Here is a 117848-nt window from a genome sequence, read left to right as displayed (position 1 = left end):
GGGACGGGGTGAGGGTGCCCCAGAAGGGCACTGCGCAGGCGCAATAAGAGGGGCTGCGCGGACACCCCCCTGAACTTCGGAGTTGCTGGGACTCCCTCGGTCTCTACTTTCCGCCAAGCTCTTCTCGGCCGCTCCTGTCACCCAACTCCTCCCCCACCCCCACCCCCCAGCTTTCCCATCTCCGTCCCGCTCCCTCGCAGGCCCGTTTTCCTCCAGCTTCCCGGGAAGTTGCGCGTTGGTTCTCTCTTTCCAGGAGTGGGGAGTGAAACCCCCACGCCTACCTCCGGGGTGGGTGTGTTTTAAAGTTGGGGGGGGGGGGGGAAATGTATGGTTTCCGAGCCGAGGGAGGCTTCCTGATTGCCCGGGCAAATTGGCTGCAGGTCGTTGGGGAAAGAGGCCGCGCCGTTGGGTAACCACCTGCGCGCAGTCGGTGGGGCTGCGGGCCTCGCTCGAGGAATCCCTCGCCCAGCCGGGCCCGCGCCCCAGCCCCAGCCCCAGCCCTGCGCCGAGTGTCTCCGTGCCCCGCGCGTGTTATATAACACGCGGGCGGGACTTGGACGCCTCCCCTCCCTCCGGAGCGAGTGGTTTGGAGTCCAGGTTCTACATTCAGAGAACCTGGGCTGGGATTTCCATGCACCACCTGACTCTCCGCAAGGCCTGGAGCCACTAACTTCACCAGCTGCGCCCTAAGGCTCCATGGCCTCACCTGGACGGTGGGACTGACCGGGGAACGGCGCGGTAGGGTTACATAAGTCTTCAATAAGAAAAGGGGAAGCTCTTCGCGCATGCCCAATATAAGGTGTGTGGTCAGTGTTGTGGATAGGACATAGTAACTGTTGTATGATCAATAAACATTGATGGAGCTTGTACTGATGCTCTACTGGGTGGTGGGAGGAAAGATGGCTTCTCAGATGCGGTGTTTCCGTACGCGCCCCTTGCACTGCCGCCTGAAAGGAATATGCTCTCGGTGTCTGCAGGATAAAGAGAGTTCTCACATATTCGCCTTCCCTGCGGAGGGGCGGTTCCTGGTCAAGGAGATAGGCCAGTATGAGTGCTCGTAGGAAAGCCACAGTGACTATTGTAGGACATGTACGCAGGTTATATGGTCTGTGCGTTTTTTTACTTTCAGTTTTTGAGGTATAAGTTCAGTCAAGTGCACAAAGCTTATGTGTACAGAATGATGAATTTCTACATGTGTGTGCACCCGTGTAAGTGCCACCCAGATCAGGACATTGGCACTCTCCGGCTTCCTCATGCCCCTTTACATCCAATGTCCCACAAGGGTAACCACTGTTCTGACCTCTCTCGCCATATATTAGTTTTACCAATATTTGAACGTGATATGGGTGAATTACATAGTGTGTGTACTTTTAGGTCTGGCTTCTTACACTCAATAGTGTGCCTGTGAAATGCATCCATGTTGTTGCATGGAGCAGTGGCTCATTCTTTTCCAGTGCAGTGTCTTATTCCAGTACATAAATATTCAATAACTCATGTACTCATTCTGCTGGTGGATGTTTGGCTTGCATCAAGGTTTTGCCTATCACGAATGAAGCTGCTTACAAATAATCTTTTTTCCAGTCTGAGGTATACTTGACAGATAAAAACTGTATATATTTAAAGTGCACTACATGATGTTTTGATATACAGTGTGAATTGATCACCACAACCAAGCTATTAACATATCCATCACCTCACATAGTTACCGTGTGTGTGTGTGTGTGTGTGTGTGTGTGTGTGTGTGGTGAGAATGCTTAAGACCAACTCTCTTAGCAAATTTCAAGTAGATAATACAATGTTATTAGCTATGATCGCTCTGCTGTATATTAGATCCCTACTATTCATCCTACGTTTATACCCAGGATTGAATTGTAGAATTATAGAGCATACACGTATTAAGCTTTAAATAGACTGCCAAACAGTTTCCCAAAGTGGTATAACAATTTATATTCCAGCCAGTGACATGAGATTTCCGGTTGCTCCACAACTTTGCCTGGTATGGTCAGTTTGTTTACTTTAAAAAAGTGGGTGTGGATTTCATTGGGATTTAAATTTCTGTAATAATAATATTGAGGCAATTATTAATAATATTCAGATGCTTGTTGGCCATTTCGATATCCTTTCAGTGAAATGTCTGTTTAGATCTTTTGCCCATTTTCGGGGGGTTGTCTGTCATACGGATCTGTGTGTCCTTTGTCCAACACATGGATTACAGGTATCTCCTCCCAGTCTGTGGCTTCCTTTTAATTCTCTTAATGTTATCTTTTGATGTACAGAATTTCTTAATTTTAAAAAAGTCTAATTAATCTTATTTTTAGGAATAGTACTTTTAATATCCTGTTTAAAAAATCTTTGTCCAGAGGCCATCTACTTAGTTTTTTCTAGGAACTTGATTGTTTTAAACTTCAATCATAGGTCTATGATTCCGCTCAGAGTACTTTTTTTGTGCAGCTTGGGGGTCACAATTTATTTTTCCCACGTGGGTATACAGTTTAGTTCAGCACCATCAACACATCGTTTTGTTAAATGAATGAATGAATGATGAATGAATGAGTGAATTGCTAAAAAATTCAGGAGTGACTGGTTACTTAAAATCCAGATTGCCCATAAAAGTCCAGCATACACAACCACCTTAAAATGAATGCCGGTCATCATATTCCGTTGGCCCTTGGACCTTTCTACTTTTTCAGTGCCTCGTGGATGCCACTAGCACAGGTAGCCTCAGGGTAGAACACAGGTCAGAAATTCTCACCTGGAATTTGATCTAGCGTGGGTTGGTTGGTTCTACCTTTGTTTGGATAAAATTTTGTCCAGCTTCCTGACCATTAGGCAATTTTGTGGTAGGTAAGAGGGGAGAGCCACGAGCCAGAAAAGAAATTCATTCTTCATATGTGTGTGCATACATTTATCTTTGGGCCCCTTTTTGTTTCTGCGGCATGACGACTTTTCTAGAATTTTGTTTCCATTTTTGTGTGTGTGGGTGTGTGTGTTGTTTTTTAAAATACACAGTGTTCTTTCTACCTCATAAAGCTGTGGCACCCTGGCGCGGGGAGTTTCAGGAAGTCGCCAGGTACTGCCCACTGGCCGTGGAACCACGTATGGGAACTGTCCTTCCGAGGTTATCGGAGCCTCCTTCTTGCCCAGTTCTGGCCTCTGCTGGAGCACAGCCAACCAAAATGGTTTCAAGACCTTTGCGTTCTGAGTGCTGCTTTGATCGGCGCCTAGGATTGCTGAGGAAAGAAACGCAAAGGCAGGAAAGTCTCCACAATGCAGGTTGTGCCTCCCGTGTGGCCATGACCCTGAAGAAGTTTTATGTCTCCATAGAACCTTATTTAAATTCATGGGGAAGCAAATAAATAAATGAATACAAGATTCTATTATTAATCCTTTTTGTAAGGCAAGAAAACATTCTTGTTTAGTGCCCAGTGATCCTCATTTACCAAGTTCCTTTAAGTCTGGAGTTTTTGTATGACTTTATCTCTAGGTGGATCACCGTGCTAAGTGTTTATTAAAATGCCCCGTTCCAAATATCTCTTTAAAACTGATTTTAAGCAAAGTTTTTTATTGCTGTACATGGACACATAGAGCATGGCATCCAGATCATAAGAGCACAGCTCAACGAGGTGCACACACTGAACGAACCTGTGTCCCGAGCGCTCGGATGGAGAAACGAAGCAGCAGCACAGCGCGTGCGGGCCTGCCCGGAGCCTCCACGTGGCACATCTCCTCCCAGCCGGGCTCCGCTGGGCCGAGGCAGGGCCTACTTCCCGCTCCGTCTACAACTTCCAGCTGCAAATCCCTGTCTCCTCTTGGGCTTCTTCCAGCCGCTGTTTGTCTTGGGTGGTACGGAAAGAACACTAGTTTTGGAGTGAAAAGGTGTAAGTTGTTTTTTTTTTAATATATATTTTTTATTGATTTCAGAGAGGAAGGGAGAGGAGGAGAGAGAAACATCAATGATAAGATGGTTTGGCTCAGTGGATAGAGCACCCACCTGTGGACTGAAGGGTCCCAGGTTTGATTCCGGTCAAGGGCATGTACCTTGGTTGCAGGCACATCCCCACTGGGGGGTGTGCAGGAGGCAGCTGATCGATGTTTCTCTCTCATCGATGTTTTTAACTATCCCTCTCCCTTCCTCTCTGTAAAAAAAAAATATAATAAAAAAATATTTTAAAAAAAGAATCATTGATCGGCTGCCTCCTGTACGCCCCCTGCTGGGGATTGAGCCTGCAACCCGGGCATGTGCCCGGACCAGGAATTGAACCATGACCTCCTGGTTCATAGGTCGATGCTCAACCACTGAGCCACGCCAGCCAGGCGAAAGGTGTAAGTTTTATTTGGAGCCAAGCACAGAAGGAATGAACCAAGGACTGGTCAGATCTGATGCGCGGGGCGGGGGGGAGGGGGGCGCAGGGAAGTGGGCTCGATCTTTGGGACAGTTCTGACAGCAGAGACACTGGGGCACCAGGGCATCAGGAAGGGAGGAAGATCAGGGCCCAGAAAGGGGGAGAAGACGATGGTGGCACTGCCAGAGGGAAGAGGGCGGACGCTGTGCTGGCTGCACCCCTCTGAGGGATGTCTCTGGACCCCCTTCCTGGCCACCTCCCTGACGGTGCCCCTGCAGGAAGGGGGAGGTTGGGTCAGATGGCTTGTATCCCTGTCACATGGCTTCCCCGATCTGAGTCTCGGCTTCCTCACCCCAAAATGGGAACGGCCATCAGCCTCCCTGCTCCACGGAGGTGTGTGCTGGTCACACGCGGCAGTGAACGCCTGCGCAGGCCCTGGCCCCGTGTGCACCGTCGCTCCCTTTGCCAACCTGGGCCCTTTCTCACGTTACTGTCAAGACAGCTTGGCAAGCAGGTTGGAGGAGAGGTGGTTGGCGGGGGGGGGGGGGGGGGGGGGGGGGCGGGGGTGAATGCCCCACACCTTGCTGTGGCGACCGCCGTCACTTCTGAGGCCCCAGATCTCTTATCTGAGGATTAATGCTTCCAAATCTCCCTTCAGGGAAAAGGGGTTCCGTGGACGTGTAAATTGTGAACGGATCACTTCCTTTCTGTGACCAACCCCTGGGGCCACAGAACCTGCCTTACACTGAGGCCCCGGAAGTCTCTTCCCAGCTGCCAAAATGCCCGAAACTCCCCTCCGACGTCCACGCCTGCTGGGGAAGAGACCTGCTCCCCCCCCCCCCGCCCGCCCCAGCTGGCCAGAGGGCTAGCATGCCCCCCCTGCTAGGAACGGCGCACTCGCCCACCAGGTGCGCTTCTCAGTGCTCAACCTTCACCTTCCAGGCCTCAGCTCAGCCTGGACATTTAGTTGCAATTCATCGAAGACGACTCTGGAAGATTTACACAAAACGGGATTTCTTTAAACGCTACCGGGGAGCCCAGAGAATCCGCAGGGTGGCTGGGGAACAGGGCCGCCACCACCACCACAGCCACCACCTATTGATCATCGAGTCTCTGTGTCCCTGCTTATTCCCATCGCTAACAGAATTCTGACGCAACACCTGGACGGGGACCGTCTCGTCGGCAGAGCCCAGATCGTGCGCCCGAGCCCCGGTCGCAAAGAAGGTTCGGAAACAGGTTCCCGGACGCTTTCCGCTTTAACTCCAGGAAGGCGCTCTAGCCCAACAGCAAAGCAAGCTCCGATGCTGGAGGTCCAGAACACATGCCTCTTCCTTCCGGCCACTGCACCCACCCCGGCGGGCACTGCTTCAGCCCATCAGTATCCTCGATGCAGCTACCTCGGGGTCACAGATGCAGGTATGTGTCCGAGGCCTACCCGTTGGAGGACCAGCAAATGGATTCTTGAGAAGCGCCGAGGACGGAGACCATCCAGCTGGCCCCGCCCGGCCAACACGCCCTGCTCTTGGCCAGGTGACACTTTTCCTCCACCTTTCTTAGAACAGACACCCAGTGGGTGTTTGGTGGGAGAAAGAAAAAGAAAACAAGAAAGAAAGAGGCCTTGGATAACGCCACCACTCCCCCAACCCCAAGTCTCAGGGTTCATTCCAAGCTCTGTGTTATATTAGCCCCTGCTCTGAGCCTCAGTTTCCCATCTTTTTTTTTTTTTTTTTTTAAGGACCTGGCCTGGCTCACCCCCAGCACCTATGGCTCCGGCGGGGACGTGAGTGAAGGAGGTGACGGTGCGTGGCTGTCCTCTCCATGCTTCCTGGGGTTGGCTGCCTGTAACGACAGTGCCCCAGAGCTGAGCTTGTGTAACAGGCGGATATACTGAGTGGGGACGACTGTTTGCTCAGCAGCCGAGAGGTCTATAATTAGCCTGTCACAACCTCAGCAAAAGTACGGGATCAATGTAATCAGAGAAGAAATGGAAAAGAACACGGCATCAGTCAAAGCCTCCAGCGGGTCCCCGTGGTTTCCGGAGCACTAATCGCGCAGGCGGGGTCCGAGTCCCGCTTGTGGGTTTCCTCCTGGTGACGGCCAGCGTGCGGTGGGCCCATCCCGATGCCCCTCTCAGCCACCAGCTCTCCTGGCCTCCCCCTCCTCCCTCCTCCGCTCACTGCGTCTTAGCGATGAGAGCCCAAAGGAGGCGGATGGCACCCACTCGGTGGCGAGGCCCCTCCAGTCCTCACCTGTGCATGTGGGGGTGAAGGCTTCCCTGGGAGTGGCCGGGAACCGAGACCCCAGGGGGGGACCTGAGGGCCATGGTGCTCCAAGGGCTCATTTTTCTCCGTGTCCTCTCTGCACCGTGTTAGTGACTCCTAATCATTCATGAGATTCGGCTACTGTCCCTTCTAGCGTCTCCTCCCACCACGAATGCGCAACTCCTTTGCCATCTAAAATTCAAACTCCCGGAGGGGGGTTGGCGCCAGCGACTCTGGGTGGGCGTGTGCTTGCCCTCGGTGGCTTCTAGGTTGGGACCACGGAGCACAGGTGCTCAAGGGACAGCGGGGGGGGGGGGGGGGGCAAGAGCCTGAGGCCTCCCGGGGCAAGCAGCAGTGCGACCGCCACAGCCGCAGATCCGTCCCACCCGAGGACCCCTTCCCGTCGAGCTGGTGCCCCCCCAAAACAAGAGCGAGGACTGTGCTGTTCGAGAGCCCAGGAGCTGCCACCGCCCCTCCCCCAGGGGCTTGTTTCCTGTGAGAAACCCTAAAACGACCCCAGGCCCGGTGCTTGCAGCCGGGACAGAGGCTCTGTAACCGCGTTGGCCCCATCTGTGCACATTCGCTCAAACAGAGGCTGGGATGCCTGCGTGCCCTCGCCCGGGGGCTACGGGGTTCTCACCGCCCACCGGGGTGAGGTGGCACCTCTCCCCTGCTCTTGCGGGGTGGGGGTGGGGGGGCGCTGGGACCATGGATGACTGACTGCAAGTCCCAGCAGTAAGGGGGTGACCCACGGGAACCGCCTGCCAGCGACGCTCTGATCCTTGTACTGAGCACGCAGGCCCTTCGCTGGGGACAAGGCTGCTCTGTGAGGACGGGAGGGTCCTGTCTGTCCTGGTGTCCGTCACCTGGGGAAGAGGGGTGTTTCTCAGACCGGAACCCGCGGAGCCCCCTGGGAGGAAGCCCTTCCCCGGGGTCTTGACCTGAAGCACCACGAGAGGGCTTCCCTTTGGGGGCAGCGAGTCAGTGCCTTCGTTTAGGATACTGTTCTGCAAACTTGAAGACTGGAACCCCCCGGTACTTGCTGAAAAGGCGCCTTCCCATGCCCCAGCCCAGGCTCCTCTTTACGGCTCGGGAGCCGCACTCCCGGTCCGTCCCACCTGGACGAGCAAGGACCACCACTAAGACACCTGGCCGAAGGGGACGGCTTTGGCGCCGGGTTGGCCGGCATTCGCAGCCTTGAGGCTGTGTGGCCTCGGGCGAGCTCTTGACTCTCTCTGTGCCCCCGTTTCCTCTTCTGAGAAATGGGAACAGTAATATCGGCCCCATCGGGCCACTAGGAAGAGTAAGTGATAGGAGGTGCCACTCTCCGCGCACGGGTGGCAGAGTGTGACTGGCCACCCCTCGCAGACCGGGACCTGTCCAGGGGCCCTGTGTGCAGGAGCAGAACATTAATCCTAGCGTCCCGGAGGAATGCCAGCGAAGGCTGTTCCATTCGGAATCGGCATCGATAAACAGGTCCACCCCAGCACGCCCTGCCCAGCACACACCTCCTCCTTTCTCCGTCGCGTGGGCCAGCCCTCGCCTGGAAGCCCCGATGCCCCACAGGCCTGTCCCCGCACCCCCACCCCCACCTCCACACAGGACACCGGCAGCAGCGACCATGAGCCCCGCACGGACATCACACTGGGCAGAGGCCTCCGGCACCCACTGTGAGCACGCCGGTCTTACCCTTCTGGTTTTTCAAGTAGGATTCCAAGAACGGGTGTCCAGCCACCGGAGAGCTAGAATATTCTGTGCAGTCAGTCACGTGCCCAGGCTCACTGGGAGGTGGCACGGTCGGTGATGGGCTGGTTTCATGCGCACTGATATTGGAGGACGGCTACTTTACGTATTTTTTACTGTCGATCGCATTACAGAGGAGGACGGCTGCTTTAGACAGAGCACCTGTAGCTCCCACACTCCCTTAAACATCAGTTGGTCTTTGAGGATCAGAAAATTACTTTAAAATCTTGTGAAGCTCTGTTGTCCTTCTTAGGAATGATGATTATCATTGTATCTGAGAATCCCCAGACTGGCCTTTCTACTGATTAAATCAGCGTCTACCTCATTAAGCTCCAAGCGCTGGCAAACACCCAAGAATGATGTCCATCCTACACAAACCAGCCCAGGGGCGGAGGCAGTGGGGGGGGGGGGGTGTACCTGGGCGGGGAGGGCTCGGCGCCTGGGTTCCAGGTGTGACTCCCCTGAACTTGCTGTGTGACCTTGGCCTGTGCCCTCCCACCTGGGGTCTGCATGCAGGGGGAGGCCTCATGCTGCCGGAGAAGGACGCTTGGCCTTGGCTCCAGTTTACAGGCCAGAGCCCATCCTTGCTGCCAATGATCCGATACAAAATACATGTCTATTTGTTTTGCTGAACGAATTCCCCAGGGCGGCTGTCCAAGCGGAGCGGAGCTGGTGGTAATGGAGAAAGCCCAAGATGAGGGCATAGTTTCCAGCGCCGAGAACATGAGCCGAGTCTTCCTGACGCCAGGACAGTGAGAGGCAGCGTGGACAGCGCCTCCGGGCACCCACGCGATTGGCCTGACCCGCGCCTTTGTCACCACGCCGACAGGGTCCCCCTTCTCTGGAATTGTGCAAGGGGACGGTCACACTGGTGCGGGGGCAGGCTCTGAGGGGAGGGCAGAGCTTTGGGGCAGAGCTGACCTGACCTGGGTTGGGTTTGTCTCATCTCCCGCCTCGTCCTAGAGCCTGTCTCTCCCCGCTGGGCCTGGCCGGGAGCTGCAGAGACAGAGGCTGGAAATGGGAGCCCTAGTCCCATGAGTTGCTCACAATGATTAAGTGCTCACTGTATACCAAGGGCTGTTTCCTGGAGGGAGGATGGTTTATTTACTGTAGGAAGACTGAGGCAGAGAGACTGAAGGACTCGGCAAAGCCACAGGCCTGGTGAGCCGGAGAGAGAGACTTGAATCGGGCCATCTAGCTCCATCGGCCACTCTTGATGAGCAAAGTCTTTCCGGAATTTTGGAGGGTGGGGCATCCTCCAGACACCCCCTGGGCCGCTCTGAGCACCCTGCCCTTCACCCCGGTCCTTGGAGCCGTGGCCTGGAGAGGAGCCGACTCCTCATGACAAGTTCCCGCTCTTTGCACAGGGCAACCTGATTTCTCTGCAGCCTCTGCCCTCCTGGTCCCAGCCTCCTAAATGCTCCTCCGCCTGCCGTCTGGGGAGACTGTGAAAAGATCACTTCTTGAACCCACCTTCTAAATTAGAATCTTGGGGAACCCCTGGCACAGAGCACCAGCTTTGAGGAGGAAAGACCTGGGCTCAGGGGCCAGGCAGCCACTATAGAACCTCCGCGAACCTCTGTTTCCCCTGTAAAATGTGGGTGACGATACCTGCCTCATCCGTGCCGCAGCTTCATCGCGAGGGTACAAGGCGATCACGTGGTGACAGCTGTCTCAGGAAGTTTAATAACTGTTGCCCTCCCCAGCCTCCACGCTCAGCCCTTGACAAGCAGCTCCGAGGTCCAGCAGGCAGGGGAGGTGCAAAGCAGCTCGGGAGCCCGAGGACCCCTGCCCGGCAGCCGCAGGCCCAGGCCCCGGGCTCCGCTGAGTCAGCGCTGAGGCCCCCGTCCAGGCGCTGGCGTCATGCGGATGCAACTCGGTGCCCAGGCTGGAGAGTTCCAGAAACCAGGGCGGGGCCGAGACGCTCTGCGGAGCGTGAGAGCGGTTCCATGTAGAGGAGAGTCTGAAGAAACGTCTCCGCTGGAAGAAACTGCCACCTCGGTCTCTAGGGGGACGGGGAGCCCCAAGGTCAGTAGAACCTTCAGCCAAGCCTGAGCCCTGCTGTGGGCGTGGCTCCAACTGCTGCCTCATCACGAGTCTTGTCAGAGGGTTAGGAGCCTCGGGGCCCTGCGTGGGACAGGGGCCGGCAGCAGGTCCCTCCCCTGTTACCTCTGTCACCTCTGCCTGGGCTCCTCACCGCTGAGTCAAATTCAGTGCCAGCAGGCTCATCCACGCCAGTCCTTCAGCCAGGCTGGCCTGAGAGCTGCCCCAGCCCCCACCCAGGGCTCGGGACCTTCCTGAGACCCCTGACGCAGGCCAGGGTCCCCAAGGCCTGGCTCCTAGCTCTGGGAACCCCGTTCTCCAGCCGAGCTCTGGTGCCTAAATTGCCAAGCGTGAGTCCCATCCATTCCAGGCTCCTGGTCTGTGTGACTGGCATTATTATTTTTTTAAATATATTTTTATTGATTTCAGAGAAGAAGGGAGAGGAAGAGAGAAATAGAAACATCAACAATGAGAGAGAATCATTGATCGGCTGCCTCCTGCACACCCCCTACTGGGGATCGAGCCTGCAACCCGGGCATGTGCCCTTGACCGGAATCAAAACCGGGACCCTTCAGTCCGCAGGCCGACGCTCTATCCACTGAGCTAACTGGCTAGGGCCGATTGGCATTAATATTACTTTATCTGTAATGTTGGTTACAAAAGAGTCGTCCTATTAGCCCAGGCCTGGCTGCCGCTGGACATAGTGTGGTGCCCCCTGCCTGCATCTCCTTAGGGCGTCACAGTAGGGCCTTGTTATTCCCCTGGGACAGATCAGGAGACTGGGCGCAGAGATTAAGCGATTGGCCAAGGTCAGCGAGCTAGTAGGTGGCAAAGCTGGGAAGTGAAGCTGGGCTGTGGGACTTGAGGCCAAGCCCACGCTGCACGGCCATGGCGCCAGGCTCTCACGACCATCGACCGCCCTGTGCTCTTGGGCTGACCATCTGCCCCCTGCTCCAGGCCCTGCCATTCCTCTGCCCTCCTGAAATCACCCATGGAGAGCCCCCATCTTCCCAGACGCGGTCCTGTCTGCCAGCCCATCCTGCTCCCCCCGCACCCCCACCCTGGGCCTCCCCACCCATCCATTCTCAGGGCCCGCAGCCTCCCCAGCCAGCCCCAGGCTATTTCCAAAAGCTCCCACCCTGTCTCCTGGCCCACAGGTTTCTCATGCTTCAATCTGTCCGCCGGTGGCTGCCATAGGCCTCCTCCTGGATCATGGTCTTTCTAGCAAGACATCCTGCCCCTGGCTGCCGCTTACAGAGCCAGGCCCAGGCTTGGGGCTCACAGTCGGACAGGAGCCCCTCAGCCTGCCTCCCACCTCTGCCCCCGTCCTTCTGCCCCTCCCGCCTCCTGGTTTCTCCCTCCGTTCACATCCACACAGCTTGCTCGCTCATCCACACGCTGAGCATCGTCTCGGGCGCCGTGGGGACCCAAGAGCCCAGGCCCTGCCGAGTGGAGCTGGTGAATGAGCTGGGAAGACCGAGTCCAATGGCCGAGGAACTGAGAAGCCAGGTGGTGCAGGGCGAGCTGGGGAACCGGGCTTGAGAGGAGGTTGAGGAAGTTGGCGGAGCTTCACGTGCCTCGTGGTGCCATCCGATGGCTGGAGTCCACGAGCGCCCCCCACCCCACATTCGGGACGGAGCCACCACAGGCAGTTCCTTAGCTGCTGGTCGCCGTGCTGTGGCTCATGCAGAACCAACTGGTCTGGGGCTCGGCACCCGACTCCAAGAGAACCGGCGATGGGCTGGTCATGGGGACATCGGAGACCTGCCAGGCGGCCTGGCCCAGGCCTCTGTCCAGCCGGACTAGGTGCCAGGAATGCCCCAAGCGTGTCCTCTCAGGGGGTGTCCAGAGCAGCCGCACAGAGACGGCTCCCGTCGGCAGAGGCCACAGAGCACGAGACCCCACGAGCAAGCAGACGAGACCCCACGAGGAAGCACGTGCGATGGAAAAGAGAGGAGAGAGCCCGGGTAGCAGCCACAGGAGCAGCCACAGGAGCAGCGGCTGGGAAAAGGACGAGAAAGGACAATGCAGACACGATGCCGCACCCGCGAAGGGGCCCCGACTGCGGGGCTGAATGGAGGCCCCCGCAGCCCTGCTGGGCCGCCCCAGCCTCCGTCCTGCAGGCAGCGCCTGAGGCCGCTGAGTGCCTGGTCCTTGCACCCAAAGCACCCAACACAAGGACCAAGCTGCCAGGAGCTGGGTGGGGGCTGGGGAGCTGCTGGGCCAAGGACGCGGCTTCTCCAAGGCCTTGGCGATAGTTACCCGGAGTGACCACACCGGACCGAGACTTGCCGGGAGCGTCCTTAGTGCCGGGGAGCCTGCGGCACTGGGTGGTGAGTGACAGGGTGGCGGCCACAGAAAGCCACAGGAAAACTCCCGTCAGGGCCGGGGCAGACACAGGGAGAGGCTGTGAATGGCTCCCCGATGGGGGGGAAGACACAGCGGCCAAGGCTCTGCTAGACGGGGAGGAAAGGAAATGGAGAAATGATGGAATTTGCCTGGAATCCCCGAGTGGGGTGGCTGGCAGGGGCCAAGGGAACTGTGCGGCCAGATGTTTGCTTTGCCTCCTGGGTGGAAAGCACTCCGAATGGAAACCTTTCCCAGGCCAGTGAGGTCAGGCTTCACGCACAGCCCCTCTTCCCAAAAGCAAGATGGCAGAGCCTGTCCGGCCCACGGTGCCCAGTCCGCCCCCCCCCCCCCCCCCCCGGGAAGGCCTGCGGCGGGGGGGGGGCCCGGAGGGCAGGCCACAGAGCAGAGACCGCAGGGCCCGCTCTGCGACAAACCTCCGCAGGGCCGGGGAGCGCGCAGCAGCAAACCGTTTACAGACCTGGCTCTGGAAGGACGGCCCACGGGAGGGGAACCACGTCCCAGCCGAGGCCAGGAAATGTTGCCCTTGGTCTGTGGCAGCGGCTGATGTTGGCTCGCCTCCTTCTTGCCCACAGCAGGATGGCACAAGCGAAGGCAAACAAAACAGAGGCCAATGCAAAGGGCTTGGACTTGCTCAGTGAGAGCGACCCAGGAGCCAGGGCCAGGAGCAAGGGAGGCGCCCGGGCTGGGGGTGGGGTGGTGGTGGTGGTGGTGAGGACAGCCTGCCAGCTCCACACGAGGGGTGGGGGCGCTGAGGGGACCCTGCGGGAAAGGAAGCTCGCTCCAGCGGCCTGCTGCCGTCCATCTGGTGGAAAGGAAGGGCGGATGGTGTGGGGAGTTCCCTTGTGTTTCACGTGTGTGCACATGCGGTCAGCCTGTGTGTGCTGTGTTTTGTCTGCTCCCATCGCTCCCTTCACGTCAGCCTCCAAGCCGTTTCCTCTCCGCTCCAGTAGGCCGTGGGACCCCTCCTCAGAGGCCCTGCCTCTTAATACTGTCGGTATGGGTCCGTCTGGCCGTGGTAATGAGTAGCCCCAACGCTCAGGGGCTCACCACCACCCACCTGGCTTTCTCGCTCACATCCCATGCGGCTGGCGGTCAACTGTGGCCTTGTGGCTCTGCCCTCGACTTCCCATCCCGGGGTCCAGGCTGGAGGAGCGGCCCCTCGGGGGCAACCCCTTCCATGCCAGAGGAAAGAAGCAAGTGCGATGTGGAAACCCTCTCGCTACGTCTGAGCTCTGCTGAGACCTGGAGAACGTCATCGCCTCTTCACAGTCCCTGTCTCACGGTCAAGTCCAAAGTCAATGGGGTGAAACGTGTTATCTCCAAGGGAAGGAGGGAATGAATGAGTGCAAACAATGGTAGACCTGCTCCCTCCCACAGACCTCCCCGCAGCGCAGCACTGCCTGGGTGCGAGCGGGCGAGCTCTCCACACGGAGGGCCTTATGAAACAGCAGCAACTGCAACAGGAACGAGGGTTTACAAGCCAAGTGCTGTGCTCAGTGTGTTACAGGGATGATTTGAGTTAATACAGCAGCCCTTGAGGCAGAGACCGAGGTCATCCCATTTCACTCAGAAGAAGACTGAGGCTGAGAGGCTGTGATGCCCAGAGCTGCTAAGGGTCCAGGCTGCGTGCCCAGGCTGTGCTCTTAGCCCCAAGGCCACATGCTTCCTGCGAGGCCAGGGTTGGGGTCAGGGCCCCACATGGCCCATGTGCAAATGGGGGCTCAGAAAGGGACCTGAGCGGCCCAAAGAGGCACACTGTAAACAGAACTGAAATGTAAATACCCCAGGGGCAGGCAGAGGCCGCTTCCTGCCCACCTCGCTGCCCTGCTGGAGCCTCTGGCTGCCCTGGCTTCGGGGGTCCCAGGCCCTCCTCTCCTCAGCAGAGCCTCCCTCCCCCAGGCCTGGGGCACTGCCATCCAGCACTTGGAGCTGCGACCACTGCCCCCCTGGAGCCGGGTGCCCACCCAACACCGCCCGCTGCCTGGGCGGCGCGCCTCCTGCACCTGAGCCGTGCGGAGTGAGGGCCGGTGGCTGCCTCTCCCGGGCTGTCTGCCTCCCCCCAAGGGCTAGCCTGCAACAGCACCAAAGCCGGGCCTGGGGGTCGGACAGGGGTTCTCGAGTCCAAACGGGACCACTGACGACTTCAGGGCGGCTCCTCTGAGCCTCGCCTGCCTTGCGGCCACATAAAAGCCTCAGAGAGGTTGGGTTAGTGTCCCCCGCTGAGGACCTGGCCCTGCCTCCCCTCTCCAGCTCCTCCTCTAGGGTCTGCCGAACGGACGTCTTCACTTCTGCCTTACCTCTCAGCCCTCCCTGCAGGTTTGGGTTACTCCCCTGCCTGTCAGACAGGCTCCTGCCAAGGTGCGTTCCCATCTGCACTTCCACAAAGAACCGAACGGACACACACACACACACACACACACACACACACACACACACACACTCTCCCTGCACGCACAGCCACTGGAATGAGCTGTGGCTCGGGGAGCATGCCATGCTCTCTGCCCAGTCAGTCTCTCCCCACCTCCCCCGGGAAGGAAGTGCTCTTACTGGGGGCAGGGCCTGGTCCGTGGCTGGAGAACGTCGCCTGGAGAAGGGCCTTGGGGGTCAAGTGCCACCCCAACCTCATCTTGCAAGTGAGGAAACTGAGGCCAGGAGAATGACGTGCTTACATATGCCAGGCACAGCTCCTCACGTGTATTTACTGACTTCATGCTCACAATCACCCAATGAGGGAACTATCATCTCATGTTTCCAAACCAGGAAACTGAGGCCCAGAGGGTCATGGGCTAGTGTTCACACACGGGGGGATGGAGTCAGGGTGGGGCACACTGGCTCCATTGCCCACGTTCCCAGCCACGAAACTGGGCTGCTTCTACGCCACCAACTATCACCGGGGACCCTGGGCAAAGGGGCCTGCGCCAGCAGCAGAGTCCGGTGAGACCCAGAGCTCTGACCCCCGGCTGCCTCCCTGGCTGAGGTGCCTGTTACCTGGCCACCGGGTGGTCTACCAGGGACGCGCCCAGACCGTGGGGCCGAGGATGGGGGTGCCTGGGAGCGCAGGGTTGCACGGCTCTCCCCTCCTGCTTTCCTGCACAGGCCGTGGATGGCCCACATTTCCTGCGGAGTCAGACCAGCCTCTGCGCAGGCCCGGTTTCTTTGGCAAGTTGCTCACATTCTCCTGGCTGTGCTTTTGGGGCCCGATTTAAGTTTAATTCCAGCCGGAATGATTGGAAATACCAAGTATTCCTCTCGGATTAGTGCCTGGCTGCAAGAGCCAGTGCCTCGCCCACAGCCAGGTACCCTGGGCCTCTGAGGGTCCCTGGTCCCAAGGACATGTCCGGGACTCAGCCCCTGGTGGCTTCTCAGCCCAGGAGGGCGGCCCAGGGCAGAGCTGCCCCGCTTCTGCGTAACCGGGCGGGTGGGCCAGGGGAGGGGGCGGAGCAGGATAGCTTAGCTCAGAGGTTCCCTCACCAGGACAGGGACCCAGTGCCCCCCACTCCCCATCAGCGATTGCTGTGGTGAACGTGGGGACCGCAGCCGGGCAGGCAGGCAGTGCGGGCACAGCTCAGGGTTGAGGTGGCACCGTGAGCTGGCCCGGGCACAGCTCCTTGCTGCCGGCCATGGCCTTGGCCATATGTGTAACTGCCCTGTGCGTGGTTTCTCATCTCGAGACGGGAAACCTCCCATGCTCCCATGCAGAGCAGGGTATGAAGATTAAATGAGGCAACGTTTTCAAAACACATCGCACAGTGCCCATCAGAGGGAAAGCCCCAAGTACTGTAAATATTAGCTGTCAATGTGAAGCAGGCCGGCAACACGTGCCAGCCTTTACCCCGTGCGGAGGCAAACAGCCAAAGGGGTGAGCACCCCTCCCCCAGGGGGTGGAGCTGGGTGTCCCTCCCCCGTCCTCCCTGGCAGCCCCAGCTTTCCAAAAGCCTCCGCCAGCTACACCAGAGGGAGATGGTCTAGCCACAGGCTCGGCCCGCCACGCGGCCACAGGCCCCACACTGCTGCCCGGGGCAGGCAGCCCTCACTGGCGCCTTTGCCCCACCCCTGGGTGTGGCTCCATCTCCTCTGCCTGGTTCTGATGCCTGGTTCTGACCAGCCGCCCTGTTGGTACCCAGATACCCTCCGAGGTGGTGCCCACTTGGCGATCAGTGGTCGGGGCGGGGGAGGTTGCCCTTCCTTCTCTATGCCTAGCCTCAGCTCTGGGTCTTGCCACCCACGGACAGCTCTCCACCAGCCCCCCGGGCTGAATCCTCCCGGGGGCCCTGCCCTCCACGCGCCGCTGGAGCAGCTGCAGCCCCTGCAGTGTGGCTGGGAAAGGCGCCCAGTGCCAGACTGTCGTGGAAGGGCCATACTCAGGGGCAGGGGAGGTTGAGGGCAAGACAAGAGGAGGTCCTGGGGAAAAGATGGCATGATGCAGAATGCCAGGACACGCCCATCACACGCAGCTTGAGGCTGCAGGGCACTCAGCGACGAGCTGCCCGCACTGTTCTCCAAGGTGGACGCCTTCTCCCCAGAGTCACTCTCCATCACCCCAGCCACCCAGCGGGGCTTTACTAATAACCATCGTCCTGTACTCATCATGCACATCCAGTCCAGCCAGGCCCCGCAGAAGCGATTCCTTCTGCTGGAATGCCTGCCAACCTTCCCTACTATGGACCAGGAGTGAACTCCTACGCATCCTTCAAAACCCAGCTCAAATGTCGCCTCCCCCAGAAGGCGTTCCCTGAACACTCCTTCCCACTGTCAAGCGCACTCGTGGGTGGCGTCTCAGTGTCCCACAGCGAGCTCTGCATCTATGTATCTCTCAGCGTTGTTTATTGGCTCCTATGTCTTCTTCCCTTGTTCTGCTCGGGGCAGGGCGTATGCCTTATCCATCGCCACGGACCCAGCTCCTGTCACGCGGCGTGGCACTGAGTGAAGGCTCAGCTAAAAGGTGCTGACATGGGGATCAACAGTATATTTTGACTAACCCTTCATGCCTCCCACCCCCCACTCCCCGGCAAAGCAAATCTAAACTCCCAGCCTGAGCCCTCTGTGGACTCAGATAAACATCTAAGGTAAACATCAAGTCAAGGTCCCAAACATCAATCACATCGCTTCAGGAAGGCTGAATCAGAAGGAAACGTCCAGAGAGGCTCAGAAGTCACCCACCGGTTCCTGCGTGAGAAAGACGTCACAGCAGGTGGAGGTCTGGAGCGCCCGCAACATGAAGAATGAGAAAACAGAGTGTGGCCCAGGAGGGGAAACGGAGCCAGGCGTGACCCCTACCCCCCGGGTCTCCAGGCTGAGAACAGCCCAGTAATGTTGCTCTCATCCAGGGCCCCAGCCCCCGGCCTGACTCCATCTGTCCCCTCCTGCCACGAGCAGAGCCAGCAGGTGGGCAATGGCTCCAATCTGCCCGGGCACTGCCTGCCGCCCTGGCCTCCCGGACCCCAGCACAATCGACCACCCACGTGCTCCACCAGCCACATGCTACCCTCACCGAGTCCTCTCTCTTGGACCCACTGCCCCAGGCTCAGTCTCGGCCACCATGGCCTCCAAACGAGTGTCCTCGAGTCCAATCTCTGGGGCGTTGCCCTTCCAGCCTTGTACCAGAGATGCCCCTCCAAACCCTCGCCCACCTGTTTGCCCATCTTCCCACAAGTCTTCCCTGGGCTCATGAGTCTGGGAGGGAGGAGCAGGACTTTGTCTCCAGTGGCCTGGAGCTGCAGGATGTGCCACCCACAGAACCCTAGTGTGTACGTGCGTGTGTGTGTGTGTGTGTGTGTGTGTGTGTGTGTGTGAATCTCTGACCTCAGGTCACTGGGCTGTTTGCGATCCTCAGCAGTTACCCCCTGAGACCCCAGCATCCCTTTGGGAGTCAGGGTGACCTTCTCTGGCATTGCTGGTAGAAGCCTGGGAGAGAGGGAAGCCCTCCCCTCCTGGGCACAAATGCTGGTGCCTCTGGGCTGAGAGAGGCTCTGTGATTGGATAAAAGCTCCTTCCTTCCTGCCCTTCCCCCCCCCCCCCCCCCCACTCCCATGCACCCTCCCAGAGGTTCCCAGGCAGGTATCCAGCAGGCGCGTCCCAGGGCAGTGAGCTTGGGGACATGGTCCTTAAGGCCTGAAGCTCAGGGAAGCCCTGCTCGCACAGGGACATTTGTTCACTCCAGTGCCTCCCAAGTCCCTCCGGGGTACTTAGCACATCAGCTTTGGACACCAGCTGCCACAGACTCACTGGAAGTCACCTCGCCAGAGACACTTCCTCCCCAGGGGCTCCTGTGTCTCACTGTGTGTGGGTCAGGGCTCAGGGCTCCCATGCACACCTGCAGGTCAGGGATCAGGGCTCCCATGCACACCTGCAGGTCAGGGATCAGGGCTCCCATGCACACCTGTGGGTCAGGGCTCAGGGCTCAGGGATCCCATGCACACATGTGGGTCAGGGCTCAGGGCTCCCATGCACACCTGCGGGTCAGGGCTCAGGGCTCCCATGCACACCTGCGGGTCAGGGCTCAGGGCTCCCATGCACACCTGTGGCTCAGGGCTCAGGGCTCCCATGCACACCTGCGGGTCAGGGCTCAGGGCTCCCATGCACACCTGCAGGTCAGGGCTCAGGGCTCCCATGCACACCTGTGGCTCAGGGCTCAGGGCTCCCATGCACACCTGTGGGTGAGGGCTCAGGGCTCCCATGCACACCTGTGGGTCAGGGCTCAGGGCTCCCATGCACACCTGTGGGTGAGGGCTCAGGGCTCCCATGCACACCTGTGGATCAGGGCTCAGGGCTCCCATGCACACCTGTGGATCAGGGCTCAGGGCTCCCATGCACACCTGCGGGTCAGGGCTCAGGGCTCCCATGCACACCTGTGGCTCAGGGCTCAGGGCTCCCATGCACACCTGTGGGTGAGGGCTCAGGGCTCCCATGCACACCTGTGGCTCAGGGCTCAGGGCTCCCATGCACACCTGTGGCTCAGGGCTCAGGGCTCCCATGCACACCTGTGGGTGAGGGCTCAGGGCTCCCATGCACACCTGTGGATCAGGGCTCAGGGCTCCCATGCACACCTGTGGATCAGGGCTCAGGGCTCCCATGCACACCTGCGGGTCAGGGCTCAGGGCTCCCATGCACACCTGTGGCTCAGGGCTCAGGGCTCCCATGCACACCTGTGGGTGAGGGCTCAGGGCTCCCATGCACACCTGTGGCTCAGGGCTCAGGGCTCCCATGCACACCTGCGGGTCAGGGCTCAGGGCTCCCATGCACACCTGTGGGTGAGGGCTCAGGGCTCCCATGCACACCTGTGGCTCAGGGCTCAGGGCTCCCATGCACACCTGCGGGTCAGGGCTCAGGGCTCCCATGCACACCTGTGGGTGAGGGCTCAGGGCTCCCATGCACACCTGTGGGTCAGGGCTCAGGGCTCCCATGCACACCTGTGGCTCAGGGCTCAGGGTTCCCATGCACACCTGTGGGTGAGGGCTCAGGGCTCCCATGCACACCTGTGGGTCAGGGCTCAGGGCTCCCATGCACACCTGTGGCTCAGGGCTCAGGGCTCCCGTGCACACCTGCGGGTCAGGGCTCAGGGCTCCCGTGCACACCTGCGGGTCAGGGCTCAGGGCTCCCATGCACACCTGCGGGTCAGGGCTCAGGGCTCCCATGCACACCTGTGGCTCAGGGCTCAGGGCTCCGGGCTCCCGTGCACACCTGTGAGTCAGGGCTCCCATGCACACCTGTGGGTCAGGGCTCAGGGCTCCCATGCACACCTGTGAGTCAGGGCTCAGGGCTCCCGTGCACATGTGCAGGGCTCCCAGAGTTGAAGTGCTTTCCCAGGAGAGACGCTTCTGAGTGTGCATCACGGAAAGTGGCATCTGTGTTCCCTATTCAGCAAATATTTATTGAGCTCCTTTACCGCCTTTTCCTTTGGTAAATAATTGCTTCATATGTACTTTGCAGCTGGAGCCACAGGAGATATGCATTTCCCACCAGGACCAACACATTCCTGAGCCTCACCCTGCTCTGCTGCCCCCTTTGTGGGCTGGAGGGAAGGTCTGGATGAGGAGCACTGGTCAAGAGTGGAGTAGATGAAGTCACGGGCCACAGAGAGGTCGGGGTGGGGCGGGGGACCCCTACAGAAGAGGGACGTGATCCTGTGCTGCACGTGGAGCTGGGTGTCCCTCAGAGGCCCAAAGGTGACAGAGCTGCGTCCTATGCAAAAGGAAGGCGCCGGGGAAGCTGGGCCCAGGCTTGGGCAGCCCTCCGTGCAGAGAGCTAAGGGAGCAGAGGCGGCTGCGGGAGGAACAGCCGAAGGGGAGGCCCAGGGACAGACCAGGGCAGCAGGCGCCCACCCTGCGCGTTGGAAGCTTGCAGTGTCCTGGTTTTACAGTTTCGTAGTTTCAGGGAGTTCAGGAGCTCCTCAGCTCACTCCTCAGCTGCAGAGGCTGAGCCTGAGCCAGACACAGGCCCACTGCTTCCCCCGGCTCAGCCGCATTCCCTGGGTCCTCACAATTTGGGGGAGGGGGAGGGTGCAGACGGGTGTCTCAGTGGCCCTGGAGGGGGGGGCGGGGTCTTTCAGGGGCCTGGCTTGCCTCGGTTCTCAGAGCATGTGACTAGGTACGTTTGTCCAGCACCTCGTGGGGACTTGCTTGTGGAAGGAATCTCCACTTCTAATGCCTCCCCAACCCAGACCCAGCACAGCAGGCAGACAGGGAGGAAGGCCGTACCAGCAAACAGAGTGAACACGGCCTACACGCTCACAGCCCACCGCACGGCTCGGCCCGTCACACTCCGTACAGCCCTGCGGAGGGGGAGGGAGCCGGGACGGGCGCAGCCGGGCAGGACCCTGGAGGGTTTTGATGGCCACACCGACGCTTACTCCCGGCCACTCTCGGCAGCACGGCGAAGAGGTCCAAGGAAGGGTGCCCTTCGCTGACCACAAAGGGAAGTGAATGAAAACCATTTTACGCCCTGACCCCTCTGATGGACACCGGCACTCACTGGCTGGCCTCAAGTGTGACTGAATCTTCTGTCTAGTGCTGTCCTCACGAGAGTTTTCTAGAAACCAGCCCCAGTGACAGGGTGCCAGGCCTCTGCGCCCTCCTGCCAACGCCAGACGGGCTCAACCTCGAGTACCTGTGGTCCTCCTACGAGACAGACAGCCGTGCAGTGTCCTGGGTGAGGCTGTGGCCCGTGGACTCAGGCTGACTAGCATCAAATCAAACCCCTAACCCGCCACCTACTTACTGTGTGACCTCGGACAAGTTACTCAACCTTTCTGTGCCTTCATTTCCTCATCCCACTGCCACAGTGGGCACAGTGAGAAAGCCTCCCTCGCAGGATTATCGTCAGAATTGGATTAGTTAATCCACACAATGTCCTGAGTAAACACTCAATCCATGTTGGGAATTACATGATTGCCTGGCTCGATGACGACAGACTCCAAGCCCCATAGTTCTCACCAGGACTGGCATTGTCCCAGCAGATGACCCCTGCTGATACGAGGGTGTCCGCAGGACTAGCCACTCCCTCTGGGTTTATTATCTGCGACAATTAGGGCTCCGTGGGAAGGTGCCCGGGGATTTCCACGGGCCTATGGGACTGACTACTTCCAGTTCCTAGATAACCTGTTTTCATGAGTGCGAGGCTGGGTCACGTCCGTTTCAGGGTCGTCCCCATGGATGAGAACAGGACGGAGGCCCTAGCGGGTCACTGTCCACCTCGGCGGGCGCGGCCCACCCTGCTGCGGGGGTGAGGGGTGGGGGCTCGGCCTTTCTTTTCGGGGAAATCCGCTTGACAACACACAGGAAGAACGGGAACGGGTTTACATCCTCTCACCCAGTAACGCCGCTTCCAGAAATCTGCCTCCAGGAAATAAAATATGCAAAAACGGGTAAGCTTGTCCATCATTGCGTTGTTCGTATTTTAAAGTAAAACAGGAACAAATGTCAACTGCTAGGGGCATAGCTAAAGGAGGAGCGTGCCCACGGCAATATTATGGCCGCCGACCATCTCTTCAGAGACCACTGAACAATGGGGTTAAAGTTCAATGGTGGGGGTGGCAGAAATCAGGCCTAAAACAGCTGGCTGGTGCCTCCCTACGCTCCTCTGTGAAAGGGGGTGACCACAGGTAACGAGGCATCCCCTGAGCTGGAAAAGAGGTCGTGCCCCTGACCCAATAGTCAGGCGTCGCATGTTTTAAACATGCTTGCGGCACACCAGTTGAAAATCGCTGTCTTATCGTACGACTTCTCAGAACTTTTGATGTAACGTGCATGTTCCAAACTTCTGTGCCCAGGAAACCCTTTTTCCACGAAGCATGTCGGAAGGCTTTGGGAAGGTCTGATTCCGCCCAACCCCTCGCTTTGGGGAAACAGAGGCCCAGAAGCATTCAGCCACCTGCCAACCCAGGGCAGGCTGGGCCGACACTGAGCGAGAGGTGGAGCTGTCGCGGGAAACCAGAGAAGCACGGGCCGGTTTGAATGGTCAAGAACGTCTTACGCATAAAGGCCACGGAAGAAATCAGACAAAACGGAAGATAAACACGGCTGTTCCCATCAATGTTAACCTTCTGAACCTCATAAAGGCTTATTGAAAGATCAGTAAGAAAAAGTCCCGACTTCCATAGACGAGTGGGCACCCCACGCAGCTCAGGGACAGTGTGCTCACAGCCCCCACCCTGCCGGCCTGAGCCCCAGCAGTGAGCACCTCTCTGGGGTAACCAGGCAGGTGGCAGGTCCCCCGCTCCCCTCCCCCCCATTCGCTATGTCACCAAGGTGATCCTGAGTGTCAGTCTGTTGGAGTAGAAAGCAGGTGCCTGGCTCGCTTGGGAGTTGCCCTGCAGCCTGGAGCCCGAGGTGCAGGCCAACAACCCAGGCCCTGGGGAGGGCAGGCCCCTCAGAGCAATCATGGGGCCACCATGTTCACTGGCCTGGGGCGGTCCCCACCTGCGCTGGCTGTCCCAGATCACTCGGAAGTGTCCAGCTTGCCCTGCGGGGGACATTGGGCTGGAAGACCCGCCCCACAGCTCCTGCGGCAGCTTCCGGAGACAGGGAACATGGCCTTCTGTGAGGTGGTCCCGTAGCCACTGCCCATCCCTAAACATCTCCCCACTTGCCAGCCCCGGGGTGTAGCATTCATTTTTTCAATATATACAAGATTCCAGGCACTGGGCTGGACCTTCGAGAGACCAAAGCAGTCCTCAGTCTAGCTGGGGCGCAGACAGGCAAAAAGGAAATCACGGTAGAGCATATCACAAGCATGACAGGAGTATGTGCAGGGGACGGGAGCATACCTGGGGTTGAAGCGAGGAGGATTCCTGGACGAGGGGGTGCCATCTTGGGTTGAGTGGTGGGGCTGCACTGAGGCCTCTGAGGCTGGCTCACACGGAGAAGGTCTTGATTGATTAGTGATGTCTGTTCCTGTTACAGAGGGAGGGTTAGAACCGGGATTGTGCCAAGTACTTACTGACCCTGTGTGAGGCCTCGGTATGAGCCAGTACATCAGATTCTTTCTAAGGAAATGACAGACGGAACTCAGATTATTTTGATTATAGCAAGCACTGATTGATTATTTCTTATATGTCAGGCATAACCCTGGATGATTTCACAACAGCCCTCTGAGGTAAGAACTATTGTAATCTCTATTTTCTAGATGAGGAAACTGATACCCCAGAGAGGTTGAATAACTCGCCTGTAACCACGGACGTCAAGTGGCAGTGCTGGAAGAAACCTCAGTGATCCGTGGTCTGAAGCTCTTCTTTTACAGACGAGGAAAAGGACGCCCAAGGTCATTCAGAGCTGGATGGTGGCTGGCGATCCAGCTGGCGGGGGGCATGGAGGGCCCGTGAGGACAACTAGGCACTGTTCAGAGTGGGTGGGAGTAAGTCCGAGACCACTAACTGTCCCCAGTATCCATCCTCTCTTTTTCATTTGAATAATAAACCTTGCTGAGTTTAAGCTGGGCGTGTGGCTGCCCCACTAGTAACTACATTTCCCAGAGGCCTTTGTGGTGGGTGTGGCCACATGACAAAGTTTAGGCAGACAGATATGATCAAGAAACAAATGCTCCTGGGTCAGCTTCCTAAAGATCAGCTGCTGGTCTGCATGCCCTTTCTTCCCTGCCCGATGTCTGAGAGTTGGTGACAGAGGGGACGGTCGCCTTGGACACACCCTTATATGGAGGCCTCCTGTGGAGACTAGCGGAGCCCCCTACTACTGACCCCTGGGTGGCCCTATGGCCTTAGGGCACAGAACTGCCTGCTCAGGACAAGAGAGCATCCTGGAGGGTCTCCTGGGGGTGATGAAATCCGCACTTGTGTGCCCAGCTCAGAGGGGTTTGCACCACCTCTGCCCTGAGCTAGCTCCATGCAAACACCCAGCACGGGGCCGGGAATGTGCACCCTCCGGCGCCCGCAAGGTGGAGCGCCTTTGGTGTGCAGCAGTACTGAGCACCACTGTTTGCCCTGCAGTTCCGCTTGGGGCGGGGGGTCCCGAGAGGGGCTGCCCTCCTCTCTAAGAAGTCCCGGAGCCTCAGCCCACAGAGGCCGGTGCAGACCAGTGCCTCTGGGTCCCTGGCCAGGATGCCCGTGTGCGCCAGAAGCTCCACCCAGAATGCAGAGCGCGAGCTCCCCGCCTTCGCCTTCGCAGCACCCAGCCAGGGCCGACCCACCCAGAGGCTCAACCCCTCGTGATGGGTGGATGGAGGAGGACAAGGCTGAGCCTGCGAGAGCCGAGAAGGAACATGCCTCCCTCCCAGGCTCCTCAGCCTCCTCCCTGGTCCACACGCAGCCGCATTTGCCCCTGGGTTTCTGCATCATGTGCCTTGCATTGTTCTAACTCAATTCCACAGACACTGAAGGCCTGCTAAACACCAGGCACTTTTCTAGGCTCTTTGAGGCAACAGGAATGGACCCAGCGCAGCCGCTGCTCTTGCCGGGGCTCTTGGTCTGGAAGGACTGAGAGACAAGGCCAGGAATGATGCACCCCAGGCGCAGCAGCCTAAGAGCCACCAACGGGAACCAGCCTGTGCTTTAGCCAGGGCCGGCCGAGTGGGGAGCAGCATTCCAAGGAGGTTATGGAAGGGAGCGATTCCAGGTAAGGGACCTGCTGGAGCAAAGGATGCAGGCGGGCGCGTCAGTGCAGCTTCGGGTCATGTGGGCAGAGCCGGAGGGCAGGGGCAGCATCTGCCTGCTTACTGCGACTGCCTCGTTTCCCGCTTCGTGGGAGAGGACCCTCCCTCTGCCTGAACAGAAGGTGGGGGCGGGGGGGGGCCGCTGTGCGCCTGCTGTTTACCTTAGAGAGGCCCTGTTCTCTCTGGGCCTCAGGTTCCTCATCCCTGAATGAGGGGCCCCAGGCCGTGCTACACAGCAGAGAGCCACCCCAGGAGGAAGCTGTGTGGGGTGTGTCTGTTGTCCTTGGGGTTCAGCCCAGGTCCTGCTCTGTCCCAGGGGATTCTGACACCTGTCGGGCTGGCTGGCTGGTTCCCCAGGTCCCACCCCTGCAGGGGGGCTCCTCCTCCCCCAGAAAGGCGAAGTGGCCACGCCAGCCAGGCCCTGTGGACCTTTCCCACCCGCTCTTCCTCCTCTTCCCAGGGCGCTGACGGAGCTGGGCCCTGGCAGCCTGGAGAGGAAGGGCCTGTGCCCGGGGCGCCGGGAGGGGCTGGGTTTGATTTGTTGACTATAAAAATGTCAGCTCCTTTGGGCAGCTTCTTGAATCAATATTTGCTGTTCTGCGGCTGAGTTCAAATGCTCGCTGATTCCCGGGGCCGGGCGTCTTCCGCCCTCACCTGGGTGAGGACTCACGTCCGTCCGTCCGTCCTTCCATCTGCAGATACCTGGCCGGGCCCCTCACTGCCCAGGTGGGGAGCCGGCTCCTCCCTCCCGCCTCCCAGAGGGGCTTCCCTGACCGCTCACGGGGAAGGAAGATTCTGGGAGGAAGGACGCTTCTGAGTTTCATTCTGAGAATCGTTGACATCTACCTGGCAGGGTGTCACAGTTCAAATAAAAGGAGGGATGTGCAAGGCTTTCATCGGCTGTGGAGCGTGCAGCCGAACCACAGCGACAGCCGTGACGAGGACAATGATGAAGCCCTTTGCCAGAGCCTCGCAGGTGCTGCTCTTGGCCCGAGCTGACCCCTAGCCCCGGGGGGCAGTGATCTGGGAGCAGACAGATTCTGGGGCCCTTCTCCCTGGGAACCTCTGCACCAACTGCTAGTTCTCAGCATCCAGCACCACCACCTGGCCTGTTCCTGGAAGGGGGCCAGTGGGATGTTAGTGGGAAACACGGGACTCTGGATGGATGGATGGATGGGTGGATGGATGGATCTCTGATCCCCCAGTTAGTGCTCTGTGCCTTTTGGCCAGTTACTTGACCTCTCTGAACGCCAGGTTCTCATCTCCAGGACAGAACAAGGCTTACAAACCTGCAGAGTTGTTGTGGGGTTAGCGACCGTGCTCGTAAAGGACCACGCGGGGCATCTGGTGCTGAGTGGTGCCTCCTTCCGGGCGAACACAACCCCCTCCCTCCCGGTGGGTCTGCGCCCTGGACAGCTCCAGCCACCAGCCCGGACATCACCGCCCTGGGAAACCGCGAGGCTTCTCGGCCGGCACAACAGAAGCTCCCACCGGAGAGAGTGCTTTCAAGCAGCTCCGGCCGCGGCCCTGGCTTCTGATCTGCTGCGGCTGCCAGAGCTGCCAGCAGCTGACTCCCGCCGGGGACAGGGAAGAGTCCACCCCAGGCGGGGGAAGCCCCGTGTCTGATGCTCAGTGGCCTTGGAGTGAGGGGGCAGGCTGGGTCTGACTCACGCAGCGCCAGGCGGGGGCTCCTCGCCATCGCTGCAGGTGACACAGGCCCACTGCCGACTGCAGGAAGTTCTGACGAGACGGCCACTCCTTTGAGGAGCATCACAGGCAAATCTCCTGTGCTGGAGGACATAGAAAAAGGTACAATTACGTCAGAAAACTGGAAGTTTCCTTAGAAGTTAAACATGCATTTACCCTAATTCAATCTTAGAGTGAACAGCAACAAAACCACATTCTTGCCCTTTATCATAACTAGCACCGGAAATGCATTTTTAAATGTATCTTTTGAAGATGGGCAACAATGCAAAGCGGTGTGTCACCACCTTGGTGACACGAGAGCCATGAGGAGCTGTAGCCGGTGGCATGACCAACTCTGCAGGGATGTTCATTTGCACCTGCAAGGTGAAACCACATCTTAGCATCCACCATGGAAGAGAAGAAGGAAAGGGAATTCATCTGTCTGCCTCCTTCCTGTCTCTGGTCTCTCATTTGGTAACGCTCTCTCACTGTGAATGTATTCCCAGGCACGTCCAGATTGTATTATCTGGTCTCTTCTTGGGCTGCCCACGTGAGATACCAGGTCCCACACCCCATGGCAAAGGGTCTCATCCAACACTGGACGTGATGGGAGGACACAAACTCTGGGGACTGCTGGTTGGCCCGCTGTAGCAAAAGCTAGAAGAGGCTCATAGAGTGTGTGTCCGATACAATTTTCCATAGCTGGCACTAACCCTAACCCTAACCCTAACCCTAACCCTAACCCTAACCCTAACCCTAACCTCAGCTCTCACCTATCCACCTAAACCCTTCCCCACTTCCCCTATCCTTCAGACACAGCAGGTATTCTATCAAGTTCAACTTCCTGGAGCTCTATCTCTGGATCCTCTTGACCTGCTGGACTGGTTGCCAGCTACACCTGTTGCACAGCCGTGGACCCAAAGCCTCCTTTCACCATCAATTAGAGATTTGCTTCCTCCCTCCATTAAGTTGGACCTTGTGTTGCCTGAATGTCAAGCTTTCTTCTTTCTTGGTTTACACATTCATTTTGGTAGGAGACCTCCTAAGAAATGGGGCATGGCATGCATGGGCTGGGAACTGGTTTTGGCCTTGGTATTGAGCCTCAGACTTAAGGAGGCCAGAGAGCCACAGGCACACTTCAACGTCACTCCTGGCATCCATGAGTTTGTGACAGCCAACAATTGTGTGACCTTGAGAGTCACTGTCATATCTAATTAGCACAAAAATGTCAGTAATCATTAGAATATTTACCTTCAAGTAAGTCATCATTTTAGATGTATTTTGGAGTATCTCCTTGTGTATAGAATATGTGTTAATTCTATAAATAAGTTGAATATAAACATATGTCTAATTCTTCAGCATTGAAATGCTGCCATAATTCATGAGTTATTTTATTTAAAAACTATTATAAAAAACATTTGAATAGTTGAATATATATAGGAAACAGATTATCAGTTGATATGAAGGGTAAGATAGGGTGGTTAGTCAGATAACTATTTGAAGAAATTTTTGAACTAAAAATATTCATCTAAAGCTAAGCTCCATAAAAAGGACAATAGAGGTTAAGTTACAACATAATTAGAATCATAGAACGGTTTGATGTACCAGCATTCACAACACTAACAAAATAAACTTGAAGAACTGTGTTTCGCTTTTTGTTATTTAATTCTATTTAGGCCACGGCTATTTCAAGACATTTTGCCATGACCTGTGAGGAGGTACTTCGTCCCTTCAACATTTCATAAGGAGGAAAAAGCTTCAAACATCACCCATGATGAGTCACCTCCAATCCAGACATAATAATAAATATATAAATAATGCATAAAAAAGGAAGTTTTTAGGACAAAATGAGGCGAAGGAAACATTTTCTTCTCCCTTGGCTAGCGGTTCTTAAAGTGCTCTCTGTCCCTTCCTCTCTCCCCTCTCCTTCTGAGACACTAATAACATTCGTACGAGGCCCCTTCTGTTTCACGTGCGTCTCCCACTCTTTTTCTGTTTTCCATCTTCTCTCTCTCGCTCTCTCCTCACTTCAGTATTTTCTATTAACCTGTCTTCCTCGTCATGAATTCTCTCTTCTGCTGTATAAGATGTGCAGCCCACGATGGGATGCTTAATTTCGGTTATTTTTTCAGTCCTGTAATTTCCATGTGACTCTTTTTATAGGTTTCAATTCTCTGGTGAAATTTCTGTCTTGTCCTCTGTTCCTAAAAATACCAATCAATTATTTTTTTAGAATCATGTCTGGTAACTTCAAAACCAGGATTATCCGTGAGGCTGATGATGCTGTACGTTTTCTCTCTTGGTGTTTAGTTGTGGTGCTCTAGCTGGGGAAGTCTCAGCAAGAGAACGATGAAACTGGTAGAAAACATATTCAGAGGACAGGAAACCAATCTTTAGGCTGCCAATAGAAAAATCATCGTGAAGAAAGTAAGTGATTTAGGAATCACACACACAAAAAATTCGTATACATCCTTAAGCTGTATGTTAAGAATGACATTATAACAGCATATTTGAACAGAATTACAGGCCGAAACAAAATAGTGGGCCATTTTCATCATTCTTCTTCTTTAGCCAAAGAGAAAGTACGTGACTCTGGAATTGTTTTGTCATTTATTTATGTGAGATAGTCAAACAAGATGAAAAAGCAGACTTGATTATTTTAAAAAATGACTTACTGTGTAGTAATACCAGCTGAGTGGGATTTGCTAACACCCACAAGCTGATGTGCAAAGAAACTAATTCATTTGCTAGAATCTGCTTAGAAGTAACCGGAACAATGAACCTTGACCGTGCCCCTTTTTCTTAAGTTATGCCTGTTAAAAAAAGACACTCCCCCCCCCTTTCTTTCTACTCTAGGGAAAATGCTGAATTTGGCGTGCGTGCAATAAAATCTTCGATGCAGATGGAAATTTATAGATTCTGTTATTCTGAAAGCTAGTTTTGTTATTTTATTTCCATACCTGTTTATCCAAGGTTTCATAAAGTACAAATTTGTGTCAGAACAAAAATCTGAAGTTTCGTTATGAAGATATTCCAACAGTACAGAACTTCAGTTAAGTAGCATCTTCATCAGCAACCAAATCTCTTAAGTAGGAGTTGAAAATGAAATAAACATTACCTTAGTTATGTGGAGAAAAGAAAAGAATAATTACTTGGGAGTACCCCTGGGGTCCCCAGTACTGGCAAGGAGACACTAAAAATACCTTTCTCTCCCCCCGCCCCCGCCAACCCTGCCCCCAGACCTCAGCGGGAAGTGGGCATCTGTGTGTGACCAACACAATGACCACAGGTGCCATCGAGCAGCCTCCAGTGCTGACAAATGATGGCTGCTGGTTCTAACTCCAAACTTCAAAAACCAACCTCTGAAACTGGGAATACTCAAAACATATTAAGTAGTCTTCTTTAAAAATAAAATTTCTGATGTAGTCACGTGTCTCAGGAGTTCATTGGATGATGGCGGCTTTGGGCTTCAGCCAAATATGGAGGCTAGCTGGCCATTCTCAGCATCTCTCATTAAGTGGCAAATACACTGAGTAGCCAGATTATTATGATCTCTGAACGCATAATAATCTGGCCACTCAGGTAGATCCTATATAATAAAAGGCTAACTGCAAATTGTCCCCTCGACCAGGAGTTCGACCCACAGGCTGGCCAACCGCCCATGTCCCCTCCCCTTGGCCAGGCTGGCCGGACCCCACCCACGCACGAATTCATGCACTGGGCCTCTAATATATAGTATATAGTGTGTGTGTGTGTGTGTGTGTGTGTGTGTGTACATATACATATATATACTGAGTGGCCAGATTATTATACGTTCAGAGATCATAACAATCTGGCCACTCAGTGTATTTAAGACCTGGCTTGTCGGAAAATGTCCTTGCTTGAGAGTTGGACCAAATGTAAAATTCTAGGTTGAAAATGCTTTTTGCACAGAATATTGAAAGCAAAGGTCCATATGTTCTAGCTTCCAGGATTACTATTGAGAAACCCAGGTCCTCCTGATTCCTGCTCCTTTTTATAGGACCTTGAGCACCCTGCCCGTCTCTCTTTAGAAGCTTTTCAGACTGTTTTCTTTATCCACAGTGTTTAGAAACATCACCGTTCCAGATATGTAGCCTGTCACTTCTATCATGAGCACTCAGATAGTCCTTCCAACATGTAAACTGGTGTTTATTAGTTGAGGGAAATTCTCTTAAATAAGAAATACTGTGATGCTTTCCTCTTCTACTTTCTCTTTCACTAACTACTGTTGTGAGGATGTTGGTCTTTTTCTCAAGAACTGCCTTGTGACACTTGAGGTTGAGAAATCTGTAAAAATTGAGATGCAAGGTTCTATAGTCATCTCAGAATCTTCCTTATTTGTTGGAACAAAACCAAACCTCTTTACAGGGTGGGGGTGGATGGAAATACAGGCTTGAGTCGGCTGGTTTCTCTTCCGCTGCCTGCCTCTTAAAACCAAAACAGATTCACACCTGACAGCAGAGAGAGAAACTGGCCCCACCCCAGACAACTGGTTTCCATTCTCAGCGTGGCCGGCCGCTGACTGCTGCGGGACCGTGGGCAGGCCACATCCCCAACTGGGCCGCTGCCCCTCATCTGTAAATGGAAATGTGAAAAGTACTGCGTGCCTGACCTAACCCAACAATAGGATCTCCTCCCTCCTGCCGAGAGGTGTGAAGAACGAAGAGCAGGAGGTGGAGTCAGCCACGCTTCCTTCAAGTGGAAGGAATTTTTGTGGCAGTGACACCAGACTTGGTAGTTTTAAGGTAGTGCATGTGTTTCTCTCTCCTCCACCCAGTGTTTGTCCAGCTGCGAGGAAGGAGAGCTTCAAATGACAATTGCAGAGACAGGTTTTCAAGGCGACCATGGGACAGGCACCTCCCACAAGGGCAGGTTGCCGAGAGCATGGATGATGTCACCTGTGAGGGAAGACGGTCCGCCTCTCCCAGTTCCCGATGCCTTGATGTGGAGCCCAGAATCCAGACCTGGCTATGGGACGAGTGTTCTGTCTCCTAATGTGAGATCAGAGGCCTATGGCTGTCGTGTTTTTTGTGTGTTTTTTTTTAATTTTTTTAAATTGATTTCAGAGAGGAAGGGAGAGGGAGAGAGAGAGATAGAAACATCAATGATGAGAGTGAATCATTGATGGGCTGCCTCCTGCATGGCCCACACTGGGGATCAAACCTGCAACTCGGGCACATGCCCTGACCAGGAATCGAACCGTGACCTCCTGATTCATAGGTCAACGCTCAACCACTGAGCCACACCCCCGGCTGGGTGGTGGCTGTCATTTTGACTTGAAGAGCTTACCCATTGGGGGCTTTATCTCAGGATAACCAAGATGTCTTCCTCACCTCCCAGGCCTCTCTGCCTGCCCCCGCTGTCACTGACACTGCCTGGCCTAGACTGTGGTGAAGCGTCCTAACTCTCACTCAGCCTCCCGTCTGGCCCCTCTTGCACAGGTCTGACCAGTCACTCTCGTGTTAAACTCCTGGTGGGGCAGGAGGCTTTTCCGTGTCCTTGTAATTCAGTCTTGCCTTGCATAAAGAGCAAAGCAGTTTTATTTTCACCTGGCGATTTCTGTCATCCCTCATCCTTGCCTGTTAAAACAATTGATCAAATACTTTCCTGTACTTCATTTTTCCCCTCTCTTCACAGTTGAAATGCTTGCAAGCTATTTTTATTCTTTTAGTGGTTGCCTTCGAAGTTTGTCACACATATTTAACCTAAAATCTTTTCTTTCTTTCCTTATTGATTAAGGTATTACATATGTGTCCTTATTTCCCCCATTTCCTCCTCTCCCCCACCCCCTCCCCCGCTCATGCCCTCACTTCCCTGGTATCTGTGTCCATTGTTTTGTTTTGTTTTTAATTTATTTTATTGATTTTTTTTTTTTACAGAGAGGAAGGGAGAGGGTGTTAGAATCATCAATGAGAGAGAAACATCCATCAGCTGCCTCCTGCACGCCCCCTACTGGGGATGTGCCCTTGACTGGAATTGAACCTGGGACCTATCAGTCTGCAGGCCCATGCTCTATCCACTGAGTCAAACCGGTTAGGGCAGTGGTTGGCAAACTCATTAGTCAACAGAGCGGCTAACCGCGGCTCTCGAGCCGCATGTGGCTCGCGAGCCACGGTTTGCCGGCCACTGGGTTAGGGCATCTGTGTCCATTGTTAACCTAAAATCTTAAAGTTGAACTATATTTTTCCTCCTCTCCTAGAATTTAGCTCAATTTCTCTCCCTCTGAACTCAGAGTGCTGTTTAGGATTTTTTTTTTTAACTCAGCAAAAGATATTTTGAATTTTCTGCTATAGTTACCATTTATTTGCTTACCATCATTTCTTGCAAATGACACCATGCTGTTGGCATCATTTTCTTCCTTGAAGTTTATTTTTTTTATCCTCACCTGAGAACTGTGCCACGCTCAGCACGGCCAGGGGTGAACCTGAGGAGGGGCGGTGAAGGATTAAAGAAGACAGACAAGAGAATAAAGCTGGGGCTAGGTGGGACGCTGCTCTCAGATGGAGAGACAGTGCCACAGCCTACAAGCCGAGTCTTTATTTTATAGCCAGATTCCACAAGGTAAAGTAAGGGCGTGGTCAAGATGTTTACAATGTTCTCTCGGGTTTCGAATCTACTCAATTGCATGCACCTGAACTCTACCAAGCTTTGTTTTGGCAGCACTTGCTGCACCTCCTGCAGCCTATATCACTTAGCCACCTAGGACCACAGGTTCGGACCATAAGGTCAAGCTTACAACTATAGCCTTTGGCTATAATTGTGATGGGAGGGCTTTGCCCTCCAAGCTGGGACTTGCATGTGGCTTTGCCATGAGAGGACCACGCCATCTCATTAGTGCAAGGCTTGAACCTGTCCAAATGCTATAGCTGCTCTCTACAGAGAACACATTCATTGGTTTTTGAGAGAGAGAGAGAGAGAGATGTGAGAGAGAAACATCTATTGGCTGCGCCTCCTACATGCACCCTAACCAAGGCTGGGGATCAAACCTGCAACCTAGGTATGTGCCCTCACTGGGAATTGAACCTCCCACCTCTTGGTGCACGGGACAATGCCCCAACCTCCTGAGCCTCCCAGTCAGGGCCCTTGAAGTTTACTCTTTAGAATAGTTCTCTGGGTGGTAGATGCTCTCTGTTTCACTTCCAGTCAGTTTGTTGTTCTTATTCATGAATGATACTTCTGCTGAGTACACAAGTCCAGGTTGACAGCTATTTCCACTCAGTACTTCAGGGCTTGTCTTCTGGTTTCCATTGTTCTGTGGAGAAGTCAACTGTCATTCTAACTGTCCTTTTTAAGTCATCTGTCTTTTCTTTCTGGCTGCTTTCAAGGTCTTCTGTCTTTGACGTTTTGCCATTTTACTACAATGTGTCTAGGCATGGATTTGTTTTTAATTTATCCTCCTCAGGATAGTTTATACTTCCTGGATCTGGGTTCATCTGCGTTTTTCATCATTTCTAGAATATCCTTATGCCTTGCCTCCATTCTCTCTATATTCTCTTTTTCAGAACTCCAATCAGATATATGAGGCCTTCTTAGTCTTTCTTTGATGTAGAACTCTTTCATTTTGTACATGTTTTTATATTTCTTTGCTGCATTCTAAATAAATTCTCTTTTGGTGTGTCTAATCTTCTGTTTTATCCATCAAATGTGATTTTCATTTCAGTGCTTCCATTTTTCATTGCCAGAATGTCCATTTGTTTGTTATTCAAATCTGTCAGTCATTTCTGTTGGTGTTCTGCAGTAAACTTATCTCTGTAATGGCATCCTTGTTGGAATGAGACAGAAGGCAGGTCAAAGAACAATTCAGGATGAAAATGTTAAATACTCAGAACTAAATGAGGGTGAAATCACCACATATCAAAGCCTGTGGAATGCAGCATATGCGATGTTTGGAGACTTTTATATCCTGAAACACTTTCATCAGAAGAGAAGAAACGCTGAAAATTAATTAGGTAAGACTCTACCCTATGAGTTTAGAAAAAGAACAGAAAACCCAAAGATAGTAGAAAGAAGGAGATAATAAAGATAAGAGTGGAAATTAATGAAATAGAAAACAAAGAAATAGAGAGTAAACAAAACCAAAATTGTTGGCTCTTTTGAAAGAATAATCTCTACTCATTGTCTTCACACCCACAATTTGGCTTTTACCCTCATCATTCTATGGAGGTTTCTCTGAGAAAAGAAGTCGTAAAAATGTCCTGCATGCCAAATCTTAACGCCCTCTGTCAGGAGTCCCACCTCCCTTGCCTTCTGGGTGGCCGTGGGTATTTTTGACGCCTCCCTGAAGTTCAGACTCAACTATCCCGGCTGCCTGCTCAGTGTCTCCACTCAAACATCTAATGAGCATGTTAAACCGAGGTCCAAACTTGAGCCCTGAAGTCCCCCACCCCCAGCCTGACTCCTCTTGTTATTTCCCATCATCAGAAAGGTCAACTCTATTTATTTTTTCTCAAATTGAAAATATTTTACAAGGTGTCCTTGCTTCCTGTCTTGACCTTTTCATGCTTTTTCTCAACCCCACAGCCACAATCATCTATTAAAAACACATATCAGATCATTAAGCCCTCCAGGGCTTCCATCACCCCTCGATACAATCCAGACTCCTCACCTGGCCCCTCCAGTCAGGCCCGCCTGCCTCTCCATCCACGGTCTCTCACTATTCTTCGGCTCATCACGGTGCTCCTGCCATCGGCCATCAAACGTGTTTCTGCCTCAGGGCCTTCATACTAGCCGTCCCCTCTATCCTCTTCCCCCCGGGGGCGCAGGCTCACTCTGCCTCTTCACTCAGATGTCTCCACCTCGGAGAAGGCTTCTCGAACACCGCGTGTGGAATGCATCACACGTGGCCTTCCCCATCCACACGCACTAGTTGTCTCCTTCGCCCTGTTCTGTTTGTATTTGCAACATCCCTGAGCTCTTATTTATTTCATTCGTTTGTTGGTCTCTGTCATCCATCCCCACCCGACTGGAAGGGATGCAGATTGTTGGGACTTTATCTGTGTTACTCATCCTGTATCCCCATATTGCGAACAGCGCTGAGGACACCTTGGAGCTTAATCAATATTTAGTGAATGTCTGAATGAATGACTAAATGCATGAATAAACTGACTTGGCTGGGAAGAGCAAAGAGGCACAGGACAGACGGAGGCTGGGGAGGGTTGTTTTAACTCTTCATTGCCACCTTCTTCAGAAAGCATCTGGATTCCCAGCCACGTGGCCCTTCTCTCTCTGCCCACAGCAGGTCCTGCCTCTTCATGGCGCTTATTCCACTTGTATTCCGGATACAGTTAGACTGTGAACTTGAGGACAGGGACTATATTTCATTCACCTCTGCATCCCTGATGCCGGGCCCAGTACCTATCACACAGCAGATGCCCACTCAGCGCTGTTGAGGTGAGCTGAACTCATACCGGCTACACTAACTCTAACTTCAAATGCCTTCAGCCTAGTCGGCGTTGGTGGTATAGTGGTGAGCATAGCTGCCTTCCAAATGCCTTCAGCCTAATTGTTAGCTGAGTCACTTCTGCCAGAGCACACCAGATCTAAGAATTATGGACAAAAACACCAGATCTAAGAATTATGGACAAAAACACTAGATGGGATGAGGCTCTTTTGGGGGTCATTTTCCTGATAGGCCCCTGAGGGTAGGAACTAAATATAACTAATCTTTGTAAGCCTTCCAGTGACCCAGCACTAATGATTATAGAATGTACTTTGTAAATAAACACATGTTGCTTGAATACATTTTTTTTAAAAAAACCTCTTCCCTCTCTCCATTTTTTTTTTCTTCTTTTGGGTTTCCTAATTTGCAAATTGTCTCTGAGGACAGTCTCTAGGACCCCTCCAAACTACATTTGTTTAAAAATTCTAGCTTCTTTTAGGAGGATGCTGGTGGCTGTTCGGCCCCAGCTGGTGAGAGCCACAGACACTTCATTCTGTGGCTAGGGTGGCGGGTGGCTTTGCCCTGCGCATCCCCTACTCTGGGGACACGCTGCGAAACCAGGAGCCATGCCCACCGAGGTCTCTCTGACACCTACCGGCTCCGGAGAAGCCAAGGTGGACTTTTGCTTTTCGAGAAACTTTGCTGGCCCTTGAGGATGAGCTGCAGGCTCTGGTGGCAGCTGGGCGGCCCCTCTCCTTGGCGGTCTCCCTGGTCCTCCCACCAAGAGACACAGGCCCGGAGCTGAGTGTACAGCTGACCTGGGCCCTCGGCCTGAGCCAGGCGGCCAGGATCGTGGGTGGAGGAAGAAGGAAAGGACCGGAGTCGGGAAAGAGTACCGTGTGTCCTATAAATCACAGGCGTTTGCCAAGTGGAAAAATACCCAGTCCTCAGAACGTTTCTTCTTGTGTTTCTTGGAAGCAGTTCCTCCAAGGGGTAAGATGAACCGAGCCATTCCTGCCCAAGCAGGTGCGAGCTGCTTCCCTCTGCCCTCCACGCACAAGGCTGCCACTTCAGGATCTGGTCTGAGGGGTGCTGGGTCCTGAGCGCCCAGAGGGAACTGCCCACCATCGTGTCACACTGGTGCCCCTTCAAGAGGATGTCCTCGCCCGGCCTGGAGGCTTCCAGGGGTCTAGCCTTCTCATTCTTGCGTGCTTCGGGGTCCCCCATGGACAGCACAGCTCCTGTAAGCGGTAGCCCCAGCACAGAGGATCCTCAGGCCCATGTGGGCCTCTCCCTGGGGCTGCTTCCTCTGAGAACCCCAGGGAGGGCTGGGGTTCTCCTGAGATCTCGTTAGGGGCAGAACCATGGGGGCCGCCCAGAGCTCCAGCCCTGGCACACGCTTGGACCCGGATGTGGAAGAACAGCCCCCCAACTGCAGGAAACGCAGGATCCCCGTAACTTCTCAGGGAAGGCTGGCTTCCTGCTGTGAGCTGCATGGCCGGGCCGGCTTGTGGGCGGGCTCAGTCAGCCGCTGTCACAGGTGGTGTGTCCCAGGGGTCAGGGGTGCGCTCATTTCACAGGACCGCGGGGAAGCAGCTTAGCCTCTCAGAGGCTGTCTGCTCAGCTGAAAACGGGAGAGATCACAGTACCTGCCTCCCGCTGTCCCGAGGATGGCACGAGGCCGCTTGTGATGGGATGAGCCCGGTGCCTGGCATTTGAGAAGGGCTTGGAGTACAGGTGATTGTCGTTAAGGTGAAAGACAGGAACCTGAGTTGCCGAGGATTTATAGTCTCCGCACGATGTTCAGCAGCACCTTCCACGCGCAGGAGCCACAGTGGCCAGGGGGTTGAGCAAGGCTGCGGTTGAATGGCCGGTCTGTGAGCGAAGCCTGACCCTCATCCGGGCTCCAGTCCACAGGATGGGGAAGGGAGCGAGGACGTCTGAGCCTCAGCTGGCCTGCCCTCGGGATGCGTGTGGGGACACCTGTTAGAGGTGCGCTATCACCCCAGTTTCCGGTGAGAAAATTGAGGCTCAGACATGTTAGACTCGTGGCTCACGCTCACACGGCGAATGCGCACCAGGCCTGGGACTTGCACGGAGTGTTGGACTTCACGGGATTCCTGCCTCCTGGTGCTGCTGCTGCCAGCCCTACACTGACTTCTGAGTGTGAGAGCCCACCCCGACCGGAGTCTCAGTGAGCGGAAAGCGCCCTCACCCTGCTAGCCAGAGTGAGCAATCGAACCCCTCCTCCCTGTTCACCCCAAAACCCAAACTTCACACCCGCCACGCCAGGCCCCCTAAGAACAGGTCTGCGATGGTCCCAGGGTGAGGCTGTGCCTGGCAGCGGCCTCCTGCCTGGGGCTTTCTGGGGCCTGGTGTCCTGAACCCCTAGTTCCTGCCCCTTCCACAAGCCTGTGCCTCCAGCTCTCTGCAGGGGCTGAGCCCCTGTGTCCTTCTCATGAGTCCCCTTTGCTTAAGTCCCTGCTCCCTGCCTGGAGGAGCCTGGTCCAAAGCCACGTGGGCCGCTCCTGCGTGCTGTGCTGGAGGCCCGGCTGGCCCGTGAGGACAGAGCCTCCGAGGTGCCCTGTGGCATACCAGACCCCGACGCGCTCCATCGGTGCCCCCGCCCCCCGGGCCCTCCCGGTGCCCCACGCTGCTGTGGGCTCCTGAGGCCGATGAGAGGAAGGAGGGACCCACCTCCAGGTCACCTGTGCATTTACTCCTGGGCCTGAGCTGTCCCGAGCCCCCGGATTGTGGGACAGAGGTCCTGCCCTGGTCCTTTCTGGCGGTGCCTCACAGGGTGCCACACAGGGTGCCATTAGTGCCTGGACACGGCCAGGGAATCCGGGTGGGGACGGGCCCAATGCTCCCCTGGGCACAGCCGCGGAGCTCGCTGTCCCTCCCGGTCAGGCTTCCTGGTCACCATGTCCTTGGGTCAAAGGCAGCTGGGTCACTTCTTCCCTTGGGGCCACTCCTCAAATTTGGTCTGACCAACCCCTCAATAGCCTGCAGCTCTTAAATGCCTTAAAAATTTTTTTTCTTTTGTTTTTAAAATCTCATTTGGCTTTTTAAACTGTCCTCCACGAGAGGGTGCAGGTAACTTCAGTCCCAGGATAGTCCCCCCCTCCCCCTCCCCCGCCTCTCCAGCTTCTCATCGCACAGACCTGTAGACGCTGGGATGGGTTCTCTCCCCTCTCTCCCCTTAGTGACCCAAGTCTCTAGGACCTCAGTGATGGCGAACCTATGACACGCGTGTCAGCACTGACACGCGTAGCCATTTCTGATGACACGCGGCCGCTGAGGCGGCCGCATGCCGAGGATGAAACATTTGCTGATCCTGAGGATGAAACACATTTGCGAAATAATGTTTTTTCCTCAAAGTGACACACTACCCGAGTTATGCTCAGTTTTTTGGCGAAGTTTGACACACCAAGCTCAAAAGGTTGCCCATCACTGCTCTAGGTGATCTCAACAAGTCCCAACTGCTACCTGCTGATCAACCAGATTCCTATCTGCAGCCCAGACTCCTGAACTCCAGGTTCATGCGACCAACAGTTTATGCTCCACACCCGCTCAGATGTCTGGTAGGAATTGCAAAATGAATATGCTGAAGGACAAATTCCCAATTGCGCCCCTCCTAAGTCTTAAACGGGATGTTTCCTTTTCCTAGAATGTCTTTGCCTTGTTTGTTACAGCCAATTCCGATCACAGCCGACAACCTTGTCATTCCTTGCATTTCAGTCAAGTTGCTTCTTCTCCAAACACGGGAATCAGGATGGTTGGGATTCTCCTGCTCTCTCTCGGCCACACCCTCCTGCCCCACCCTCAGCAGGTTCTTCTCCGAGTTCCAGTAGCTCTGGGAACATACCTTGACTAGGAAACATTTCTGGCTCACCTGCTGACCCTGGTCTAGCCCAGAGGACACTCAAGTATCATAGTTGGCTCTGTATCTCCCGTCTCCCATCACCGGCGTCTTGCCACATACATGTTCAATGAATGTTTCAAGGAAAAAAAAAATGTCCAAAAGGACTCGAGCAGCGTTGTATAAACAAGAATAGCTGTGAGTGGTGCTGGAAGGAGACTTGACTTGGGGAGGTGACGCACAACACAATATACAGATGATAGGTTATAGCATTGTATACCTGAAACCTATAAAATCTTATTAACCAAAGTCACCCCAATAAACTCCATAAAAATAAAAATGTACTGTAATTACAATTTGATTTTTAAATTCCACTAAGTATACTATTCCATAGCCTATCAGCTAAAATTATTTGTAGGGTTCAAATCAGACTTTTTCTAGGTCTGGCTTCCGATATATTTTTCATCCTCTAATAACTTTTACCTATTAGTTCAAAGTCCTTTCTAAGGGGAGGTCATATTTGGAAAGAAATGGAAGTCTTTTTAAGGCAATATTTGTCTTCTGTCTGGCAAACATTTCATCACTGACTTGGTTTCAATGGGGCATGAGCCCGGGATGGCGGAATCCTGTGCTGAGGTTACTGTAGGTCCCAGCAGGTCCTTAGTCACAGGCTTACCTGGCAGCCGAGCTGTGGCGTCCCTCTGTTAATGTCAGGGTGCAGCAAAATGTACGTCAGAGATTTCACTGCATCTCTAAAATAAAGGAGGGGGGAGGGAGGGAAGGGAGGGAAGGCTGAAGAGGGAAGAGGGAGGGAGGGCTGGAGAGGGAGTGGGAGAGGGAAAGGGAGGGAGAACAAGATTGATTGATTAGCGCCCTCTGGTGGCACACATTTCTTACTGCTGAACTGTTTCAAAATACTACCCATGCTAACTATTTCAGGGAGTCATCTAAAGTTTTGATAAGTATTTTCAGGGAAGTCCCGTAACCTCTTCCAAAATGACACCCCACCACCCCTTTTTTTCTTGTAACTTATGGGCTATTTGGTAGATGTGGAACCCAGACTTTCCGAAGGGAGAGCCACTGCGGGGATCTGGGCGGGTGCGCCTGGGCCACGGACACCGGGGTCTCAGGGCCTGAGGAGGACTGTGTGAGACTGTGTTTGTTGCAGGTCTCCGTGAAGTGGGTGTCCCTTCTCGGGCTCAAGGCTAGTCTTCCCACCTTGCTTGGGACCTCATTCCCACTGCTTCTTCAGGTATCTGTGCCTTGTCAAATAGCTCCTTTCTCCCTTATCTTCAAACTCTCCCTCCTCTTAAAATTCAGGTCACACATCAGTTACTTGAAGAATCTACTCTCAGTGAGGAACCCATACTCTTAATATGAATGCTATTTGCATGTTGTTGACCGTCTTTTGTAACTCAGTGAAATAATAAAAATTTCAGCTACTGGCAGAGAGAGAGAGGCCCAGATTTTATCAAATTACAGTCACTCAGGGATCCTTGTTCTTTTATCTGGTCCTGCTTTAATTGCTTCTGAAAAGGCAAGTCCACAATTAATTACAGTCACAATGTCAAGTTCCTATTTAAAATTTTGATTAAGTTGAAATCCATTGTGCCAGGAAGAATTAGACCTGGAGGATATAAACTGGCTGGTATTTCAGGTTTTACCACTACTTTACTTGATGCTCCCCGAGTACAGGGTTTTAAATATCTGCATTTAGAGTATCTATAGATTATAAACCACTATCTACAGTCTAGCTGTTTCTATTCATTAAGCACAGTCAGGTCAGATTTTAATGTGATTGAGATCCAGTGATTTGGGTATTGTTAAGTTTGATGATCTCAGAGGTTGGACTAGACTAGGTCTGAGGAGATAACAGGCACAGTAATACTGGTTTTCTTTGAGTAAGATGAAATAAAAATTACCTTTAAGCCCGGTCTTCACCTTTCTATAACATCAAGGAACGTGACACGATCAGCCGAACCAGAGGATATATTCTCTGAATGTGGGAGACGGAAGACTGTCAGTTATTGTAAGAGGCAAATGTGTTCTGTAACAGGAAGAAGATTGAACTGTGTTGTCATCACTGGGTACAAATGAAGGATAAACAAAGACTTTTCACTTAAAGAACATCTTTATTTGATCTTTAATATACAATATTACCTTTAATTTATAAAAATCACATACAGAGGACATGACTGGAAATCAGTTCAGGAGCGGTCAGTGGGTACTGATTCAAGAGATTACACTTACCCCACTTAAATAGTTTAAGGAAAATTCTATCAAGTGAATCTGAGACCAGTGGGATTGAGCCATGGCATTTCAACTTCCCAATCCAGTAATTAAAATGGGGGGGGGGGGTACTTTATTTAATTAATCCCACAAAAGCTAACTTCCAAATTTCCTAAAAAGTAACTTTCCCCGAAAGCTGAGCTTGTCTCCATGGAAGTTTCTGGTATGCAATCTGCAGTACAATTCTGTAGTACTCCAATAGCTTCAAGACCTTTGCCGTTGTTTAAAATCCTGTGTGTGGGTTTATGTGTTTGTCACCTCACTCACTTTCACACTGAGCTGCGGTGGCCTGCAGTGTGTTGGACCTAGAGAGGCAGCTCATTTACAATGTGTGCTCCCTGTCCCTCTGACTACAGGCTTCTCCTCCTCTAGAATTTCCAAAAATTGTGAAATATTCGATAAACTTCTGAGAAATCTATTAGCTCAGGATGATCGGTGCATTGCAATGTGCCTACTGGGAATAGGGTACTGTCATTTCATGAGTTCTGCTGGGCTCAAGCAAAGTTTAAAATGGATGGCTTGTTCAACATCAAGTGTAAGGTTGAGATTGAGAGGTACCTGAATTTAAGTCTGATGCCTACTGGCACTGTGAAATAATGCTATTGACTAGTGAAGGGCTTCAGGAGAGTGATGCAGAGGAGGAGGAAGGGGGCTACCTTTGGCTACCACTTCTCAGATGTGGGCAGGTCTGGAGGGCGCAGGGGCAGGACCCTCCTGCAGTCTAAAAGGGCAACAGTGGCTGCCAAATGGCACATAACCCGTTTTCTGCTGCTGAAAATTTTTCGAGACTGGATTCTGCGGCACAAAGGTCAGCAGTCCAATCGTACAGTTGGAGGGCTAGAAGCACTCAGGCGGAGGGGTTTCTGCAGCCCCAGCAATCCGGAGTCTTGGGCCAAAGGTCAATGAGCAGGTAGAACTTAGTGAGGATGACTATTTCGACACCACAGAAACACTTCACTTTACCTGGGGACTCCAGAAGTGTGGCATTAAATGACAAGGCAAGGCCAGTGTCGTGGCTGACAGCACACCCCAGGAACAAAAAATGTGCCTCCCTCATGAGAGCTGCATCATGAAACCTGAACAGACCCCAGAAGAGCATATCTATCTTCAAGACAATAAAATATATAGCCTTAGGTTACACAAATACATACAATCTTACACATACACATCTTTTCGCTTTAAAAATGAATTACAGAACTCAAATGCAAAGGAAAGATGCAATCAAATATTACAGGGTTTTACACAAATTAAACTTTGGGATCAACATTAACAACTGTGACCCGTGCGTAAAATCCAGCCCTCCACGTTTCTGTAAATAAAGTTTTATTGGAACACTGCTATGCCCCTTCATTTACATACTGCCTATATCTGCTTTCCTGTTTCAGCTGCAGAATTGAGTAGCAGAGACAGAGAGTGGATGGCTCATGCATAAATATTTGTCTAGACCTTTACAGAAAAGCTTGCTGAGCCATAAGCCAAAAGGAACATCCCCATCATGACCTAAATGAGCCAAAGTAACAGGAAATCACCACCACCAATGTTCTTGAACCAGAATAAGTGCATTAAAATACCTCCAGAACATATTGGGTTATTCCAATATTTTGCTTAGAAGTTGTGCAGCCAAACCCAGTTAACAATTGTGTTTATTAGTTATCAAATACACAGTATTAAAAATCTCTCTGTGTATACTTGTATTTGTGTATAAATCTATGTAAAGAGCAGATAAGATATGAGTTGGCCAATTTGAGGGGAAAGAAACCTAAGGAAAAATAAGATCCCAAAATACCATTACTGGGAACTATTATTTGAAACTTAAAAATAGGTTAGTATATTTTTCTTTATATTTAACAGCATGGAACCACTAGTAGGACACACAACAGAGCAAAAACAATACACAACCGCAAGTTTTACCCATGAATTATGTGCCAACATTTTTGAATAGAAAATAAGCAGCATTTCTAGAAAACATTAATTTTTAATTACCTAATTAAAGTGATTTAGCAAAATAAGAATGTTTGTATTCCCAAATATTTTAGTCAAAGTTGCATCAGAAATCAAATATTTCTTTGACATTTTCCAAGAGATGTTAGTTATTAACTACAATTATAGCTATTTGGATTATATAGTAACGCATTGTTTAAAATATAAACAACTTCTATTACTCTCAATTTCAATGAGATATAAAATGCAGCATTTTGCAACGTGATTCATACTGGGAAACATTTGAAATGGTATGAACTCCTCATACAGAGAATAATGCCACTGGAACCACAAAGTGTTCTAATGCTGGAAATTGCCTAGCATGCTGCTGGCACGCAGTGGGCACTGCATGTTTGTTCATCATTCTCTCACTCACCCATGCATTCACTCAGAGAAACCCAGGCTTAAGGAGACACTGCCTAATGAGAACGGCAAGCACAATCTTTTACCGGCATACTTGTAGTTTTGACAAAGACTTTGGCAACGGAGAGTAACGAAAGATGATCAAAATTTCAAACTGCTAGGTTAAAATCTACCAAACGAAGGCCTGGGTCGCCCTAGCTGACACCACAGAAAATCAGGGTCAACCTTCCACAAAAGGAATACATTCCCTCAATACCCAGTTACATATCCACATCTGCTCAGAAACAGGAATGAGCTGGTGTCGAGAGAGACACCAAACAACACATGCCCACCGGGAAGGAAGAACCCTCTGCCTCGGGACTTACTGTTCTGCACTGAGTCTTCTTTTTGGTCAGGTCCACATTCTCTTGGCCTTAACAACTTTACCCTGGTTTGAACAAAAGGTGTGATTCTAAAACTGTAAAAGAAATAAATGTAGACGGTAGAGGGGTGTTCCAACATGTTGTTGTTGTTTTTTCTTGGTGCCTACTCTTTGAGGAGACACCTGGAAAAGAGCATTTCTAGGTTCTTTGCAGAAGGTTCTATACATGTAATGAGTTATTTAACCTCAGAAATAGGCCTGCAAAATGCAAAGGACTATCAAGGACAGAAGGAAGTAAAGAATACTCTTGGAAATTAAGCAGAATATGGCATAAGGACTGATCTCGGAGGAAATGATTTTAAAAATCCATAACAAAAATCAAACATGACACTGGCAAGTCATTTGCAGCTGACTTTAATCGCCTTTGGTATCCAGAAGGAAAAACTGGACGCATTACTATAAGCTCACAAGGAGGGCAGGGGCGTGGTGAAGACCCTCCCACTGTCCCTCTCAGACTATTTGCTTGTACACTTCTTTGCCTTCCTTTACGCTCAGTCGTTTGAGAAATACGACAGAGCACTTCAGGAGTGAGCATTGTGTCTGATTCCTTGAGAGCTTCCTCGGGAACCCAGAAGGGCCCCTAACTCTGAATTCTTCTGAACTAAGCAAGGAAGGGTTCTTGCCATCTACACAGCCATTCGGGGTCGTTGTCAACTCAAGTTTTTAATTTTTTAGAACCAAATACTTTTTTTCCTTTTCTCTTCTGAAGTAACAGTCATCTACCCTTCTCATTTAAAATCTTAATTTTCAAGTAGTAAAAGATATTACAATTTCAAAATATGAGCTAAAACCAAACTCTCTTAAAGACTTAAATAATATATCTGGCTCCACATCCTTATTTTCTATGTATACTGAAAAACTTGGGAGTGGTTATCATTATTGATCATTTGCTGAAATGTGAAGACTGACTATTTGTGGGATAAGATGATCACCCTTAGAAAATATTTATATGAATTTGTAAATTTTTTCCCAATTTAAATCTACATGCCCATGAAAGGTTAAAAAGAAGTATCAAAATAAGGGAATAGGCCTTCAGAATTCCAAGGTGGGCTTCTTACACATTATCTCATGAAATCTGCAAATTCAGACTAGATATTAGACTAATTATACTACTCCCAACTTTTATTATCAATGGGAGCTGTTTGTATTAAATATAAAGAAGAAAAAGTGTCCTGCACTATGACATAAATTCAAGGGACAGAAAATGTATAAGCATTAGACATTTATCTTAAATATAGCTTTTGATAAAATTTAAGTTCTTCCCCCAAATATAAAGAAATAATTAATTTATTTAAAAAGAATTATCTTTGCAAAATCTATTGATGGCATGAGAAAATCCTTTAGCTCTATCCCAAATTCAGTGTAATATGATTAATTACATCTTACTTTTATTACTAAAAATTATTTTGCAGCTATTTTGGTTAACTCTTTGGGTTCCTTTAAATATCCTTGGAGAAAATAAAAGTTAAGTTTATTTTTACATAAGAATATTTTTGAAAAGCTTAGTCATCTGATGAGATAATAAAGGATCCCGTGTCCCCATTTCAGATAGACTACTTAAGGACATTTTACTGTATGTATTTTGTTCTTGATTTAATAAGCTGTGAAAGTAATTTAGCTCACCAAGGAAATTCAGAGCTGCATAACAGTATAATGAATTTTGCCCAGCCACATAAATATAGTTGTAAGTTGAGGGATTCTACTAAGTTTATAATGAGGTTAAAATGTACTTGGTAGATTTGCTGGTTTAGAAAAATAGCCTCCTACCAAAAAAACCAACGCTTTCTCTTAGAACAGGTTTCAAGGCAACAAACTGGCATTTCCTCCACTTTTTGTCATGCTACCAACACTAGACTGAACGACATGCACCAAATCCCCAACCCAGGCTCATAAGTAGTGGTCATGACAAACAGCTTCAATGATTCCATATGGAGACAAAGACTTGAGGAATAATTCTTTGTAAGATCACACCCCAGAGAAAATTAAATTTAACCAAGAAATTTCAATGGAATGGATTGGGACTTGAAATGGTTGCCAGTCTGGTCATCCAACGGGGAACTTGAAAATTCAGACAGGGGTATTTCTGTTTCTTTTCCGAGTCTTCTTGCTGCTGATCCAGGTACACTGTTTTTTGGTTCTTGTTTATTTTAGTTCATTCCATTATTAAAAATGGAGAAAAGGGGGCTAAACAATGCGTAAATATTTGATTTGAAAGCTGCTCCACTTCGGGAGGAGACAAATGAAACTGGTGCCAAGGCCATCTCGGACTCCTGAAGACGCTCCACGCTCTGGCTTATTCTTAGAAGTCAAGCCTCCAGGTTCCTGGACTCGAAAAACAGTATCGGAGAGTAACTGGCCTAATTGCTCATGTGACCGTCTCGTTAAGAATCAAAGTATACCAGGTCTCCATCCTACACACACCGGAGTACGTTTTGGTCAGGTATAAAACGGAATTATTTCAAAGTTGAGATATCTACAAGTTGAAAGTCTGTGGGGAGCGAGTCATGTTTCACCCTGCCATGTTGATGTAGAGGTTCGGGTTTTCAGAAGCCCCTCTCCAGACTCCTCTGTAGGGTCCATGTAAACAAAACACAGGTGAGAATGGTCTTTCTGGAGCTGCTTTCATCGAACAGCAGGATTTCCTGAAAGTGTGGTGTTGGCTAAATGCAACACGGGCAGAGGGTGAGCCTCTGTATTGAACACCCAGTGGTCTAAAGGTAAAAGGTCATCACCGGAGAACAGCAAATACAAATACCTGCAAATAAAAGGAGCTCCAATTAGAATTCAACAAGAAGATCCCATGGTCCAATTAGAATGGCAGAGGACACCAGTAACTACTTTGAGCAGCTTTAATGAAAAGCACATCAGAGGACAAACCCCAGCCACTCAAATGATCTAAAACAAAAACACTGTGTTCCAGAATAGCACATAAGAAAACTCGTGAGCTACACAACCAGAGCTCTGAAATGAGAGGGTTAAGGAACAAGTTCACGTACCTGTTTGAAGCACATAAAACAATGCTGTAAAATGGCGTAAACAAACCACTTCATAATTTTCAGACATTCTTTTAAACATAACGTACATCAGTCATATGTTTTGGCAGCTTACATAGCATAACTAGAAGTCCATTAACTGACATTGGTAAATAAATACTGAAGTAAATAAGTACACTATTAGGACATAGCAAGAACTTTCATACACTAATATATTAATAGTTTTTGCAGGTGCTGCCAACTATTTAATAGAGGTTTCAGAAAGATGGATGTTTAGGAGGCTTAACAATTATTAATCTCTTTTCATGGGTAACAGAATTATTTATAGGAAGGCAAGGATTCCTGACCTCTCCATGAGAAGTGCAAGCCACAGTGGTCACTTAGAAATAAAAAATGATAGATCTGACACGCACAATGATTCTTACCTATTATGCTGGGCAAATTCCAATCTGAATTCTACTAGGGGGTCATGAAAGTGAGCATAAAAAACTAGTTATAGCCGAAACCGGTTTGGCTCAGTGGATAGAGCGTCGGTCTGCGGACTGGAAGGTCCCAGGTTCGATTCCGGTCAAGGGCATGTACATTGGTTGCGGGCACATCCCCAGTAGGGGGCGTGCAGGAGGTAGCTGGTCGATGTTTCTCTCTCATCGATGTTTCTAGCTCTCTATCCCTCTCCCTTCCTCTCTGTGAAAAACCAATAAAATATATTTTAAAAAAACAAAAAACTAGTTATATAGAGTCAGGAAATCTGGGTTCTAACTCCTGACCTTAGTAGCAATTAGCTGGCCTTACAAGGCTTCAGTAAAGAATTCCTTTACAGTATTTTAGCTAAAATTTATTTTAAAAATCGGGACTTTAATATTTTTTCTGCTTACTGTTACAGTTCAGGATGACAGAGTAAAACACATAGCTGAGGTAAGTAGAGACTGCGTATCGACTTATAACTGGTAAAGCTGGAACGGGGAGTCACAGGCTTCAATCCCACTCCGTGACCCGAGCCCCGAGCCCCGAGCCCTGCTTGACTGATTTGTTCCCTGGCTGCAGGCAGAGACATTAGAGCTGGAAAGGCAGCCCCAGAAGAGCCTCTGCTGGGTCTGCTCGCTGTGTGAGAACAGAAGCACGCTCTTGGGGTTCGTGTGGACGTACTTCAGGTAAACATAAATGTTATAAAAATCAATAAAATAACAAATGTGAAAGTTTTAGATAATAAAATATGCCATTGCTTTAAAATATATTTTTTGATTTTTTTTTTTTTTTTTTGCGAGAGAGGAAGGGAGAGAGAGAAACATCTATGTGAAAGTGAAACTTCCATGGGCTGCCTCCTGCACGCTCCCTGCCAGGTGCCCTGACCCAGAATTAAACTCGAAATCGTTCGGTGTATGGGACGATGATCAACCACCTGAACCACACCGGCCAGGGCAAGATGCTATTATTTTTTAAAAAAGACCTTCATATTACCATAATGGGTTGAATAGTGCACCCCCCCCCCCCCCCATTTATTTCCACCTAGAGCTCAAAAATGTGATCTTATTTGGAAATAGGGCCTCAAGGATCTGGAAATGAAATCCTTCTGGACTTAGTTGGGCCCTAATTCCAAGGACTTACACCTTTACAAGAGAGAGGAGGGCGAGATTTGGAGCCAGAGACGCACAGGGAAGAGGTCATTTGAAGACAAAGATTGCAGCACTGCTGCCTGGTCCCAGGGTTGGGAGCAAGACTGACCCCTTCAGGCAGAGTCAAACAATGCATGGAGAGCTGGGGCTGACACAAGACTTAAATAACATACAGTGTATACTTAAAAATTTATACCAAAGTCAATGTTTAAAATTAAAGTAATACAGCTAAACAACTCTTTTTAACTTCGGATTATAAATTCAGAAGAGGATGTCAAGGACGTGGTATACTATTACTGATTTAAATTTAAGATTTTTAACCCAGAGTTTAAAAATAGAACAATTGGAGAAGCATGATCTTTGCTGTGAAAATTGAGAAAAGTCTACAATCTAATTCAGCTACTAGACTACTAGATACTCTTTTCTTCTAATAAAGATTTTTTTGAAACTGTACTTCAAGGTTAGAGATGACACATTACGAATGACACTAACTGGAGCCTGTAGGTATATACAAAGGTGCTATTAAGTACTTCAGTTTCACTGGGTGTCTTGGTTACATTCAGAGCTATTTTTAAATGCTGTTCACTTACATCTCTTTTAGTTTTCTCTTATGTAAAGATGAGACATGCGCCCTAGCTGGTTTGGCTCAGGGATAGAGCATTGGCCTGCGGACCAAGGGGTCCCAGGTTCGATTCCAGTCAGGGCACATGCCCGGGTTGTGGGCTCAATCCCCAGTAGGGGGAGTGCAGGAGGCAGCCGATCAATGATTCTCTCATCATCATTGATGTTTCAGTCTCTCCCTTCCTCTCCCTTCCTCTCTGAAATCAATAAAAATATATATATTTTTTAAATGAGACACTCAAGGGAGGTGAAAAGTCATCAACACAGTGTTAACTGAACAGCAAACGTTTTCAGAAAGAAGTCAACCAAGTCCGAGGAGAAACATTTAAGTGTCTCTAGAGAAAAGGTAAGGCTGAAAGAACCCACCACCAGTTAATGTACTCTTACTTAGTCCTCTGTTTATTTATCAAACAAGCCTTGATGACTCGTTTATTCTTTTTCACAACTACCAATGGCAATGTCTGGCATATTATGGATAGATGTTACAACTCTAAAAAGGCTTGCATTAAGGACTACAAAGAACTCATAAGAAAAAGAGTTTGAAAAATAACTTACTTCAAACTTCATTTATACTTCTACTATTTAAATAATGTCTTTGGAATTGACTGGCTAGGAATCAAATTAAATTGAAGATAATCAGTGGAAATTATATTCTAAAAGATGATGCATTAAAACATAATTATTAATCTCTCCAAAAGATCAGCCCCTCTCCACCTTTCCCCACATCTTAAAGTTGTTTTCTGGGGGGAAGGGGTGAGGAAGAAAAAAGATGGGGAAAAACATGGGCATATTATGGATTCAAATGCAAAATACGCATGCAGTTTTTAAAGATTAACTGAAGAAGGCAGACATTTCTGGTATGCTGGGATGGATTAGGCTTGTCCTAAGATATCAGGGAGCTAAGGGGAATTCATGCCCCTCGGCTTTTAGGGGTCAAATAAGTTAGGATGATTTTGGCTATAAAAGACAGGATCTAAACCACACAAACAATTGGGGTTATCTGGCAAACAGCCCAGAGGCAGGTGGTAACAAAGGTTGGTTAAGTCAGCAGTAGAACATTATCAGAGCTCCCGGGGTGTTTTTTTTTTTTTTTTTTTTGTAAGGGTTAATGACAATACATGAAACGCTTCCTGGTACCAAAAGACCTTATCTCTCTCAGTTTTGTTGTGTTTTGTGTTTGTTTTTTTCTGAGATCACAGCCTTGAGAAAAATTGTAATTATCCCTTTGATATGTATGTAAATCTTTTTACAAGCAAAATGAACCTCTTACCAGTTTTACAATCCAGAAAGGCCAGGGTGCTATGTCTTTGAAATGTAAACATTTAGGAAGATAGCACCCCAATCACTTCGTCACTATGGGAGGATAGTTTAGATGTCTTTCTCAAAGCTGTAATTAAGATGGATTATTTTTCCTTTGGATAAAGGTAATTAACTAACACGGATGACCACCCCAGTTACCACGTGAATTTAGAATAAGCTGTGTACAGCAAATGGTGCTGTGGAGAGTATTCTTATCACCTGCCTTCAGCACAGGACCTAATGGATTGTACCTAACCTGGCTGTGTGGAAAGGCCAGATTTCTTTCGGTCTTTGCAATGGGCCAGTGACGCAAATGGCAGTCTGGCTTAATGCTTATTCAACAGTAAAAATGTTTTCTTTCTCTGCTACATTTGTGGAAAGGGTTTTCTGAGTTGGCAGATTATGTTCTTTAATTTCACCCCCCTCTCCCCCAGTAATGAGGATCTTAGAAATATTCTTGACTTTTTCCTTAGAATTGTAAAATGCTCCATGCCTTACATCTCCACACAAAAAGGCCACAGTCAGAAAGTAAAGGCAGACATCACTTCAGGTGTGGGTCTACTTTGACATCCTAATGGGAGTGTAGTGGCATCTCCTTGTAGTGCTAATTACACTAATGACATTGAGCACTTCTTTTTTATGAGCTCATTTGTCATCTTTATAATCTTCTTTAGTGAAGTAGACACTTCAACTCTTTTTCCCCATTTTAAATTGGATTTCATGTTACCTTATTATTGACATATAGTCTAGACACTTTTCATTGTTTCATTTAATTTTCTTTCATTCTTTTTCAAACATTTCTCAAAGAGATATTTTTAATTTTTAGACCAATTGATCAATTCCTTTTTTTATGGTTTATGCTTTTGATGCAATATCTTAAAAAAAACTTTTGCCCACCATAAGGTCACAAAAATTTTCTCCTATGTTTTCTACTAAAAGTTGTTTTTTTTTAGGTTTTCAATTTTGATCTATGATCCATTTTGAGCTGATTTTTGTATATATATATAGAGAGAAATGAAATTACTTCAGCACCTTTTCTTGAAAAGCCTATCTTTTCTCACTTCATTGTCTTTGTACCTTTGTCAAAAATCAGTTGTCCATAAATGTATTGAGTTCTTCCCACCCAGGATTCTCTATTCTGTTCCATATATATATATATATATATATATATATATATATATATATATATACACACACACACACACACACACACACACACACACACATACACACACTCTGATATTTGTATAATGATACCTGTATCTATATCAGAATTCTTCAATCACTATAGCTTTATAGTAAGTCTTAAAATCAGGTAGTGTTAGGTTTTCAACTCGTTCTTTTTAAACTTGTTTTTGGTAATTCCAGGTTCTTTGCATTTCCATATGAAATTTAGAAACAGTTTATCAATTTTTACAAAAAGTCTCCCATGAATCTTTTGAGAACTGAAATACATAGATTTAATACTTGTGTCAAAAATCTTTAAACTAAACCCGATCATAAGGAGACACGGATATATATCTGAGGGACATTCTTCAACGCCACTAGTCTAAACACTTTCGTCAATGTCACAAACGATGAAAAGCAAGGAAACTTGTTCAAGGTTAAAGAAGACTAAGGAGACATGGCAACAAATGATCCTCTGGGGGTTAAAAAAATTAGTTTTAAAGTACATTATTAGAACAATTGAGAAATTTGAAAATGGAGTACATATTAAACAACAGTATTATATGAATGTTAAATTTTCCCAAGTGTGATAACTGTACTGTGATTACACAGGATTATGCCCTTTCCTTGAAATACTTGTGTAAGTATCAGAAATCTGGTAACTCTCAAACATTTTTAAAAAAATAAATAGTAAAACTGTGTGTGTGTGTGTGTGTGTGTATGTACATACATATATACAGAAGTGAGGAAATGTTAACAATAGTTAAATCTAGGTGATACATGAATACTCATTGTATTTTATTCTTACAATTTTTCTGGTCTTAAGAAAATAAAAGAAGAGCTCTTAAATAATTTGGGTCAAATTCCACAGTTTACAGATGCGATAACTGAAAGCAAAGAAATTTTATTTTGACATGTTCATTCAGCAAGATTGTATATAACTAAAGCTCCTGTGGTTTTATCTGCCAGTCCAGAGTTCTATCAACTACCTCAGAGTCTCAGGCCAATCACACAGGATAAATCAAAACAGAAATGACTGTTAGAAGTAGAGAACTGACTACCAAGCAGATGTTCTAAACCATCACAGCAGTAATAAGGGTGTGGCTTAGCATCAACTGCAGATATGGAAAGGAGAGGCAATATAACAGGAATTATAAATACTTAGTGATATATTAGAAGGAAAAAGGAAGTAACTCTATAATGCACAAACTGAAAAGATGGGAAAATTAGAGCAGTAGGAATAATAAAAATAATTGAAATAAGATGGCTATTAGGATGACACTTTGTTTGACACATATAAATTTTAATAATATACCAAAATGTAAGCTAGAAGTATACTAGCATGTAAACTTCAGGAGGGTAGGAATTTTTGTCCTTTTTGTCTACTGATTTATCCTCAAGTAACCTGAACAATATCTGAAAAATAAACATTTTTTTAACAAAGTGACACTTTATGGGGCATTCAGGTACAGAAAGACAGGAAATAGAAACATGAAGCAAAGAGAAAGTATCAAGAGCTATTTATTTTGTAGTGGACATATTTAAGGTCTCCACCTTCTTCCTGCCTGAGGTTTAGCGTATAAGCCCAAATAATAAAGTTGTCTTTCTTGCCTTTTCATCGTCTCTTTATGTGTATGTTTACGGGACTCTCCAATGAAAGGATGGGTGACTATGGTCATGTACTCTCTAGTACTATCAAAGCACCATGATCACTCCTAACAGATTTTACCAGCTAGAGCAGGGAGTTCAGGTGTGGTTTCCAGACCAGCGTCATCCACATCGCCTAGGAGCTTGTCAGAAATGCAAATTCTTAGGTTCTACCCTAGGCCTACTGAATCAGAAACGGCGAGGATGACCCAGTTATCTGTGTTTTAAGAAGTCTTCCAGGTGATTCTAATGCACACTAAAGAACTAGGAGGAAATAAAGGTACTAAACTCTTAGTTGACTAAATATCTACCTCATAGCCTGCCATTCTTCTAGAGATGCAGCTAAATACTAAAGATGTAACATTTTTAAAAGGCCTCCACTTACTTTAATGTTTCGGCGAGAAAGAAGCTCTGCTGCACATCGTCATGGGCAGGAGTCGAGGAATAAACATCCTTCACCCCAGAGAACCCCCCGCTGACTCGGCAATACTTCTCAATAGCCTGTGAAAGAGATCAGACAAAAGAATCAAGGACACACATTTTACGTTTGGAAGGTCAAGTTAAGGGACCCCGTCAAAAGTTCACAGAGCTCTATATGAGAATTTGACAGTTTAAGAATACAATGTATTATCAAATGAAAATAGTTCCTTCTGGAAAAACTGACTGAGGTATCCTGTTTCCTGTGGAATTTCTCCCTATTCAAAACTCTTTCATCTTTTTTAAGATATCTTGTACATTCCTTACTTAGGAGTCAAATTGAAGTCATTCACACTGGATTCGAGACCTGTATGACAAAACAAAGTCTCACTAATTCTGACAAATCAAGAGGGAGGCCAATTTGAATTAAACTTTTTAAATGCAATTTTATACCTTCCAAGGATAAACAATAATCCAAACATGCTTTAAAAAGAAGCATTACTTAGAAGCTCTCCATAATAATAGCAATGAGATAATATTTACTGTTTGTGTGTCTGTCTATATAGGCTACAAAAGCAACATTCTAACTCCTATTCACTCAAATTTGGACAGATATGGGTTCAAGTTTGAGTTTGTCAAACCTCTTTCTAATGGATCAGAGTAGGGCCATATGCTAAGAAGCTGTGTAGGGAAAAAGGACCTTAGAAACAGGACAAATTATCCTAGTGTTTCTCAATGAGAGGATACTTCTACCCAAACCCTTCACCCCTAATTCAGATCTATCTTCCTTATTCCTCTAAATAAGAACCCTTAAATATTAGGGGACATTCAAGTCAGATACACTGCAGGATTACTTTACCTGTCTGTTGCCCCTATGGAAAATACTGTTTGATTTACAAAAGCTTTAGTAAGCCACTGCTACCAACACAAGTGTGAGTCCCGTTCCTGAGCCACTGTGGCAACAGTCTGGCTATCTTCTCAACTGCAGCAATTTCACTAGCAGCTACGTTCCCAACTCTGGACCCAGGTGGAAAGACAGCACCAACAAATGCCGCCTCTGCTCCTGTTCTATATACCCACCTTCCATTACTATTCTCTGTTAAACTTCGTAAGGACTATCCAGGTCTGGATGACCAATGACATGTGAGTGTCCTCACCTTAGTTCAAGTCTTTATCACATTATTCCCAGACTACAGCAGTGGCCTCCCAACCCCACCAATCTGCAGGCTACAATCAGATCCTTGTGTTTTGTTACTTCCAACTAAATGGCCTTCAATAGTTCCTCCCCCTTTGAAAAATCTTTAGTAGTCCTATAATAGATTCTTAAAGTTAGGGAATTTTGGTGGATAGGAGATGGTAAAGAAAAAGAAGATATGATCGTTTTTTAGATAGGCAAAGGTCTTTCCATCCCCATATGAGAAACACCTACGTCATAACTGAGAGGTGTGTGTGTGTGTGTGTGTGTGTGTGTGTGCGCGCGCGCGTTTTCTTCCGGAGTCACTGAGTAAAGTACATACTCCTTCACTGGCACATAAGGCCATCCACGCGATGGCTTCAAACTCCTCTCTCTCTTTGCCACTGTGAAACCTCTTTATATAAATTGGTCTCTGTTCTGCCCTAGAATATATCTTGCATATTCTTGTCTGAGCAATTTACTGACATTACTTATCTCCCTAGAATTCTCTCATTCTATCTGCACTACAGATTTAAGTCAAACAATTTAAATATGAATATTTATCATAGATAGTACTATTTATCATAATTAGTATATCTTAGAGAATAAAACACCCCCTCATTCCCAGGAATAGGCAATACTTCCACAAAAAGACTAGTGATTTTCTTCCTCCCTCGGTACTGAGAGCCATGAGGTTCTCTCAAAGGCAAGTACTGTAAGAGTAAACCACTTGCTTTCTTTACTGACTAACCATTAAAAATTCCCCATTTCCAAGTTATGTATTCGTCCATCAATCTGAAAAATTTGTAACAATTTATTGCTCTTTCTTATGGTGATCCACTAAGGAATTACTAAGAATACAAGCTAAAATGAAGAGGGGGTAATCCACCCAGGCTGTGAATCTGGGCAGTTTTACAATATTTTCCCTTTTTTTGGAGTTTGACCATTAATAAGGAAGTATAGAAATTTTATAATCATAGTGAAAAATTGCCTTATAAATGACTCTGTAGTTACTCAATAAGAATAATGAATAAACACTAATAGGAAAATACCTCTAATAGAAAACTAAACTGGATTCTAAGATTTACTTCTGCTGCTTAAGAAACGTAAATTGACTAATAGAGTTTTCCATCAGATAAACAGAGATAGTCCCAGTTACTGAACATGAGGTAACAAGGAGGAGGATCCCAACACTAGAGAAGGACTTGAGGTAACACTCTTGCACATGAAATGAAAACTTAGTTTACCCACCAGAGCTGCTTCCCAGCCCCACTGCCTGTATCTTGGATCGTGAGTGAATCGCCACAGGTACCAGTAGGTTTCGATGACTTCTGGGCGGAGGATGTAATATTTCTCCGCCTGCCGGACGGCCACCGCCTCTACTGCACCATCAAACTTGAAGGACTCGGGACCTAGCTTTAATGCTGTAACACGACCAAAGAAATAAATGAGCACAGTAAGCCATATGCGTTTGCATGCCAGAGCGTTTTCTCCCCTGAAGGAATGGGGGGTGAAGTAAAGTTGTTTCTTGTTATTTGTTGTATTTTTACTGTTGCTGTTTTGCAAAATCAAGGACTTTAAAAGATCCACACTTGGCTTTCTTATAATAGACTTATAAATATTCCTATTATTCTGACATGAAGTCTCTCTCATAAATAATGTACACCAACATACTGCTAAATCTATTTATATCAGTAAGAGTCCAGTCATCCTTTGGAAACAAATGCAAAGGTAGGCAGAAGCACATTACATATTCTGCTTTGGCCCAAAATAAAATGAGACAGAAAACTGTACTGCACAGAATTATTTTTTAAATAGTCAAGACAATTTTAAAGCCCTTTTAATGTAACACACAAGTAAGAAAACATGTTAGGTCTTCTATTTTTCAGTGACATTTTAAAGCTCAGACCTTGAATTAGATTTAGTTGTAGATACATAATTTTTAAAGCATATTAGAAAACTAAAACTTATAAAATACAGTATATGAAAGTAATATATTTTAAAACTTAAATCAGTTTTTAAAATAAACTTTCTTCTCCTATAGCATCAAAACATGCAGCAAGGAAGAGGTTGAAATTGCCAATCATCAAGAATTTCCCTAGTAATTTGCCCATTTAGTCCTAAAGTGAGGAATAACCAACAAATTAACAATTATTCTGTAAGAAAACTTCTATCCAGTTTGAATAAAACATGTCCATTTACACATATATTTCAGCATTACATACTATTCCTTGGATGATATGATTTCCATTCAGGCTGGAATATAGCACTACTTGAAAAGCTTTTTAAAACTTCTTTCTAATAACACTAGCACCCTAAACCTGCGCAATATAAAGTCTTATTTCACTGGGATGTGGAAGTCGCACACATTACCACTCTTAGCGGCCATCTTTCTTTTCACAAGGCTACACTGGTGGCAAATAGTTCCAAGGTTTCTCACCTCTTTCATGATAATACTGCACATTTTTATTTTTCCTTAGAAAAGGCAGCACAAAACTATAATGCTGGTGGACCATAAACAAAACCATGGCATCAATGTTGGCATGACGTGTTGCTGTGGCCCAATTTCAGGATTACAAAGGTGACACCATAAGCTCCAAATAATTACAATTCAAAGGAGGTGAAAATAAAGCCTTTCTTACTATGCCCATCCCCCTAAAAAATACAAAACTAAAAATACTGTTGTGATGGTGGATAGTTCTATTAAAAGCAAAACATGTAATCCAGAAGAGTTAACAGTTTGTATACGGCTAAGTCTTGGAGAGCTGATGCAGAACTCAAGCAGGGGTTTTTAACCTGAAGTTCACAAACTCTACGGGAGACTTTGGAAGAGGGAGACAGATTTGTGTCCAAAAGCCTCTGAAATTGTCAGCAAAACTTTATGGGGGTACAAAAAGCACTGACCAGAGATCCTCAATGGGATCTGAAGTTAGGAATAACCAACAAATTATCAATATTTTGTAAGAAAACAAATATCTAGCTATTGAAAGGTCTGACATACAATCAACTCTTATTTGGCATTTAATAAATGCTTTTCAAATGATAAAAGTCAAGCATCCTAAGTACTGATATGATGGTAAATCCAATAAAAAAGTAAGGTAAGTTATTTTGTCTGGATTTCTTATGTTTTTCCTTTCTTAAAGACTATGATGCTAAGAAGTAATCAACTGGAGTTTTCAAATGTTAATCTTAAGGCTAACCTTAAATAACTTCTTAATTACAATGATAATATTGTCTGAATTGAAGGAGAAATTGGCTGCATGGAACTAATATTTTAAACTCACTAAAAATTGTATTTCATTTACTGGTCATTCATAATTTCACACATAAAACATACCAGAAAGATAACATAATTGTCCTGTGAGGAGTTGGTGAGTGTAAAGTGTATGAGCTATCACATCTTTTGGCCAAATCATCAGTTTCATGTTTCTGAAGGCACTATTTCATAGGTGTTCTTTATTTAAGAAACTAGAGGCCCAGTGCACAAGATTCATGCACTGGGGGGGAGGGGAGGGGAGAGAGGAGGGAAGGGCGTCCCTCAGCCCGGTGTGCACCCTCTCGCAGTCCAGGACCCCTCAGGGGATGTCCGCCTACCTGCTTAGGCCCAATCCCAGGGCTCTAACAGTCCAGGACCCCTCGCTCCTTACTGCCCGTCTGCAGCGGAGGCCAGAGAGGCTCCCGCTGCGCTCACCAGCCATGAGCCCAGCTTCTGGCTCCCCGGGTGGGAGTGCACTGACCACCAGGGGGCAGCTCCTGTGTTGAGCATCTGCCCCCTTGGTGGTCAGTGTGCATCATAGAGACCAGTTGTTCCTCCATTCAGTCGATTTGCCTATTACACTTTTATTACATAGGATGTTGTAAAAAACAATTTCATTTACTTTCTATTCCCTATTTTAAACTTCCCACTTACATTTGATATTTCATTTCTAAAAAGAAAATAACTAATCCAACACTTAAAAATTGAATCAAAACCATAAACAATTTAGTGCCTGGACAAGAACTCCAGAGGATGTAAAAATCATATAATGTAGGTAAAGAGACATGCACAAATAAAAAAAAAATTTAAGTAAAATATCAAATGTGATAAAAGTGAGTAGTAAGACAATAAAAGGTAAGTTTAAAGAAGACACATATTAGCTGGTGAAGTTACGGGGAAATGCAATTCATAATAGTACTCCAAGATAGGTAGGACCCATACAAATAGGAAAATAAGCACATTCAAGTCAACGAAAGAAATTCAACCAAAGATAAAAGCACAAAGAATATTCTAGGACAGGCAATTTGACTATAGTTTGAATGCGCTAATAATAAGGGAAGAACTTAAACTATTTTCCTGAATCCTTTCCTCTAAGGAAAAAAATAGTTGTGGAAACTCTTCAAAGACATTCAGTACTCTATGTTCAATGGGTCTTCTGTCCATTGGACGCTACATGCACCCAAACAGATTAAATTCTCCCACCCCCAACTGTGATAACACATGGTCTTGGGAAGACTTTATCCAGTTTCAACATGAAATAATTAAATTATATAACAGTCACTATTTTAATGATGCTCAGAATTTTTTTTTTAATCTAAAATCTCAGAAAAACAATGTACTATATTTTGGAAGTCTTGGTACCAGTTTTGCATTATACCTCAGAATAAACTAAAACAATGTACCAATCTAGCTTCCCATGCAGCTATAAAGTTTGAAACAACCACTAAGTTACTGCTCAGTTTCATAAAAAGAATTAGCAATGCTTCCTACAAACCCAGCTAAAAGGTAAGCAGTAGGCCATGCTCATCAATAAGGCGAAATATATGAAGATTACCAAAATTTGGACTAATGTTAACTCTAATTCCAACAACAAATGAAAGTGAAATTCCAAGGCAGTAATTGTCATATGAATTTAGCTAGAATAACTGCTAAGAAGTGAATGGATATTCTTAAACACAGTGGCCAAAAAATTATAGCATAGCTACAAGAAAACACAGCAGAAGATGTAATGACCTGATAGGAAATGAACAGAACTAGGATCGTACTTTTTAATTAATGTATCTAAATTGAGATTAAAGATAAATAAAAAACAGTGGAAGACTTGAAAATATAGGACACAAATCCAATAGTAATCTTTTGCAGGATACCATGACAAAGAGGGTCACAGGTTCATTGACTGAATTTTTTAAAATTAATTTATATTCACAACACAATATTATGAAGAAGATAGGGTAGGTACTAATATCCCAATTTTTTGCAGATGGAGCAACTGAGGCTTAGGAAGGTTTGCCTAAGGCTCACAGATAATATATAGTAAAACAAGGGAATTTTGAATCCTAGTTCACATGTTCTTTCCATAATCACAGTGTTTCATATTAACATTAGCAATGTCATTATGAAATGTGAAAATCAGAAATATAGAGAATTCTTTCATAACTCTGGTATTCTATGAATTTCTCAAAAGCAGGAAATACATCTTATTAATACTTTAATCTATAAGCATCCAGCATAATGCTTGGCATATAATAAGTGCTCCATGTTTAAAGGAGTGAATGATCCTACCTAATAATAGACAAATATGCAAATTGGCCATACCTCCGACATGCCCACAAGCCACGCCCAGCATCCAATCAGAGCGAGCATGCAAATTAACCCAAACCAAGATGGCTACAGCCACAGAGAGCAAGGTTTCCTAGGTAACAGAGGAAGCCAAGCTTTCCGCCTGCCCTTGCCAGGCCTAAGCCTCCACTCAAGCTACAAAGTTTCAATTATAGAAAGTAAACAAATTCAAACAAATGGCAGCAGGATGGAGCTTGAGAGAGCAGGCCAGGGTTGCCGCCAGCAACAGGGGAAGCAAAGCTTTCCGCACACCCTGGCCGGGCCCACCCGCTTAAGGCAACAAAGTTTCAATTATAACCCCAACAGAAATGGCTGCTGGCCTCGGAGGGAGCCCCAGGCTTGGCTCTGCTCCAGGCTACAAAGTTTCAATTGTAGAAGGAAAGTAAATTCCAGATACCAGGGCCTCCGCTTGGGTTGCCAGGGGGCGTGGCCGGCTTGCAAACCACCACAGGCCCCTCACTCAGGCCGCCCCACGCCCCAAGGGAATCCCCACCTGATCCGGGACACCCTTCAGGGCAAACCAGCTGGCCCCCACCCCTGTACCAGGCCTCTATCCTATCTAATAAAAGAGTAATGTGCAGATTGATCATCACTGCAACACACAATATAGCTGCCCCCATGTGGTCAAAGATCCTGCCCCCATGTGGACACAAGATGGCCACCACAAGATGGCCAGCAGGAGAGGGCAGTTGGGAGGCACCTGGCCTGCAAGGGAGGGCAATTGAGAAGGACCAGGCCTGCAAGGGAGGGCAGTTGGAGGTGATCAACCCTGCAGGAGAGGGCAGTTAGGGGTGACCAGGCTGGCAGGCAGAAGCGGTTAGGGGCAATCAGGAAGGCAGGCAGGCAAGCAGTTGGGAGCCAGCAGTCCTGGATTGTGAGAGGGATGTCCGACTGCCCGTTTAGAACGGGCAGTCGGACATCCCTTGAGGGGTCCCATATTGGAGAGGGTACAGGCTGGGCTGAGGGACAACCCCCCTCCGTGCACGAATTTCGTGCACCGGGCCTCTAGTTAATTGTAATAACTATGGTATATCATATTTTTACTATGTCTGCTGTATTATGAAATCTTACTATTCTTCATCTGTTATTTGATTTATGGTCCAAATCTGCATAACAAGCCTTATTATGGGTCCTAACATAAATAAACACTTAATGTTCATTCTGGTCCTCAATGTCTTACTGATCTGAGCTCTGTTTTATGTATATATTCTATATCAACATAATATAATTTAGCTTCTATTTGTATCTTAGATCACTGATTATACATGTATTATATATCAACACTTAAACTCCCTAAAGTAAGATCTGTTTCAATGTCCTTTTGACTTAGCTATATTTTGTTAAGAAATGAAATCCTTGATTTAGTTAATGAGGAAATTGCAGGGTCAATTTCACCATAAGTTCAATTCCTTATTATATCAAAATAACTTGGCAGATTTTGAACCATAACAAATTTTATGCCAATCGTATTTGTGTCATGGTACTTGATGATAAATTATCCTTAAAATAGAAATTCAGTTATTTAATATAAGCAACAATTCAACTTCTGAAATCACAAATAGAAATCACTGGTTTTTAGTCTTTCAGGGAATTCATCATCCATTATTTCATATAGAAACATGTACCTTTAAGCCACAGAAAACCTTGGAAGGTCTAATCCAGTTTTTCTCAACCATATTTTCAGGCTTTTTAAAAACCGATTTGCCTTCTCTTTTCATGAAATGTTAATAATACATACTGTTTACCTATCTATAACTATATGTATATCTATGCTTTATACATAAAAAATATTTTTTTCATTCTCAATTATTGTCACCATTGAGAATCATCACATTTTCCAGGCAAGGACATGAAGCCCAGAAATATTACATATTTGCCTAAAGCAATGCTGGAGGATCTTTTAGTTAAAGGAACAAACAACTCAAAAATTATTGATGAACTGACTAAGAAACTACTGGTTACCTAGACACCAATTATATATTCAATACAACTACTATTATCTTTTTATTTTCACAAGCGGACAGGCAAGGCATGTAACCTAAATTGGTCTATTTTGTGTCCTTTTATGTAACTTTTCATAGAAGCTGAAAAAAATGGCTAAATGGATTCTTACTATAGGAAAATAATGTTATCCCATACATCCCCAAAATGCCCTACCTCTTGTCTTTAAAACAACTTCTTCAAAACCTCTATTAACAAAAACAGTAGCAGAATTCAGAAAAAAAGAAAGTGATGCAGAACACATCTCCAGAACTAAAATTCAAATTCTTAAGAAAATAATTTACTGTATTAGAATAACGATTTTGAAATAAAAATGCCTATATATTTTCCTTCTAATTTCTGGACATATTTTTAACTTGTAAGTTATTTTGGACTAAGTAACTAGCATTATTAATATTCTTACCAGTTCTATCATATGACTCGTGGCATGTACGTGCAATTTCTGCCCCTAGCTCTAAATAATGACCAGCTTTGTTCCTGGAACCATCTGCTCCAAGTGCAAACATTCCCCCAGCAAAGCAGGCCAAATGCCCCATCTTCTTCTCCAGGTGCCCATTCTTCCATTCGCCAATAAAGGTAAGGCCTCCACGGGATTTCTTAATAAGATGTTTCTCTATAGCCTACAAGAAACAGTAGATATTCAAAATTTCAGAAGCAAAATATTAGTGTTCAAACTTACTATAAAACCTTGTTAATATGAGACTCCATAAAGCAGTAACTTTTCCAAATTGGAAGGCTTAATTTACAATGAGTTTTGGAGTAATCAAATTGTATATGAGCAAAGCAATACATGCCACATACTAGTTCAACTACTGTGTATTTTTGTAAACAACTATAGAAAATTGATTCCCTAAAAGGTAAAGATATAAAATAGGAAATAATAACCTTTGTTTAATTTAAAAACAAACAACTGTAACTCTAGGTACTAATCAACGACTAGAGTCAGAATTATATATACTTTGCAGTATATACAAAATATACAACTTTTAAAAAGTGATTAAAATCATTAAAGGGGTATGTTTACACTAGATCAGAAACCAAATAACATACTAAGTGGTTAACACGCTATTTTATTTCACAGTTTTTGCTTGGAAATATCATATGTAAGTGTTGCCAAGAGTGAAACTTGTTCCAAATGTAAACTGCCACAATACTGTGGTATGAGGTTATATAAATATAGAACCGTGGATAAGAGCACAGGCTCTGGAGCCAGGCTGTTTAGTTCCAGGCTCCATCACTTACTGGTACAACCCTCATAAAGTTACTTCAACTCTCCGTGCCTTGAAGTCCTCGTGTGTAAAGTGTAGTAAAGATTAAATTACTTCACATATGTAAAACGGTTAGAACAGTGCCTGGCACATAGGAAGTACTATATACTGTTTTGCCCTTATTATTTACCCAGAGGCTCTCAATATACACCTTCAATGGGTCATCTGAAAGAAGAAATGTTAATGGAAATGCATGTAAAGTCAGTTTTTCTAGTCTCTATAGGCAATAACTAAAAATAATTAAAATAAATTTTCATAAATATGCTACAGTAAATTTCTTCTATAATTTCTTTAAAATGCCACAATAAAGGAACACTTAATATTAAGACTTTTATATTAAAAAACTTAACAAACTCTACAATGAATGCATATAATAAAATGCATAGAAGATGTTCATCTGTCACTATCAAATACAATGTATATTCCTTATGTTAAATAGGTAAGTGTTCTGAGCATAATTACCTCAATAGCATCATCATACATATTTCTTGCCTCAAGGTCTGTTTTATCTGACATCAACCATGCTTTCAGTAAGTATTCATAAAAACTGTCTCCCAGCCCGCCAACTGATGTATGATCTGTAACAAAGAGAAAAGAGAAGGATGGAGGTGGAGAAAAGAGAAGACAGAAGACAATTAGGTAATGTTTTTCAATTAAAATGACTATTTAAAAATTATGTTGACAGCTCTATTTCCAACATACTTCAAATTTAGTCCAGTAAGAGCATACTGTAATCCCTTTCTTCTACGTATACCCAATTTTCTAGATAAATCTTCTGCTGGATGTATTTCACAGAGTAGTCTTTTTCTTCAGTCACACAATTTGCATAGTGTCACACATCCAAACATTTCCATTATGGAAAATAATTATCTTTCATATATTAATGGTTTTAACTATATAAGCTATAAGATTAAATGTGAGAGACATACTAAAATCTGATGTTAACCGAAAAGAGTTCATTTTTCTATAGAACAGTGAATGGTGAATTCTGTGCAGTAGGCAGTAAATTAAAAGAAATCTACAAAGAAAAAAGCAGCCCAAGAATTCCTTTGTAATATCACCTTGCACAATACATTAAGTTGTTGAATCAATATCCTTGATTACTATTTATATAGCTATTAGTACATATTTGTTTGCCCTAGGTATATTCTTATTTTTATTGATGACATATCATCCATACTTTTAATCTTATCCGATTTAACAATATAATTCCCAAGGCAACCATACTCTTTTATTCCTAACTTTCTATAAACCCTGCCCCACACCCTCAAGCTTTGTTTCAAAACTCACATCATCCCTGCTTGAAAAGAAAAATACCACATATTACATTAATATGTCATTGGTTTTTCAAATTAGTGAAGAAAGAATGGACTATTCGGGTTTATGGAAACAACTGTCTATCTGTTTGGGAGAAAATGCATATTAATATTTATATCTTTAGCTCACAAAAATAAATTTGTGGTGGATTAATGATTTAAAAGTAAACAAAACTTAAGTATAACAGAAGGAAAACCAACACAGGGCACATACAATTAACAACAACAAAATGCAAATTGATAATTAACCTAAGAAAGGAAACTCAACTCCACTAATGATCAGAGAAAAGCATATTAAAACAATGAGATTCCATTTTTGTCTATTTAATGGGCAATCATTTTAAAAGATTAATAACAATGTTGATAAGATATGGGTCATAGTTGCTGGAATTTGAAAGGCAATTTTCTAGTAGCTATCAAAATGTAATCTAGGTTTCCTAGTTCTGGAATTACCCTACACTAACACTTACACAAATACACAACACTGATCTAAATGCATCACAGCACTATTTCCATTAGTAAAATAGTAAGATACCTCATATGTCTAAAAATGTGGCTAAATAAATTATGTACAAACATCCATACATACTCTAGCAGACCATGAAATCATTAAAGAGAATCAGGCAAATCTGTAACCTGATATTGGAGGATATTTATTGTATGCTGTTGAGTAAGGGGCAAAAAAGCAAGTTTCAGAACAACATAGTTTGATACTACTAAAGAATTGTGTGTTTAAAAGAATGCTTTGTACACATAGAAAAGGTTTGAAAAGATAACTGTCAACAATGATTACATCTAAAAAAAAGGAGCCCTTCAATTTTTACTTTATATGCTTACATTTTACCAAAATACATGTGTCTTATGTAATTAAGTCATCTTTTGTTATAGAAAGTAATAAATGGGGGAAAGTGCCCTCATTCACTTCAGGCAATATGTCTGCCCGTACTCTAATAATTCACTTACACCTTAAACAAGCCCATGTTCCCTATAATGATTTTGAACAAATACCTGCTTTTAGTTCTACTTTTCACTCATGTAATTCAAATACTTTTGTACCTATTGTTTATGAATCTCTGTAATTACAACAGTTCCCTTTTCTGCATTCCCCTTGGGGTACGTTCTAGGTTATACTGTTCTTAGATCTACTCATCCACTCCCAGCCAGAATGTGTTCTACGAGCTTGTTGAAATATCTTGTTCGTTATGATCTCTCAACTTGCCTCCAAATCTCTTTACTCTTATGTGATTACTAGAGGCTTGGTGCACAAAATTCATGCACGGGTGAGGGGAGGGTCCCTCAGCCCGGCCTACACCTTCCTCTCCCAATCTGGGACTTCTGGCTCCTAACCACTCGCCTGCCTGCCTGATCACCCCTAACCACTCACCTGCCTGCCTGATTGCCCCTAACCACCTCTGCCTGCCTGTCTGATCACCCCTAACCGCTCACCTGCCTGCCTGATCGCCCCTAACTGCTCGCCTGCCTGCCTGATCACCCCTAACCGCTTCTGCCTTGGCCCCCGCAGCTTCGTCCAGAAGGATGTCCGGAAAGTCATTCAGCTATCTGGTCTAATTAGCATATTACTCTTTTATTATTATAGATTCCTTTCTACATTTCTGTACTTTCATTTCATTGAAGTCTCAGGAAGGATGGTTGGCCACAGTGGTAGAGTTATAGCTCAATCTTCTACCATGAAGCAGAAGTCCTAATAAACCTTTCATAAGTTTACTTCCTTTTGGATATCTCTGCAATTAGCTAATGTTATATATATTGAATTTCTCATTCCCTTGTCTCCTAATTTGTTCCCACTGCTCAATCATGAATAAAAACCAAAGCATGTGGGAGCCTAGGGAATCTTAGTTTACTCTAGTACTTCTTACTGGTGTTGGACTTTTAAGCTTGTAACCACTGTGTTATTCAAGATGATTTTAGGTGGTACAAAAAAAATCTTTTATAAATTATAATAGTTTTATTAATTAACCTTATCAAGATGATCTTTTAACTGACTCTAATTTTGAAAGAAGCTCTACTGTGGATAAAACGCTATTACACAGCACCACATGGTACAGAGAAATCATTCATGAAAGGGAGATTCAATTGATGCAGCAAACTTCATTGTTATTTTAAGAAATTGCCACAGGCACCCCAACTTTCAGCAACCACCACTCTGATCAGTCAGCAGCCATCAATAAGAGGCCATTGTGGAGGATGTATTGATCAGGGGTGATATTAACTGTGGGAGAGAACTGAAGACCTAATTAACTGAAGGGAAGAAGAAATGAAGGCCAGACCCTCAAAGGAGTTTGAATTTTGGCATGTTGAGTTTGAGATGCCAGTTGGATATCTAAATGAATATGATAAACAGGCAATCAGATATGCAGAAATCCAGAGAGAGCACTAAGTTAGGGGTATACATTAGGGAGTCATCAATACATAAAATGGATTTGAGCCATGGGAGTTTACCCAGAGAGAATGGAGTGATTAAAGGATATAAATGGTACTCTGGAGTATAACACTTAGAGAAGAGTCATCAAAATAACATACAGGGTTTTGTAAAACTTTGTGCTCTGGCTATATTGTAGATCTATGGAAAGAACAAATGATCAGGAAAGTAAACAAGATTAAAAATATAACAGAATTAAAGGAGGTAAAATAGTGGGAGAAAACAGGGAAAAGCAAACATCATGTGTGCTTAGGAGAAATGTTTTTTGGATCTGTGAATTATTGCCAGATTTTACGGTTTAGCTGTATGTTACTCAGGTTATAGGATGTAGTAACAGTCCTGCTCACAGGATCTCTCCAACTCTTCTAAGCTATTGCTCCAGTGGAAGATCATCCTATATAATAAAAGCCTAATATGCAAATTCATCAAACAGCGGAACGACCAGGAGAGTGACTAGTTGCTATGACGCACACTGACCACCAGGGGCACTCAACACAGGAGCTGCCCCCAACCTGCAGGCCCCAGGCTAGCCAAGGCAGGTGCCAGCGGGGGGCCTCCCTCCCCCCCCCCCCCCCCCCGCCATCACCCTGCTGGTCGCCCCTCAGAGGGAGGCAACCAGCGGCAGCAGCGGAGAGCGGGGACGGTGAGCAGGTGGCACCAGGCCTAGGGACCCTAACTATGCACGAATTTCATGCATCGGGCCTTTAGTATGCTTAATAAATGAACACACAGCAGAAACCTGAGATCCATGATAACTATGGAATTTATCACCCAGTAGTCTGACTTCTTACTTAAACCACTAAACCATGCCTGCTAGGTGTTGAATTCAATGAAACATGACTCTCCAAGCTCCTCGATATTCAGAAATTGATAACACATTATAAAACACAACTAAATAACAATGATTCACATAATCTGTATCAGCATGTCATGAAGTTAATGGCAGGTTTCTAACAGAAACTATTTACTGAAGTGTTTTATAGAAAATTCTAGATTAAAAACTAATATTTATATCATGTGCTTAAAGTTTATGAAGCATTTTCAGATATATTATCTTAAAAATATGATCCAAATGGCCATCCTATTAAATAAGTACAATTAGAACAGATGAAAAAACAAAGGCACAGAAAAGTTAAATAACATTTAAATTATTAAGTGGGAAATCCAGAATTAGTCTTCTAACTTCAAATATTTTACCCATTCTTATTTTTCCCACAGTTTTTAATTTATTAGTATAAAATTTAATAAGTTAGTAATGACCAATTTCCTATATTTTCTTCACTTCAATCATTAAATGGCATAGACTAAGCATTGTACTTAGAAAACTAGCAAAAAAAATAAAGTAAAAAATGAAAAAATAGTAATGATGTGCCTTTAAATCTAGGTTTCTTACTATACTCTTTTATATCTGTTGCCAAGAACTTTTCCTGAAGGTAATTACCAGTAATTATTCTCTGTGATTGCTATGTGCATGTCACAAACATTATCATTATTCTAATTACAATATAGTTAGCCAAAGCTGAATTGTTAAATTTCAGTTCAATTCTCTGTTTTGCAGACTATTTATAGATATGACAGATGTATACTGCTCAAAGATAATAATGGAATTTGATGTACTTTTCAGAAGCTGATATAAAATATATGAAACATTAAAAGGAACAAATTGGACAATTTAGTAAGGGCTGCAGCTGCTAAAAAGGATATAAGAGCAACTCCCCTAGGATTTTAAAGACCCCTTGCCAATAACAATTGAATAGCTTTTTATAACATCCTCAAAATTAATATTGCTGAGAGTCAATGTATTCTGAAGAAGCAATTTCAATTTATTTGGGGGGATGAAAGGATTATTTTTATTGCAATTCTTTATTGTGATGAAATAAATATAACAAGAAAGTTGATATTTTAACCATTTTACAAGTAGAAAAACTGAAACTACAAGAGATTAGAAACCTGCCAAAGGTAACAGCACTAGTAAATGACAGGCTTAGACACTAACTGGGGGCTTCTCGTTCTACATGTAATATACTTACCACTACATCAAGCAAAAGTTTCCACACAAATAATCTTTTAACAAAGCATTAGCTGTACTAGAAATACTTACATTGACCCCAGCGACCTGTTCTTGGGTTCAAATAATTTGGATAAAGACCATTTGGACGATCCATTTTCTGAAGTAGCTTCCGAATGTGCATGACCTAAAGAATGCAATTAACAAAAATAAATGGCTTTATATTTACCTAAGCTTTGTGTTTTGTCCTCACTCAGAACCTTCACCACCTCCTCTACCTTTTTGTGTGTAGTGGTCAAGTAAAACTACTATTTTTAAAGTGCCTCATTTTTATGATGACATATGATCATTATATAAAATCAAGCAACAGTAAAAAGACAAAGCAAAAGGCCACTGGAGTTTTGATGGCATTGAACTGATGGTGCAATTGGAGATGACAAAAATGTAAGTTCTCAGATAAATCCACCAAAAGATACAGTTCAAAATTACTGATAGGCCCCAATCTGCTGACCAGGCCGAGGGAACTCACCCGTGCACAAATTCATGCACCAGGCCTCTAGTAATGTATGTTTTTGTAAAAATGACACTTTCTTGCCTCTTGTAGCTGATGATGAGAAATGCTACTGATTTTTAATATCAATATTCAAAAATATATTAAGCTCTTACTTCTAATAATTTAAATGTAGACTGTCTTAATACTGTAGGTAGATAATCATGAAATTTGTAATTAATTACTGTTTTTTTCCTTCCTTTTCAAGTCAATTCCATTCTTGAACTTTTTGTTCATTTTGTTTTTCTTGGCTTACTATGCTGGCTAGGAATTTCAGCACAATGTTGAATAGAGATGACAATGAGATTTTTAAAAAGCCTATCAGTCATTAAAACTTCTCAAATAACAGTAAATATTTTAAATATGTTCTAAAAAACCCCCATCTCTTTAGTTAATTTAAAAAGAAAAAGAAGGCCAGAACTCTAATAAACATATTTCTAGAAAGGCAATCATTCTCTAAGCATCAGTCAAGTCTTTTTGTAATTGTTGAAGGACATTTTTTTTAAACTACGGAACTCTTCACGAATTTGCATGTCATCCTTGTGCAGGGGCCATGCTAATCTTCTCTGTATCATTCCAATGTTAGCATATGTGCTGCCAAAGCAACTCTTTTATAACAAAAGAAAGAGAGCTAACCTTTTTGTAGTAAACCGGATCCCCTGTCAAGTAGCTGAGGTGGACAAACTCCATATGCAGTGTCCCAAATTCAGCAAGAATGCTGCTACCCGCAGATGCCCAGCCCCAGTTCCGCCCGACTCCACTAAGTGAAAGCAAAGAGAAAAGGAGAAATGGAAAAAGACCAAAATATTTTTTAAATGAATACATAAACTTTAAATAAATATCTCAGAAATTATTGTATTTATAATACTGAATGTAAACTATAATTGAAAAATAAAAATTTAAAAATTATTATATCTTTAGCTTATTTATATCTAAAATTTTATTTTTTTATTAAAATATTTTTTGGCCCTAGCTGGTTTGGCTCAGTGGATAAAGAGTTGGTGTGCAGATTGAAGGGTCCCAGGTTCGATTCCAGTCAAGGGCACATACCCATGCTGTGGGCCTAATCCCCAGTAGAGAGCATGCAGAAGGCAGCCAATCAATGATATTTCTCTCTCATCAATGTTCTATCTCTCTATCCCTTTCCCTCTCTCTCTTAGAAAAAAAAAAAGTTAGCAATACATGATCACTATCTTGCTTAACGTTCTTTAATTTTTTGGTGAAGTTTTTACACGCAAATGCATAATTAAATAAAAACTCTAATAGATCAATTAAAACAGAATTCTACAACAAGAATACCCACATACAAATAGAATTTACCTTTTCAGATTCACCATTGCCCAGGGAATCCCAGTAGGTGTGTTAAAGGCAGGAAGGAGTTTCTCAGCCAATTGGACTGCTTTAATCTTGAATATCTGAGATAAAAACATGAATATTCATAAATTATAGTAATCAATTCATAAATTACAGCCATCACCATATGCTGGTCTCTCATACAATGCATACCTAAATGTACTGGATATATGCAAGTACAAGGTGAAAAATGACATCTCTGTGGTACCATGTAGCATATATAGCAATCAGGGAAAATGTAAATTGGATACTGAGGAAAGCTACCCAATGTGCAATGGGCTGAAATTACAATTAATTGAAAGGTAAGGATATGGTTTTCATGTTGGTAGTATCTTTATTTTCAGCTGGCAAAGATCTAAGAGAAAACATTAGGCTATGAAATGTTCATCCATGGTATACAAGCTTAGTATAAATATCTAAACAAAAGAAAAAGACACAAACCTATTTGGATAAATACCTTTGAAGTATTATAAGTACATTTATGTCTCAACATTTTCCATCAAAGTTTAATCAATTTATTAAAGGAAAAGAAAACAATTGCGTTCACACTCCAAGTTTAATTTGAAATTTATAAATGCTTCATCCCTTGGTCCCAATTGCTGCTGTTTTTGGTAACTGAAACAATCAATTACCTAAATACCAGTGTTTCTAAACTTTTAAAATTGTGTACTATTACCAAGATATACATTGTAAGATTTCAAATATCCTTAGCATATCAAAATAGATAGGTTTGTGTACACTACTTTGGAACTATTGACTTACGGGCTCCAAACTGAGATTGGGTCATCATACCTCATTAGGAAAAGTGGCACGTTCTCCTATACGCCTCAAGTCTATCCTCTCAAATTGATGAGTTATTTACAGCATTCTAACTGACTGGATGTATGGAAAACACACACACACACAGACACACACACACACACACACACACACACACACACACACACAGCAAGCACATTTTTCCTAGTTAAAATATATCAAACTTACGTTTATACTTGTACAGTATTCTATAGTAAGAGATGTATTAATTTATTCAACCATTCCCCCCTCATGGACTTTTCAAATATTGGCTACTACAAACACACTACCGCAATGAAATATCCTTCTGAGTATACCTTAAGTAACCACATTGTTACTTTTAGGGAATATAATTCTAAGTAGATAACTGGCTCAAAGAGAATTAAAAAATTTTTTGTTTTAATCCTCACCCAAGGATATTTTTCCATTGATATGAAGAGAGAGGGAAAGACAGAAATACTGATGTGAGAGAAACACATCTCTTGCACAAGTCCTGACCAGGGCTCAGGCCAGGGAGGAGCCTGCAAACCAAGGTATGTGCCCTTGACCCGGAATCGAACCCAGGACCCTTCAGAATGACAGGCCAATGCTCCATCCACTGAGCCAAACTGGCTAGGGAGAGAATTTTAAATTTTAAATGTTTACTTGACATTGCAAAATTATTTTTCAAATATCATATCATGTGCATTTCCTCCAACAGCTTCTTTACATTTAAAGCGGGTGCATTTAATTGTATGTAAATTGACGTCAACAGAGATGCTTAAAATAAGTATTCTGGGCCTTGAAGTTCTTCACCAGGCGGAAGTGGAAGGGTAAGTGTTTACTTTAGGCAGAAAAGTATGGCATAGCTCTGTAAAAATACAGGGAAATAAAGCAATGAGGTCTAAATACATAGTGTCACGTATACAGAACTGGGGGCTTCTCTCTTGCTCACTCCTTCCTGGATTTCACCCCTAAATTTCTAGCTCCTGTGATAGGTGATTCCAAACCCTTCTGATCTGTAAAACCAGTAATCATAACCATAGCCATCAACTATGAATTGGTATTAGTTCTGTGACTTTAAAGATGTAGAATGAGTACAAAAGTACTCTTACATGAACTCTTACATTTAACAGGAAAACGCTGGAGAATATATTTTAAAATGTTATCTGGGTCAGCAAAGCATAGTGGAATGTTTGTTCAAGTACCAGTACATCGGTAGAAAATGAAAGTGTCGAATTTTCAATGAAAATAGCAGCAATTTTTGGAGCAAAATCAGGTTTTCAAAAAGTAAAATGAGAATTAGTGCAGTCGGACAATAATGACTAATATTTAAACCAGGAAAAAATAATACTCTACATCTTTTTTTTCTTTAACTCAGAATTTTCCTTAAAGGACTTTAGATTTTAAAAAATGATATTCTATTTGTCTTAGAAAACATCCCTGAACTTATTTAGAAATGACCTTACCCCACAGACAATACAGTACTATTTGTGTTTTGGTAAAGTAAGATTTTGGTGGTGGTGTTTCTTTTATTTTGTTTTTATTATCTGTGAAATATGTATTAAACTCCACATAACCAATTTTCTACTCGTTCTGACAGATTTCAGATGCAGTTATCTACATAAATTATGTTATTATCTTATTCAGGAAAGAATGCCACTTTGATAACCATTAAAAAATGAGAAGAGACAATCCTGAAAAAGGTATGCCATATATTTGAGGATAGAAGTAAACATAATAAATCATCAAGATTTTTAAACTTGTGAATATGTAATATAAATAGCCTTGTTCTAAGAAAATAAAATGATAAAATTTCACATTTATGAGATTAATAAATCAACAGGAGAGGAATGCTTTATCAGGATGACATATGACCCTCATTTGGTTCCTTATACCAGAACACAGAATGCATGTAAAATGTTCTATAAGAGAAGCATTTTGCCATTTTATAAGTTATAGGTAATTTTCTGGTTTATATGAGACATAGGGATTTATTGTCTATCTGGTATTAGAATATTGTCATATCCAAATTATTTTTCTATGTTTTATTTCTTTTCAGCAGACCTCAGGGACTCATTGTTGGTTTCCTAAAACATATGGATTAGAGCTTTCCATGTAAAATGATCAAGGAGAAAAGTAAAATGGTCAGTAATTTTCTATTGTATGAGGAAGTCACAAAAGTAAAACATGTTCTCTTTATTTTATGAGTAGACTATATCCTAAAAAATTAATATATATTCATTTTTAAATAAATAAAAGGATTCCCCACTCATTAGAAACACAGAATACTTACCACACAGGAAAAAGTCGAAGGAGAAGAAAGGCAAAGTAATATCTATTGAGTCAGGTACTATGCTAGGCACTGTCACGTAACTTAACCTCACAACTCTCAAGTGAACCCTCACATTGTCATAGATGAAGAAACTTCAATTATAGAAGGTAAATGCCGTGCCAAATATCACACGAAAGGGAGGCAGAGTAGGAATTCAACCTCTAACTCCAAATCATATGTACTTTCCTCCACAAAATGGCAAAAATAGAAATAACGGTAACATCATATGCCTTTCACCATGTTAGTGTTTTCCTATGACAACAGCAACCAAATTTCAACATTCTGCTTCGACTTTCAGTGTGAACAGCCAAGACTGATATTCCTCTTTCCTGTGCTGTTCATAATTAATTTTGAATCATATTGCCTTTTGGTAGGAAAATTAATCAAGTATGCCAATTACACAAATTATTTAGTACTTCTACATAATCAGATAAGCATAAAGGTAAAAAGAAAAATGCGCTCCTTTCTCAAAGAATCTGAAAAAAGAATCTTGAAATTGAAGGCACCAAAGTAGTTCATTTTCTTCCTCCCTTCATTGTTTAATATGTCATTCCAAAAGCTCCTGAAGTCAAGAGTCTGAGCCCAGAGGTATGACTGGAGTGGGCAGCAATGTCCGGGAGCGGGGTTGGAACCAACATGAGAAAAGACCTAGCAAAGGAAGTCAAGTCCCAGATCAGTCCATGTGAAGAAGATGCATTCAACAAGGTAGCAGCCTGGCGAGGTCAGGAAAGTGTTTTCATACAGCAAGACTCAGCCAATAGGAAAATAAATGAATGTGTCTCTTTCTCTCCCTCCCTCTAAAAATATCCTCCGGTAAGGATTAAAATAAAAGAATAAATGTGAACTGAAGAAGTGGCTATAGAAAGATAAGTTGGCGGTGTAACGGAGTTACATAATAAAGTCTGACAGTAAATTAAATCAATGTTATTTATCTAACATTTCTATTAAATACCGGCATCTTCAAACATATTGCTTCTAAAAGAATTGTAGTACAGGAATAGCTCACTCTTTACACAAGCATGCAACACAGATGAAATATTTAAATACAAGCATATGAAATCATAAAAATCCAGAAGGAAAATGGGAATTTTTGTTTTGTAATAACACAAACATGGGGTAGTCTTTCTAATAACATCTTGAAGCCATAAAGGTTCAAAAAAATCTTTAAAATGATGACTTTAAAGTTCACCACAAAAAACTAAAGACAACACACATAAGAAATCCACTTTTTCAACACACATAACAAAAGATGAATTTCCTTAAATTTACAAAAAGCTCACAAACTAATTGAATATATGGGTGAAGTAGTTTCTCAGAAAACGAAATAGAAATTACTTATAGCTTCCTTCCCTTAGTTTTTCTTTCTCCCACTATCCAATCCCATTCTTTATTCCATCTGAGTGGTGGAATTTCCCACATCCATTTCTCTGTCACCATAGGACTCCATTGTGTCTGTGTGTATTACACCAAGACTTCCAGAAGGAGAACTCAGAGTTGTTGTATTTTAAGTTTAGAGAAAAAAACTTTAGTCAATTTCCAGACAGTTTTAATAATTAAATTTTGGTCTTGGGAGGATCCATATTCAATCTTTATGATCCATTCCTTAATTATGGTCTTATTCATTCCCCCTCCCTTTGTTTCGACCATGTAATTAATTGTAGCAGCAACAACTGGGAGAAGGATCGTTCCTGCAAAGGAGACGTGGTGTACGTAAAGTTACGATCTGTGACGAACTCATGTTCTCAAAATGAAAAACTCACTATTCCCAAGGACAGTCCTACTTGTACCCTCCAGTTCTTTCAGCAAACCTTAATATTAGTTGAATATTTGACAATTAAGGAAACGTTATGCTGCTGGGGAAATCTTTCATTTTATTAAGTTCCATTCACAGCCCCTTCCCCAAAACAAACAACTTGTTACTTGATTTTGCTCACCTCCTCTCCTGAAAGGTAATATGCTGCGAGTAGGCCTCCAATAAATCGAATGTTGACTTCAAACACAGACACCTCTGAATTCTGTGAAAATATATTGAAAATATTCAGATATACATAAAACTTTATAGTTTTCAATACTTTATAAGTTTCTTGCAAACATCCTGTGGAGAATGTTTTTCCACTTTCTACATCTTCATCTCTCCCCTCCCATTTGGTAATGTTATTGTAACTCCTCCACTACTGCCCCTGCTATTTCCTAATTGCCTAGAACAATGGGCCATTTTCATGTCCCTTACATATTATTGCGAAATTATCAAAGTATTTGATACTATTGACTCTTCTCTCCTTGAAAGCTTCTGCTTCCTGTAATTAGCTACTTCTGGAATTAGCACTCTCTTCTGGTCCTTTTCCTTGTTCTAATCACTACAGAATAATGCCCATTTTCACTCCTATTTCTCCTCATGAATTTTAAATATTTTCCCAAATATATAATAACTTAATAAATGTTAAAAGAGGGACACACACACAAAAAATAATGGTAGGATGATGGATTATTCAATTAATAATGTTGAGAAAATGGCTCCTAGGTAAGAAATCAATGTGGATAACTATTTCACAAATATACAAAAATATCACAACAAAAAAGTAGAAGAAAATGTGACTATATGTAGATATCTTTGAAAAAGAAGGAACTTTATAAAAATAAAATCAATAGTATTGATAATAAATGATGACAGAAAGACTTGAATTTCCCCAAGATGCAAATTACTAATGAGAAAAAAATTATGAACAAAATTAATAAGGAGGAAATTTTGTACAAATATAGCAAATATTAATAACCTTACTATATAGAGTCTATATGTTTGCTATGAATATAGATACTGCTGAGAAAAATTCTAACATATGGAAAGAAAAGTAGAAGTAGCAGAAAGCATGACCACAACTGACCAATATAAAGATAACATTTATGATTTTTAAAATAAATATTTAAAAGGAAATATTTATTACCTTAAAGTCCTCCAAATATTAATAGACAGAATACATACAGCATTTGATAACACAAGTGTGTTTCTCCAATATTGAATTTTCACAATACAATGTTATTTTTAATAACATAACTATCATCACACCTATCCTCAAAAGCAAAGTGCTTTATATATTCCCAATATATAGCACACTGCAATACACATTCACAAATATATAGAGGAAGGGAAAGAGGGAGGAAGGCCTCTATCACCTTAGTAATCTTCTAACCAGTTTCCCTGATTTCATCCTTACCCTTCGGCTTACACTCTCTTTATACAGCATCCTATAGCTGAGAGAGCCTTTAAATCCTAAGTCAGTTTAGGCTACTATTCCATGTCAAATCCTTACAATGACTTCTGACTACATTCAGAGTACAATGACTAATAAGATCCAACATAGGAGAAACCAAGATGGCGGCATAAGGTAAACACCTAACTGTTGCCTACCACAACAACTTTGAAACTACAACTGGAAAACAGAGCGCACACCGTCCAGAACCACCGGAAAGCTGGCAGAGTGGAAAACCTACAACTAGAGAAAAAAAGAGAGGGGGACGCTGAGCCTCAGGAGCTGTGGAGGTGCTGAGATCCGTGAGTGCGGAAAGGGCGGGCGGCTGAATACGCGGCAGGCTTGCTCGCAGTGCGCCGAGAGGGAGGGCAGCAGACGCTGAGTGGCTAGCTTTCTCATTTGGGAGAAAAACAAAACCTCCCGACTGCACTGAGGGAGAAACTGGTCTGTTTGGCAGTGGGCGAGGCTCGAAAGCTGCCTTCTCTCAGAGGCGCGCAGCCATTGATTAGGGCACGGAGAAAGCGGCCCTCTTAGGGCGGCGCGGACGGAAACCAAGTTTGTCTGTGCCATTCTGAGACTCCGCCCCATCCAAGCTGAGCACAGCCCTCCCAGTGGCTGGATTTCTCGTTCGGGAGAAAAACAAAACCTCCAGTCTGCACTGAAATCCAGCCCCAGCTGGGGAGAAACTGGTCTGTTAGGCAGCGGGAGAGGCTCGAAAGCTGCCTTCTCTCAGAGGCGCGCAGCCATTAATTTGGGCACGGAGAAAACGCCCCTCTTAGGGCGGAGCAGACGGGAAACCAAAGCTTGTCTGCGCCACCCTGAGACTCCGCCCCATCCAAGCTGAGCACAGAAGCTCTCCCAGCGGAGACACTGCTGATCCTCACAGCCAACAGGCTTGGAGATCAATTCCCGCCAGTGATACCAACAACCCCAACCACTCTGAACTCCAGTTTCTGGGGACACGCGGGGGACCCAGACGCCTACGGGACTCTTGGCCATCGGTCGGAGAGTGAGAGTGACTTTTCTGTCGGTGTGGATGACACCAGATTTCAACCACTCTCCTAAGGGACACATTCAAGAGGCAGACTAAGTGAGCACCAAAGCCCTATTGTGTCTCCAGCACAGCAATTCTTCCGTTATAGACACAGCAGGCCCTCACAACCAATTGGCCTGGAGGTCAATTCCTCCCAGTGTACCAACAGCAATCAAGGCTTTTAACTACACCAAGACTTTCCACTCAGCCGACAAAGGGGAGTACCAAGAGCCACCACCTAGGGTGATTGGGGAAGCTGAGCTACCGGCCCCTATAGGTCACTGACCACACAAAGCCACTCCATCAACACAGGGAGGCAGCCAAAATGTGGAGACATCGAAGTATGTCACAAGTAGAAGAGATAGATGAAAGCAAACTAATGGACGACACAGTGTTCAGAACCATATTTATAAGGTCACTCAAGAATCTTCTAAAAACGGCTGAGAAACTTGAAGAGACCTTCAAGGACCTAAATGAGAATACCAAAAAAATGGAAAAGGACCAGTCAGAAATTATGCATACACTGTCTGAAATAAAGAATATACAGAGTAGACCACCGCACCCGAAGAGTCAAACCAAAGATCTGGAATATGAGGAAGAAAAAAACACCCAACCAGAGAGGCAGAAAGAAAGAAGAATCCAAAAGTGTGAGGATAGCATAAGGAGCCTCCGGGATGGCTTTAAGCGTACCAATATCCGAATTTTTGGGGTGCCAGAAGAGAGAGAGCAAGATACTGAAAACCTATTTGAAGAAATAATGACAGAAAACTTCCCCCACCTGGTGAAAGAAATAGACTTACAAGTTCAGGAAGCGCACAGAACCCCAAACAAGAGGAATCCAAAGAGGACCACACCAGAACACATCATAATTAAAATGCCAAGGGCAAAAGACAAAGAGAGAATCTTACAAGCAGCAAGAGAAAAACAGTTAGTTACCTACAAAGGAGCACCCATACGACTGTCAGCTGATTTCTCAACAGAAACTATGCAGGCCAGACGGGAATGGCAAGAAATATTCAAAGTGATGAATAGCAAGAACCTACAACCAAGACTACTCTACCCAGCAAAGCTATCATTCAGAATTGAAGGGCAGATAAAGAGCTTCACAGATAAGAAAAAGCTAAAGGAGTTCATCACCACCAAACCAGGATTACATGAAATGCTGAAAGGTATTCTTTAAAAAGAGGAAAAAGAAGAAAAAAGTAAAGATAAAAATTATGAACAAAAAATACATATCTATCAACAAGTGATTCTGAAAATCAAGTGAATTAAAAATCTGAAGAACAGAATAAACTGGTGAATATAATAGAATCAGAGGCATAGAATGGGAGTGGATTGATAATTCTCAGGGGTAAAGGGGTGTCTGTGTGGGGGGTATGGGAAGAGACTGGACAAAAATCATACACCTATGGATAAGGACAACGGGGGGGGGGGGGGAGGGAACTGGGTGATGGGGATATATGGGGGGGAAAAAGGAGAAACAATTATAATAATCTGAACAATAAAGATTTATTAAAAAAAAAAAAAAGATCCAACATAATCAGATCCCCATTTCTCTGATAACATCTCCTTCCAATATTCCTTTGACTTGCTTTTTTATTACCAAACTAGAGGCCCGGTGCACGAAATTCGTGCAGGGAGGGGGGGGTGTCCCTCAGCCCAGCCTGCACCCTCTCCAATCTGGGACCCCTCAAGGGATGTCCGACTGCCCGTTTAGGCCCGATCCCAGTAGGATCGGGCCTAAACGGGCAGTCGAACATCCCTCTCACAATCCAGGACTGCTGGCTCCCAACTGCTCGCCTGCCTGCCTTCCTGATTGCCCCTAACCGCTTCTGCCTGCCAGCCTGATCACCCCCTAACCACTCCCCTGCCAGCCTGATTGATGACTAACTGTTCCCCTGCCAACCTGATTGCCCTTAACTGCCCTCCCCCTAACTGCCCTCCCCTGCAGGCCTGATCGCCTACAACTGCCCTCCCTTGCAGGCCTGGTCCCTCCCAACTCCCCTCCTCTGCTGGCCATCTTGTGGCGGCCATCTTGTGTCCACATGGGGCAGCCATCTTTGACCACTTGGGGGCAGCCATCTTGTGTGTTTGAGTGACAGTCAATTTGCATATTACTCTTTTATTATACAGGATGGGTGTACTTACTGTTCCAGAATTGCCAAACTCCTGTGTCAATCTTTACACTGTACTTTACCTGAAGTTCTTTCTGACAACACAATATAAAATAGTGACATAATCCCTCACCACTAATAGTTTTACCATCAGTTACCATCTGATTACTATATAATTCTTTATTTGCAAAATTTATACCTTCCCTCACAAGAAAGACAGAAGAGAAGTTCTAGAGGAGAATAGGGAGAGAATGGGAGATAGGCATTATTCAAAGGAATAATGACTGAGAATCTTGCGAAATTGATGAAAACATAAATCCTCAGGCTGATAAAACACTATGAGTCCTTTAAAGAATAACAGACACACGGTAATGGGAATTACACTACAACAAAGCAAAAAGTAAAATACTAAAACAAGGGGCAAAAAGACATTATCTTTGAAAAATTAGACACTTTTCAATAGTATAACAGAAACTGAAAGACAATGGAACTGAATCTTTAGAAGATGAAAAGAAAATAATCATCAACCTCTAATTCTATACTCAGCTATGATATCTATTAGGAGAGAGCCTTACTTATGTTCATACGGTTTCCCTTGGGTCTCCTCTCAGAAATGTCACCGTAACAGTCCTTCAATAACCACCCCATGTAAAACAGCACTATTACTCCAATCCTACTTACTCTTTATTGTTTTCCACAGCACTTATCACCAACTGATATACTATGTATAACTTAGAATATTTGTTTATTGTATGAAAGATGTTATAAATGGAGCCATTTCAAAATGGAGTCAGAGTTGCCATCCCAGAGGAACTACCTGGCATGTCTTACTCCTCAAACCTTTGGAATATTTTAACTGGACAAAAATAACCTCTGAACTGAGTTAAACCAACATTATATTCCAAACAGCTATTTGTAAAGCTAACAGGAAAGCAGAAATCCTGATTCAAGGACTGAAAATTAAGGACATTTTTTAGAATTAACACTACCATGTGTATATAGGTAGAGAATAACTCAGCTTTTTAGCACCAACATAAATTCCTTCCTTCCAATCATATAATTATTTTCCTTTCCTTTCTCATAAAACCCCTTGCCTTCCCTTCTAATTGGAACATAACTTGGGTTTCTGCCTGAATTCTTTCTTATCTCAAGTAAACACTTGTTGCCTCTCACTTTAGCATTTTATTTTTAGGTTAACAACTGTTTTTCTCCCAAAACTAGAGTATAAACTCAAGAAAGAGATAAGACTATGTTTTGTTCATTAATTTTTTCATGAAATCTAGAACAGTGTCTTTTACAGAGGAGGTGTGGTAGGCAGTTAGACAGATGAGCAGAGCAAGGACGATGGGCAAGGTATAGAAGGTCTCCAAGGTAGAAAGCCCCAGGTGCCTAGCAAAGGACAAGTGTAGGGTGGGACCCTGCCCGCAGGGTGACCGTTCCTCCCCTAGCATATCACTGGTCATGCAGTTTGGACCCCCTAACCTTTTGTCCCTAGAAATTATATCTAGGCCTCAGTTGTGTTTCAGCTCCAGGCCCAGAAAAGCAGCAAAACCAGACAAGCGATGCCACAGCTGATTTCAGGACTGGCTGCGTTGAATGACTCCCTGCCCTGGCACCGACCAGTCAATTAGTGGAGACCCTGACCCTGAAAGCACACACCTGGAAAGCTGATGAACATTCTACTGAGATCTTCCCCTGAGACCTCCCCTAAAATTTCTACCTTTAAGACCCTTAGGACAGAGCACCCAGCTTGCTCTCCCTCTCAAGCACACCTGAGCCTTTGCCCTCGTATTCCTCCTCCCCTCATCTTCCTCCTCCCCTCATTTGTCAGCTGGCTGCCTTATAGGCTATGCCAATAGGAGGTTTACTAAGATAACACAAGGCTAGAGGAAAGAGAAGGGACTTATTCCATCTTTAATTTCTGACGGTGTCTTCACCCAGGCAGTGGCCTTTAGTTCCAGGTTACAGTTCCCCTGCCATACATACACAATCTCCAAACCAGCCTCATTACAGCCCTTAGCAATACCAAACACTAGCTAAGTCCCCTCCTCAGAAGTCTGAGACCTAGCTCTGAGAAAGTCCTTCTAAGAGCTCCTAAGGTCCCACAAACAGAGTCCTTAACTACTAAATTTTAATTATCCTAATCTCTTCACACTGTTCTCAAAGTCCCAGGGGTAGCAGCTGTTTACTGTAGTTAATACTTCTTGTGATACCACAATGTCCTCTTTTTGTCTTTTCAGTTCCCCATAATTTGGTTAACAATACTAAGCAGTAAATTCTCTAATTAAAATAAATAGCATAGAGAGCCAAATGATAAAAACGATATGCTAGCAAATTATTGAGATTGCACCAATGTCAATTCTCCCCAAATTAATCTATAAATTGAATGCAATCATCACCAAAATTTCAACAGTATTCCAGAGCTGAAAAGAACAAAGAGCTGAGAATTAAGGTAATTTCATAGAGGAAGATCAGCTATTAAGATTCACATATAGATATCAAGCTTCTTACAAAAATACTGTAGTGAAGACAGTTTAATAACGGTATAGGGATAAAGAAAAAAGCCAATAGAAAACAAAAGACTAATATAACTAATGTGGCATGTATAAATAGTGGGGAAATAAATGGTACAAGGATCAACTGATAGCCTATCTCACCCTGCAAAAAAAAAAATCAATTCCATATGAATTAAAGACCTAAATGCAAAAGCAAACATTAAATATTTAGAATTAAATAGAGTAATATATCTACATGACCCTGGAGTAGTGCCTTCTTAAACAAGATACAGAAAGTACAATCTATAAGGGCTGTATAGCCAAAAGAGGGGAAAAAAAGACTATTATTTCTCAGCTTCTCTTTACTAAGGTTGGGTCATATGTGTAAGAGGTACTCAATGGTATACAAGCAAAAACGGGGTGATCAACTCCCCAGAAGTGTTCTTAAAGAATGGTTGCATATCTTTCTCTATCCCTTTCCCTTTTCTGCAACTGGAAGGTTTATCTACCTTATCTTGAAGGTAGTTTGAAGCTATATACTGAAGTTGACAGAGCAACAAGACAAAGAACCCCAGGACATTGATGCTCAAGGAGCTACCCAAATCTGCCCTGAACAGCCCATCTCTGTACTTAATTTGACTGAAAGAGAAATGAACATTTATCATGTTTAAGCTATTTTATACTGGGTTTTCTGCCACTCATAGCCAAACCTAAACCTACCTGATAACAAAAATTGTTCTAACTAAAATATGTCTAAAATGCTAAAATAATATAAAAGAAAGTAATCAGTTTTTCTAGGTTAGTATCAGGAAAGGCATCAGAAAAAAAAATTTTTTTTTGGATTTAAATCAACTGGAATAATGCAGGGTCTGCCAAAGAGAAAAACACAGAGAAAGAATGACTTCTGACTACAGTCAGAGAAACAGCAGACACAAATACATGGAAGATGATAATGAAGACAACAAAAAGGCCCACACTTCTTTGAGATGAAGAATGGTAATGAAAAAAATGCTACCATTTACTGAGCACATTATATGTACCAGATTATCTCAAATAATCCTCCCAATATTGCAGTGGGATAGTACTTTATGATGGTTCAGAAAGAATAAGGAACTTTCCCAAGAAACACAGCTAGACTGTAGTTATGCTGGGCTTCAAACCTGAGCAGTACCATTTAACAACTGAGCCACCCCTACCAGGCATGTGCCCTGACTGGGAACAAACTGACAACCCTTTGGTGCATGAGACAAAGCCCAACCAGCTGAGCCTCACTGGCCAGAGCCCAAATAGTTAAATCTTTTAAAAATAATAAAACACTTATTATTTACAGTTTATGCTTTCCTTGCATTTCTAGCTTAATATGGTTTCCCCCTAACTATTTATTGCCTTAACACAGTACCTCAAATGATAAGGGCAAGAAAAGTACAAGGAAGATGGTGAGAGTGTGTATTTTATGCAAAAATTAAATAACAACTGATAATCCCAAAAGAAAAAAAGGGGACTTTGGATTTTCTTAAACTGCTAATAAAGTGCTCAAAACTATTAGGGTTTGACACTGTGTCTTTTCAGTCAATCGAAGAAATGATCAACTGTGTACTCACCACACTGAAATCAAGACTGTCTTCAATCCATTTTTGCCCATCTCGGAATTCATCATGGAGTCCCATGATATAAAGGGTATCCAAAGCATCTACTATGGTAGCACCCATTTGTGAACTTCCTATATTTGGAGAGGAAAAACTGTCATTAAAAAGATGGCCTTCCCATAAGGCCTATTGTAATATTTTATACTAGAGGCCAAATGCACGAAAATTCGTGCAAGAGTAGGCCTTCCTTCCCCTGGATGCTGGCACCAGTTTCCTTCCAGCACCCGAGACCCAGGCTTCCCTTCTCCGGCCACCGGCAGGCACGGGGACCCAGGCTGGCTTCCCTCGGGCCGCCCGCAGGCACCCAGGATCCGGGCTGGCTTCCCTCCGGCCCCGGCTTCATCAGGAAGGACGTCCAGAATGATGTCCAGAAGATGTCTGGTCTGATTAGCATATTACCCTTTTATTATTAAAGATATAAAAAGCCAATAAAAGTAGGAATTTAGGACCCAAAAGAATATCCAACATGGTTCACTTTTCTCTAAGAATAGATAATATACATTGTTTAATATATCTTCCTAAAGATGGCATATTGACAACTAATGAGATTTTTAAAAAACCAAAATTATAATTATCCTTACTTTTCTTCTTGGTCATAATATGAGAGCTATCTATTTAAATAAATTAGGTTAAATAAAAAAGAGGATTAATTTAAGAAATGGGGAGGTTGATTCAAGATAACAAGGGATGGATGGGAGAGAGAAATCGTACAGTGGGGACTTGCTATAGTTCTAATAAATATTAATCATGCTCTGTTAACCATGATTAAAGAAAGCACATTCTGATCTGTCTGGGAGTTGTAGGCCCCCCAAACCTGGGAGTTAACCTCAAAATGGGGTCTATTCTCCTTATCCAAGAACTGCCTATCATCATGAAAAGATTAGCAACCTTCTTGGGAAGCAATGGAATCCCAAGGCATCCCTCCCCCCACCCCCCTGCCTGTAATCTGTAACCATTTTACCCATTTTTATTCCATTTGGATACCCACTTATTCCTTTTGCCTACTTCCACACATAACCTTTTTCCTTCCCAATATAAGTAGCAGGCTTATGGGGGAGGAGGGGCAGAGCAGATTTCTGTGGATGACCCGCTGCTCTCCCATGCTGCCAGCAATATTAGAAAATAAATATTGGAAAATAAAAATGCTCATATATGATTCAACTCTATCTCTGCTTAACTGGCTTAAGTAGTGACAGGCAGTCCAGACCTATTTGTTGTCCGGTTTCAAGACAACCATGCTCTCCTGGTACAAATTCATAGAAAAGGTAAAATATCTTTTTAAAAATAATACAAGTACAACAAGGCTAGATAATCATGGAACAGAAATTGCAATAATCCTTAACAATCAAAAAGCAGGTTGATCATACTGAAAAAGGAAGTCATAAATCAAATGTGAGTGGAGAAAATCAAAATAATAAGATTTACCCATCTTCAGGAAAGAGATAATCCTAATCTTAAAGGAAATGTTTCCACGAGGGAGGAACTAATTCAAAAAAGCTAGCTGAGCCTGGCTGGCATGGCTCAGTGGTTGAGCATCGACCTATGGACCAGGTCATGGTTGGATTCCCAGTCAGAGCACATGCCCAGGTTGCAGACCCTATCCCCAGTAGGATGCATGCAGGAGGCAGCCAATCCGTGATTTCCTTTCATCCTTGATGTTTCTATCTCTCTCTCTACCTCTCCCTTCCTCTCCAAAATCAACAAAAGTATATTTTTTTAAAAAGTTAGTTGATACCAAAACTAGATATTAAAAACACGTTGTAAGAATCAAGCCAATCTTACTAATGAATATAACCGCAAAGATTCCTGAATAAAATATTAACAAACATAGTAGCATAGAAAAAGAATAAATAAAAGGGATCAATTGGGTCCTCCCCAACTCCAGGAATGCAATTATTATTTCTATCTTCTGAGAAGAAAAACCATCCACACAGCTTACTATCTACATTAACATAACTTTATTATTATACTGTCTTCATCAAGAGTTTACTGTTCCAGGAGTCTCTTGTTCAGAATGATGAAAGTTGCAAAATAATTTTATTGTTCACTCCAGGAACTTCCTGAAAGACCGATCAACTCTTCAACAGAAAGTATCACAAGATGGATTACACGCCAAAGCTCTCAACTCTTTGCCTCCAAATTTCCTGCTTACCAATCCTAAATTATTATATCATGATCCTTATCTGATCATCATAAACAAGCTTCCTCCAACTGAAAGGCCCATCTTAAAAAAACAGATTTTAAATCTCAATAAACATCTCAACTTTTTCCTTCCCCATCTGACAGGCTACTAAGGCTCTGCTGAGGTAGCTGAGGTAGTGATCTACTTTACAAAGTAAGCATTAAACAAAGATAAAGTTTTGTCTTAAGTTTTCTTGGTGATATTTTAGGAGTCAGCATTTGACATTACTTAATTTACTATTTTTTCTTCTCTTTCCTTTTTTCTTCTGGTCCTTTCTCTACTGGGTAAATAGTGTTTTCTTCTGAAAGTTTATAGCTATACAACTGTAATAGAAAAATTTTTTTAGTAAATTAATTAAAGTATATCTGAAAATCTCAAAAAAAAAAAGTGACAGGCTTGCATTTGAAAAAAATTAATGCTTTGATCTAGTAAAAAAACCAAAACTATACAAATTCATTCTTATAATGGTTGTCCTTCACTACACCACATTTTCTTATTCATGTGCTCCTAATACTTTCTTCAACTTATCAAGTATCCGATATAATAAAAGGCTAATATGCAAATCGACTGAACAGCGGAACCACCGGTCGCTATGACTCGCACTGACTACCAGGGGGGCAGACGCTCAATGCAGGAGCTGCCCCCTGGTGGTCAGTGCGCTCCCATAGGGGGAGCGCTGCTCAGCCAGAAGCTGGGCTCACAGCTGGTGAGCACAGTGGTGGTGGCGGGAGCCTCGCCCACCTCCATGGCAGCAATAAGGATGTCTGCCGGACAGCTTAGGCCCACTCCCCGTGGGCTCCCGGACTGCGAGAGGGCTCAGGCCGGGCTGAGGCCCCCCCCCCCCCCCCCCAAGTGTACAAATTTCATGCACTGGGCCTCTGGTATCTTGATAACAAGACAAGTACTCCACCACATTCTGGTAAATTCCTTAGTCTTCTCCCAACTCCATGTTGATATTAACTAGAATGTTCTGGGTTATTACCGACATACTTTCCTTTTACTTTTCTTGTTCCTCAGCTTTTATTAAGATAATAAAACCTTTATTAAGTGATTTAATCACCCATATATCCCTATCTCTTACATAATCACTTAAATATTTCTCTTTAGTATTTTGTCCAAAATATTTATCATGCTTATTTTAAATCCTTAAGAGTACTAGTTTTTGTTCTTATTTCAAAGTTTATAGGTAGTTTTAGGTTTGTGCCATCGGCTAAAAGCCCCAAGGCACAGACAGGCAAAATTATTAAAAGATATACACAGCTAATTTTGACTACTAAAACTTCTGCAGATTGCATTTTCAACTTTGTCTACCATTTCACTATCATTTTCTTCTCACACTGGATTTTTCCTGTGTGCCGATATTACCTTTTTCTATCTTGAAGGATTCCTGAAGCAGTATAGAATAGTGGTTATAAGCATGGATCTTAGCACTAGAATGTTTGGATTCAAATCCTGGCCCCATTATTTCCTAATTGTGTGACCTAAGAAAAGTTAGTTGACCCTAAATGTGCTTTGGCTTTCTCATCTGTAAAATAGGAACAATAATAACAGTCCCTGTCTCATAAGGTTGCTGTTAGTATTAAATAAGTCAAATTCACATAAATCTCTGAAATAAGTCTGTGGCATATAGTATGTTTATTAGATGCTCAGGCTGCCGTAACAAAATATCATAGACTAGGAAGCATAAACAACGGACATTTATTTTCTCATAGTTCTGGAGACTAGAAATCTAAGATCAAGGCTCCAGGTTTTGGTGAAGGCTTTCTTCTTGGCTTGTAGATGTCTACCTTCTCACCATGTCCTCACATGGTTTTTCCCTGGTGCGTGTACATGGGGAGAGCGCACTCTGGTGTTTATTTCTCTTCTTTTAAGAGGCCCCACACTTACGTAACTTAACCTTATTGATATTAGGGTCCCACACTTACCACCTTATTTAACCTTAATTAGGCTTAACTTCCAATTAGGCTCTATCTCCAAATATATATTGGGTGTTAGAGCTTCAACATGTAAATTTGTGAGAGACACAATTCAGCCTACAGCAGAATAAACTATATAAATACTATAGATATTTTACTATTAATCTGTATATGACTATTGCTCTAAAGGAAAACAGAGTCTTATTCAACAAACCAAATTACAGAATCTAAAGCACATTACTGACCTCATGTCAGATTGGTAAAAGAAGGTAGAACATTTTTAGGAAATATATACTTAATTACTTTTCACTGAAAAAATAATCCCTCTGAAATGGAGGACCACTGGGGAAATCCTGCTTCTATACCCGGTTAACCCAGAATGAAAGGGCTTCTTTTGTAAAACCTCCCTTTCCAACACTGTAACTTCCTTTAACTGTTATGATCTCACAAATAACTCCCAGTGTGCCCAGTAAACCAATTTAAGTGCTCCTAATGGCCAGCTAGCAAGAACTCTCCTGACAACAATCTGAACCTGCCAGGCCCCATCATCACTTACCAACCTAACCAAACAGTGATCTACAAGTTTACATTTGAAGAAGTCTGACAAAATTACCAAAAATTAAAACTGCCCTTCATTTTTTTAAGTTTCTATTATTTTTTTAAAAAAACATTAAGTCAAAACTTCTCCATTAGGATTTAATAAAATTACATTCACTTAAGAAACATCCCTTTTGCTCACTTAAAAGATTTGTATTGACTTCTAAGGAATGAAATTTTTAAAGTTACATGAAAGCTCATTTATCTTCTGAATTTAAATTCAGCAATCTTTCCTTACACAGTTATTGCAATGATTATATGAAATAATATGTGGTTTACCTACTACCTAGGTAAATATGTTTACCTAGAACCAGTATCTAGTTGATAAATGTTAATACATTAAATGTTCTGAGAAAGAAGGTTTAAAAAAAACAAGCAGAGGCCCTGGTTGAGTAGCTTATTTGCTTAGAGCACTGTCCTGATACACCAAGGTTTCCAGTTTGATTCCAGTCAAGACACATACAAGAATTAACCAATGAATGCATAAATAAGTGGAACAACAAATCGATGTTTCTCCTTCTCTCTCCCTTCCTCTCTAAAATTTTAATTTAGAAAATTAATATCCAACTCTGTTTTCAGTACACTTTTATACTCCAACCCTTTAAAAGGGCTCACCCTTTACCACTGAGTTTAATTCAACGGGATATTTACTTGAAGAGAGGATATTTATTTATTTATTTATTTATTTATTATTGCAACAAGGATGGTCTTCATTAGGAGGCTGCTGAGGGGCAGGGGCTGAGGGACAGGATGGGGTGGCCAGGCCCAGTTGCAGGCTTCAGCGACCTCTTAGAGCTGGGAACAAGGTCCAGCAGGCCCAGGCGACTCCGCCCTGGTCAGGGTGTGCAGCAACTCAGGCCTGGTCAGGCCACTGGGAAGTAGTGGGGGAGCCGCTGCAGGTAGATGTTTTCGTCCTTCTCCAGAAACACACAGATGATCAGCCGGTCCACCTTGTCCTTGTGCTGCTCCAGCCACTCGCGCAGCGCGACCAGCACTGCCTCTGCGGCTGCCTCGTTGGGGTAGCCGAACACTCCGGTGGAGATGCAGGGGAATGCGGCGGAGCGGAGCTGGTGCTCCAGCAGCAAGGCGAGGCTGCTCAGGTAGCAGCTGCGGAGCTTGGCAGCCTGGCTGGCGCTGGGCGCTCCGCGGACGATGGGCCCCACCGTGTGGATGACATACTTAGCGGGCAGCCGATAGCCACCAGTGATCTTGGCCTTCCCAGTCTCGCAGTGCTGCAGGGTCCGGCACTCCGCGGTGAGGAGCGGCCCGGCGGCCCGGTGAATGCAGCCGTCCACACCGCCTCCTCCGAGCAGGGAGTTGTTGGCGGCGCTGACGATGGCGTCCACCTCCAGCTTGGTGATATCACCTCGGAACAGGGAGATCTTCTCATTGAGATGCTCGTCCTTTTTGTACTTGGGCTCCTCCACCTTCGGGGTCAACCCTTCCGCCGTCTCCTTCCAGGTCGGGATCTTGTTCAGCCTGATGAAGTCCCGGCAGAAGTAATGCTCCTCCCGCTGCTTGTCACTCAGGCCCTTCAGAAAGGATTTTGCCTCCTTCCAGTTGGTGCAGGTGTTCGGGTCCACCTTCGCCGCCAAGGCCAGGGGGGCCCAGGTGCACACCCCAGCTCTCCGCCCCACCGCCAGCGCCTCCCAAGCCCCAACTCCCGCTGGGGTCCGCGTGCGGGGCCCGTTGGCGTCAGGGGACGCCGGGGGACCCCACGCACTGCTGCGGGTCCGCTTGGCACAGGCTGAGGTGCCTGGCCAGGGGCGTGGGGCGCCAAGCAGCTGCCCCGCCAAACACAGCTGTGCCAGGGGGCCAGGGACTCGGCTCTGCAGAGACATGAGCCGTCGGCCAGGAGTGGCTCCCGCCCACCTGGAGTTCCGATACCAGGTGGCGCGTGCCAGCCCACAGCGACACGCTCCTAGAGGATCTAATTTTAATTAACCATTTAATATAATGGATTTTACTGCACTAATGTCTCACATTGTGGCATCTACAAAGCAATGGGAACTTTTCCATCTGTAACCTCTGCTGAGGAAATATACTTATTTCATTAAGTGATCTCTGCTAAATTAAATGTCATATAATGAGATCTCTGACATCTCATTATAATTTTAAATTTTAAATTAACAAATATTTTAATTTTTTTTTCCATTATTCCTCCATCCCAACATCTTTCAAACCTAGGAAAAATTAACTTTCCAGTCATTTTCTTTTTTACAGAAAGCATCCAAGCAAAAAAAAATTGTAAGAGAATTACAGCATTAGAAAAATTCTTCCATAGTTTTACAAAGAAATATGCTGCTATTTGAAGTACTGTAGTGATGTGTTACAACTAGTAGAGACAACTATATTGTATATGACTAGTTTATGTGCCTTGTTACCCCATTAGTATTTTCACCTATTTTTATTTAAAAGATATCCCTCACAACAAGATTTAAAATAGTGGAAAGAAGTGAAGATTCTAAAAATAATTTTTATAATTCTCAAACTTATCATTGGACTAAGTAAAAGATGTTAATTAAGTTAGTTAAGTAAGTTAACTTTGAACTGAGAGGTTTAACAAGTGACTGAACTCGAGAGGCAGAAGGTTAGAGAGAACTCAAGTCGAACACAGCTCTTCCCCAGACTTCCATCCACATCCACATTGTTCATTTTTCCTTTGTAGCTGTGAATGTACAACATAACCCACTCAATTTACCAAGTAGATCACCTTGGGCATGTTAATTTTTTTATGTGTAGGCATCCCTCATTTTATTGAGCTTTGTATTACTGTGCTTCACAGATACTGTGTGTGTTTTTTTACAAATTGAAGTTTTGTGGCAACCCTCTGCCGAGCAAGTCTATCAGCCCCAATTTTTCCAACAGCATTTGCTCGCTTCACATTTTTATTATTCTCATAATATTTCAAACATTTTCATTATTGTGATGATCAGTGGTTTTTAATGTTACTCTTATAATTATTATATGGTGCCCATATAAGATGAAAAAGTTAATAAATGCTGTGTTCCACCAACCAGCTGTCCCCCGTCTCTCTCCTTCTCCTCAGGCCTCCCTATTCCCTAAGACACAACAATTTAAAATTATACTAATTAATAACCCTACAATGGCCTCTAACTATTCAAATAAAAGGAATAGTCGCATGTCTCAATTTAAATTAAAAGCTAGAAATGATAAAGCTTACAGAGGAAGGCATGTTGAAAGCCAAGGTAGGCTGAAAGCTAGACCTTTTGCACCAGTGAGCCAAGCTGTGAATGAAAAGAAAAAGTTCTTGAACGAGATAAAAAGTACTACTCCAGTGAACACGCAAATATTAAGAAAGGAAAACAGCCTTATTGCTGATATAAAAATTTAGTGGTCGACAGATCAAACTATATATCTGTGTATTTCAAGGCAACCATAACTAATCTTGACTGAAACTTGAGAAAAAAATACATGTTGCTTCAAATTATAATTCCATTCCATAGAAATACTCAGGGTTTAGAAAGTATTTAAAAAGTTAAGTCTTGTTTTAAAAATGGACATAGAAAATGGAAATAGTAATCAGAAAAAGTAAACTTACCAAATATATTAGTAGAGTGTCCTTTCTTTGCAATAGGTCTGAGTTCGTTATGTCCCCATCCATATATCCTATAATTATCCCAGGCATGTTTCATCATCTGAGAAAAGAAAAATTATAAACCATTAATTTACATTATTCACACTGTTATCTTTGTATTTTATGTAATTTAAGGATTCCATCCTATATCCTTACATATTCTCCTATATCTCCTACATTAATCAACCTTACTCAGAATATGTTATTCTATTAACATTTGTATCAGTGTGAAGTACACATGATAATGTTTAATCTCAGGATCTATGCAACACAAGGAAAAATTGAGTGTAATAGTAAAGTCCTTTTATATTTAGAAGGAAGGTATCTGTTTCGCATCCTTTCTTTTAGGAACTGCCAATCCTTTTGGGAACTGCTCTCTTCCCTCACTGTGATTATGATAGAGCTGTCAATCAAGAGGCTCTGATTCCACAACCAATTAACACAGCCTGACTAGAGAACCCCTTACCTTTAGACCAAAGATCAGCAAACTCTTTTCTTTAAAGAATTTTAGGCTTTGCAGTCCATACAGTTTCTATAGCAACTACTTAATTATGCTGTTGTAGCACAAAAGCAGCCCTTGAAAATACATAAACAATGAACATGCCTGTTCCAATTAAAACTTTACTTTTAAAAAATAAAGGCAGAATTTGGCCCGCAGGTTGTGGTTTACCTACTCCTGACCCAGACAAAGTGATTGTATACATGTGATTCAAGTAGGGATATTCAAGTCCTTTTATACATATTATTATAAATGATAGGAGACAGAAGGCCTCTCTCATTTTGCAATCTCAAACTCTAAGAAATATATAATCCTGGAGCTGATGGAAGCTAACTCTCTCCCAAAATGGAGAAACTAAGTAATGAGAGAAAGAGACAGATACATATTATTGACAATAACATCTACAGACTTGGATTCAGCAAAGCTCGAAGCTCTCAGAGCCATTAAGCTAATAAATATTTTTATATCAATAAGGTTGAACTTTCTTACAACTCAGAAGTCTAAGCAACACAATAACAAAGTATTTATTTATATACCAATTGAATTATTTAATAGTAGACTGTAGTATATCAAAAATTTAACAGTACACTATTCATGAAAACATTTCTCAATTTGCTTTTTGCAGTCAGCCTTATTCTTCACCAAAAGTAGACAAGGACATTACAAGGGAACTAAAAACCAATATAAAACACAAATGCAAAACTACTGAACTAAAAATTAGCAATATATGAGGACATAATGATCAAATGCAATTTAACCCAAAAATATAAGATCAATTTAACATTCAAAAACCAATCAATATAATTCACTATGTTAACAGAATAAAAAGAAAACCATCCTCCAATAATCTTTATAGGTGTAGACAAAGCATCTGACATAATTAAACACCCACTCACGATAAAGACTATCAATGAACTATAACTACAAGGAAACATCCTCAATGTAATAAAGGGCATTGTCAAAAAAACTATTTCTAACAACATATTTAATGTTAAAAGACTAAATGCTTAACCCCTAAAATTGAGAAAAAAATCAAGTATGTCCACTCTCACTACTTCTTTTCAAAAATGTACTAGCAGTCCTAGAGAGTGCAGTAAGGAAAAGAAAAAGAATTAAAGACATAAAAAGCAAAAAGGAAAAAGATAAAAGTTTCTCTAGTCACAAAGGACATGACTCTGTACAAGGAAAATTCTAAGCAATCTTTTAAAAAGCCACTAGAACTAATAAATTACTTCAGGAAAATAACAGGATAAAAGTTTAGCAAACTAAACTAAAATATATTTCTATGTAATGAACAACAGAAATAGAAATTTTAAAACAACTCCATTTTATAATAGCATCAAAACACATGACATACTTGGGAATAAATATAATAGAGTATGTGCAATAACTATATACTGAGAATTACAAAATATTGCTGAGAAAAATTAAAGAAAACCTAAAAAAGTGGAAAAATATGGAAGACTATTGCTAAGATGACAATTTTTCCAAATTCATTTACAGATCAATAAAATCCCAATAAAAATCCAGCAACCTTTTACTTTCACAGAAAAGTTAATTATAGAAAGGCAAAGGACCTAGAATGGCCAAAACAATTTATATAAAGAATAAAATTGGAGGATTTATCTGATTTAAAAACCTACTATAAATCAATCAACAAAGTGTCATATTGGCATTAAGGATAACTATATAGATTAATGGAATAGATATGAGTCCAGAAAGAGACTCAACACCTACTGATTTTGTCAACTGATTTTGAACAAAAGCATCAAGATAATTCAATCAGAAAAAAATAATCCTTCCAACAACTGGAACAACTAGAAAGCCCTAAGTGAAAAAAATAATGTAAGACCTTTACTTCTCATAATAAAAAAAATTAACTCACAGTATAACACAGACTGAAATGTAAAAACTAAAACTAAAACATGTGCCCACACAAGACTTGCACACAAATGTTCATAGCAACTTTATTCATAACAGCCAAAAACTGAAACAAATGTTGAACAAATGTTCAACAGGTGAATGAATATAACCATGGTATATTCATAAAAAGAAATACCACTAAGAAAAAATTACCTTTAGTGCATCTGCACAGATAAATCTCAAAAACATGCTGAGCAAAAGTCCAGCAACAAAATATCACAGACTTTATTATTACATTAGAGGCCCCTTGCAGGAAGATTCCTGCAATAGGGCTTCCTGCTATGGTCTCCGCTGCCCCGCCTGCTTCCCTCCCTTCTCCGCAGCCCTGCCGGCTTCTCTCCCTTCTCCCCACCCCACGTGCTTCCCTTCTCTGCCGCCCCGCTTGCTTGCTTCTCCGCAGCTTCGCTCCCTTCTGCAGCACTTGGCTTCTTTCTACGCTGTCTTCAGTCTTTTCTCTGGCCTGTATATGCAAATTAGCCGCCATCTTGATTGGGTAAATTTGCATACTCGCCCTGATTGGCTGGTGGGCGTGGCTTGTGGGTGTAGCAAAGGTACAGTCAATTTGCATGTTTCTCTTTTATTAGAGAGGATTTGAGTGAAACTCTAGAAAAGGCAAATCTAATCTATAATTACTAAAAGCAGATCAGTGGTTGCCTGGGACAAAGGAATCAGGTGGACTGACCTGAGAGGACAAAAGAAAACTGTTCTGAGATTACGGAGTTTATGTTAACAATGTGATTTATGGTAGGGGCCTTGGACCACCTGGTATTAGCCTGACCTCTGGAGGAGTTGGAGAACTAAGCTCAGCCAAGCCTACATAACAAACCTCCAATAAAAGCCCTGGACACCAAGGCTCGGGTGAACTTCCCTGGTTGGCAGCACTTCATGCACACTGCCACACATCATTGCTGGGAGAACCAAGCACTGTCTATATCACTCCAGTGGGAGAGGACAACTAGAAGCTTGCACCTAGTCTCTCCTGGACTCTGTCCTATTTGCCTTTTCTATTACTAACTTTAGTTTTATTGTAATAAACTGAAGCAACAAATACAACAGCTTTGCTGAGTCCTGTGCGTACTTCTAGCAAATCAATGAACCTTTGGGTGGTCTTAACATACAGCTATCTATCTGAATTATTATGTACATGAGAAAGTATTTCAATAAAATCTAATGACATCTAAAAAAAGCAGGTCACCCATCTTATAAAATTAACAACTACCTATCAATGTCTCCCAAACACTGTCCAAAGAAAGTGCCTTTGTTTTGTCTGGACATAAAACAAAACATCAAAGGTGAGGTAAAATCAGAGTAAAGTTCTATTTTGATTCCATCAAGGTCATCTTACCTAATAATAGACAAACATGTAAATTGACCATACCTCTGCTACACCACCAGCCAATCAGGAGTGATATGCAAACTCACCCAACAAAGATGGCGGTTAATTTGCATACACAGGCACCATGGCGACGATGCAGGCATTCTGCCCTACCCCTGGTCTCTCAGGGCCTCTGGGCAGCATGGGAAGGCGGGGCCAGGGCAGAAAGAGGCGGCTCCCAGGGTGGAAAGAGGCAGCTCCAGGGCCTGAGCAGAAAGGGGCTGGGCCAGAGTGGAAAGGAGGTGCTGGCAGCCAGGGAAAGGAAAGCCCGTTCTAGCACGAATCTTCGTGCATCGGGCTTCTAGGCCTATCTAATAATAGGGTAACATGTAAATTACCATCACTCTGCTACGCCCACGATTGGGTGGTGGGAGTCGGGGGGGCGGGACTCGGGGTGGCCTATCCGGCCGTTGAGAGGCACGGATCCGCTGCCACTGAGGGGGGCCACCCTGCTGTTGAGAGGCGCAGGGGGCAGGACTCCCACCCCCTGTGCCTCTCAACAGCCAGATCCGCGGCCGCTGAGGGGGCCTGCCGCGGACACCCAGCTGCGGCTCTCAACGGCAGGGTAGCCAGGTGTCTGCGGCAGCCCCCCTCAGCCGCTGTTGAGAGGCGCAGGGGGTGGGAGTCCTGCCCCCTGCACCTCTCAACAGCAGGGTAGCTCCCCTCAGCGGCCGCGGACCATCAAAAGTGGGGGAGCTGGGTGCCTGTCTGCTCTGGGTGCCTGTCTGCGCCGAGCCGGAGGCTTCTGAAAGGCCTGGTGCACCAGCGGACAGGCACCCAGCTCCACCGCGAAAAGCGAAAGCGTGTAGGGGACCCTACATGTGCATGATTCAATCATGCACTGGGCCTCTAGTATTATAATAATTCATAAGGTCAAGCTTAAAGTACCTGCTAAATCATTCATATTCATTACTAAAATATATCCATATAGATACTTGAGTATTTGAACTAAATTTATTATCTTATTTTATGATAAACAGTATCTTTGGAATATTGTTGATGCGATTACACCCAGACAAAATCTACATAGGCAGTACAACTGCAAACTCCACCAGAAATTAGCCAAAGTTTTAATTTACCAAGTTCATTTGAAATATTCACTAAATTACACACCCACACACACACACACTATGGTATTCTCTTTATCTCCAAGTCATTCCTAAAATAACAAACTGAAAGACTTCTGTGACTAAATAAGTATAAAGAATTCTGAGATCAATCCCTCCCCATTCTTCAGTCCATTGAGACTCTTCAGAAAGAATGTGTTCTTAATCTGTTGTCTAGTTATAGGGTTTCATGGCACATTCCCTAAAAGATGACAGATTTGCCCAGTGGGCATGGCTCAGTGGCTGAACGTCAACCTGAACCAGGAAGTCACCGCTCAATTCTGGTCGGGGCACATGCTTGGGTTGCCGGCTCAATCCCTGGTGTGGGGTATGCAGGAGGCAGTGGATCAATGGTTCTCTCTCATCATTGATGTTTCTATCTCTTTCTCCCTCTCCCTTCCTCTCTGAAATCAATAAAAATATAATTTTAAAAAAGATGACAGTTATAAAGCTAACTCTTCAGAAGCATGTTTATGAGGAGATATGCATAGTATACAGCAGAGTCCCTTATAACTTAACACTAAAGAGATTTCTTATTCAATAATAACTTATTTATAAATCTATTCTACATTATTTATAAAATGCTGACTATCAAAAGATCTCTGAACACAGGGAGAATGATGTAACCATCCAAACAACATTATAGCAAAATTTCAAGTGACCAATACTTAGATTATAACACATATTAAAAGGGAGTTCTAGCCCTTACTGTCAACTTGGAAAATGAACTACAACTATGACCCAAAAACAAACAAGACCAAAGCATAAATGGTATGCATATATATGTATGTGTGTGTATGTCTCCAGTCAAATATATGTATCTATAACCACTTCATATCATAAATCTCAGCTTATTATTACCTCTTTAATTTTTTCCCTTTTCATTCTTATGTCATTATCTTCTGGATCTCCACCATTTATTCCTGAAAGGTTTGGTATAGGGACTGGTGGTAGTGGCTTTTTCTCTTTCATCTTCATTTCTAGGACTACCTTATTTTTCTCTGTCTGAATTTCTGCTCGTATTTCCTCTCTCGACTTTTTTAATTTTTCTTTTGCTTCTTCCAGGGCCTTCTCATGATCGGCTCGAATTTTATTCCTCAAACGTTCCTCTTCTTCCCTGTAAGAGGAGGAGAAAAAAAGACTGCTTAGAATGTTCCTTAAAACCTCCAAGCTTTAAACATGAAACTTAAAGTTTCCTCCACCAAACCCAGACAATTGATTCCTACTCCTACCATTGAAAGGCAGCAATGATCTGTGAGAGACTCATATTTATCTGCCCAAAGAACAGGATAAATATAACTTGGTATGAGCTCTGGATGCCAAAGAGCTAACACTTTACACAATGGAGGAAGAGGGAACCTAGAAAGAAAGTTACAATTTCAGGGCCAATGAAAACAGAGAAAACAGCAATCAGTAACTTGTAAGTAGACACATTTAAAAAAAAAAAAAAAAGGAGGGAGGGGAAGAGGGAGAAAGGACGAGAAACATACCAGTGAAAAACTAGCGGAGAGAGAGAAAATTAAAAAAATAAAGAACTCAGTATCAAGATGGACAAAAATATAAACAGGGTCAAGGAAAGAGATAAGCAGAAAAATAAGATGATGGAATTTTTTTCATTTTGTTATATAGTACATCATACTCTTCTACAACTTTTGCATTTTGGAAATAACATGGAGCTTACAGCACAACAGTTCCCAACTGGTGTGGGCATGACTACTTAAAAGTCTCTTGAGCCTTTGTTAAAAATACAGATTCCAATTCAACAGGTCTGTGTGACACCCATAAATTTATATTATTAAGGGGAGGGAGCAGTACTGGCCCATTTTAAACCACTGCACAGAAAATGCTAAAATGTACAGTCTAAGAAGACTATATCTACATTTCTAAATAGCACAACACAAGTCAGAACTTCATCACTGTAATACAGCTTAGGGTTCTTTGCAGTTTACTTAACATTTCTTAAGATGTTAATATGTAATATCCTATCTAAATTCAGAAATTCACCAGTATATTAGTAGTAGAATCCCTTCTCTTCCTATAGAAGTCAAATGGCTCTGGGTATTTTATCTTTCTATTGTCTAACAGCAAGGCAAGGACGGCCCTGTGATCTACACCTAGGAAATCAGACGCTCTGGCTGAAACTACAGATCTGTAGTAAGTGGCATAAAGGAACAATAACTCAATTTTACAAGTCACTCAGAAAGCAGAGGAATCTAGTGACCAGAGGCAGCGAAGCCATAACCAGCACTCAGTGAAAATGAACTACAACTATGACCCAAAAACAAACAAGACCAAAGTAAAATAGCATAAATGGTGTGCATATATGTGTGTGCACTGACAATGGTACATTAACTGTTCCTTAACCTTCACTATGGTTCTGCATACCTGCCTTCCTTTAATGCCTGGATATCTTCTAAACCTAGTTCTCCAGATCTTACGTCAATTCTGAAAGCCAACCAATATCCTTCCAATAAATACCTATTTTACATGCATTACAGCTGGTTTCTACTATATGTATCCAAGATTCCTCTCCTTCAAGTCAATGTGCTAAAAACAAGAGAGTCATACAGCACCAGTGAGTAAACCAAAATTATCAACTCTAATTCCGCTCTTCCATACTCTACTTTATGATGCCGGGACTTATAGACTCAGCAAATTACCTCTGTCTCTTTTTTTGTCAGCTTGTTTCCTATTAGTTCAACCCATAGGTTTGATTCTTATTAGAATCAAACCTATGAACATATGAAAAAATGTTATACAGCGGAAATGGCATCACAAATCTATGGGAAAGGACACACTCTTTAATAAGGAGCACAGGAACAAGTGGACACTAGTATAGAAAAATATAAATTCAATCCTAACCTCATCATACACAAAAATCAAAACCAAGCTGTGAAAAACAAAACTTTAAAACTACCAAAATTTAAAATAAGACTATAACTTCAGGGTAGAAAAGCATTCCCTAAGCAAAATCCAAAAAGCAATCCTATATAATAAAAAAGTAATATGCAAATTGACCCTCACACCCCTGCAAAAGATGGCCGCCCCCATGTGGTCAAAGATGGCCACTACAAGATGGTCAGCAGGGGTGGGTAGTTGTGGGTGATCAGGCCTGCATGGGAGGGCAGTTAGGGGCGACCAGGCCGGCAGGGGAAGGCAGCTGTGGGGGGAACAGACCTGCAAGGGAGGGCAGTTGGGGGTGACCAGGCCGGTATGGGAGGGCAGCTAGGGGCGACCAGGCTGTCAGGGGAGGGCAGTTAGGGGCAACCAGGCCGGCAGGGGAGAGGAGTTAGGGGCAACCAGGCCGGCTGGGGAGGGCAGTTGGGGGTGACAGGGCCGACAGGGGAGGGCAGTTGGGGGTGACCAGGCTGGCAGGGGAAGGCAGTTGGGGGGGACCAGGCCTGCAGGGGAGGGCAGTTGGGGGCGACCAAACTGGCAGGGAAGGGCAGTTGGGGGTTACCGGGCTGGTAGGGGAGGGCAATTAAGGGTGACCAGGCTGGCAGGGGAGGGCAGTTGGGGGCAATCGGGTCGGCAGGGGAGCAGTTAGGCATTGATCAGGCTAGCAGGGGAGTGGTTAGGGGGTGATCAGGCTGGCAAGCAGGCGAGAGGTTGGGAGTCAGCAGTCCCGGATTGTGAGAGGGATGTCCGACTGCTGATTTAGGCCCAATCCCACAGGGCCTAAACCGGCAGTCGGACATCCCCCGAGGAGTCCCAGATTGGAGAGGGTGCAGGCTGGGCTGAGGGGCACCCCCCCCCCCCCCCCGCCGCCCCAGTGCACAAATTTCGTGCACTGGGCCTCTAGTAATACCATAAAGGAAAATATTGACACTTTCAATTTTATTAAAATGTGACACTTCTGTAAAACTAAAGATACCATAAACAAAGTATAAAAATAAGACACCCATTGCAAGAAGATACATGTAATGCATCTACCTAAGAATTCATCAGGATGTATAAATAATTCCTACAAATGAATTTCATAAAGGAGAATAAGCCGTAAGAAAAAAAGGCAAAAAAAAAAAAATGTGAGTGAACAAAGGCTAGGAAACCCAAATAACTAATAAATATGTTTTAAAAAATATTCCACCTCACTCAGTAATGAGAGTAATAAAAACTAAAATTGGCATCAGATTGGTAAAGATTTTTTAAATACACAATACCTTGGTTTGCAAAGATGCAGGTGTACAAACCGGTACAACTACCGTACAGACTAATTGAGCAACAAAATTTAGAGTCAATAATGCACATACTTTACAACTTAATAGTTTTATTACTAAGCTTTTACCCTGGAGGAAAAACTCAGCGGGGGGGGGGGGGGGGGCGCGCACAAGAATACATGTACAAGAATGTTTTTGTAGCAAAAATATGGACTTAACATAAATATTTATTAACAGGGGAATGTAGAAATAATTTGAAGTTTAAGCATGTATACCTAAAGTAGATAATTGAACCACAGCCCAATATATTAACATACATAAATCCTTAAAAAAAGTTGAGAAAAAAAAAAACTTGCAGAATTATATACATGTTTAAGAACATACAAAACAATATATATTTATATGTAATTTATATCAATATATATATGCTGTAGAAACATAAAACCATGTAATGTCAAACTCTGAGGTTTACCTCAAGAAAGGTGATCTTCAGCTGAAATTTTCAGATTTGAAGTAGTTAATATGACATTAATGTTATCTATTAAGACTTTTATGTATGCTTATAACTTTTTAATAAAACAAGAATGGTATAGAAAATATATACTAGATACCAGAACATACTATTATATAATTATGAAATTAAAATAGCATGGTGCTTTTAGGAATAGCCAGAAAAATCCATGGGGGTGGGTGGGGGGTTTAAAAAAGAAAAGAACTCTGCACATATAGTGATATATTATCATTTAGTTAGCTAATCCCCTGTTGACAGACATTTGGATCATTTACAATATGTCATGTTTTGGCTTCAGGGAACATTCTTGTACATTACTTTGTGCGCTGATGTGAAGATTTACCAAGAATAAGTTCTTATAAGAACTGCTGGATCAAAGAATATGTACTTTAAATGAGCTAATATTACTAAATTGTTCTCCACAAGAATTCTATTAATTTAGACTTACACCAACAGTCTAAGCACAGGATGAACCAGCTGTTCACTGCTCACCACACCCTAGGTATTACCAATCTTTCTAAGTACAGAGAAAAAATCTAGGTCACGAAAAAGAAAATGTTTTATAATGGCATCACAAATTAACGGAAAAATTATTCGCATTTATTATAATATACATAACAGATATACACCAAACAGATACAAACTTCCTATCAGATACCACCTTACTGCCAAGTATTGAAGGGGTAATGTATGCACACATTACTTTATAAACTTAACAAACATAACCATATAGCTACACAGAAATGGTTTTAGATACATAAATACATAGAATTGAGCCAGATCTCAATTTAGCACAATGATTAGCGTATTTTTTTCAGATGCCAGGGTCTAGTTCCTCATGGAAAAAAAGCTGCAGGAGCACTGCACCTTACATCCAGATAGCCTAGTTCACATGCCAGAAATGCGTAAGTTAATGGCATAATGCTTATTGGGGGGGGGGGGGGGGGGGAGGAGGAAAGATAAAACAGTAAGTTATCTGAACTCTTGAAAAATACCATGACCTAAACGCAGGCACCAGAGCCTCACCTAGGTAAGAAGAACCCCTAGAATCTGACTCCAAAGATAATAATATATGCTTTAAGAATGATGTTGAGATTTGAATCTAAGATTTAAATGTTTCAGTCATGTCTGAGTCAAAATTAATCATCTACATTATTCTCCAAAAATCCCCAATACTTCATATAATGCTTAGCACATAATAACTAGTCAAAACATTTGCTGAATAAATATGACCAATATTCTTTAAATGATAACAGCAATATCACTAAGGAGACATCAAGAAACCTGCATAAGTAACAGAGGTTGATTTTATAGACAGGTAAATGTCAAAAATATAAAAAGAAAACTGCACACATATTCTTTGTAGTCTCCAGAATACTTCATATCCTTTTTTTAAAAAACGATGTAACTTGTCTCTAAAGTTCTTGTTAAGATATGAAGAACAAAAGAGAACACTGTCAAAGATATCTCTCAACGTTAACGTTAGGAAATTACAGTCTTAAATCAAAGAAAATGTCACAAGGTCTGAGGCCTGAATTACTAAAGGACTCTTGTTTTTCACAAAATCTATCCTACTATCCTATAGTCTTTGATAAATTAAGAGATGTAATTGTTAACCAGGCTCAAAAGTGACACCTGGAAATACTTCTGTAAATATACCTATTACCTTCAGGCTCGTATATAAAATGTTCAATAAAGTTTACTTTTAAACTTATGAAAAATAAGAATGTATATAACATTTCACTCATTTACTTTTTAAATTGGTACAGGTTTCATTATATAAATAATCATATGCAGTAGTCTCCCCTTATCGGCTGGAGATACATTCCAAGACCCCCAGAGGGTGCCTAAAACCATGAATAGTGCCAAATCCTATACACATTGTTTTTCTCTATACACACATACTTTTTCACTTAAAGAAAGAATGTTATGGCTTTTCTTTGGCATATCCGAATTGTCAGTATCATTACTCTTTTGCTTTGGGGCTATTATTATGTAAAACAAGAGTGACTTGAACACAAACATTGCAATACCAGGACAGCGGATCTGATAACTGAGAGGGCTACTAAATGACTACAGGTAGTGTATACAGTGTGGACTCACTGGACAAAGGGATGATTCACTTTCCAGGAGGGACAGAGCAAGATGGAATGGGATTTCATCATGCTACTCAGAAGACACACAATTTAAAGCTTATGAATTGTTTATTTCCGAAATTTCCCATTTAATATTTTCTGACCATGGGTGACTTCAGGTAACTGAAACCACAAAAAGCAGAACCATGGAAAAAGGGGGTGGGGGGGGTGGGGGGGGGGTTGGTGGAGTCTACTGTAAATAAATTCTAGCCATTTATAAAATGATTTTTTAAATCTTAATTTTTTTTTCAAATTCACATAGAGCAAAGGCAAAATAAAAGAAATAAATACAAAAGAGTACAGAAGTTAAAAATGATGGCAAAAGTTCCAAATTAATTTAATTACAAAATAATGGCATGAAACAATTTTAGAAGTAACTACTCCATAAGGTTCAGCCAAAAGTCAAAGAACAAGCAAGCAAATAATAAATTAACAAGATTGAGAAAAGGAAAAACCCCCTCTCATTACAACAGTGCGTTTTCCCAAGTATTTAACTCAGGCTCACAACTGAACCTACGCTTTCTCAAAAACTTTATGCTTGATAAAAAGTTAAAATAACGTCAGCCGAAAACAACTCAAGCATATGATTCTTATCACACACTGAAAAACTATTGTAAGAAAAGAAGGGAAAGATTTAGCAAGCTAAAAAAAAAAAAAATGTAGGTTTGAGAAAAGTAAATACTTTCTCAAACTCTTCTTTTGATACAAATTACATAAATGATTTAAAGAGATTGTAACTAAAGCTCCCATTTTATCCCAATTTGGCCAAACTCTCCCAAGAGGTGACTTCAGATTTGGTTATCTGAAAGAAAGTGAACCCTTTAATTGATCACCTTCTAATAGTTACCTGACACATTCCACCTCTCAACTAAATATATATCAGGGTAAAATTAAATTTTAAAACATAGCCAGATCTAGTCTACATGACTCTCAAAGTGAAACGACAAGATTCAATGGCATTTTAACTTAACTGATTCCACATAGAGTACCCAAAGACATCCCCTGAAAATAACAATCAGGATATTTTTGCATGTTAAGAAATGATGTCAGGCCAACGTGGCCCAGTAGTTGAGTGTCGACCTATGAACCAGGAGGTCACAGTTCGATCTCCCATCAGGGCACATGCTGGGGTTGCAGGCTGGAACCTCAGCAGGAGGCAACCTCTGATCAATGATTCTCTTTCATCATGGTTGTTTCTCTCTCCCACTCCCTTCTTTCAAATCAATATATACACACACACACACACACATATATACGTGTATGTATACACACACACACACAAACACACACACATATATTAAATAACAGGTATATTCTGCCCATCTTTGTCTTCCTAAAAAGCTAAGATTTACTACCAAGTTTTAATTACAAAGTCAGAGAAGGAGAGCCCTTTAGGAGAGGACAAACCCATAGAAGCTGTCAGAATTCAATATATCTATTTCACCGGGTGTGCAACACATTCTTAATAAATGAAGACACAACATATGTCAGGATTTCTTTAGGTTTTCTCTGGACACACAGGTTTCTCCTGTATAAAACGAAGGAGCTGGACTTTAAATCGGACTCTAGGAGCCCTTCCAGTCTATGGTTCTACTAAACCAGTTTTGAAAATAACAAGTCTCACAACTCAGGGAAAATGACATTTTACTGAAAAAAAGGAAAAGCACACACACGACAGATCTGATGCAATAAATCACATCTTGCACCGCCAAATAATGTTACCACCACCACTTCTGAAATAAACCAACCTGTGTCTAGGTTCATCAGGTCCGTGAATCAGGAAGACTCCAGGGTTTTTGGCCCCTTTGTTGGCATTTACGTGAGGAATGAGCACATCTTCCAAACCCAGATCAAAGCGTTTGTGTTTGGAAGAGTCGGGAAGGAAGAAGAATGCCCCAAAACACAGGGTGATGAAGGCACTTAGAATGAGGAGGAGGATAAACTTCTCGGAAAGTCTCAGGGTAGCTCTGTGATGCGGGAAGGAAGGCGGCCCCAAGTTCAGGGGCGGTATCCTTCGTCCAGACAGGGGCAGCAGGGCCGGGGCAGTCATCGTTTACGCTCTGGGACCAAAGATGTCATCAAGTTCTCATCTTATGTCGAGTGCGCGATACATAGAACCACCTTCAAAATCTTGGCAAAAAAAAAACACGGGGAAATTCAAATGCTCTCCTCGTCAAGGATCGCTGTGCTTTTTTTTAACAGGGCGCCTCTTCACGCTTGCCCAGAAACATTCAGGAACATGCGTGGCCCCCCAAATTCACCAGCTGACGTCCTGTGGTCGCTCCTTGGCCATGGGTGCTCAGGACCTCGTCGGGGTTCCCACCAGCGTCCTCCTCATGCCTCGGGGTGGATCAGGCAGGCAACGCCGCAGGAAGGATGCAAGGTGGGTTCCTCCATGCCGGCGCCCAGCGATGCTCCAACGGGGTCTCCCGCCCCCAAAGGCAGCCAGGCCGGACCCGAGGAGTTAGAAAAGGGTGCCCTTCGCCTCCTCGGGCGCTTCGGCCCCAGAGTCTCTCACCCTCGGCGGTGGAAAAAATCGGGGTCTCCTCGGAAGTCGGCCAACAGGGAGGGCGGTCTCTCACCTCGCCGGGAAGCCGACGCCGCGGCGCCGGGCGGAGAGGGCAGCGGGTCTCGGACGCCCGCGCCTCCCGACGCGGCCCCAGCTCCGCGGAGAGCTCGACGCTGCCCACCGGCCGGCCGGCGCGAAGGGCATCCGCGTCCCGAGCCCCAGCGCCCCTCCCGGCCGCCGCCGCGTAGCCGCTGTCGCTACCGCGCGGCTCGGTCGGGAGCGGAACTTCCTCCTCGGGCGGCCACTGAGGAGCCCGGGCGTGTGCGCGGGGAGGGAGCGCGGGCCGCCCCGCCGGCTCCTCCGCCGGGCTCCTCCTCCTCCTCCTCCTCCTCCTCCTCCTCCCGGCGGCCGGGGGAGTTAACCCGGGCGCCTGCCCCCCGAGCGAGGCCGCCGCTGCCCGCGCCGCGCCCGGACGCGCAGACCGAGCCCCCGCGGCTCCGCGGCGGGGAGGAGAAGCCGAGCCGCGGCCCCTCGCTCCGAGAGCGCGGGGGCCGGCGCCTGCTCATTCCTCGCTCGGCTCCGAGGAGGCGGCGACCCCGAGCGCGCGGGAGCAGCGGCGCCTCGGGCGGGGGAGGTCGGCCCCGGCCGCCGCGAGGGCCTCCTCCGCGCCGCCTCGGGTCCTCGCAGCGGCTCGCTCGGAGGCGGCTGCGGGAGGGGCGGTGCGTCCACGCGGTGCGGGGCGGCGAGCGGGCCCGGGTCCCCGCCGCCTCGGGCCCACACCCGTTGGGCACACGCGGGAGAGGGGGCCGGGCCGGGCGGGGGGCGGCGGGCACGCACTGGCCTCACTGCCCCTTCTCGCGAGTGGGCGTCCCCGGGCGGCGAGTGCGAGGTGCGCGCGCACGCTCCCGGCCCGCCCCGCCCGCCGGCCGCGCTCCGGCCTCGCGCCGCTGCGGCGCCCGCGCCCGCGCCCCCGGAAGCTCCCTGCCGCCGCCGCGTGGGCCCGCGAGGGAAGCCGGCCGCCCGCCGGCGCTTCTCCGGTAACTTCCTCGGTGCCGAGCGCGCGGCCATCGGGGTGGGGAATGGCCCCGGCGCTTGGGCGAGTGAGAGGAGGCTGGGTCGCGGGGGTTCGCCGCAGTTGAGTGTCACTGGCATTAGGGGGTCCGGCGGCTAAGGTCTCCCCTTTACTAGTACTCTTGCCCTGGTTACCGACCAGGGGTTCCTAGGGCCCAACGAGAAGGTCTCAAACTTCCTCCCCGCGGCCCGCGTGCACGGAGCTGGGCACCCGAGGCCTCAGTATTGAGCACCAGCCCTGTGCCAGGCTCTGTGTTAAAAATAAAATGGCCACCTTGCCCTTTCCATTAGGCTTCCTTTCCGAGGAATCTAGGACAGCAGCCCTCCCCTGGCCCAGGGTCTGGAAGACACCTCTGGTCATCTTCACAGCCCTCACCCCCGCCCCTCCCGTGGGAGAAATACTGAGTGTTAATGAGGAGGTGCCAGAAGCCCGAAGACAACAGTGCTGTTTAAAACCAGGCTGCAAAGCTGTCCGAGTGGATTCTGTTATCCATAGTATTGAGTAAAAAAATATTTTATATATATATATATATATATATATATATATATATATATATATATGTATATATATATATATATATATATATATACACACAATATATATATATATAGTCTTGCTTCCAGATTGTGTTTTATTCTGATATTAAATTGTCATCCTCTCTACACACCCTTACTGATGACTGGGAATTAGAGAGGAGGCCCTTAAATGGCAGCGAGGGGAAAAGTCAGCCGTAGGTTGAAAAACAAGCAAAATATCCTCATGTTCATTGGCACAATTCGAAGTACATTCCAGGCTGCACTATTTCCAGAAGCTCAGCATATCTACCTACCTACCATATGACAAAAGAAGCCATTGTCATGGACCCTGCTTCACCAAATCAAAGACATCCATCCACGCGTTAAGGGCCAGCGCTGATGCTCACCCAGTCAGGCTGGCAGTAAAGAGTGCCCAACCCTAAGGGAGATTTCTGCTGGCACTTGGGAAGCGACTGTAAGAAACTTCTGCCTTCCCAGCGTGCCTTTCTACAACGTGTCAATTTTATGAGTTAGGCTTCTAATGCCGAGCCTCTCTGAAAACAAACACTTTGGTTTCCTACCTTCGAGGTCATTATTTTCCACAAAAAGAATAGGGAAAATAAATATTGACCTCTGGATAAAATAGCGAGTTATGTGAGTCTTGAAAAGTAAATACTATCCAGGTTGACACAAATCATTAACCAGGGAGATAGCTGAAACCTGCCATCACCTAGCTGACAACTGTGACTTAAGCAGGTTCAACCTACTAGCCAGAGAAGAAGGCTTATTTGTGCCCCTTCCATTTTCTTGCCCTTGCCTGTTTTGCCAAATTCATTTTTCCTTCAGGAGAGTAAAAACACCCTTGTTTAAGTTGGGGGTTACTGCAAAAAGTCCAAACGCAGTCTGCAATTCTAAAGCCATTGACGATGGTATCAATTACTTTTATTATAATCCTACACCAGCATCGCATCAAAGGGTATGGTGTGTGCGTGTGTATATATTATCTTCTAGAGACTAAGTCTGTCTGAAATGAGTTTTAAAATAATCAGTACTGTTTTGTGTGTGTGTTTTTTAAAAGAAGTTGCTAATATGATTTATGAGCATATAAAAATATGCATATAAAAAAACAAAAGAGAATACTTGAAAAATACTATAGCTGTTATGTTAAAATGTTGGTATTACCTATAATCCTCCCCCCCCCCCCCGGGTGCTGTTTGTGTTACTTTTATAATTAAATAAATAAATGATTTTAATGAAACTGGTACTTGAGAAAGTTAAGATCAGATTTCAAATAGGTGGACTCAGTTTTATCAAGGTGAACGCATGAATGGATCCATCTGAGAGTTACCAACACAGAAAGTACATGAAATAAATCAATAAGTATATATGCAACAGGGAGAGATCTCATTCTAGAGCGTCTAAAGACAATTTGTCATCTTCCGAGAGTGGTTATGCTTTGATCAAAGGCATGTTCAACATTCCAAAGTGGCCACAAAGCGGTGATTTCCCTTTTACAAATCTATACAAATTAAATAGCATTTTAGGAAAGTAAAAGTATTAAATTCCTAACCAAGCAACATTTACCCCCTACATATTTCAGTTTTATAGGACCATTCCTGAGATTCACTTATGTATTACAATATAAAAATGACTTGTATTTGTTCAATCATATGTTTACTTTTCCATTGTTGAAACAATTTTAACACCCAGTACACACACACACACATTTCTTCTAGCTCTGTGTTAATGAAACTAGATTCATAGGCTAGAGGGGAAAAGATACAGTTGAAAAAAGAGTCTTTTTGATTTACTTATATAACCTATTCCTTCTTACTATCAACTAGTTCCCAATATATCCAAGGAAGATGTTAGAGAAGAAATTACCAGACATGACCATGTGTAGAGAAATGTAGGAAATGTAAAAAACATATAGGGGAAAAAGTAACCAGACTTTAGCCTTGCTCTTTCTGTGTTCTTCCATGCAGCGATTTTCCACCTGTGTGCTGCAAGAATTTTTAAAACAAGCGATGTCCAACTATTTAGTCAGGGCACTGACCGCTTTTCCCTTAGATTTTCAAATACAGAAATGACAACAGCCCTGGCCAGTGGACTGAGCGTGTTCCCATGCACAGAGGGATTGCAGGCTCAATCCCCTATAGAGAGAGCAATTGACTTCTTGGGCAGCCGGGGGAGATCGAAAATTGAAAGGGCTAGACAGAGGTGACAGCAGAGTTATGTCAAACCTTGCAGCCCCTACACATATCTTCAAAATCAGATGCTCATGTCACCTTTATAGAGAGCAATCTGATGCCAAAGGAGGTGAAGCATTCTTTATAAATCCTCATATTAAAGTTGTTTTTAATCCACTCAAGGCAGCCTGAGAATGTTTCACTGATTTACATAGTCATCCATTAAATGTTATTGAGCATGTCCAAAGATGAATAAAATATGGGAAGCAGCTGGATATAATGAAAAGAATATAAGCTCTGAAACTAGAGAACCCCGGATCTAATCCTACCTCCACCATTTACCTGTGTGATCTTGAAAACCTTCCTTATGCTTAATTTCTTTGTCCCTAAAAGTAAAATAAAATTCCATACCTTATAGCGTTGTTATGAGGATTAAATGAGGTAATGTATGTGATAGTGGTTCCCCGTAGTTGGGATTCAATAAATAGTAACTACTATTTTTATTCTAGGCATCAGGATGAGTAAGGAGTTGGCAGAGAAAGAGGTGGGGAGAACCTGTGAAAAGACTTGGATGAAGAAGAAAGAGCATGGCATGTGTTAGGGAGACCATCTTTCCTCTGGCCCCATTTTCCACAGGGGCGGAGGAAGGTGTTGGGAGATTATTCATTAGACTTTAACTTTTGGCTCCTACACCACTAACCTTCACATTCAGAAGTGAGTTACTTGACTGATGAGTACTGTTACATTCATTGGCTCATAGTTTTTGACTGGATGGAGTTAATCTATTAAAAAGACCCCCAATTACTGAGGATTCTTTCTCTTGTGCCCCAGAAGACCCGGGCTGACAATGATCTTGGATAAATGTGTCTGCCCTGCAAACCCAACCTTCCCCTTTGTTGGGCTGTTCTCAGGCCAAAATCTGTGATGGTTGAGAGTTGCAAAATGTTAGCAAGCTCTTTTGGGTTACAGATCTTTAACTTTGTTCTTTATTAACTTATCTTCAATAAAGCTGACATTTAAAAAATCTCCACTTGCCTATCTTCTTTGTCTTATTTCATCCAAACTTCATGCAGAGTGATGGGAGCAGGACATTCAATTAATTGATCCTCTAGAGAAATTAACTATGGCTAGAACATAGATTGTAGAGGAAGGGATGGTGAGAGAGAAAGCTGAAGAGGAAAATACAGAAAGATTTCTGCTCAAGTTGGTACAGCAAGATTATGTTTTGATCCACTCCCTTTACTGCACACTAATAACAATGATAGCTAAAATATACAAAGAGAAAACCAAAAAGACATAACCAGGCTCAAAAACAAACATTTTCATAGATCCGAAATAGAACTGAAACAGCAAGTCGGAAGCCACAGGACCCCAGTGGGCCTATTCCAAAAGCCAAGATTTTCGTCTCCTGCAGGGGGATAGGAACTAAAGATGCTCCCAACAAGGCGGAGGATAGGAGCCATGCTTCGTTCTTGAAGTGCGGTGCTTGTGAAAGGAGGCTGGAAATAAACAGTAGCCAACCCACTGGCTGGGGAAGCAGAGGACAAAGATATGGCCTTGGAGTCAGGAACCAAGCCAAGCAACTGGCCATGTGATTAGTTCTGCAAAATCCCCAACATCACTGTGGGGTAGGAGCATCAAAATGCCAACATTAGACCTGATTCTAGAATGGAGGTCCAAGGGCTCAGGTGGGAGCAAAAGTCACTGAACATGGAGGGGCAAGCATAGAAGCAACGAGAGGAAAAACAGATAAAAGCATATAAAAATTTCCCATTCAGCATGAGTATAACCACCAAGTTCCAAACACATACAAATATCTGATACTAAGAAAGCCCAACAGAATGAACAGTCAAAACATTAATTTACTACTATGAAATGAAATAAGCTATGGAACTGCCTGACAACGACTTTTTTAATATTTCTGCATTCTCAAAGCGACAAATGAAAGGGGATCAGATGCAAGCCGACTTGAGAACAGAAATATGAAAAATAATAGAAATCTTGAAAATAAAAATATGATCACTGAAATGAAAAAAAAAAAAGTCAATAGATGGAGTTAACTGGGGAACTTGTCAAAGTTTAAGAGAAAAAGTAATGAATTAAAGGGATGCTATGAGAAATTCACCCAGAACACAGTAGAGAATAATAAAGAGATTTTTAAAATATGAATAAAAGTTAAGATTCATGGGGATTCTGTTGAGTAGTGCCAACATATGTCTCACAGGAGTTCCAGAGGGAAAAACTGAAAACGGAAGAAAAGAGGAGAGAAGCTATACTTTTTTTAAAAAGGAAAAAATGATTTGATTAGAAGGTTTTCTAATCAAAACATCAGAACATATGTGTAATGAACAAGATAAATAAAAGTGAAATAACACTTTTATCACATAGAAAAACCACAGAGCAATATGGAAAAAAGATAAAATCTCAAGTTACCGAAGGGAAAACATTGATTATCTACAAAAGGACTATACCTAGAGTGCTAAAAAGCAACAACAGAAACATGAAAACTGAGTATCTTAGAAATATTGAATGGACCACTCTCAACCAAGAATTCGATTTCCAGATAAACTGTCATTTAAGGGAGAAAGCAAAACAAAGACATTTCAATCATAAAAGACTAAGAGTTTAACACTCACAGACCTACACCCAAAGAACTACTGAGGAATGTACTTCTAGTAAGAAAAATAAGCCCAGAGAGAAAGCATACAAGAGGTACTGGTGAGGGAAGAAATAAATAAAATGTGATGGTAGAATTAAAAATAACTACTCTGTGGAGAGCGGCTACAGTATTTGGACAGGTTCAAGCCTCAGACTGACTTGTGGCAAAGCCACATACAAGTTCCAGCTTGGAGGGCAAAACCCTCCCAGCACAATTATAGCCAAAAGGCTAATGGTTGTAAGCTTGATCTTATAGTCCGACCCTGCAGTCCTAGGTAGCTAAGGGATGTGGGCTGTGGGGGGTGCAGCAAGTGCTGCCAAAACAAGGCTTGACAGAGTTCAGAGAATGGCAACAACAGGAAAGAAGCAGATTTGAAATTCGCAAGAACACTGTAAACATCTTTCCCTTGTTTTGCTTTGTGTGATCTGAGTATAAAATAAAGCTTCAACTTACAGACTGTGTCACTGTTTCCGCATCCAGGCACAGTGATCCACCTGGCCCCAACTGTATTCTCTTGTCTGTCTTCTTTAATCCTTCACCGCCCCTCCTCAGGTTCACCCCTGGCCGTGCTGGACGCGGTTCACTACTCTACTGTTTAAAAAAATAAGAAGAATGGAAATACACAATGGGTAGTTAAAGCATGCTAAGGCCTTTGTCACGTTTAGGAGAGGTATAAAAATAATGACTTTGTCTGAATACTTTATAAGAAACTTTATATTAATAAAAAGCTTATACAGAACTTCTAAAACCTCAGCGAGAAAAATGTGGCCAAGGGTTAGGGAAATCTGATATAGAAAACTAATCATTCTATATAGAAGACAGAGGAGAAAAAAACGAAAAGAAAGGCATGCCAAACACAACACACACAAAAGACAATAGTAGAATTAAGTACCAATATAACAGCAAACACAAAACTGAAGAGATTTAAATTTCTTATGAAAAGACAGATTATCAGATTGGTATAAAATAATATTCAGGTATATAATGCAAAAGACACACAAAACTAAACCACTGATATACTGGACATAAAGGGATATAAAAAGAAATCAAAAAGAAAACCAATGAAATATTATTAATACTAGATTTTAAAAAGTCTTTTAAACCAAATGTATTAATAGAAACAAAGAGGGTCATTACCAAGAAGTTAAATGTTCCTAATAACATTGCTTTCAATTACAGAAAATAAAACCACCAAAATTACAAAGAGAAATCGACAAGCCCACCATCTGAATGGGAGACTTGAACAATCTATCAGACACAGCTAGATCAAACAGACCAAAACAGAGCTAATAGAGATAGAAGCATGAAGGGCCTCCAAGGAGGCCACATTAAGGAGTTGGGTTTTATTCTGAGAGCAGTAGGAAGCCATTAAAGGGTTTTTAGGCGGAGGAAGGCTTAGATCAGACATGCATTTTTAGAAGGATCACTTTGGCTATAAAATGGATAATGAACTTCAGAGTGGTCAGACTATTACACAGAGGCAGGGACACCAGTTTAAAAAGCTCTACCATCTAACCAAGAGACATGAATGGCCTGAACTACAGTAGTACGATTGGTGAAGAAGAAGAGTAAGCATTTCAAGAGGCATTCAGATAGCATAGTTGATTGGGTGGCAGGGGAGGGAATCAAAGGTAGTATCCATATTCCTGTCCTAGAAAATTTAATGCATGGTAATGAGGAGGGAGAGCAGGGCTTTGGGGAGAAAAGTGATACTGATTCCTTGTTTCTGATTATACCACTTAACTCTCAGCCTCGCAATTCTGACATTCAAACTGGCTCATTAAAAAAGTTAAATTATCCCTGGCTGGGTAGCTCAGTTGGTTAGAGCATCGCCCCAATATGCCAAGGTTGCAGGGTGAATTCCTGGTCAGAGTATATACAAGAATCAACCAATAAATGCATAAATAAGTGGAACAACAAATCAAAGTCTGT

At 44.6% G+C, this 117848-nt stretch overlaps 2 protein-coding genes and 1 long non-coding RNA gene across 3 annotated transcripts; all 3 read right to left on the bottom strand.

Annotated features, from left to right (window-relative positions):
* Window positions 1-27507: 27507 nt before the first annotated feature.
* On the bottom strand, window positions 27508-31187 carry LOC307093629. The gene is made up of 3 exons (XR_013812994.1): window positions 30508-31187; window positions 29595-29945; window positions 27508-27651 (listed from the first exon to the last, which is right to left on the bottom strand). It is a non-coding gene; the product is annotated as an uncharacterized lncRNA (long non-coding RNA).
* An 11274-nt stretch (window positions 31188-42461) lies between these two features.
* MAN1A2 (mannosidase alpha class 1A member 2) lies at window positions 42462-110300 on the bottom strand. Its single transcript, XM_079761072.1, has 13 exons — window positions 108721-110300; window positions 101031-101286; window positions 95231-95327; window positions 86929-87047; window positions 78372-78452; window positions 73293-73387; window positions 72609-72732; window positions 71516-71609; window positions 66121-66236; window positions 64794-65010; window positions 58045-58217; window positions 55588-55703; window positions 42462-48617 (listed from the first exon to the last, which is right to left on the bottom strand). Exons 1-13 carry the CDS (start codon window positions 109020-109022, stop codon window positions 48485-48487), a joined length of 1923 nt encoding a protein of 640 aa, XP_079617198.1. The 5' UTR covers window positions 109023-110300; the 3' UTR covers window positions 42462-48484.
* LOC307093201 (ADP-ribose glycohydrolase MACROD1-like) lies at window positions 91543-95211 on the bottom strand. Its single transcript, XM_079761073.1, has one exon. It carries the CDS (start codon window positions 93507-93509, stop codon window positions 92532-92534), a length of 978 nt encoding a protein of 325 aa, XP_079617199.1. The 5' UTR covers window positions 93510-95211; the 3' UTR covers window positions 91543-92531.
* Window positions 110301-117848: the final 7548 nt, after the last annotated feature.

This window comes from Cnephaeus nilssonii, assembly GCF_951640355.1.
Source record: "Cnephaeus nilssonii genome assembly, chromosome: 21".
Lineage (NCBI taxonomy): Eukaryota > Metazoa > Chordata > Mammalia > Chiroptera > Vespertilionidae > Cnephaeus > Cnephaeus nilssonii.
This window is presented reverse-complemented; position numbering and strand designations above follow the sequence as displayed.

What these genes read in the sequence shown, in the direction of transcription:
- MAN1A2 (XM_079761072.1), bottom strand. Translation starts at nt 109,022, where the DNA reads ATGACTGCCCCGGCCCTGCTGCCCCTGTCTGGACGAAGGATACCGCCC. An exon ending in GCAATGGTGAATCTGAAAAG is followed by an intron (nt 72,733 to 73,292) that starts GTAAATTCTATT and finishes GCTTTCACTTAG; the next exon opens with TGGAGTCGGGCGGAACTGGG. An exon ending in AACAGGTCGCTGGGGTCAAT is followed by an intron (nt 66,237 to 71,515) that starts GTAAGTATTTCT and finishes TCTTTGTTACAG; the next exon opens with ATCATACATCAGTTGGCGGG.
- LOC307093201 (XM_079761073.1), bottom strand. Translation starts at nt 93,509, where the DNA reads ATGTCTCTGCAGAGCCGAGTCCCTGGCCCCCTGGCACAGCTGTGTTTG.